We start from the raw sequence: 144,179 nt of genomic DNA on the forward strand, positions 1-144,179 counted from the left end.
AAAAAAGCGTATGGAGGGCAGTGGCTGACTGTTGATTAATCTCAGAATCTGTGTCAGGGGGCACATTAAGGAACCGCTCTCTGCTCTTCCCCCCCACACTCATTTTTCATTTCTGAAAAGAAAAATGATCATTCGGGGAAATAGAAAAAGTTTATTTTTCCTCAGTTTTATTTGTCTAAAAATATGAAGGGCAGGAAACAGGGCTGCAGCCCGGTAGTCAGAGGCTATCTGCGGCATGTCTCTGTTTCCAGGCAGCAGGTCGTGCCATTGATTACGTCTTTGATAGCAGGCAGTAGCGTTCATTATTATTTTGATGCCATTGATTACGTCTTTGATAGCAGGCAGTAGCGTTCATTATTATTTTGATGCCATTGATTACGTCTTTGATAGCAGGCAGTAGCGTTCATTATTATTTTGATGCCATTGATTACGTCTTTGATAGCAGGCAGTAGCGTTCATTATTATTTTGATGCCATTGATTACGTCTTTGATAGCAGGCAGTAGCGTTCATTATTATTTTGATGCCATTGATTACGTCTTTGATAGCAGGCAGTAGCGTTCATTATTATTTTGATGCCATTGATTACGTCTTTGATAGCAGGCAGTAGCGTTCATTATTATTTTGATGCCATTGATTACGTCTTGATAGCAGGCAGTAGCGTTCATTATTATTTTGATGCCATTGATTACGTCTTTGATAGCAGGCAGTAGCGTTCATTATTATTTTGATGCCATTGATTACGTCTTTGATAGCAGGCAGTAGCGTTCATTATTATTTTGATGCCATTGATTACGTCTTTGATAGCAGGCAGTAGCGTTCATTATTATTTTGATGCCATTGATTACGTCTTTGATAGCAGGCAGTAGCGTTCATTATTATTTTGATGCCATTGATTACGTCTTTGATAGCAGGCAGTAGCGTTCATTATTATTTTGATGCCATTGATTACGTCTTTGATAGCAGGCAGTGACGTTCATTATTATTTTGATGCCATTGATTACGTCTTTGATAGCAGGCAGTAGCGTTCATTATTATTTTGATGCAATTGATTACGTCTTTGATAGCAGGCAGTAGCGTTCATTATTATTTTGATGCCATTGATTACGTCTTTGATAGCAGGCAGTAGCGTTCATTATTATTTTGATGCCATGAGATGGTTTTAAAGGACACTATTTGTGACCGTCCTTGCAAGACAGTGGGAACTGAACTTACATCCGGGAGGTTACTGGTTCAAATCCAAAACAGGGCTCTGCCATTTTACCACCACAAGCATACTTTAACTTAAACTCCATATGTAAACAAATAAATGAAGATGCTGAAATATTGATAAACAATAAAGAAATTAACCGTAAACCACACTGTTGGCTGCTGAGTGTGTCAGCGTAAGAAAGAGCATTTAATGCACTTCTGAGAGCTCATCTTTCTCTTCGTGAATGAAGTGATTTCTCCCGGCTCTTCAGAAAAACAGATCCCCCACCCCCCACCCCCGGCGATGTGCAGAAATTAGAACCTCGTGAAACTATCACATTAATGAAACGATCGTAATTTTAATAGTGAACTTTCGCATTTTCTCATCCTGGCTCTCAGTAAACACATTCATCTTCATTTTTTTTTTGCTTTTTGATTTTGAGTGAGCTGGAACAAAATCAATCTCTCAAACCGTTTCCAATATATTAAAGAGCTGGAAGGAGAATAAAAAGGCAATATAGATTTTTTCAATGTTCATTTTGTCATCTCGCCAACTGCACACTTCATGGGAATTCAATTATTTTTCTCTTAGTGAAGAGAATGATAATTATGATTTCATTGAAGCAAACGGTCATGCAACGGAATGTCAAGGACCCATATCAGTAGATATTGTACCCTTACATTCACTAATCTCATCATGCAGGGTGGAATTATCACGATTCATACTTTTGTCTGGAGCTGACCAACCTGAGATGGAGATGACTGTTATTACTGTGTGTGTTGTTCATGTGTGTGTATATGTATGTGTGTCTGTGTGTGTGTGTGTGTGTGTGTGTGTGTGTATGTATGTGTGTCTGTGTGTGTGTGTGCGTGTGTGTGTGCGTGCATGCATGTGTGAGTGCGTGCGTGCGTGCGTGCATGTGTGTGTGCGTGCGTGTGTGCGTGTGTGCATACATGTGTATGTGCGTGCGTGCGTGTGTGAACGTGCTTAGAGCTGCGACTCATGGGTAAAAATGAACCAGACAGCGCAGTTGTGATCAGGGTTTAAATTAAACAGCTGGCTGACTCTTTGACCGCTGAAAGACTGAAGGAGGCGTGGCCCCGAAACCTACAGGAAGCAGTGTCTCCTTTCAGGAAGCAGTCTCTGACATAAGTTCTGGTGGGGATAGTATTGGCCTGTTTCCACGGAGATGAACCCTCATTAGGCTCATCAGTCAAACTGATAGACCGATGGTCTTTCAGAAGCAGACGAGCCATTATGGATACTGCAGGGAAACAGCAGCCGTCAATCAAATCCTCTAGTGCACCATCTGCACATGCATGGATAGGTGTTTTTTTTTTACCACACAAGTGACTCTTGTCTTTACCCATGTTTGCTCGTCTATACATACAGGTAGATATAGGTAGCCAGTTGACCCCGGAGGTAATGCTATGGCAATGTAAATAAGAAAGTGGGCAAGAAATTGAAATAGATTTGCAGAAACCAACAGGGAAATATTCGGTTGTACAAATGCTTAAACATGCAAAATGCGAGCCCCACAAGCTACCCTATTTTAATAAATAATGTGGACGGATATAATGATCACCATCCAGAAAATATACAAACGCATTCATCGCCCTGATGGGCGCCGTCACTGCTGTTTTTCCCTGCTGCTGCGACCAATTTAAAGCAATGCCTCGCGAAGACACGGGCTTCACTCCTGCTAATAAATGCTAGCTGAGGTGTGATAAAGCGAGCTTCCCTTTTCCTCGAATGCATCTGATTAAGCTAATTGAAAAGAAAAGCAAATAATAGCCCCTTGGCCCTTTGTTGTCACAGTTTTAATTAGAGGACAGAATGACAGCACATTGTCTCCGTGGCCTAGGAGCAGGAAGGCAAGGAGCTCTAATGAGGTGCCATTCATCGGTTGTCACTTCTACTCTGCGTGTGTGTGTGCGTGTGTGTGCATGTGTGTGTGTGAGTGTGAGAGAGTGTGTCTGTGTGTGTGTGTGTGTGTGTGTGTGTGTGTGCATGCATGAGCACGTATGTGTGCGTGTGTGTTTTTCTCATTTGGGTGGGTCCAGTGGCCCATAATGTACAGTGACTGATGCCATGAATGCATGCTATTTTAGGACAATTAAAAATACACACTAAATCACAAACCCTCGTATGTATTAAACCCTCATGTCTTAATTATTTAAATGAACACATTCTCCTTAAGATTTACAATATAATTGGTGTTGATCATGTTGTTGCAATTACTGCCTTTCATTTCGTTATTTATTAAGGATTTATTTATGGTGCAATTATGTATTATGTGTTATCTTAAATCTGTTCATCATGTGACATTTGGCAAATTCAGTTTTACTGGATTATTGGTACACAGTTCATTTGCATTCCAATAATCAGTTCCCACACGGCCAAGATAACTACTAATTACAGTGATTCAAAAAATTCACATAATTGCAAACATTTTCAAGTGTATCCCTTTGAAGAGTAGGTTTTTTTTGTGGAATTTTTTTATTTTTATTTTTTTAATTTGAAGTCAGTGTCCTAGAACTCCATAGCTTTCGCTTACCGGTAGCGACTATCGCATCAGCATAAGAATATTCAGTCAAGAACATTCTAATCACATCTTTGTGATTGTACACCTTTAAAGGGTTTATGAACAACTATTTTCACAAATATTGCAGTCCTCAGCTGTTGTCTGCTTGGCCTGTTGGTTTGCTCAAGGTGCCATTGTCTAGCAGTGATAGTATTACATTACATTACTGGCATTTAGCATTAGCTCTTATCCACAGCGACTTCGACAACATTTTTACGTAGCATACATAACATAGATTTATACAGCCTCATATATACTGAAGCATTGCAGGTTAAGTGCCTTGCTCATTGCTACAATGGCAGTCAAACCTGCAACCTTTAGGTTACAAGGCCAGTTTCTTACCCATTATGCTACACTGCCGCAACTGCCAATTGTAGTATTGTAATTCTCATCTCACTCCCACTACATCATTGCTTCAACATCTCTGTTGTCCTGTTTTATTAGCATTGTTTGTATTCACGCAGCATTGATCTTTATGGGAGCGCTGGGAACGTGTGACTGATCATGCAGGGGACGTCCCAAGTGGCTCATCTCCCACGCATCCTGACCTCCTTTAAATAAAATAAACAGCCGCCGACAGTCCCACGGGGCCGATGGAGCCATCACCTTCCTAATGACGGCAGCCACGCCCGCCATCCCCTGATGATGATGCCATTGGCTCGTCAGAGCGTCCCATCTGTCGGATTCATCCTGATTAGCAGCTGTGTGCAAACAAGCAACCGTGTTGATTGAGATTGGGGGGGGGGGAGGAAGGGGCCAGATTCACAAAACCACCCTGCGATGGAAAAAAAAGAGAAATTGCAACACAAATTTAGAAACATTTGCTTTTCCTTCCTATTTTTTATTTTGTTTTTGTACCTTTAAAACTTTTCATCCCGTTCCAAGCGAAGCCGGCAGTGATGTGCACTTTCTCTTCATTCCCGCGGCTGTCATTCCCCTTCAGCGAATTTGGCAGCTTCGCTGTTGCATATCTGAGAGTAGGTGGTGTTCCACTTTAATACCTGTGATATTTTTCTCACAGGTTTTCCGCTAAAAAGAACAGGGACCCAATCCCACGGCGGTCTGTGGCAGCCGAGAGAGAGAGAGAGAGAGAGAGAGAGAGAGAGAGAGAGAGAGAGAGAGAGAGAGAGAGAGAGAGAGAGACAGAGAGAGAGAGAGAGAGAGAGAGAGAGAGAGAGAGAGGAGGCTCGGAGTCTGGCCTTTTAGTCGCTTTTTTAGGTTAATTACTGAGAAATTGGTTTAAGAACCACTTGCTTGTGCACTTTGCAGAGCCTTGGCAGCACCCTGGAGGACACGTTGCTGTCCGTGGTCCTGGAAACACCCCTGTCGGCCGGGTGACGGGGGCTGGCGGGGAGGAAGTGGCAGGCTGGTTGGTTAGTATGCATTACCGTACAGCTGTGAAGCTCCAGGGTGGAGATATTCATACAGGAGCAAGCTGTGTGGCGCGCCTCTCACCACGCCGACTCATCGCTTGAAGCACCTCGCTGCAGGAGGGTGCACCCCCCCTCACCCCCCTCCCCCCTTTCTCCTGCTGATCAAGGTGTCTCCCAACACTGCTGCCCAAAGTAACAAAAGCAGTCCCGACAAAATTCATTCACAAATTGGCCCCTGCGGCACAAGCTAATCTTTGTTTTTATGTGCCCCCCGCCTTCCCCCTCCCCTTCTGTTGTAGCCTCAATGCTTGCAAAGCTGTGTACATGGACCACCTGCCGAGACCTGGGCAAACCAACCCCCCGCCTCCCTCCCTCCCTTCATTCTCATGCTCTGTGCTTCCCCTCATCTGACTGTGAGGAATGGATCTTATTTCTCTTTCTTTATCCATCTACAGCTCCGTATCCATCTCTTCAAATTAAATCCAGTTTCTACTTAATATGATTTACAACCATCAAAATATTTATGTTTGTTTTCGAAAAAAAAATTTCCTCAAAGCATTTGCATATAGTGCATGAAAAATGATAACTGCAGATATAATTGAAACCAATGGCCATAAACGCAAGTGCAGTTAACTCATGATTAATTTCATTTCTCTAGTTTGTCAGTGACTGGCTGACACTGTGGCATGGTCACACTGCAGCAAGTGTGTGAATCAATAACAGAAAATGTGCCCTTCTTCTACTTCATGGAGGGAGGATACGTAGGTCCAAATGAGCAGGTGCTAAAAACATTCCCACAGTATTGTTGGCTGGTCAGGTGTAATTACAGCTTCTAAATTTAGTATAACAGGTTTCATGAACAAAACGTTCCCTCCAAAAAAATAATAATTTTAAACAAAAATCTCAAAAGGTTATTTATGATTCAATAGAATTCAACAGAATTTTTTTTTATGTTTTTTTTTTTTTTTTACCAGGAGCAAACTGCACACAGGCCTTTGCTTTTTGTCTGTGTCGTTTTCTGCTGAGTCACTGAAATGAGTCAGCCCTGGAAGACACCAATATTTGAATGTCTCAGTGTGCAATCGGGCTACTGGGAATGCGATATATAAACGTCTCGAGGCAGGATCAATCTTCACTTGGCTTCGGTTTAATCTCTTACTCCCACAGATGACTAGAGGCCAGAGCGATATCAGACAGTCTATTTGCCACAAGATCTCTTTTATTACAGCAATTTCTTTATTTTATTTTCCAAAAATAATCTAGGAAACACGTATCGTTGCATTCATTATCCCTGACTGAGCTAACCCAGTCCCGCCTACCGAGTTCATAAAATCTGAGATATAGCCAAAGAACATGAGCCATAATTCACAAGCAAGTGTTTATAAAGGAGGACACCTTCAGCATAAGCTCCATTCTTTACTTAGCTCTAGTACATGTATAGTCATACGGTAATCTGTGGAAGAACGTAGGCACAAATGTTTGCGACACATTATCATGCTACTAAGTATCTACAGTATGTACATATATGTATACTGTAAGTACCTTGGGTACCATGGCAACAATAGGAAAACATGTTGGTTTAGGGATGAGCCCCATGGTAAATACCCAATTACAGTAAAGTGTCGTTTAACTCCACATAGCACGTACTGAATTATCCGCGCATGTGGATTCATGGAATCTGACGAGAACATTATCCCCGGAAAATGCCAGAAGAGATGTTGTTTTGAGACGCTCAGATGCCACAGCCCCTGAACCCAGGCATTGCCCTAGGATATGTGGAGGAAGCCATGAAGGGCTGTGCCATCTGTGCAGCCAGTGTGGAGCATGGCTGGGTCAGGATGTCAGATTCCAATGTGGAAGAAGATCGCAGAACATAAAGTGCACTCCCTGACTGCGGTGTCATGTGTGACATCACAATCAGAGGCTCATGGCCCAATAGACAAGCAGCCCTAAATCAGCAGACTGCAAACTTTAAAGCTCAGCTGTGACTGAGCAGTTTAATTCGAGAACGGACCATCAAGAGCTCAGCAGAGCAGGGTACCACAGTCGGGTTAGCAGTATGCAAACCGCTCATTATACCTGCCAATGTTTGTTTGTGAGGGTGCAAAGAGTACTCATAATGGACCGCCGAGCTCTGGAGAAATGTGATATGCTCAGGTGAATCGACCTTCTCCGTGTTCTCAGCAGCTGGACGAGTGCCCGTGTGAAACACGTCTATAGAAGCTTACAGGCCTGGGCACTCGGTTCCAACAGTTCTGCAGCGTCCTGGGGGACACGTCACTGTCCATGGTCCTGAAAACACCCCGTCGGCCACATTACAGTGGCTGACATTTTTCTCACAGGTTTTCCGTTAAAAAGAACAGGAACCCAATCCCACAGCAGTCTGTGGCAGCCAAGGTGAGAGAGAGAGAGAGAGAGATAGAGGAGGCTCAGAGTCTGGTCTTATAGTCAGGACCACGGACACATTGCTGTCCGTGGTCCTGAAAACACCCCTGTTGGCCGCACGACGGGGGCTGGCGGGGAGGAAGTGGCAGGCTGGTTGGTTAGTATGCATTACCGTACAGCTGTGAAGCTCCAGGGTGGAGATATTCATAAAGGAGCAAGATGTGTGGCGCGCCTCTCATCATGTTGGCCTTTTTCGGGCTGGAGTGATGTCTGACACAGCATTTTCCACCTCCCTCCACCTCAACAGGCCCTGAGTTGATTCACCTCATTGTGGAAGAATGATGCTGCATCTCTCTGGCAGAACTCCAGGCTGGTAGATACTATGCCATGGCAGATACATGCTCTACCGGCAGCACATGCTAGCCCAGTGCCCTATTAAGTCATTTCAATTTGGTGTTTCCACTTTTTTGGCCACTTCCTGTATATGCCCACTCCACCAGTAAGGTGCCCGTACAAAAGAAAATGTACATGCAACATGTTTTTTATGCCAATGTAAAATGTTCATATTCTTCTAATCGAATGTGTGGCAGGCTCATTTATAGTGTCATCCTCTTTCTAGCACATGATAATGGAGTGGTGTGCTGCCTGTGAATTTGATCTGATTAGCACTGTGCTTGCATTTTCGCTGTGATGAAACACCTTCCTGTAAATGCACACCGGAAAGGGGAAGTAAAACATACTGAAAAAGAGACAGCCATACACCCATACCTTCCCATGAGGTATTTTTTTATTTGCAAGACATTTTAATTAAATATACAAGCTACTGCATGTTCCTTTATCGCTCAAGTTTAATGAATGATAATACGGTAAAAGACATGGTGTTTTTTTGTTTTTTTTTTACTGTGGTATTTGTAAAACGACATTATATTGCTATTGCCCAATGAACTTGAGAAGGCATGTATGTGGCATCAACAGAAATAACAAACACAACACACTGAAATTAATCCTTTGAATATGTATTTTTTAAAGGTCAGTGGTCAAGAACTCCATTAATTTGCGTTACAAGCAGTAATTATTACATCTGTATTAGAATATTCAGTTAAGCACATTCTAATCACATATTTGTGATCTTACACCTTAAGTGGTTAAGAATTGCATAGTATGAACAGTATCAGTAAAATGTTATGGACATCTTTGTGCAGGTTCTATGGTGTTGTACCCATGTTATGAATCTGGCTTTGCCTGTTTCCAGATATGACTGCCTCCCTACCTTACCTTTCTATTTTTTATCCTGCTCTACAGGGATGGCTACAGTTGCAAAACCCAAAGAACACATCTATCATGGCTGAAAATAGGCCATCCTCTTTCATTAATGGTGCTGTTTCCAGCACCGGATGAATCACACCAAATTGAGTAAAGGAGCCAATGTAAAATAAATAAAACTGCTGTAAGCCTTGAGTTGCAACATTTTCTCTTTTTTCCACAAACGTAAACAATTTGGTGCATGTACAGTATATACGCATGCGCCCGTGTGTGTGTTTGTGTGTGTGTGCGTGAATGCATGTGTGTGTGTGTGTGTGTGTGTGTGTGTGTATGATGGAGGGTGTGTGGCATGTAGGGAGGACAGAGAGCTGTCCAAAAGCTCTGCCTTCAGACAGTAAGACTGCCAGCTGGCACTACGAGAGACCCACACTTCTTTCGCAAATGAGCAGCTCTCTTTCACTCTCTCTCTCTCTTTCTCTCATTTTCTCATTCTCCCTCTCCTACAAAAACAATCAAATTGATGAACTATGGGTGAATGAGGGCAATTAAAGGTTCCACTGTTATTAATATGGTCAGGAAGACGACAATATCTACAGCAAGCTTGTGCTCCTACCCGTACCTCGTTTTCCAGAATCCAGTACTGAAAATGTGGCTGACCTGATGTACTGCTACTACTACTACTATAATGCCATTAAATTGAATTATCACATGTAACAACTAAAATTAAAATTCAGTTTTTATATATAATAAATTCTTACATGCAAGAATTCCAATTATTAAATTTAATTTATAATATCAGAAGTGATTGGAATAAACTTATAACAGCTATTGATACATTACTCTGTGCTCCAACTTGCATCATAAAGAGTTTTCATTGATGAGCATCAGTCCAAAATCAGTTTGTGTGCATAGCAAACCTCTAGTCAACTGGTGGGCACGTGCTAGCTGTTCCACAAATTGTTTGTGCAAATCATCACACCAAAAGTGACAAATTGAAACAGTTTTATTGCTGTCTATGGAACAGTGACCAAACACAATGGATATTTGATAAGCCATCTCATGCCCTCTTTTTTTCTGATGTGCATTTCCATAATGAATTTTGTGGAAATACTCAGAGAGAAATCTGTCAACAGATTAATTGATGTATGGCATAATTAAAAAAAGAATGAACTCTCAACTAGAGTGTAACTGATTAATGATTTAATTAAATGAAATGTAATGGACTAATTTCAACTTTTTTTTTTTCTTTAAATACGCTCTGTTGAGAATGTAGTGCTATCCCTATGCTCATCTGAACATGTCAGCTAGGGATTAAAATTAGCCATATTTCAGTTCCAATAATAACAAATGTAAAAAATGATGTGATGTATTTTTTCAATTCATTAATTCATTTTAATTTAGATGGTGTTTCAATCTGCAGGGGGAAATATTATGCTAATTTGATTTAAAAATTAACATTCTGTGACTGTAAGTGCAATGGGATATTATTGCTCATATTCTCAACACAGACACTGAACAAATAAACGGTGTTATTATTATTATTATTATTATTATTATTATTATTATTATTATTAATAATAAAAGAAAGGATTATTAATAAGATTTTTAGATTTATTAGTTCACAATGAATACAGTTCTGCATCTAAAAATACATTTTGAAACAGGCAGGTGGACTCCTGAAAATCATTACTAAGTGTAACACAATATTATATTTAATAACGCTCTTTACTGACATTCTTGTATTTCAGGCTGAATTCACAGACCACAATAATTTGTAGCAGACACACATCTTTTCCAGTCCTGTGAAAATTCATTCTGAATTTCAAATTAAATTGAAGCTGAAGCATTCAAATTAATGTGTGAATCTTGCACTGCCCGTTATGTTTAAGGTCATTAAACAGGTAAACGTTATCTTGGCACATTCATTCCATTTGCCAATTTTCAGCATCGTGTGCTGTTTATATTCCACGCGCAAAAAAAAAGTATCATAACAAATGCAGCAATATCAATAGGCGCTTCCCTACAGATGTGCACTGTTCACTTAACATAATTTCGCACATGGCATTTGAACCACACATTTAATTAAGAGCATGGATCACTAAGTAATTCCAGCGCAAATAAGTGTATGAAAACTTCACCTACAACACATGATCGACACAGATCTAATTATCTGTCAATTCAAAGGGTTCCTCTTCGTGTTTGATTGGTATTCCTGGCCGGTGCTGTGAGGTGAGTGGTTCTCCCTCGCAGCGAATGGTAGATTCCAATGAGCCTCGCGCCACAACAGTGGATTGAATGTCGCCCCCCATTCAGACTCCTCGTCTGCCCGTGTTTAATCAAACGAAGACGTTGACAAAACAAATGTATCTTTGCACATTTCGATCTGTGTTTGCTTAAAAGAAACTCACTTAAAGGGACGGTGTTATCGCTTTGTTTATAATTTAATTCAATACAATATTTGTTTAGTCACTCATTCCCTTTTCCGCTCTCCCCTCTCCTTTTTTTGCCAAAGGCATTAGCTTATACAAAGTGAAGGAACTGTTCGCACCGGTGGGGAAACCAGAAAACGAAAGAACTCGGCATCAGATACCGTGTGACCAGGAGAGAAAAACTTTCCTCTTGGGGGAAAAAGAATGTGGTAAAGAAATAGAAAAAAAGGAACGTTTCTTCTAAAACAGGTAAGGAAACGAGCATATTCCTGTGTATCTGTCATACACGACGCAAGAACTCCTACACTTCTATCGCTGCATGTAAGCGTAGCATCGCGTATTTAGTGATATCTCTGTACCAGTAAGCCTCGGTGTGATTTGCATCAACATTACGGGTTCTGTGTGTCAACGGCGACGGCTGTTAAAAGACGTAAAATCGATGCCGTGACCATTACTGTCAGTTCTTTGGCTCTGGACTTGTAAGAGATTTCCCTAAGAGTGGCTAGACATCGCATGCTCTGAAAACACGCGGTCTTCGTCACATAACGTATTCGTGCAACTGTCAACATTTCTTAATTTCTTTGAAGGGTTGGAGCCGCTGGGCTACTTGGGACATGGGAGTACATGTTAGAGTGCGTCTAGTTTAATAAGCCGTCGTTCAACGTGACTGCGTCGCTGCCCGTCTGGCATACCTGCCCGAAATACCAGCACACAAGCGTTTTTAACGGGAAAACGCAGCGCAACGTCTCATCTTGTGTCCTTGATGGGAACGCTATCTGCCCGCTGTAATCTCACATGTTCTAGTATTCATGGGGTTTTAAATGCAGCGCGGTACGCAGTACCAGATCCCTCGTGAAGTGTCACGTAGGCTACACAAAGTTTTAGTTAATTCTCTTGAGATATGATTTATTAGGTCAATTGGAGTAACACAGTACGTGAGGATATTCCATTAAGTATGTTGTTGTTGTTACCGTGTGATTGTTGCTAAATTGAGTCTTTTTTTAGGTACAGCAAAATCCTGAATAAATCGGCATTTAAACGCCCTGGACATCCGCTGCAGCTGTTGCATAAATGTGCAGCTCAATCTCTGCGTCGCAGCGGTGCGCTGACCCGCGTGATCCACAGCGTCCGCGAGCTCTAAGAGATTTCAAATGCGCATTCCCGTCATTCTTCACAGAATGCGCTGCGCGCGGTTGCCTTCCTGAAATCGTATCATAGCCCCGAGCCCGAGGTCATTTTGGCTGCGCTCCCTGCCTGCTTGTATCTGTTCCATCTTAAGACCTGCATCATTAAATGCTTAGCAAAAGAAACGCACAGCCCTGTGTTTGAAAGGATGACTTGTCAGCTGTTTTCTTGTTTGCAGGGCACAGTAAACAGTGCAGTCCTCGTAAACAAAAAATGTGTGTGTGTGTGTGTGTGTGTGTGTGTGTGTGCGTGTGCGTGTGCGTGTGTGTGTATTTTCAGAGCTACAGGCTACATGGCAGAGGACTCGTTTTCTCTCGAGTGGTCACTGAGGATACAGGCCGAGTGAGGGAGAGAATGAGTGAGTGTTGGTGACTGTACTGCGTGTTCTGTCAGCGGGCTGGGGGCGCTTTGTGACAGTCACTGAAAGTCTTCAACATTTGTACTCGGGTCGGTCCGTCCCTTAGTGTCTGTGAGAGGCCGCTTATTACGGCTGACTGGCAGAAGCCGTTTCTTACCGGCCTTCGGTGGTCATGTGACATCAGCCCTTACTCAGAGATCCTGGAGAGAAATACTGTAGTGGAAGGATGAGGTACTTCGTTTTGATCCGCATGTCCGTCCTCTCTGTGCACTCCTTCATTTCCTACCGTCTCTCGAATTAAAGTTTGTTGGCATCGGCTCACAATACGCTACTGTCAAATCAGGATAAAAATGCAAAATGAATGACGAATGGTCATAATAATGGGAGAGATGGTGCCAAGTCACGCCGGGAAAGGCCTACAGGCATACAGCTGGCTGACAGGTTTGCAGTCTCTCTCCCAGAAAGACAAGCATTTGTGAGTCTCAGTAGTCTTATTTTTCTCCACTAAATAGGGAGCGTATATAATATAGACTATGAAATCATGTAACATATCAGCTTGTGTTTTTCTTGTCTTTCGGTTCATAGATTTTTAAAAATGTATCTTTTATTTCATTACTTTGTTACGTTATTAACCGATGCTTTTATCCAGAGTGATTTAGCCATTTTCACATTCAGATTGAATACCCCGCTCAAGGGTACAACTGCAGGGTCCTTCTGGTGAGCTGAAACTGTGACCTTTCCGGTTATGAGCCCAGTTCCCTAACCACTGTATCACACCACAGTTTTTTGTATTGTTTTTGTTTGTTTTAGATGTCAGATGTCTGTTTCTCACATACACCAGCTCAAGAACAGAGTCAATAAGAACAGCCCCTGTCGCTTAACCCTGATTTTGCCTGGTAGCGCATGCCAGGTGGGGGGGGGGGGAGGGTGCTAACGGAGGGCACGCTTACTTTTGCCCCTTGCCCAGCGGGTGATGGGTTGGCAGCCAGTGGGCTTCTGGATTCAGTTACTCTGGATCTCCGTCTGGGTGACCTGGCTCAGGTTGGCATGGAGAAGCCGGTCTGTGTGGCACATGTAGGTGTGTGTGTGTGTGTGCGTGGGGGGGTTTGAGGTGTAATATCTTCCCAAAAAGAAGGGGGTGGGGGGGGGGGTAGAGGTTTTTTAAAAACCATATTACTGTTTCCGACCAAAAACAAGCTAAAGAGGAAGACCAGTTTGACAAGCATACAAACTCTGAGCTTCTTGGGTAAACAAACCCCACCCTAGTTTGTGATGGAGCCTTAACTGCGCAAATCAGAAGCTTCATTACTGGGGGGTGCTGTGGGTGAGTAGGGCCCATGTGAGCAGCCATGGAGAGGCCCCCTAAGAACCCAAATATGGACACTAACTGAGGCCTAATTCATTTTAAAAAACACAGTTTAATGAATGTTGCCTAGTAACATTGTGTATCGTTTACCTTAACAAAAAAAAACGGTATGCATTCTTAAATCAGAGTTGCGTTGCATCTTCAAAATGAGCTCGCTTTTCTTTTGCGTTGTTCTAAGCACGACGTTCTGTTTCCTCATGTCTCACACCCATATGTGGAGATCCTCGGGTGAAGATCCTTTCCGTCAAATTCTGCACCTGCGATTGTTCCTACGGATTTTTAAAAAATCCCAATACATAAAGATTCGCATTTGCATTATCCTAGAAACACCAGCAGAGTATGCTGATAAGACGTGGTGTGTGCAGTCAGGACTACGGTTGCGTTAAAATACATTTCAATGCTATGGGAAAGTTAAAAAAAAAAACTGACATTTTCAATGAAAGTTTCGCGTCTGAGATATCTGTCCGCGATCCCTGAACTGGAAGATTATAAGGTGGCACGTAGAGTGCAGTCAAGTGTCTCTTTCAGCCAACGCAGACAGTAGAGTGCTCCGGGCGGGACGGGTGTTTAGTGAGACGCGAGAAGGTTGCATCAGTGGTCTCATTAGTGCTTCAGCGTTTGGTTCTGTAATGAGAAAACAGTAGTAATGAATGAGGATAGAAGCGCTTCAGTATCGATCAGTTGGCACTTTTTCCGATAGCAGACCAGGCCTCCGCACAAGGCTTATTTTTTTAGCTGGCAGGTAACTAGGCTTTAGACAAGATTGCGCTGATATTCAGAGAAAGATCATCATGAATTTTGTACTGTCTTTATATTTCCTTTTTTTTATTTTTTAAATTCTGTGAACTCCTCCCCAATACACTTGTAAGACCATTCTGTTGCTACAGTATCCCCTGTGAGTTTTGGAGAGACAAGTACGGGCATGCCCCACAGCAGGGGTGTCCGTCTCCGGTCCTGGACGGCCACAGCGTCTGCTGGTTTTTTTTGGTGGGTTCCCCAAAGGCCTTAACTGGCTGCTGATTTGAAAGGAAGCCACAAATACCAATACCTGCAGACACGGTGGCCCGCCAGGACTGGCGTCGGGCTCCCCTGCTCCACAGCGTGTTGATGGAAACCACCGCCTCTTTCATTCTGCAGTCCACCAGCTGAGCTGAACGAGCAGGCTTTGTGCTGGAGGACAGCGCTTCCTGTACGGCTGGTGCAGACACGCTGCCGGCCACAGCTGGCCCTCGCAAGGTCATGACGAGTTTTTAATCTCTGAGGCACGTTGTTGTATCGGGGAAAAGAGTCTGGATGGCCCAGCTACCAGCACCTGTAACATTGCGTCAGAATATGAATTCTGAGTGCATTTCCTTTGATAGTTTACAGTCAGATTTCAGCGTAGCGACAGTAAGGACAGGCGTGTGTAGCATCCACAGATGCGCTGGCCCCGTTTATTCTACGGTGGGTCCCGGTAGGACGGCGGAGGGCCACGGCCACGTTGGCGGGAGTGCCTGTTTAATGCATCGGCCGCCTACTCGTCCTGCTCCTCTTTACCGCGAGGCACGTCCGCTCTGGATATTTACGCCTGCCGCGGAAGGGCAAAGCCATCAATCTGCATCAATCTCCATTAGAGTCAAATTAACCCGCGTTCCTTCAGCAAACGCGCTTTCAGCCGCCTTCCGCACGCCGCTGCTCCCGCGACAACGGGGCGCCTGTTCGTCCTGATTGGGCTGGCGGTGTCATGTGATTTGAGGGTGAGGTCGACCTATGGGGGGGGGGATTGTGGGCGTGAACCCAGCGGCTGCAGGTTTGCTCCCAGGAGGGGCCCCTGCTATAGCGTGTCACAGTGATGACAGTGAAGCTGCGGTGGTTGTCGCGTGAAGGCGGGCTCGTATGAAAACTGAGTGGTGCTCAGTGGAATGTGACTGTTTGTTGTTGTTTCAGTATCACCACTTTTTTTTTAAAGCCCATAACAGCTTCAAAATTCACAGCTGAGATGTTAACGGTAGTAATCTATGAACAAAATGTGAAACTCTCTTAGGCGTATGTTAACTACAGAATGTATTTTCTGCATAAATGGAAATCCCTATAGGGGGAGAAAGCATTGGAAATCTGCCGAGGGACCCCATTGCAACTCTGTCCTAGGTTTTTCGGACTACGAACTGTAACCCTCGATTGTATTCTTGAGCACGGTAGCCAACAGAAACTGCTTCAGTAAACCTCCGGCTAAATGAATGGACAACATGCCAAAAACATTTTTGTTGAATAAGTAAAAAGCCCTGGATAAGCCATATGACGAATAGGAATGGGGTTGGAACTGAAGGACAGCAGTGCCTCTAACGTTACAGGTTTTCTCCCTTGTAAATATTCTGTGCTGGGGGTTTTGGGCTGACAGCCCTTGAAAGGTTGATGGGTTGGTGAAGGGGAAATGGCAAGGTGTCAGGGGTGGGGACCCTCTCCCCCAACCTGCCCTCACCCACACCTGCCACCCCTCCACCCCCCCCCCACCCCGCCAACCCCTCCCCCCACCAGGGTTGTGACGGGGAGGTTGGCGTGGAACGGCCCGAAGACACGTGTGTGATGGATGACCAGTTGATGCGTTGGAGTGGAGAGGGTGAGAGAGGGGGATCAGGTTGGGGGGGGGGGTAGTGTTGGGGGAGGAGGCAGGGAGGGAAGGGTGTGGGGGGGGGGGGGTGTTTGTGGCGATTCCTCCCTCGGCCCGACAGATGCAAGCCGGGAGTCTCGGGCCTCAGCAGATTAGGGGATTATGGGATATGTGGTGGGGCCGGAGCAATAGCCTTAATGCACCAGGGCGACGCGCCAGTCACCTGACGCTTACCTCGGCTCTGCCGCTGACCCCGCCTGTCGCACGAGAGCGTCCGTTTGTGCAGGGGATTCTGTGCGCTCAACGCCCCGCACTCTGTCCCTCATACACCAGCAGATTAAGACCTTTAATGGTCGTCTGCCCGTTACCGCTTCCCGCACGAATGTTGGTTTTTATGTGCACGCCAGTGCTTAGCTCTTGGATCTTGATGTACGGTCCATTAATGTTGAGCTAATTCCATGTCAACGAATGAAGCCATGACAGTTTGTTGCTGTGCACCCTGCTCCATATATAGAAAATTGTTTAGATGTTCACATCTTTATTCAGCGCTCTCTACAGGCTGCATTTAAATTGCTGTTTCATACGAGTGTATGGACGCGTGTCTCTTGAGTTCGATGAGCCCAAGGTTTGGATCCCCCCGGTTTTAGTCTGCACACAGATTGACAGTGTTTGAATCTCATCTATCTTTAGAACCCTTTAAGGGTGGGCCTTGGGTTCAGAGTCCATTAAGGCATACCAACTCTCCGAAAACTCTTTGGACTCGAGTTTGTTCAACGTCATAACATGGATGTTTACCCAGCATGCTTTTCTTGAGTGTCCTGGCAAAGTGGCACGGTTTATTTTGTGATGCCATCTCATGTGGCTGTTGTCCTTTGCACAATTAAGAGTTGATCGATTTTCTCTCTTTTCCTCTGTCTGTCTGTCTAGTCTGTCTGTCTGTCTCTCCTGCTTTCTCACTGTCTGCCTGTCTCTCTCTCCCCCCTTCTCTCTATCCCCCCTCCCCCCTCCCTCTCTCTCCCCCCTCTCTCCTGTGTGTCCTTGTGTCGCGTCCCTTTGAAGGCCCCTCTCTCTCTCTCTCTCTCTCTCTCTCTCTCTCTGTTATTGCGGAGCTGCAGGGATCACACTTCTCCTGGCATTACGCCGGTGCTTTGTTTTACCCGCTGTGCTGGAGAGCGGACGGGAGCGGAGGAGATGTATTTAATAAATCAGCGCTGACGGACGGCTGGCGGGGCCTTTTTACCGCTCGGCCGGTTCATTAAACATTTAACGTCAGGGTTCCTTTTTTCCACGTCCCCCACCCAAACTCTTTGAAATCGCACCAATTTCCGCATTCATTCCAGGGAAGCTTCTCTTTTCACGGTTAATAAATGCCTCGACGCGCTATGGTGTGTATTAACTTCTTTCACTCTGGTCAAAGCAGACTGCTGCTCAAATAGTGTCCCAGGAGGCCTGCTTTTTTTCTTAAAGGGTGCAATGAAATAAACTCAATTTGAGTTTTACCGACTCAATTCATTTTCAGATTCCGAGTTTAGCGTGCAGATTGGCTGTAAAAACTCTCCACAGCGCAGTGCTTCTGTTTACGCTAACCACTCAGCGAGGTTTTTTTTCAGTAGCGATCCGGCAAGCGCATTCTGACATTTGTAGCTCTAAGTATAGAAATAGATTGGCTTGCATTCGGTCGGCGATTGCCCTTAGCTTTAAGTGCAAAGGCCAGTTTTTTTCTTCATGACTACAGTTTAGCAAGTTCAGTGGAAGAAGTTCAAGCTTTTTTTTTTTCATGTAAAAGCATCACTTGCAATTATGTCCATTCATTAATTCATCCACCCATTACCTACCCTGCTTATTTCTGGTTGGGGTCGTGAGGGCTGCAGCCTATCCCAGCATGCATTGGGCGAGAGGCAGGAATGAACCTTGTACAGGATGGAAATCCATTGCAGGGCATGCATGGCATTCACTCACACACTCCAACTGGCCTTAACCTGCATAGTCTATGGACTGTGGGAGGAAACCGGGGTTCCTGGAGGAAAAACCCACGCAAGAACATGCAGGCTCCACACAGAAGGGTCCTGGCCAGGATTTCGGGGGGGGGGGGGGTTTCTTGCTGCTTGCTGTTAGATGACAGTACTATCCACTGCATGCCCCCCCCCCACTTCCCGTCCTGTAATTATGAGTGAGTGAGTCAAGCCTGAGCAGACGGAGGAGCGCGGTTGGTACAGTACAGTACGGAACATTCCGGAACACTCAGCTGATAGGCAGAGGCGAGGGAGTGTGAGGAAGGTGGGTGGTGTGGGCCGGTTTGTTGCGGCGGCAGAGCAGCCCGCGCAGCCTGGCGGCGAGCGTCGCGGCCGTGCCGCCCGTCTCCGTCGGAAACGGACCCCGAGCAGCCGGGGGGATGGGGGGGGGGTCCGCCGCTGGGTCCCCAGGAAATCAGTTCAGAGAAGCTAAAAATGTCAGCGGCCCGTTTGTGCTTGTGATGTAGGGACGCGTGCCGCCCGTGTTCGTCCCCTCGCCCCGACGGCGGGTTTGATCTGCGCGGGGGCTTGTTTGGAATCGATGCCAGCAGACAAGCATGGCGGTAATAATGACGGAGTATATTTACAAAGGGCTTTCCCATTATGTTCAAAGCGCTTTCCATATAAAAGAACGTAAAGTCATAATACAGCAGCATAGAAAAAGACGATGTACATGACATAACATAATAAACATAAATGTAATAAAGACGAGAAGAGGCCATTTCAGCCCAACATTCAGCCTATTTTCCAGAGTAAACTGTAGCAAGGAAATACAAAAATATTTGAAATTGGGGAAAAGGCAGTTAAAACAAACTAAAAGTAATTTAGCTTGTTTAAAAGTGAGGTATTGCGGTAGAAATACACAACCTATACAGGTGTCGACATAAAATGAAGACAAACAGTTCAAAAGGATGGTGCTTTAAAGGTGCTTTAAAACCTTTTTTTTTGTGTAGCAAAGGATGAGTGTAGGATCTGTGTCTGACGATGATGACAGGTCATGTCTCTGGTGGAGAGACCAAAAGGAGCAGAAAAGGTTTCAGCTTGTTGCAGAGAGGAAGCTGCCATCGCCCCATCCTTTGCACACCCACGCCCCAAACAGGTGAGCGCTTTCATAGAAAGCGAGCCGCTTGTCGCCTCCAAAGAAAGGTCGGAGAAACATGCTGGTGTTTTCTGAAGATAGTTATTCTTTTTTTTCCCCAGTCTCAACAGCGCTGGATTTCCTCCTTTAGCGGTAGAGAGGTCTTTGATATGAGACGAATCCAGCTGAAGTAGCCTGTTGTCGCCCGGGCTGTTTCTTCTCCTTGCGTTCCTCCGCAGGAAACTGGCCTTCGTTTGGTTTCCCTTTCCGAGTGGGCTCAGAGGAAGTGTGGGTGAACGGGGCCGTGTGGCGGTGTTGGCGGCAGGCCCAGCCCTGCTAGCGGCGAAGGCTGGCTAACGGTGCGGTCGTTCTGCGGTTGCTTTTTGGGGGAAGGCGACAGAACCGGGTTTCGGCTCTTGGGAGCCCTGCGTTGTGTGGAGCTGGTCTCTGCCTCTCTTGGGTCTAGAGTTGCCCACTGGTCCACAGCCATGCAGTATGCACCCTACCTGCCCCCCCCCCCCAACCTCCCATCAAAAATACACCGCCTCCCCACATCAAATATCTGACTTCCAATAAAAGGTACATGTTGGCTTTTTAGAGTGGTTGTTCACTCAAGATGTTTCCCACCAAGAAATAGCATGTGTATAATTTTTTAAAACAATTTTTATAATTTTTATAATTTTTGAAACAAGGTACTGCACCAGACATTTACAGTGAGATTGTTCAATGTGTTGATGGATGAGGGTAGCGGATGGTTAAAAAAGGGTTGCAAAAAAAAAAGGAGAGCTAAGATGGAAGGGGTGGAGGTGGGGGATGAATGACAAAGGATGCGGGTACAATTAGATTAGGAAAATAGCGAGCATTGTTAGGCTGAATTGCCTGTTCTCATTTGTGTTGTGTTATGTTATGTTATGTTATGTTATGTTATGTTATGTTATGTTATGTTATGTTATGTTATGTTATGTTATGTTATGTTATGTTATGTTATGTTATGTTATGTTATGTTATGTTATGTTATGAGATTCCAGCAACTGACATGAGGAGTAATGTGGGATTCTTATAGCTGTTCGAAAACAAGCCTGTGCCCACACCCCTGTGTACGCCCACAGTGTGTGTAAACCAGCCTGTGCCCACACCCCTGTGTATGCCCACAGTGTGTGTGAACGAGCCTGTGTACGCCCACAGTGTGTGTAAATGAGCCTGTGCACACACCCCTGTGTACGCCCACAGTGTGTGTAAACCAGCCTGTGCACACACCCCTGTGTACGCCCACAGTGTGTGTAAACGAGCCTGTGCACACACCCCTGTGTACGCCCACAGTGTGTGTGAACCAGCCTGTGCACACACCCCTGTGTACGCCCACAGTGTGTGTAAAGCCTGAGCCCGTGTGTAAGCTCACACACCCTGTGTACGCCCACAGTGTGTGTAAACCAGCCTGTGCACACACCCCTGTGTACGCCCACAGTGTGTGTAAAATCCTGTCACTGTGCACACACCCCTGTGTACGCCCACAGTGTGCGTAAAATCCTGTCACTGTGCATCTCTGCACTGACTGCTAATGTCTGCAGCTTACACCCCACCGCCCCCTCCCCCACAATCGCCTAATCCACCTTAATCGTTTCAGATAAATTAAGAATGATTCAACCTTTTAAGAGAGTATTTTAGTCTTTAGCATTTTAATATTGTTTTTTTTTCTTCTTTCTTCTTTTCTGTTTTTTTCTTGCTTAATTGCAGCAGCAAAAAAAAAAAAAAAAAAAGAAGCAATTCTGAAGTTGTTTAAATTAGTGGAAGCGTGACTGTGGGGGTGCGGAGTCAGTAATTACGCTCGGTCATGCTGAGCGTCTCCGGAGCCTGAAGGCCCCGCGCAGTCTAATCAAGCCCGCCCACAGAGGGGGGTGTGGAGCGGGGTGGGGGGGGGCTCGTCCGGGGTAGCCTGCTCCTGCCCTCCTCCTTCAGCGCGGCAGGGCTCACACTGTGCTGTGTTCATTACCGAGTCAGCAGCAGGACAGGAGGCCGGAGGAGTCATTGCGCTCACATTAACCGCAGAGTTACAGTGTCGATATCCGCCACGCGCGCGGTGTTTGCCCTCTGCGCAGGACGCGCACGGGTTTTTATTCGATTTTATTTTTCGTCTGTTGAACAGGCGCAGGGATCCTTTTTAATGTTCAGACTTCCATAACCGCACATCGTAACGCTGCTCATTCAGAGAGATGCGTCCGGCATCTTTTTTAAAAAATCTTTTTACTGAACGACCGCAATCGCGCTGAATTACTCCCGCCGTTGCGTACAGCCCGCCCGTCAGCGCTCGCGTCAGTCGCCCCAGGTGTGGCGGCGGGGGGCGTAGCGCTGGCCTTCTCGCGTCCTGCCGGTTCGGCGAGCTACGGAACGGCTCCTCGCAAGGCTGTGACTGCTCCCCTGTGACTGAATCACGGGCTCGCCGGTCACTGATCGTTGCGGCACACGGATCGTCGCTGATCTTTATTGTGCTCTGATTTGGCTGAAGTGGGCACCATGGGCAGGGTTGGCCAATGGTTTTACAGTGAGTGCAAATGTTCCCTGATTTCTGCACCGATGCGGTGTGCTGAAACAGCGTGGCAGCGTCCGCACCGCGCTGCATGGGCGGATGGAATCCTGCCCGTCTCGCTGTCGCACTGACAAACAAATCTATCAGGAAATTAGAGGAATTTGAAAGGTATGGGAATAATCTGTTATCTAATAGAACATTTAATCACATAAAACTCCCCTATCTCACTACCAGAAATGAAACAGATTAAATATCATTGCAGATTAAGCCTCTGGGATTTTATTTGCCTCTTTAATGAGAGTATTCTTTCGTGCTATACAGATGTCATTTTTATTGGTTGAAAAAAAGATGCATAACTCTTAAGAAAAGGTTCTGCAACAAAAAGCAGTTGTGCTCTGTGCCATAAGAACAACTCTGTACCCCCCCCACCCCAAAAATACCATGTGGAGGCAATGTGTATGTTCCTGAAAATCTGAATGAACGCCTTTGCAAAATGTACTGCCTGGTGAGAAACCAAAAGAAGATCTATTTGGGGACAAACAGGAGAGTGCAAACTTTGTACTGCAGAGTTAGTGCTTTAGCGTTGTCTCATGGCAGCGCCACTGTTAATCTGTCACATCAAAAACATGCGCCTGCTAGAAAGGAATGACAAGCCCGACAAGCGTGGAACTGCAGGTAGCAGCACGACACAGCGCAGCTCAACACGCCCACCAGAGTCCCTGCAAACTTCAATAAAACACTTCACGCTCCAAACATGAAACGGGGCGAGAAACGAGGCGGCAGCTAACGTCGCTGACTAGCTAAGTGAAACCGTTGCCACTGATGTCCTGAAAATGTGTATGTATTGCTATGGAACGCACACCAATGGGCTTACAGTGCCATTTTATTCAAAAATAAAAATTCACTTTTAACTTTATGCAGTTATCTTTGGAATGTTGTAACGGATGTAGCCATTATACTGTAGCATAAATAGTGCACTACGCTGTTAAATTAAACGAAGTTCTGTTGGATCTGCATGTGGACCACTGCCTGAACCAAATATCCCTAAAATAGAATCATATTTATCTTGTTTAACCATATTTGTATTTAACTGGGAATATCACATGAACTCAATTCTCTTTTTAAGATTTGCTTGGTATGCTGCTGTGTGTCCTTACAGCTAGACTTGTGGTGTGATGGATCAGTAGCCATTATGTATTGGACAATGAGTTCCCTCTTTTTCTTATTTTGCCTCTGTGTCTGCGTGCAGAGTTCAGACCCACAGAAATCTTACTCAGACAGCTGGCCTGGACGCTCGGATCGATCGCCTCCAACGGTCTGTTATTCCAGCTCTCGCCAGGACAGGAAGCTACTACTAATCCCGCCGTTTCTCTCTTTCGTCCCCACGCAAGCGCTCCCCCTCTCCTTTTTCATTCACTCTCTCCGTCAGGCGCTCGGGGAGGGGGTTTTTTACCGTTGGTGTTTTCGTCTACGCTGGAGAAGAGTGAACATTAAAACACACGTACACGTGTGCGCACGCTCACACAAAGGTGTTGCGTGCACCCTGGGCGAAGAACGCGTGCCGTTTTAATCATCTTCTGTGCCGTAAAAACAATTTCTTACGAATGAGAACTTCATCATACATGTACATTAAATTCATTTCAGTGCTGAGCTCTCTGTCACATAAGTCACATTCCTCACTGAACATACCAGTAGATACATTTGTGCGGATGTTGAGAAAGCAATGACAAATCTAGAAAGGCACATTTTTAAGATGCTAATTATAACATGTTATTACTAATACACGATTAGTAAAGCTTGTGTTCATTCCATTGTACAGTAATGTCTTAATTAACACATCTTTATAAATAATGAGCGCTTTTGATAGGATTTTGTTCGAAGTTGACCTTGAGTCTCACAAGTAAGAACAACAAAAAAATTGGCATATCGTTACATCTTGAATCCACCATAGCTTTTCCCTGTTATGATTTACAGAGATGTCAACCATTGTTAATGATGGTGTGATACAAGCTTCGGGGCTGTTTTATAAATACATACTTCATCAATTACGTACTTAGTGTGAAGTATGGCGAAGCAATATCTATACTTAAACACGTCTCCACAGGGACACCTTATGGCTTGCGCGCTTTAAATGAAAATAAAGATGGACTCACGTTGTGAAATTGATTAAAGCTAATGATACTTGTGTACATTGCTGGAAACTTGCGGGAAATCAAGGGAGAACGGCAGTCGATTCACGTTCCAATTAACCGATACGCACTGTTTTATGTTAGCAATTACGCGCCGCGCGCACACCGCGGACCTTCCAGACGATGACCTTGCGCAGTGGGTGGAGGTCACAGCCGGGCTTCTGTTCTTACCGGTTACAGGTGTTTCAGGCGTAGGTGATGCTTAACATGCTCGAGAAAGGACAGAAAGGCTATATTTTTCAGTGTGATGAAGAGGTTTGGGAAGTGTTGTGAAAATAAATATTTGATTTTTTAAAATTCTTTTTTAATGAAGAACGAAGCACCTCAGTTAATGCACGAAACTACCTGTAGAGCCACCACTGTCAATTCAATATACTGAATATATTCCCTCTTTTCTTGTTCCTTTGCTAACAGTGATAGGGAAGTGCAGTGAAGTTGTATGTAACTGGTTGGATGAAAATCTAGCAGAATTAGAAATAATTATCTGTACTGATACACCCTCCTCACCTGGGGCCTGTATCACAAAACAGATATTACGGAGTTAGGTGGCTAACATGCATTGAGTAAAACCCGGACTGGCTCTTTTTACTTCAGTCCATGTTCCAGATTTGGGAGGGTTCCGGGTTTTACTCGGCGCCGATTAGCAGCTAATTTGGTAATCCTGCTTCGTGACACAGACCCCTGCTGTGCTACTGTCTGCGAGGTCCTCCCTGCTCACCGTTCAGAGACTTCTCAAGTACAGGGTGCTAACCGCATGTGACGCCGTGCTCTAAATGCATTACTTCATTGATGACTTTAGTTTGTCTTTGATCAAGCAGAGCTGACCGCGTCCCATCCCTCCTGCTGATGCCACTGGAGGCTAATTCTTGTCTTATATCTATGATGAAGTCTTTCTGTGCTTTTGCTGACTGTTTTATGTGATTCACTGTGATGTCTTCTTTGTTAAGAGCTGTGTGTCAATTAACGTCCGATGGGTTTACTGGGGCTGACCCAAATCTGCTGTGTGAAGATGTGCTCTGTTGCATTAACCTGTGCTCTGTTGAGTCCTGTGGTGTTAAACTGTGCTCTGCTGTGTTCAGCTGTGTCCTGTGTTCTTAAACTGTGCTCGTTGTGTTAATCTGTGCTTTGATGTGTTAAGCTGCACTCTGTTAAGCTGTGTTTTGTAGTGTTAAGATGTGCTCGGTTGAGTTGAGTTATGCTCTACTGTGCCGTATGATGCTAAGCTTTCTCTGTTGTGTTAAGCTGTGCTCTGTGATGTTCAGCTGTGCTAAACTGTGTCTTGTGGTGTTAAGCTGTGCTCTACTGTGTCTTGTGGTGTTAAGCTGTGCTATGTGGTGTTCAGCTATGCTCTGCAGTGTTAAGATGTGCTCTGCTGTGTCCTGTGGTGTTAAGCTGTGCTCTGTGGTGTTACGCTGTGCTCTGCTGTGCCCAGCTGCTCTGGAGAACAAGCTGTGCTCACCACAGGGCAGTTCCCCAGCACAGCTTCCAGGTTCACAGTCCGCAGGAAGGAGATTACACGTGTTTTTCCTGTTGTTTGTTTCCGTTTAAACGTGTGCTTTCCCCCCCCCCTTTATTAGTGCGGATCATCAGCCTGCTCGGGCGCAGTCTCATTGTTTTCGGAAACACGCTCAGAATTAATGAGTCTGCCACTGCACCAGCGCGGAGGCACGCGGGCCGCTGCTTCTGAGCAGCGCACACTGCGCGAATCAGAGAGGAGGCGTCCCGCGTGCTAGAGGAGCGCTGCGTCTTACTGCTCTCTGTTCTTCAGAGGGCCTCTACTCTACCATTGGCTTCAGAGAGTGTGAGTGTGAGTGTGCTTTTGTGTCTGTCTGCGTGTGTGTGTGCGCGTGTGTGTGAGAGAGAGTGTGTGCATGTGTGTGTGTGTGAGAGAGTGTGTGAGAGTGTGTGCGTGTGCTTTTGTGTGTACGTGTGTGTGTGTGTGTGTGTGTGAGAGAGAGAGAGTGTGCGTGTGTGTGTGTGTGTATGTGTGCATGCACAGGTGTCTATGTGCTTTTGCACTTTTGTGTCTCTTAAATGGTTTGCTTTTGTATGGGTGTGTGTGCGTGTGCGTGTGTCTTTGTTTGCTTTCTCACATTTGTGTGTCTCTTAAGTAGTTTGCTTGTGTTTGTGTGTGTGTGTGTGTTTTGCACATTTGGCAGTGTTTGCTTGGCTGCTTCGTGTGCTTGCTGTTGCTTATGGCAGACATAGAGATTCACAATGAAAATACATTGCAACAAATCGATATGATTTTTCATATGGGTGAAATTTCTCACAAAGAATATATCACCGCATGCAAAAAGTTCTGATGGAGGACCCTGATAGCTGTGATCTACCCCACTGAATATGACACAAAAAAAAATCAATGGTACCACGAACCTCAGAAACCTCTTTGTAAACGCTGCAGAGATCAATACCCGGTTTCAAAAGCGCCTCTTATACATTAGCTAGGCATGGAAATTTTGGTCATGTGCTAGGGAGAGTGTGTACACTCTCAGAAGAAAGTGTTTCAAAAGGGTCCTCTGTGTCTCCATAGAGGAACCCCTATCTAGTTCAAGGGTTCTTTGTCCGGCAAAATGGTTCAATCAGGGAGCTTTAGCGCTTTTCATACCTACCGTAGAGGGTTCCATAAAAAGCTAAAAACGATTCCCTTGTGGAGAAAAGACAAGCCAACAAACCCTTTTTTTCGTAGAGTGTGTGTGTGTGTGTGTATATGTATGCATGTGTGTGTGTGTGTGTGTATGTGCAGTGCACCTCAATGGCCTCTTTTTTCTACTCTCTTCCCACCCCCACCCCAACTACTGAAGCCACCTAATATACATATTACACACACCTCTGCCCCCCCCCCCCCACCCTGCCAGCCTGCCCACTGCTCTGCCAGGTTTGGCCTTGGCGACTGTGCCCCTCGCCCTTTCCGTTGGGCACAGTTGGGCTATGAGGGTCTCCAGCTGCCATTCTCAGATACGTACGGCAAGGTGGTGTTTGTTGCGGTTCGCCGCTGCGTGAAAGTTTGGGCGTGTTCCGCGCCGTTTGTTCCAGGACATCGGGTTAAGCTGTGAACGGTAGTAATGGGCTCGCCCTGTTAGCGTCAGGAGCCATTAGAACCTGACTTAAGAGGCACAGCAGTCGGCGAAGGCCCGCCTCGGTCTCCACGGGGAGGCTCGTGGCTCTTTCAGATACTTCCTGAACCGGAGCCAGTTGCCCTTGTTGTTGCTACAATCTGTTCTGACAGACTCGCGCTCTTAACACAAACCAGCTGGCCATCACAGCGATTTGGAGATTTTTGCAGAGTGAATTGTGGGAGTTGACGTTTTAAAGAGATGAGACATGCTTGCCGTCTAACTGAGAGAGGAGGGTGGAAGGGGCGTCTAACTCACAGTGGAGGGTGGGAGGGGCGTCTAACTCACAGTGGAGGGTGGGAGGGGCATCTAACTCACAGAGGAGGGTGGGAGGGGCATCTAACTCACAGAGGAGTGTGGGAGGGGCGTCTAACTCACAGTGGAGGGTGGGAGGGGCGTCTAACTCACAGAGGAGGGTGGGAGGGCGTCTAACTCAGAGAGGAGGGTGGGAGGGGCATCTAACTCAGAGAGGGGGGTGGGAGGGGCATCTAACTCAGAGAGGAGTGTGGAGGGGCATCTAACTCACAGAGGAGGGTGGGAGGGGCGTCTAACTCACAGTGGAGGGTGGGAGGGCGTCCAACTCACGAGGAGGGTGGGAGGGGCATCTAACTCACAGTGGAGGGTGGAGGGGCATCTAACTCACAGAGGAGTGTGGGAGGGCGTCTAACTCAGAGAGGAGTGTGGGAGGGGCATCTAACTCACAGTGGAGGGTGGGAGGGGCATCTAACTCACAGAGGAGTGTGGGAGGGGCATCTAACTCACAGAGGAGGGTGGGAGGGGCATCTAACTCACAGAGGAGGGTGGGAGGGGCGTCTAACTCACAGTGGAGGGTGGGAGGGGCGTCTAACTCACAGAGGAGGGTGGGAGTGGCCTGTCGGCTGGCGAAGTGGACGTTTAATTCCTGATGATCAGGGAATGCGCTGAATGTGTGCGATACAAAGCGGCCCGGTTAAAACGGCGGGTCGACATTTAACCGCGGAATTCAGAGCGCTCATTTATTTCCTCGCGCGCGGCTCAGAGCTCCTTGTAAGCGCATTCTTCAGGATGCGGACATCGATTTCCAGCGTATCGATCAGGCGGAGCAAACGGGGTGGTCGTCGTGTTGCATCGCCGCTAATCTGCGCGCGGAGTTAATGCCCGTCAGTCAAGCAGCTGAAATATGGATGAGTTATGCCCAGAGTGGCCAGGAGTGCTGGAGAAACAGGGATTGTTTTTTTAAATAAAATAAAAAACTAATTCTGTCTGAACTGTCCGTTTTCACAAGGCTAGGACAAAGGTGCATTTGTCCAAAGATTAGCTTTGGACACCATTAACGACCTGACGGAATAGGCCTGAATAGCCGGGCTGTTCTCTGTTTTGCATTTTTATTTTTTCTCCTCCACTGCAAATCCTGTAAATGGTACAGATCTTATTATATCCAATATGGGACATTGCTTTATTTCATGACATATCTTCGTTTTTGCGAGGCGGTTTAGTTTAAGCATAACTCTTTTGTTTAAAAAATATGCGGTGTCTGTTGAAGTGAATTATTTGCTCTTTTTCATCATCTTTTCATGCTGTGGGTTATAATTTGCATTCCATCTGTAATTTGCTCTGTGAAGTGCTCTGCGATGATTGCTTTACTAAGAACACTTTATTAAGTAAAATCTAATTGATTGGCTGACAGGGGCTGGCCATATTGTTCAAGAGAAGAGCTGGTTGTGCTGCATTAATGTTTCTGTAATACTCTTTCTCTTTCAGATGTCCCCGGTCTGATACTCATCTTGCAGTGCATTAACTGCATGTAAATGTGTGTGAGTGTGTGTGTGTGTGTGTGTGCAAGCGGGTGTATGTGTTTGTGTGATTGTATGCTTCTGCATGTGTGTTTGTGTGTGTGTGTGTATATGTGTGTTGGATTTTGTGTGTGTGTGTGTGTGTGATTATGTGCGTGCGTGTGAGTGTGTGTGTGTGTGTGTGTGTTCGCGTGCGTGTGTGATAGGGTGTGGAGGGTTCAGCCAAAGTAGCAAATGCAATAATCAGGCTTTACTACCCGTAGAACATAACGGGAATGACTGCGGGATTAAAACACCGCAACCTTTGGCTTTTAAATCCCATATTACATCCACATAATCTGCCGCATTGGGCTGCAGTTATTCATTTTTCTGCCAGGAAGTGCAATTTCTGCTTGTTGGGTTTTTCCGAGAGGGTGCGGGCCCACCGCTGTGCCCTCGCGGCTGGCGCTCGCGTTCCATTTCCCGCCGCGTTTGTTTACGGGCGTGCTCCGGGAAGCGGCCCCCGCCCTCGTCATGTATGACACGGTTATTAATATGTACATCAGCGTTACTCACAGAGCAGATAATGAGAAAAAGGGACAATTTGATGGCTCTTTTTCAGCCCATTGGATTCGGTGGGTCTTAGTTGCGGGATTAGATGAGGTGGGTAATGGGAGTAGATGGGACGTGCTCATTCTTATCGCACGCGGGGGTATTGCTTCTTAAACGGTCTTCCTCTCCTCCTCATTTCTCTCTCTCTGCGGGGTAATGGACCTCCGCGGGGCGTGCGTGAGCGCGGCCCCCTTCCGGGGGAGGGCCTGGCGCACGCTCGCCCGGGCCGGCCCGCTACGCAGCTCTCCGCGTTTCGGATGGGACGGGGACGGGCGGGCGGGGGGAGTCCCGTAACGGGGCCGGGCCTTCGTCTGACACCCGTCCCAAATGCAAGCAGCCTTCTGCCCTCCTAACCCGGAACGTTCCTTACTCTGCTTCAACAGCTGGGGAAAGGTTTAGCCAAGAACAGCGGAACAATGAGAAATAAGCCAATTAGAGCACCGTGACACCTCGTCCATATGCTTTGGGATGCTTTTGGGGGGGGGGGGGGGTGGTCACAGTGGGGGGGATTACTGGGACTGACTACCCTGGGCCCCAAGGCAGGGGGTGGGGAGGGGTTCCAGAGGCCTGGACTTTGGTGTACAATTTTAAGGGAGCCCAGAGAGACTGCATTTGTAAATTTTTTTGTGCTACACCCCTGTTGGGATGTATTTATTTATTTTGTCTCTTTGCTCGAGTTCTTCACAGGGGGACCTTAAAGAACTGAAAAGGCTGTGTGAAGCATTTTGAAGTGAATTGTATGTAAGGTTTTGCGTTCGATGTGAGCATGATGGACTGATGATGAACATGATGGTAAACTGTATTTACGGATGGATGTGTGCATAGTAAAGTAAATCTGCAAGCTAAGGCAAGGTTATCCAGGTAGCGAATCAAAAATGGACACATGCCGATGTACCAACGGTGAAGGCTTCTGGTTCCATGGTTTGGGGTTCATTTTCATGGTATAAAATGCATGGTATGATTCTGGTGCACCCAAACCCTAAAAGGCCTGGACATTCTGTATTGCCACTTAATAGAACTGAATTATCGTCTTCACCCGATGTTCAGTATTTTCTGCACTGTGGTGTGTTCAGGATGACTGTCCCCATTCGTGGGGCACAAGTACAGTATGTCAGCCTGTGGTTTGATAGCATCATGTCCATATCTCGAGGCCTTCTCAGAGACCAGGTCTGAACCCAATCCCGCATTTATGAGATATTTCAGAACGACCTCCTGGGATGGATCTTGACACTTCCATCAACCGAGAGGGAAATAGATTTTCTTTCCTGCAGAGGAGCGGTGTTGCGTTCCTGCTATAGAATTTCAGGTGCCTGATGACTCTGTGGCTTATGTAGGCCGTGCCGGGTGGATGCGATGACCCGGGCTCCACGTTAAATGATTTTTTCACATCGATGTCCCCACTTTGCGTTTGATGTCCCCACTTTGCATTCGGCGTGTGTAAGTAAACGTGTGCGCGATAAAGCCTCGTTACGAGTCCCCGGGAGGCGGGCGGGGGAGGGGCCCGCTGGACGCGCGGCGCGCTACATCATTCGGCGAGGGTTTGAAGGGCGCGGGGCGCGGGCGGGCCAACGAGAGACCGGAGAACCTCTGCGCCGGAGAGAGAGCCCGCGGACGGACAGACGGACGGACGGACGCAGAGGAGCGCGGGTGAGCAGGACGGCCTCGCCGGCGCGGGTCCGGCGGCGTGGCGTTGGGTAATTCATCATTCATCATAGCTGTCTCTGCCTGCCTCTTTCCCCTCATACTTGTGTTTTCCCAAAGGGCGAGAGATCCAATTACCGGGCAGGCAGATTTGATATCGCCGGTGTTTTCGGTGAGGTAACGCTCTCTCAGGTTCCACGCTGACGGGTCCCATTACACCCTGTGCATGCTGGGAAGGCTGATAAAAATGCTGATTGGGGATGGGTTCAAATGCTATTCCCTGATTACTCCTCAAATGAAGTCCTCTATATGAGCTCTCCTCCTCTGTATATAAATCAGAAATATAAGGTATATAATGCGAGAGGTGTCAAGTTGAGCTTCTTTTTACACATACACCATCCTCGGTGCTTACTGAACCGAATGCCTACACACATTGTCACTGATTTCCAAGCACGCAGGCTTTTTGATCACTCTAGATTAAAACAGACGACCAGGAAATGACTGTGGTGCTACTGTACAACCTACATTACCGAACAGGACCTTTTGAAACCCGACTTAAATAATTTGCAGAGGAAGCATCTTTATTTTGTCAGCAAGGCTATGCGTCTTCCTGTCTTCATTACGCTGGTAGGCAGAAAGGCTAAAAGTCACATCTGTGATTAGTTTTTTTTTTTCCCCCTCTCCAGTTGAATCCACAATTAAGCCTCGTTTCTCTCTCTCCCTCGTTTCCGTGGTAATGTTCGCGTGTTTGCGGCCCGGGCGAGCTCGGCGGTGCGGCGGCCGTCGCGTGCCGCGCTTCGAGCCGGAACGAAGCGCGGTGCGCCTCTGTTAATCTTCCCCGGAACGAAGCGCGCGAGTTGCCCCCGTTAATCTTCCCCTTTCTCTCAGCCCATCGCCCTCGCCCTCGCCCTCGCCCGTACCCGATTAACTAATGACGAGGAGGGTCGGCCCGACGGCGAGATCTCGTGAGACGCGCTTAATGAGCGCGGGCCGAAAGCGGAGGTGCCAATCAACCCCGCCGAACCGCCGCGCTCTCGCCGCCCGATGCTCACCGGGATCGATAAGCCGATGAATAAAACAGAGCTCCTCGCGCTTCTCCAATGCGAAGGAGGGAGCTGCTCTCAAAGGGTGAGCTCTTTTGTCCGGTGTTAAAGGGAGACGCGCTAAGCGCTAACGCGTTCTTATACGCTTTCGCCGCGCGTGATTAGCTATTCCACACAGAGCTGCCCCCCCCCCCCCCTCCACTCCCTCCCTCCCTCCCCCTCGTCTCGTTTATTTTCTGCTTTTTGAAATGAGCGTAAACAGAAATCACTTCCCCTGAAGTGTGAAGGACAATCAAAACAGCGGAGAGAGACGGTGCGCCGAACAAGATGCTAAATAATAAGAGCGAGCGCGGTGCGCGGCGGCGGCGGCGGCGCTGGCGCTCCTGACCTGACAGATGGCGGTTAAACGCGCGCAAAGGTAAAAACAACAAATGTACAAATGGAGCTGGAAACGGAGGGACGAGAAAACAGACGGGCAGACGAAGCACGCGGCGGCGAAATTCAACGGGCCAGGCCCTTTTCAGGGCCTAACGAACGCCCGGGGCCCCGAGTCACCTAAGCTACATTTGTCATGAGGACAGTTTGCTGTCGAGTTCGTTTTTTGTGACGGCTGAGCTGCGTTAGTGAAGAAAAGTGTTTGCGCTTATTCGCAAAGACAAACGTTGATTGAATTTGAATGTTAATTGATGCCTGTCTCCAAGGCTGAGATGGTGTTTGATGACCACTGTGTAAGAAGAAACCACTGAACAGATAACCGCGATAACTCCGTTATAAACGGGGGATTGCAAAAAATATCCCTGCCATTATAATTTTCAATTTTTTTTTACTTCAGAGCATGAAATCATAATAATTTTTTAAAAACTCATAATTAATATTTCTGATGAACTGTTCCACAGTGCCAAAACAAAAATTATGTATACATAATAATAAATAATACATTTTGAGGCCATTTACTCTTGCAAATGCATTTTAGTTCAAGTACAAAAATGATTGTCTGATTGCCGCTATTAGTTGAATAGCCTCTGTCTGCGTGCAATTATAGTTGCATAATTACCACATGATTTCAGAAAAATAAGGAAAATGTCTGTTTGGTCATGAATTTCAAACAAATATTTAATCATGGAGGCCAAAGAGATTCAAAAGCAACTCAAGGATGGTGGTACGGGCACGGGTCAGGAGAAGGTTATAAAGAGTGTTTATAAGTGTTTATAATGAGTCTGGTCTGGTCACTCAGACACTCCCTATGTCATCCAGGCAGTTCCTCAAAAGGTGGTCAAGGATAATTGAAATTTTTATCTACTGAAATTTTGTTTTAGCCAGGGTAGTCAAATTTCAATTGACATCTCTTTTGCAAGTAGGCCCTGGTGCCTACATGTCTTTGGACTAGTAAGGGCGGCTACTGTGAGGGCGAATTTGAAAAGTGCTAGAGTTCAGTAGCTCAGGGATGAATAAGATCTAGCGGTCTGTGGGGAAAACAGAGTTTGGGACGTACAGTTCTGGTCAGCACACTTGTATGCCATTCATTTCTCTGCATGCGTAACGTAGTTGACGTCCTGAAGTTGAAAGTAAAAGTTCTACCGTTGCCATTCTCAAAAGGCCACCATTCACCATTTGCCACCGTACCTAAAAACAAATCGTTCTTTGGCACTGGCTGAGGAGAGCACGTTCGTCAGAATTTATCATTTCAATCAGTTTAAGTTGCAGGAGGGAAAACTGTGAGTCTCCCAAGACTGGGTGACAGACGGCTGTTCTCCACACTTTGTTCCAGGAAAGAGGAAACGACAGCTGAAGTCATTTGTCGGTTGCAACCTCATTTTTTAAATTTATTAAATTTTTTTTTTTTTTTTTTTTTTTTTGGAAACAGCTGCTCTGTTTTTCTGGTCTGTATGTGGGACCGAGAGCTTGGCAGCGGGTTAGGGCTGGAAACGTGACCGGTTGGGATGGGAGCAGCTGGGAGAGGCTCCTGTGTAGTAAACGTGGAGGAATGGCTTCTGGGTTCTGGAGATGAACGTGGATCGCACACACAGTGCGCTGAGCTGCCCCGGTCCAGCAATAACAGCTGAGTCAAGGAAACGCAGTATTCTGAGAGAAAAATGTTTAAAAAAAACGTCTTTCCCAAATGAATGCGGCTCTGTATTACTAAAACGTCATATTTCGCCTTACAGATGGCTCGTTTGCTTTGGTTGAATCCACTGACACAAAAGACAAACAGGCAGGTCCTGACATGTCCTGCATCCAATATTGCCGTTTCCCCCCCCCCCCACCGTGGAGGTGTGACCGGGCTCGGTCACGTTTGGCGATTACTCCTGAACGGGCCTCCGATCCGGTCTGCTTGCGCCTTCCTGCCACAGCGGTCCGTCGCAGGCGAAGCTGTTCTCAGCGCGCGGTTCGTGGTCATGAGTCAAGCTGATCGCCGTGGGCGACAGGGACAGAAGCTGCGAGAGGCCTAATGGCTTCTCACTTATTACTGAGAGAGCCACATCAATACCAATTAGCAGGTGTGCTTCGCCGGGGAGTTCGCCATTTCCTTTTTTTTCCCTGCGAGTCCTCTTTGTTTTAATTCAAGCGCATTGTGTTCCTCAGCACGAGGCCCGCATAACAGGCTAAAGTGAAGACAACGCCTCTCTGTTCTCGTAACACAACTGTGTTAAACAGAAATATATATATATATATATATATTGTGTGCGGATTTTATGAACTGATAGGTCTAAAATGAGTTTTCTCAGTTCATAGCACGTTTTCCTTCTGAAAATAGTTTTTTTTCCCCTCTTATCACAGTAAGGTATTTTGGCTCATTTCAGTCCCCTGAGAACCATTTTATGGGTTATGTTATGCTGTTATTCTGGTAGAACAAGACTGACCCAAACCCCGTGAGGTGCAAACAATGCATGTTCTATATGGATAAAAAAATAGATAAGTGAACAGAAGATGTGAGAAAAATCGGAGAAAATAGAGAGAAAGGATGGAGATCATGCTGTTAAGAAACGTATGGCCACCAGACTGCCTGAGATAAGAGCCACTGATCCAAAAAACAAACAAAGAAAAACTCTGCAGAAATAATGCAGGATAATAATATTGCAGGATTGCCTGCTCAGTTCCTACCTGTAACATATTTCCCATTTTGTTGGTGTGGAAAAAAATGGAAAATGTGTATTTTTAAGGGGTTCCAGCAGGCAAATTTAAGATGCTTCTGTCAGTGTGTTGTCATAGTTACTCAGTGGTAAGGACACTTTGTTATAAATGGATGAGTTGCAGAGGGTACCTTAACTGGTTGTCATAGGGATGACAAATGTATCATAATGTAGCTCTGATTCTCTTCACTGTTTAAGTTGCCGTATATGTGACACCTAACAATGTTCTTCTTCATCGGGGAAAAAAAAGAGAAAAGAAAGAGAAAAGGAAGGGAAGGGGAGAGAAAGCCTGGTCTTTAATTGAGCCGGGGACTGTGGGTATGGAGACGGCACTCCTTAAAGCAGGTATTTTTATGCCTCTGTCACCTTCCATTTTCGTGAAGCGTAATAAGCCCACTTATGCCCTCACCCGTCCATCCACCCACCCTGCCGTAACGCCCCGGCTGCATGACGCTCTCCCGCACTCTTTTCTTCCTCTCCTTTTGTCTTTTCTCCCTCTGTCATGCACACCTCCTTTTTTTTCTTCTTTTTTTTTTGCTTTTTTCTTTTCTTTCTTTCTATACTCTGTACCTCCCCCCATCTCTCTTTCTCTTTGACCGTTCTTCCCTGTCTTTCACCGCAATTGGTGATGACGGGGATCTGGGATCACATTTTTATGTGCTTTTTTATGCTTGCATGAGGAGAGTGATAACTACATTCTGCATACATTTTGTGTGTGTTTTTGGGGTTTTTATGCTGGTTTGTTCAACAGACAATGTGTGATATGTGAATGGATGTTTTTCTCAGGTCTGAATTTGCCCATAAAGTCATTTTTTAAAAACTCAAACTGTCCCCTTCTGGCTAAAACACAGAACCAAACGTGGCTCCTTGCCGGAAGTCAGTCTGGACACTGGTCATGGGGAACAAACAATCCTGTCTGGTCAATAGCTGGGAAAAAATGGGAGAAAATTCCCTGACATTCCGAAAGCTAACGGAAATCAAAAGGGGGAAAGAGGATAGGGGGTAACATTGTGTATTCCCGGGGTATTTTACGCTCACGCTATCTGGCTCGTTTGCTTTTCCTGTCCTCAGAGGAGTAATGAGGCGTTGGGAGCGGCTCTATCGAGAGGGTAAGGTTTGTGGCACGTGGGGAAAGTAGTTCCGTCTGTATCGCGGCTGCTGGGATTGGCCTATTCTCCACCAGCGGCGTCGCTCGCCGTCCGGCGGCTGCTGGTGGTATGTGACATTGAGCGATGACGTGCGTCCATCTTGTGAGAGAAACTGGATCAACACTCGATTCCGCCAATTCCCCCACCCCCCCCCCCCTCCCACCCCCACCCTGCCGGGTAACACCACCTCCACCATAACTGCAGTGTGGTGCTTGGCCCTAATAATTGTGTCACTTTACAACAGTCGCTTTTCGATTGTTCTTGTTTATATATCTAGAGGCAGTGGACCCTATTTCGGTTTTAATGATTTGGGGCATTGGGGGTATGATTCTGCTTGAATTCTGGATTTACTGGACTTGTATTTTTTTGTTTGGTTAATTTGTTATGACCAAAATCAGCTCTCCAAACTGTGTTTGAGGAAAGAAGTAACCTGTTAATTTATTCATGAATTAAATGAATACTCATTGAATCCAGGCAGCGAAGCACACAGTCATGTGCCACACCGCTACATTACATTACAGGCATTTAGCAGACGCTCTTATTCAGAGCGACTTACACAACATTTTCACATGGCATTTACATTGCATCCGTTTATACAGCTGGATATATACTGAAGCAATGGAGGTTAAGTGCCTTGCTCAAGGGTACAACGGCAGTGCCCTAACCGGGAATCGAGCCTACAACCTTTGGGTTATAAGCCCGGTTCCTTGCACATTATGCTGCACACCGCTGGCACTTTACAAAGCCACGTTTCCACGTGTCCCAAAGCCACAGCCACTGCAAACAGCTGTGAAAGGGTCAGGACTGAAGAGTTCATAATGAATTACAGCGTCTGGCCTTTTAAGAGGGACCAAGCCTGATTGCCCATAAAACCTCTGTTCTCTGTCAGAATGCTGCCCACCATTTTATTCCTCTCCTCTCTCCACTCTATCGCTTTACTCTTTCTATCTCTCTGGTTTTATGTGAGATTTCTGACTGCATTGTTTTATTCACCCCTTTATTCTCCTCTGTCCACTCTGTTGCTTTTTTCTCTTCCTGTCTGCCTCGCTCTTGTCATCCACCCCGATCTTAGAATGAGAAAAAGGGGAGCGCTGACGTCAGAGAGCCGATTTTCTTCTCGCATTTTCAGTGCTTCGGCGCACTTCTGCTAAGACGTCGCTTAATTAGCAGAGCGCTTCAGCACGTGCTAAATCGTCCGACACAAAGCCGATGTTTTGCAAGTGTTGCGTTCTGTTGAGTAGACCCAACAGAAGTAAGGAGGTTCTGAGGCACACCTGCGGTGGCTTGTGCGTGTGTCAGTGTGTGTGTGTGTTCATGTGTGTTCTATTGTTCTGTGTGTGTGTGTGTGTGTTCATGTGTGTTCTATTGCTGTGTGTGTGTGTGTGTGTGTTCATGTGTGTTCTATTGTTCTGTATGTGTGTGTGTGAGGGAGAGACAGAGAGGGTGAGTGTGTGTGTGTGAAAGAGAGAGAGAGAGAGAGTGTGTGTGTGTGTGTGTGAGAGAGAGAGAGACAGAGAGGGTGAGTGTGTGTGTGTGAGAGAGAGAGAGAGAGAGAGCGAGAGAGTGTGTGTGCAAATAGCAGGACTGTGTGTGGGCTAAGGAATATGATATACAGTAGTGTTTCTCCCGGTCGTTGGAAGGGAAGGGCAGTTAACTATCAGAGCTCATCTGAGCTGGCTGATAACTCTGGAAAAATCCACAAATAGAAGGACTGAGCTGCTTGACAGCTACTGTACACAGAGCATGCGTTATGTCAGTCTGTCACACAGTGAGAGCACAAATGCCTCTGATCCTGGGAGTAGAGCAGCCCCCCCCCTTTAAAAAAAAAAAAAAAAAAGATATATATGCAGTGTCAGGAGGAGAGAACTGACTGCTGACTCATCCTCATTAAAAACATTTCTGTGAGTTTGTGAAGGTTTGTACACATCGCTGAGGAGAAATAGCCTGTCAGATGGCTGTCCTGTTGCTTGCTTGTAATCTGTGTTTTTTTTTTCCCCAGCATAGATGCAAGCATCCTGTTGCACACACGCGTGAGCGCACGCACACGCACACACACAGCACACGCGCGCGCATGCACACACGTGCATACACACACATGTGCACACACACGCGCACTGGAATACAATAACACAAAATCCTGGAAGACACACAGAAACGTGCCGATCCTTAGAAAACTCTGCTTTTGATTACTCTTGTATATCTCATTCAGATGCTCACAGGCATATTTTTCTCCTGGAATTATTTTTAGAACATAAAAATGTATGAAGTGAGCTTGGTGCAGTATTAATCTGTAATCTTATGAAACCCCAGAGTATTTGCTCTTATTGAAAATGATTTTTTTTTGGCGGTGGATGGATTTAAGTAAGTCGTGTGGAAGCCAGGTTGGCTTTAACACGGTTTTTATTTTTAATTCTACTAAGAGTAGTGTGGAAGGTTAGGTTGGTAACAGAATACAATGTGCTGCTCGCAGAGTCCAATTGAGATTAATAATGTAGCCTAATAACGCATAGGCAGTGCAGTGTAATGGCTCTGTAAGTGGGCTTTTAACCTACAGGTTGCAGGTTCGATTCCCAGCTAGGGCACTGCCGTTCCCTTGAGCAAGGCACTTAACCTAAATTGCTTCAGTAAGCATCCAGCTGTATAAATGGATGCTCTGTATGTTAGAATAAAAGCTGTGTAAGTTGCTTGGGTTGAGAGTCTCTGCTAAGTGGCTGAAAGTATTGTGATGTTTGTCTTTGTTAAACGGCATCCAATGTGCAGCTGGTTCACAGAGTAATTCCACATCTAATACATAACCACACATTTAAGAATGAATCATGTTTTTATTTTGTTTTTTGGTTTTTTTTGGGGAGGGGAGGGGGTGGGGGGTGGAGTGTTTTGGGAGGGGGAACTGGGTGTTGAGTCAGGAGAGGAGGTGGTGTTTAGTTCAGCAGTCTCTGGGGGGGCCTGGTTTCTGGAAATAGCTGAGTAACAGAAACGGGCCCCCTCCTCGCTTGCCCACACAAATCAATGGAGCATGGATCGCCCATCTCCTCCAAGACCCTCATCTGCAGCTTGCAAAAAGGAATAGTTAGAACCTTTCTGTTTAAAATTTTACCACTTTACCTCCAGAGGGCCTTTTGCAAAAAAAAATAAATAAATAAATGAAATAAAAATAATAAATAAAAATGAAAAATGTATTAAAGGGAAGAAAGCAAGCGGCTGCGCGGGTTAGCCTCCTCCCGGGTGTTTCCGGTGTGGAGAGGCGGTACTCTTTTCATTTGCATGACAGAGGCGAGCGTTAATTATTCAGCGTTTCCCTGTTTGATCAATACCACCGTGCAGCGTACCTGGGACTGGGGTGGAGCGCAGGTCTGCAGCCTCCCCTCCATTATTCATATGAGACAGAGAGTGGGAGAGGAAGGGAGAGGGAAAGAGAGAGAGAGAGAGCAAGGGAGAGAGAGTGAGAGAGAGACTGATTGATTGATTGATTGATTGATTAGTACACTTTGGCAATGTGTATCTCAAAATATGTCATGCCAGTATAGCATTTTGAATTTGAAAAACTTTAATTTGAGAGACAGACAGACAGAAAGAGAGAGAGAGAAAGAGAGAGAGAGAATTGATCAACTCTGTTAATTGCTTCCCAAATTGTAATCAACCTTGCGGTGTTCTGGTCCTGATCGGGTGATCACCTCCTACATGCCACTCTCCAGGAAAAGCTGCTGCTGTTGCCGTGGTGTTTTGAGAAGTATTCCCAATTACTGGAGCAGCAGTACGGCAGGATGGTTGGCTTGCAGCTCCAAAGTTGTCGGTTAGATTCCCAGGTGGGGAACTTCTGTTTTACCCTTCGGTTCGGTACCCTACGGCAAGGTATTTAGCTTGAATTGCTTCAGTAAATATGCAATTGTATGAATGCATGTAAAAATGATTCTGGCAAATGCTTAAAATGTAAATGTCAGTTTTATATATGAGTACAACAAACTAGCTGAGCAATAATGAGTCAGGAGATTGATTTCAGGAGCTGGATGGATTTTTTTTCCTTGATGTATTTATGATTTGTTTGTTGATTGATGTATGATGCTATATTTTCTAAGCTGTAGCAAAAATTCCATTATAAAATTGAAAGTTAAAGAAGGTTTCTATTCTATGTTAACTGAATGCAAAATATTTGGTAACTTAAGCCCCATTTTCCAAATTGTCCTCTATCCTGCTTAGCAGAAAATGTGGTGCTTTTATGCCTCTGTTCAGGTCGATGGTCATTGGACCCCTGCTCCACCCTGTGAGCCAATCAGGTACAGCCATGAATCATTTTGGTCACATGGAAGTTCTTATTGTGCTGGGTGACAGTAAAGTATGATGGTTAAGGACCTTTTTGTTACTAGGCCCACAGCCGTGGAGTATGGTGGCTACAGGGAAATTCTTATTGCGTTGGGTGGCGGCTCATTATGCTAGCTAACGACACTGGCAGGAGGTTTGAATCTCAGGAGGGGCACTGCCATTGTACCCTTGAGCACAATACCTACCCGGTTCAGCTAGATAAGTGCATAAAGTTTTTTTTTTAGAAGTTGTGAACTGTGCAGGTCCCTCTGGATTTCGGATTTGTTTTTTCAAGCAAACAGATAAATAATGTAAGGTTTTGGCCACACTGTGCCACCTCCTCACCTTATCCTGCTGTTTGTAAGTCAGACAGCCCAAGAGGTGCCCACGCTCTGCTCGGTCCAGATCCTTACCTTATCCTACTTCCTCTCTTTATGCTGCATGTTTCCGTGTTGGTCAGAAGTGAATTTCTGCTTGATGTAGTGTGCCTTAGTGCCCGTGCTGTCCCACGATGCCTGGGGAGGGTGAGGACCATAGATAAAAACTCTTAAAATGAGGCCAGGTATGCAGGGGGGATGCCGTTTTACATTTTACATCTAATGAGAGCTGCTCAAAGAATGCTCTCCCGGTGGAAGACTTCCCACTGCCACGCAGTAATATAGGACAGTGTGTGACTTTCTCTCCGCAGCGGTGGATTGGCTGGGCCGCGCGCGAGCGTAGGTGCCGTATATACCATCTGTTTCCCCTGGCGTGTTGTAAATGCGCGCCTCTTATTCATGAACGATGCGTATCATCAGTTCAATGCCACTTTATGTGCGATCTCATCTTCTTATTTTTTTCTTCTTCTTTTTTTTTGATCTGCTGAATAAACAAGCCTTAGAGAAGTGCAGCAGAGTGATATCGGGCACAGAGCTCAAGGGAATTAGAACATGGATGGAACATTGAGCTCTTTGAATTGCTCGCCTTCGTTCGTGCAGACGATAAGAGCATGACTCAGGCATATATGATGCGAACAGCGCAACGAAGGATGCTGATTGGTCCGTTTGTCTACTCCCACCATGATGATATTGCCTGTTGCATAGATATTTTTAATTTATTTATTTAAATAAACATTTATCAAAAACGGTGCGGTCGAAGTGAAAACCAAGCTGATAATGATGTCAGGATGGGAGACGGTAATACTTTGGCCCCTTCTGCTCTATTGGAAAACTCCTCAGGAGGCGACTGATCAAGTTATCTCGAGAGACAAAGGGTTCGGTCAGGAAATTCATTTTATATACAAGAAAACATACACGCATCCAACGGAAGGTGATTGATTGTGGGAGATGCGGAATAAATGATAGACCTGCTCACTACTGCAGTTTCCACTGTTGGAACACTCCGGAACAATTTGATCTGATCTGATCTGATCTTCATAGAGTCAATGAATGGTGGAAACAGCAGCGCATAAATGATTTAATACTCAGTTATTGGCTAGGTAATCATTTAATGCTGAAATTTACTGCAGTTTACAGGAAAACTCATTATTCAGATTGACAGGACCGGAGAAGCTTTTGAGAAATGAAACCAAGTTTGCTCACAGTTGCTTACTAAAATTATACACACCTAAACAAAACAAATATGGGCCCAGAGTATATTTTCTCTAATATGCATTGGCCTAGGTGAAATCAACATTACTCCTACACTTGACTCACAATTATATGCAGGTTCTTATTCCACAAACAAAACTTTTTTTCTGCAATCGCCAAAATTAACTCGCTGAAACTTTTATATTAGCGAAGGAGGAAAAAAGAATTTCCTCTTGAATGTATTTGTAAGTCAAAGTTAAAGATAAATGTTGATTTGAATAAAGGCATTCATTTCTTTTTCTTTTTTTTCGTTCTGAAAGCCATGGGTTCTGGAGGCCTAGTTAAGGGGATAGTGTAGTTCAGGGTATAGAGCTAACCTGCATGGATCCAGAGTAAATTGCGTTCGGAACGGGTGTGGAACCCGAGGAGGATGTGAGCAGGATGTGAGGAAGGAGGCCCAAAGATGGAAGTTTGAGGAGAGGAGAGGAGAGAAGAGAGGAGGGGAGAAGATGAGAGGAGAGCAGAGGGAAGAAGAGGGGAGAGGAGAGGAGAGGGGAGCAGAGGGGAGGAGAGGAGAGAAGAGCGGAGAGAAGAAGAGAGGAGAGGAGAGAAGAGAGGAGGGGAGGAGAGGAGAGGAGAGCAGAGGGGAGAAGAGGGGAGAGGAGAGGATGGGAGAGGGGAGGCGAGCAGAGGAGAGGAGAGAAGAGGGGAGAGAAGAAGAGAGGAGAGGAGAGGAGAGGCTGCATGTAGGCGCCTGTGATGTGCACGCTCCTCAGCAGAGGGCGTGACGCCTTTTCACAGCGTTATGTTCCTGCTGACACTGAGCTGCCATGCAGGAACAGTGCATTTCGGGCAAAATGTGACACCCTGTCAGCGAAGATTCCCAGGGTCCTCGCTGGAAACAACGTTCCTCTTTCATCTAAATCACTAAAAAAAAATATATATATATATAAATAAATAAATAAATCCCCCGCACTTTCTTTTGTCATTACCCCAGGGGGAGGAATGTGTCAGGAGTAAAATGCTGAATTAAGCTTTAGTTAACAAGTAGGACTACAACGACCAGAAGGCAGCGTTCCCGTGATCCAGGCCGCCTCTGTGTGATAAACTGGGGAGAGCTGTAATTGATGCAGGTGAGGAGATGGGATTTTTCGGGGATGACATATGAAGATCCAGCCATTAGGCATGCCCATATTTGGCACCGGCGCTCCAGATGTAATGAAGGAAGCTGTCAGGATGGAAGCATGAGGGAGAGCTGTTGAGTTCAGAACCCCATGAAATATTAAGGCTAAGCATATGGCTGTGAATGTGAGCGGCGGTTTTATATACTCGCCCACTATAGCTGCAGCTCTGCATTCTGAACCTTATGAGATCCAGTTCAGGATGGAAAGCGTTACGTTTTAAAGGGATGTTTTTCCTAATCATGACTTACTGAATGAAACAATAAAATTTTCCCAGAATGCAAAAAAAAAGAAAAAGAAAAAGATTGTAGTGGTGTTATAAAATTCTGGCCATTCAGTATTCACATTGAAATCGGCTTTCAGTCAGTGCAAGGACATCCTCTTTCACCATAATTTCTGTGCATGATTGATTCATTTATCAGCACTGGCTTTCTTAGTGAGACGGTGGAAGGTTTTTTTTATGAGATTGAACTCGGCGTATTATTGTATTTTTGTACAATGTACGCAATAACGTTTGCATAACTTCCTGCACGATCTCTTTGATTTTCTTTATTTATTATTTCTCTTTTATCGTCTTTCTCATCTTAGCCTCAGGTTAAGAGCAGAGAAACGTGATCTCCCCCATCAGGCCATGGTGCTGCCGCGTCGGACGCCAGCCTGTGGCTCGGCCGAATGGCCTCTCTTGTCATCATACGAGGAATCAGACGGTCAAGGCAGCGTGCCTCTCTCTCTATGGCCTCGTCCTTCGTATATTATGCAATGTGAAGTGAGTCAGTCAGCCAATAGCGCACCTCAGCTTGAGTCACCTGACTGTACGTGCAAAGAAAAGAAAGAAAAAAAAACCCTTCCAAACATTTTCAAGGACAAAAATCGAGGACAAACATTTAAAAAATCCAGGCGATTGTTTCCTTATGTGTAACGCTGTCGGATGGAGCAAAGGAATTCTTTACGTTCGAGGCTTTGTCTGTTTGTTTTATGGCCAGTCGCGTGCTAGCGTTTTCCGTTCGTTTCATTGGGTGAGATGCAGACCCAGGTTCAGAGGGGCTCAGGCCAGCGCGGGCTGCGTAGCGTCGGCTGAGAGGGCGCGATGCAGCGGAGATTATTGCTCTTCGGGTGGGCCTCCTTTGCTCCAGCGCGCACAGAAACACACGTTTTTATTGTTTTCCGGCTTGTTACCGCTGGATACGGTTTTCTCGAGCGCGCGTTTTCTCCTGTTTTTGGGCGGCGGACCGCGCGGGTGCGCTGCGTTCTCCTCGGGTCCTCCGGTCACCGCCCGAATTTATGAATCCAATCCCAGCGTGTGGCGTGCCCCATTTATTTCCCTGCCAACTCGGGCCCGCTGTAATTTCAACCCCCCGTCGAGCTTGGGCCAGGGGTGCTTTGGATGAACAAATAAATGAATAATAAATAAATGCCTTTATGGCATGTTCACAGTATTATGGGCAAATTCGTATCTTCTTTCATTTTATGCGCTTCCAGAAAAGGATTTTTGATCATTCCCGTGGAGCTCTAAGTGCGTGTTGTCATAGGAAAGAAAAAAAAACCCTTCTCGCCACACATGAAGAAGGTCTGTTACAGAGAGCTGAAGGGTGGGGAAGCGAACACAGAGATGCAGAAACGTGCTTTTCCTGCTTACCTGTGGGAAAGAGCATTGTGGGAAAGCAGGTCGGGGGGGGGGGGGGGGGGATTGGGGAAAGACAGGGAAAGAATGACGGCGATGCTCTTTCGTGCGTGGAGTGTAACCTGCTGGGTCGCTGTCAGATATGCGCGGAGCCCAGGCCTACGCGACGCGGAAGCTTCTGGAAGATGAGTAATTGCTCAGCGTTTCCGCCCTTCTGAGTCGGGCCCGATTTGTTTCTGCTCTTGAGCCGGCCGCGCGGGACGCAGCGGCTTCTCCTCCGGAATTTCATGGTTCGCGGGAGTACCGCTATTTGTTACACGGGTGATGCTTTTGGAAAACAAAAATATGTTTGGGGTATGGGGGGGGGGGGGGGGTGAACACTGACTGCATGCGTTTTGTAGGTTTGTGCATACGTCTGTTAAGCCATTTATTCTCACTTTTTATCTGCTTCTTTGACTTCTGATCTCTGAGGGGGGAGGGGCGGCTGGGTTGTTTGTTCGCCTGTTTCACGATCACCGAACGCCGAATAAGGAGATTCGATTTTGTGTCATTCCCCCTGGATTCATAAGTCACCATTTTTTCTTTATTTCCACAAACACAGCAGTGCTCATCAGCTTTCCAAACGAATGCGCGAGGTCAGGTTTCACACAGATGAACACTTACGCATTCATTTGAATTACCCAGGCGTCGGCTACCAATTAAATCCAAGCATCGGTGTGGTTGGAGGTTAGCTCAAGATGGTATTAAAGCCTCTGATCCGAATCAAGGAGTGAGTTAAACTGCCTGGAGCTGCATTCCTTGAAAAAGAAAAAAGAAAAAATATGCAGCTGCACAAATTGACAAATATAGATAATAACGGGATCCGTATATAAACATCCTGCAGATAATTCTGCTCGTTCTGCCTGCTGCTGCACAACACACCTGTTGTTCCATGGTAACGGATACTACAGGAAGGAGGTATAAATGTCAGAAGATAATGGAGGTGTGAGAGCTTAGCTTCCGCCTCGGACCAGGAGCTGAGAGTGTGTCGGCGTTCGGCGCTGATCAGCTTTGCCCGGGACGCTGAAGCTTTTATCTGTGCCGCGAGTTTACGGGAGAGAGGTAAATCTGACAATCTAATTACTCCCCAGTCTGCTACGGCGCTGCGGAGAGCTCAGAAATGCAAGGGGACTTAATTACTCCCCCACCTCAGAAACACACACACTGCTCCTCTCCTCTTTAGGCTCTTCCCCGGGTTAAGAGGGGGCTCTTTTGAAATGGGGGTGGGCTCTGAGCATGTGGAGGTTGGGGTGGAGGTGGGGGTGTGTGTGTGGGGGGGGGGGGAGCATTTGGTCCTTGTTGCAATCTTTGTTATGTAACATAATTTTCTCGGTCTCAACAAAACATTGACGATAAACCAAAAAATATTCGAGTAATCTCACCGCAACCCACATTTTCCAGCATGTGTGCAAATCTTTTAATCTACTTATTAATATTAATTTTGGAACAATTGAAAGAGTTTATTGATTTCTTGTCATATTTTCTCTCTCTCTCTGTCTTTCTTTCTCTCGCTCTCTTTCTCTCTCTCTCTGACTTGATGAAAACTGGGTCAGTCTGATGGCCAGCTGCAGAATTCCTCCTCCATGTTTCTCCCAAACACAATGATGGTGTCATTATCTTTGCTCAGATGCAGGATGAGAGGCAACTCTCCTCCACTTCTGGGCACTCAAGAGTTTCCTGCAGCCCGTCGCTAATGCAGTGCTCCCACTTCTTCTGATATGCGTGAGGGCGGGGGCAGGGTCGGGCTGGGGGTCGGGGGGTGAGGGGGGTGAGGGCGGTGGGGTGGGGGCTGGAGGATGAACGTTGGCGGGTTTCGGCGGAAACGGATCCGAGAGGGAATAGGATGTGATGTCGGGGGCGGATCCGGGTCGGGGAGAAACGCGGTGACGGAGCGGATGGGTAATGTGGGAGGATGCGGGCGAGGGATCCGACCAGAAACGGACCGGAATGCCACGGCGTTCCGAGCGAATCAGAGGCAGAGGGGAGGGGAGTGGGTGGGGGGGTGCTGATGGAATGGGCCTGAGAGTGAACGGGACGTGACCGCGGTGCAGGTGCAGATGCGGACCGCGCGTTTGAGGGGTGGGAAAAAAAGATGAAAGAGGCGTGCGGCGTGGTGGCTGAGTGGACCCCGAATTGAATGTGATGTGGAGGGCTAATCGATAGATATGAAAATGGAAATGGAATGGCTTTTTTTTGGGGGGGGGGTGGGACAACTTGCAGGAGGAGATTCTGACTTTGAAATGTTGCATGATGGTGGATGTTTCCTTGCATTAGATACTTCCTTACTCCGCAACTGTCAGTTCTCATAAAAATATAAAAAAATATAATAATTAACATGTGACAATTTCTTGAAACTGTAATTCCACAAGAGAGGGGTGTCAATTTGCCGGTGATTTCACTCGTGTGTGTTAGTATCTGTGAAGTGTAATGGAATTGGTTTTAGCCTCAGAGTAATTAAAACTCAAGGGTTTTGTCACCGAAATGGATTTTTTTTGCTGGGAAAATACTTAAGTGGAGATGATGGGAAATCATGACATTTACATTTTTTGAAGCCAGTTTTAAAAAGCCTAGATTTAAACCTGACAAATTACCAAGATTGGTGGTTTTTAAACTTTTTCTGATTTCTGCGGTTTAACTGAAGATGTGATCATTGCACCTTGGCCCATATTCTCAGGGACAGTTATTAAGGGACTGATGAAATGATTGAGTGGCTCATCCTGTGGAGGTGCTGGGCTATTGCATAGATTCCCCCCCTGGTGTGAGGCCAGTCTATACAATAGCACATCATGACTGTGCTGCTTGAATGTGTTTGAAAGATTTTATTGCGCAATCTCTTGTCAAATTTCCAAGATGTCCATACCAGTAATAATTACGGTTGCTGGGCTGCTATAAAAAAATAATAATAATAGCAACACATGTTATGTAAGTGCCAGAAGTGACATCAGCAAGGATATGAACAATAGCAGGTTTTATCTTGTGTCTGCATGTGATTGGTTCAGCAGGAGGGGTGTATATTATCCCATATCTGGCTTTGTCTGTACATGGCTAATCATGGTTTATTCCCATGTTGAGTCATGACTACGTCCAATGCACTACTTAAAGACGACAGGTACTCCACTTGCGTTGGATTTCCGTCTAGAACACCTTAAGAACTCTACATGTGCTGAATGGGTCACTCTGTTCTCTGACTGTGATTTATTGTTGGGTTTTCATTCAATAATGCAAGCCAGTGTTGGGCTGATCTCAGTCTTCGGGCACAATGTGAGCAGACACAAAAATTAACAAAATATTTAGTGTGAGAATGCTGAGAGATTTTAGGCTGACACTTATTTAAATATGTTCCTGTGGGTAAAAAGGCACTGGTGTGAACAGAGGCTGGGCTGCAGTGTTGACTCAGCCTTAGAGAGATGGGCGGAGGCACATTATCTCTTTGTCCCGGTGATATATAGGCAGTGCGAGGGCCACACCCTGTTTTTCTCTCAGGGTATTAAAAACCAATCTGGAGGGATATAAGGGAAAATAATTGTGTCGGGCGATTTATTTATTTCTCGGAAACTGCTTACGGGGTGACCCCTGCTGTCAGGCTGATCCAGAGAGCCGGCTGATGCGCTGGGGGAAGGCGTTTCAGAGGCCGCGGCGCGCTTTAATCCGCCGCCGCGCGTGGTTCTTTACGAGCGCGCACGGAACGGGCGGGCCGCGGGACCGGGAGGAGGAGGAGGAGGAGCGAGGACGATCTTCCTCCTGACTGCGGCGAGGGCTTCCTGCTGGCTCAAACAGCCTGGAACGCTTTCAGCACCACGGACAGCGGCCAGGGACTCAACTTGCAGGCACGTGTGTCTCTATTCAGCCCCAGCTGCTGTCCATTGTGCTGAAAGTGAATGTTTACAAAAGCGCACGCTCTGAAGAGGCCTTGAAGATCAAAGCCTCGGTGTGGATCGCCCTCCACGCACGCGACTCTCTGTGACGCCCGTGTTCCCCCGTCGACCCCAACAGTGCCCCCCCCCCCCCAGGTGCCGCTGCGGTTTGAGGCTGCGATGAAACCCTTCCGACAGGCATGGCCACGAAAAGCATTCTGGGAACTCCCGCGGCAAAGCCGGCCCCCGGATTCGGCTCTGCATTATCGCCTCTCTTGGCGTGTGGAGACGGGATAAAAACTGGATTTTTTTTATATCAGCGTTGCTGTCCATCCGTCAGTCTAATGTCTAGTGAAGCCTGTGTTGTGGAAGTGGCAGCCATGGGGTAGTGGCAGGATGAGGAATTTTGATCATGACAAAAAGCCGGTAGGAATCTCGGGTGTGGAAGCACTTTTGTACAGTTTAGTTTTCAGCACAGCACCTAAAATATTTGCTTCAGGAACTGTCCAGCTACATTTATAGACAGTAACACAGACGTGAAGGTGGAATTGTGCTTAGTCAATAAGAGTTGCCGCAGGTGTGTTTAGCCAGAACCGATAATGAGAAAAAGAAAAAGGTGCCTAGTGCACTCTGAATATACATTCGGATACTGCTGTCTAGCAGAAATATATGTATTATAAATACAAAATCGCATAGTGCAAAAAGAAAACATTGCATGTGAAAAGTGTCTGCCATGCACTTCATACCTGTATTTTTTTTTTTTCCAACAGTGATTTTGTATTTACACTGCCAAAAAAGCCTGTCCCTAGTGCTTTAGTCAATGAGATCAATGAGTCAATTTAGTTAATGAGATCTTTTTTTCTCTCCCTCAAGTGGAAAATGTTAGCTTAAATGTTAAGCTACTTTTTCTTGAAATGTGAAATTGTCTGACCCCAAATCTTTAAATGAGTAAAATCACCTTTGTCGTGTTTAGCAAGAAAGTAATTGAAATATGATTTTAAGTCTAAGACTAAAATACTTAAGATTGACTTTTTTTTTTTTTTTTTTTGCAGTGTGTAATAAATACTGGTCTGATCGTATATGCATAGTGTGCTTGCCACCTTTCTTGGGCAAAACATGGTACATCCCAAGCCAGCATGCACAGTCAAACTCGGGTAACTGTGTGTGCTTGGGACTCTTGCGAAATTAAGCACCTAATCGAGGTATCTGTAAAACGAGAGGCGGTACTGTCAATAGGATTGTGAAATGGGTCTTGCTGCCTGTCCGCAGTGTTGCAGTGAAATGGCCTGTTCGGTTGTCTGATATGTGATTGCGGGGAAATGAACGCTATGTAGCGCAGTACTGTTCCACTGTCCACAAGGCTTTTCAGGCCTCAGGCTCTTAGCCAGGGCTAATGCTACTGAACAGAGAGCAGACCGTGAGCCCATTTGGCTCTAATTTAAAAACAATAATCATTAAAAAAAAAAGGTTTTTGCAGTGGATGTTTGTGAGTCTCTGTGGACTCCCACAATCCTCTGCTTCTGCTTTTTAGCTCTTGTGCTGTACACGGCGGGCTCTGCGCGGTACGCGATGCTTAAATTCAGTTTGTTTTCAGTTTGTAACGGAGCTCTGGGCGGCGCAGAAAGCCGCAAGGCGCCCTGACAGCAGCCGTTGTGACTGAATAAAAAACCGATAGACCACAGAGTTTACCTCCACAGCTCTTCGCCCGCTCTCTCCCCAATGGGCAGGAGGCCAGAAAAAGAGAAATACAGGTCCATGAGTGCAAATGGGTATCCTGAATTGGAACTAATTGCAAAAAAAAAGAGGGGGGGTGGAGATAAAACTTCAACAGAGAAGAACAGATGGAAGTGCAGTGCGGTTTTTTGTTTGTAATTGTGCATCCGGTGGTGTGGAGTTAACGCGTATTAATTAGAGGCATTATTCAGGCCCGGCTTCCGCCTGGGCTGTCTGCAGAGCTCCGTGTGCCGCGAACGCGCTCGCGCCCCGCCGCAGGTGCGGGGCGGGGGGGACCGTTTATTTCACGGTCCGATGGCGCTGGATTTTACGGTGAGTACGAGCACCTGTCACAGCCAGCAAGGGCACTCGCTTAAAAACGCCGCAGAAAAAGCACTCTGTCCTGTCACTGCGCCTCTGAGCACCTGCTGAGTGAGAGAGGACTCCCTTCTGTGCCCGGAGGAGCTTCAGGAGATAATTAGGACGGAGCCAAAATGGAGGGTCATTTCTGGCCGCATTGGTCTGTCAGCATTGTCTTCTGAGGAAACCGGACTAGCCTGCACTACAGCATGTACTGAAGTACAGATTTTGGCACAAAATTGTAGGAAGATCAGGAGAGATTGTTTTGTTTTGTTTTTCAGTCCTTATTCATTTGAGGGGTGGGGTTGTTTCCATTTCAGTAATTATTCTGCTTGGAAAGGATTGTTTCCAATTCTGTCATTATTCTGATTTCAAGGGACTGCATCTACTTTAGTCTTGTATTGAGTCCAGGAGGAATTGTCTCTATTTCAACCATTATTTAGTCTTGGATGAATGAATTGTTTTTCTTTTCAGTAATTATTTCTTAGTAATAATACATTTACTTTTACAAAAAAATATTTGTGTACTTATGCAGTATTTTCCCAGAAGGCAGGGTCCTGGTACAAGGTAATTTAACAAGAATTGAAAATGAACAGAATTGAAAATTCATACAATTGAAGGTAATTGATTCTCTCAAACTACACAAAAAGCAATTCTGTGAATAAGTAGGCCATAAAAGTGCAGGAAATGATTTGATCAAGTCACAAGTTAAAATGTGAATTTATTGAATTTGTAGGATTCAATTATTGTCGTGGACTCCCCGCTGCTAACAGTGGTTATATCAGATCCATTAGCCGTGTATCATATTGACAAATTCTTGTTAGCGCATGTATAATTTTTACTTTCATAATAATAATAGTAATAAGAGGAAGAAGAAGAGTAATTCAGTTAGTCATTCTGCAGAGGAACGACAGGACGCTGTCTGTTCTCACCACGGAAACCCAGCGGCCCGGAGTCTGGGTTTGTTTTCTCCAGGCCCATCACCAGCACGTTCTCCAGGTCCGCCAAGGCCCTGGTGAACTTATGGCGGGAGCCCAGCACGCTCTGACCCACTGCACTGTGCAGATGGCTCTGAGGACGGGTACCTAACCCTGTCCTCTCCTACGGCTCGTGCTCTCCTTTCCGGACGTCGCCATAGCGATGGTGTCCAGTCTTACCCGAAAAAGGGTTTGTGTGGGTGCAGGCTCTTGCGCTAGGACAGCTGACTCAACTAATTAACTACTCGTTGCTTTCAATCAAGACGCTGAGTGGAATCAGGCATCTTCCCAGCTAACGCAGAATGTCTTCACGGTGTTGCTGGAACGTTCTGTCAATGTTATATAACATTACCACCACGTGGCAGCAACGTTGTGGGAATCTATCGAGGTTACGGTAGCTGGGTTAGCGCCGGGCTAAAACGAAAACCTGCACCCACGCCAGCCCTTTTTGGATAATATTAGACACCCCTTGCTTTGGGGGGGGACTGGGTTTTTTTATCTGAAAGCGAGGAGATTCGCGTTCTTCTCTCAATCCTCAGACTGCCTCAGAGGGTGATCTGTGATGTGGACGAAAGACTTTAAAAAACAAACCGTGCGAGTGTCCCTGCGTGAGGGCGTCTGCTCAGCAAACGAACACTGACTGCAGAGGGGGCGTGATTACATTTTATTTGGCACCTAAGGCTGGAGAGAGCCCCGGTGTTCTCCCCTGGATCATTAAGGGCGGCTAACAGCGCCGTACACGTGTTCTGCTCGCGTGTGATTTTTCTTTGGGCCGATTTCACCACGGTAGGGTTTTTAGTTCCGGCTGTTAACTGCTGTGTGTACTGCACTTTACCTCCGCAGCCATCAGAGTCCTGCAGTCTTTCGGCATTCAGCCGTAAACCTGAATGAACAATGGCGAGCGGCCATTTCGTTGTTCGCAAACACAGTTTTATGACATTAGGCGATCACCAGAATTAACTAGCCGTGCTTGTGAATGACAGAAAGTCTTAATGTAAGGACAAATGTGTTGAATCCAAGCCAGTGTAATTCTAAGGAACCTTTAGAGCATGGATACTCAGTTCTGGACCTGGAGTCCAAAATTTGAGGTCCGGATAATGCCTCTCTTTACCCCCAATACTTTTCTTTCTCCCCAGATAATACTGATTGGCCAGACTGTCTTCACACCTGACTCCCAGGTAAAGGGAGGCTGGAAAACCAGCAGGCTGTGATTTCAGTAACAAGTCTCCAGAGTTTTGACCCTTCACACTGGTAAAACGTGTGCACTGTGGCTGACATCCACACTGTGGTCAAATCCCCGCTGTTTGCAGGCGGTGCACAGGACTGGTGATGGCATCATCTGTGCTCTTTTATCAAAGAGATCCTTCTGCTTAACTGTGTCTGGTGACTCTGTTCCCCCCGAGAGAACAGTTTCCCCAAGTTCCCCCGAGGACCTCCTGGCGTCGACGTAGGTTCCGGAGAGACGCCCGGATCCCCAATACACTTTTCCTTTCTTCCTCAGCTGTGATGTCTCCTGACATTACATTACTGCCATTTAGCCGGTGTTCTTATCCAGAGAAACTTATTCCACTTTTTGTATGTGTCCTTTTATACACTGGGTATACAATGGGGACCGAAAATCTACCATGCTCTGGTTGTTTTCAGTATTTATAAAACAATAATGGGATTACGATACTCCAATTACACTTCTCATTCAAGAATACATGAATGAGAACTATGCGAGCTTGTGCGAGTTTGGCCTAAATGATTAGGCCAGCCAGCCTTGTGACCGACTGGTTGTGTCTTTGAGTCCTTCACAAGTGTCACACTGCTAGCTCCAGCTTGGATCGAAGCCCGAATTGCTGCAGTAACCGTCCAGTTTACACAGTGGATAAATGCGGAAGCAGGCCAGGATTAGTGGCAGTATTATGATATTTGACTGGATTTGGGTGTACCTTGCACATTCCGCTGAGAGATACAGATGGACCAGCTGTGATGAATGCTAGCAGGAAGGACAGAAACATGACTATGAATAATTCTGGACCCTTATGTACAGACGCGCTGTACTGTACACATATCATCCTGCTGCTCTCCTGCTTTGTGCAGCTGTTGTCCTTAGCTGGGGTGGTGTGCATAAATTTGCTGAATATATATTTACTCTTACTGGTACTGCTGTGTTTTTTGCTGAAATGGTTCAGGCTAAGTAGCTTGCCCATGGGTACCATAGCTGTTCTCAGAAGCCCACCTGGGATTTCAACCTTCAGTTTGGTAACTGTTTTTATACACTGCTGTCCAGTCGGTAAGGGAAGCTCATAAACACATGCTGGCCTATGCACAGACAGACTCAAGCACACACACGCACATGAGCACACACACACACCCACACACACGCACGCATGCACACACACAAACACTCGCACGCACGCACGCCAGCACACACACACGCTCGCACGCAAGTACATGAGCACACACACGCACGCATGCATGCACACACCCACACACACGCACGCATGCACACACATACACATACACACACACACATACGCACACGCATGCACACACACACATACACACACACGCATACGCACACACACACACTCGCACGCACGCCAGCACACACACACACGCTCGCATGCACGTACATGAGCACACACACACACCCACACACACGCACACATGCACACACATACACACACACACTCGCACACACGCACGCACGCATGCACGCACCCACACGCACGCACGCATGCACGCACCCACACACACGCACGCATGCACACACATACACACACACAATCATACGCACACACACACACCCACACACTCACACGCATGCCAACTACCTGATCAATGCAACTGCTCAACATCCAATCCCAGAGGTTTCTTACTGGTTTATTATTAAATGTATCACATGAAGCAAACTCGAGATTAAAGAGCCATTATTAATGTTCGAATGGAAAGTAAAATAGGACAAAGCAATATGTTTCCTCTTTATTATTTTATTTTTCAGCTTTTTTTTAGCTTCATATTTCTGCTGCTGATTTTAAATTCCCATTGCACAAGTTTGCAGTCACAGTAAGCCATCATTCACTTGCAGTGTGTGTTATTGTTTACATATAAGTGCTGTTATATGGATGTAACAGCAGAAGTCAGTTTGTATAAAGTTGTAATTATTGGGTACTTATGTGGAGTGTTTAAAATAATTTATCAAGAATAATTTATTCTTAATGATTAATTACAATAAGAGACCGTAAATATTTGTCAGCATTTAGCCTGCGTGTGAGAGTTCCCTGTTGCATTTTGGCAAATGAAGTTGCATAACAGCGAAGTGTAAGGTAGCTAGCGAGCAGCGCTGTGAAGCTTTTAGCAGTTCTACTGCTGACTGTCGAGTTAACTGTCGCTGGATGATTACAGGGTTGACAAGAAATCATTATAAAATGGGGACTGTCCTAATTTAGGTGCTTTTCTCCCATGTCCAGACCAGTGAATGATCAGGATGCTGTTCAGTTTACAGCACAGTGCTCGTCTGTGAGATTACCATTTTAGGTCAGCCTGTCTTGTTTCTGGTAGAACATAGAGAAAGGAGCATTTATTTACTGACCTTAGAGTTTCATTACGTAGTGTTTTGCATCTAAACCACCCTGGGGCAAATTGAATTCTCGCCTGCAGACTTTACAGAAAGCTTTTGTGTTGTAGTAGTACAGTACAGGTCCGGGGGGAGTGTTTTTCCAAACTCGGATTGCATCTTTGCAGAGAAACTTCCGTTCTTTGTGGAAGTTGTCCCTAAAAGGTGCGGATTCAGTGATCAGCACTGACGGGAAACCTGATCTGGGCTCAACACTTTGAGGCAACATCTCACTTTTTTTTTCCTTGCAAACTAAGCGTGGTGTTTACCCATCGCAAAGCAACGCAGGTTTTTTTTAAAATATGAACTCAAAATTCCGCGGCCCATCCCCGTGCGTAGCGCTGATGAAAGCTAACGTTCTGCGCAGCAGACCGCAGTGAGAGGTGCCGCAGTGCGGAGGGTGGTGTGCAGATTCTGCGTCATACAGAGTTCGTTTTCTTCTCATATGTTTTGGACAATATAAAAAATAAAAAACTGAACTTTTTTTACGCGATACCTCGATCTCTCCACCGTGGTGCTATTCACATAGGAGGTGATGAAAGATCAAGAGTGACGAACAGACTGGCAGTGAAACGAAACACCACAGTCGTACAAACAAAACGGTTATTTTTAAGGAACTAGACAAAAATGATTTGAAGCCACAGTGTACAATGTACTTTTTTAGAAAAAAAGGCCTGTCCTTTACCAGATTAGTGAGTCTCATGTTGTGTTGTGTATGCTGCATGCATTTTTTATTACATTAAACATTTTTATTACATACGTTCTTATCGCCAGTTTCACGTTGAGTCACCACACCCTGAAAATACTGCCCCCTTTGCCTCTGAAATCCAAAATCCTAATATGTCAACCAATAACACTAATCAGAATGTAATTACATTGACCGTGGGATTCTCTATAGAATAAGTCATGCTCCATTGTCATTCAGTTGCAAGACTTTATTGATTCTGGGCTGTTTGTGGGGTGTCACTGGGATGGAATAGACAACCTGTCAGCTTGTGGACAAACCATAAAATAAGCGATGGAGGAATAGTGCTGTCAATAGATGAAAATGAATGTAAAAATAGAAGAAGGAGAAGAAGAGCGCTGAATGAAAAATGAAGGTAGTCATTTTTCTTACGCCTCCCACTCCTTTTCCTATATTGACTGTCGTTTTTGCTTTTAAAAATCTTTTTTTTTCTTCTCCTGCATTTTGACATTTCCTTTCCTCTTTTTCCACACTCGCTTGTGATATTTCCTCATCTGACATTTCTTTTAGACTTGGGCATAAATTACCCTCCGTAGACCAGCTGTTAAAAGAGAACAGTATAATTAATTACACCAGCAAGGGACTGGCCTGTTCTCAAACCTCCTTTCCCGTAGCTTTTTTCCTTGTTCTCTTTTCTCTCCTCTGGCCCCTGAGCAGACAGGAAGAAGCAGAGTTTTGTAATTAGACTGTATCCCACTTTCTCTGAACCCTCTGATAATTCTCTGAACAGCCAAACCTGGCCCCTTTGTGTCTGTGTGACAGAGTTCAACGTGTTCTTGCTAATCAGTGGTGCGTTTTTTTTTTTTTTTTTAAGCGCCTAGTGAATCTCAGCACAGTTTTGCTGAAAGGTGATGTTTCTGTGCTCCAGGGCGACAGTCCTGACAAATACCACGGCACATGCCAGGAAAATGCCGAGAGAGGTGAAAAGGTCAGAGGTCAGGAAAAGAGGTCAAAGGTCAGATATCATAGGAGAGAACTCAAGGTTGAACAATGTTAAGATTCTATAGAACGAGGGTAACCAACCCTTTTCCTGGAGATCTACCCTTCCTGTAGGTTTTCACTCCAACCCTAACATAGCGCACCTCATTCAACAGCTAGAGATTGTTGAGCTGCTAATATTGCAGTCAGGTGTGCCAAATTAGGGTTGAAATGAAAACCTACAGAAGAGTAGATCTCCAGAAACAGGGTTGATTACCACTGCTATTGAAGGACTCAGTGGTAATTTTGCTAGGGTTATTCGATGGGCTAACCACGTTTTTTTTCCAATAAGTAGTCAATTTGGGCCAATTTAGGTAAACAAGGTTTGGCAACTGTTTAATGGATCGCTTAAGTGTTGACGCAACAAAAACCAGCAGACAACGCGGCCCACTCGGCCTCACGTTTCAGATCCCTGTCCTGGAGGAACAGGGAGTTTGGAAGGGGTCCAGGAGCTGACCATCTGGCCACTGCAGAGAACATGTGGGCTTTGGGAGAAAGGTCAGAGTTCAGGGGAGAAGAGGACTGAGGGCAGCACACAGAGGGTTGGGCGGGGTAAAAACAGAAGAGCTGAGATCAGGAGTTCAGGAGGAAGGAGATGAGGTCAAAGGTCACGGAAGAAAAGTAAGAGGTCAGAAGTTAGGGAAAGAGAGAGAAGAGGAGATGGGTGGAGGAGAATTGGTGAGTGGGAACATTGCACGTAAGGAAAAGAAGAGAATGGAATGTAGGTAACCAGCTCAGAAAGTGGCCGTGGGCATCTTGCAGACTGACTGCCACAGAAGACATGGGGCGACATAGCTCGGGAGGTAAGAGCGGTTGTTAGGCAGTCGGAGGGTTGCCGGTTCAATCCCCCGCCCTGGGCGTGTGTGGTCGTCCCTCAGCAAGACACCTAACCCCCAATTGCTCCCAACGAGCTGATTGGTACCTTGCATGGCAGCCTTTCACCGTTGGCGTGTGTGTGTGAATGGGTGAATGAGAGGCATCAATTGTAAAGCGCTTTGGATGAAAGCGCTATATAAATGCAGTCCATTTACCGAAAGAAACATTATTCTTTCATTTTTTTGTATATATATATATTTTTTTGGTGTCAAGTTGGGTTCCGTTTACATGCACTTATCATGCGCGCACATGCAGTGCTAGCAAGCCAACAGAGCCAAGGACACAGGAGAGCAGACCAATAAGAGACCAGGGAGATGACGGATTTTTTTTTCCATCGCACTGCTTTAGAAGTGAACCGCTACCTTTGCATTTCCGTGAATTTTAGCGGCAGCGTTTGAGGCTGGAGACATGTTCGGCATCAATCTGGATTTTTTTCCTCTTTCTCTTTCCTCTCTACCATTCTTTTCAGACAGACCATTCTGTCCCTCTGGGTTCAAGTTCATTCTTCCTCCGTGCTTTTCACCCACTCTTTCATCCAGCAATGAAAGATTTCCTACATTAGTACAAGTGTGCATTTGCAAATACGGTACATAAGGTACTTGAGATACAAAAAGAAAAAATTGGGGCTGTGGTGGTTACTCTACTCATGAAATTCATACTATTAGATTTCCTTGTTTAGCAATCTGAATAGGACTGTGTACTTTATATTCATGAGAAATTTAAGAAATGATACATGGTCTAACATTGGATTTGGTACAGCTAACAGAAACAAGGTCAGAAATGTTTGAGTCCCTTTCCCATTTACTCAAGTGCTCAGTTGAAGGAAATGACCTCAAAACAGTCGGACAGATTACAGCAACCACGAACCTCTCCTATTTAACATAAATTGCACCTTTGGTAACACGTAAAAGTATCCTCTTCCTAAAGACTGGACTGACATGTTGTTTTGACCCAGAGCATCGTAGGATGAACTCGTGGTAGAAAACCTTGGCCTTGGAGTGGAAGAGATGGCTCTGGGTTTTGTTCTTTTCAGGCTTGATGTTTATTGGTTGGGAAGATGCAAAACTCCTTTTTCACTGCCCCGGCAGAGTAGCTTACCCCAGGGGTAGACCACACTATGTAAGGGCACTTGTGTATTTGAAACAAGGACTAAGAAGTGACATCATAATGACTGCATTGTCCTTTCTCCCGGTTCATGAAATTCGATTGGCCAATCAAAGGCAGCGAAGGGCCATTTTACAGGTGCCAGATAAAGCAGGCTTTTCAAAGGAAATGCCAGCACTTTGCATTTCAGTAACGCCTCGAGAGGTGTTTGTGCAATCAGCTTTGTGGCCGTTTCCGCATTTGTTTTTATTTAACGCTGTGGCATATCTCAATCTGAGAGCGACCGTGGTGACGTTGCTATAACCTTTCATTTGAGCTTTTTTCCTCCGCAATTCAAAGCAGGTCATAAAAGGGAAAAACTCAAAGGAACAATGAGGCCCACCGTTCAGTACATCTGAAGAAGAAATGAAAATTTTGAGGGTCATCCTGGGATTGGGGCATATCAAGATAAGCTTAGAGGTTCAATGTCCCTCAAGCAGTATATCTAAACCTGTTATTGGGAAGGAAAAAATGAATGTTGAAATGTGTTTGTGGAAATTAAAAAAAATTCCATCTGTCTGTGCACACACAAATTTAATTCAGCTCTTCGCCCGTGTATTCCGGTTCAAATAAATATAGTTGGTCAAAGTAAAGAGACTTGACATCATCCTCGTAATAGTCTGATGAATAATTAGTTTGTGCAACATGTCCAGGATTTGTATTTTCAACATTATCCTACAAAAGTGAGGCATGTTAAAAGTAAAATACGTTGACTTTGCTTGCCCCTTTTGAGGAGCTGACTTGTGAAATCGACTCTTCCACAGCAACAGCGGCAGATGTCATTCCGTCCGTCACTGCACTGAAATGTCTCCTAAGAAAAGCGCTGGTGCAGATCCCGATGTGAAGCCGCCAGAACGCACTCTTCGGGACGCAGTTCAGAAAGGATTCAGCCACATTGAATTAATAATGCTGTTATTATGAATAATAATATTAATAATAATAATAATAATAATAATAATAATAATAATAAACGTATCTGAATGTATTGGCGACATATAGAGCAAATAAGCAATCCTATTTTTGTTACCTGTTGCTATATAAACATATTAACGTAATTTTAAAATCAGCTATCGGAATTAGAATCGGCTGTTTTGGCTTCAAAAAATCGGCCATAAAACCGATAAGCCATAAAAATTCATGATCGGTGTACTGCTGATACTGCTTCATATGTATATATATATATATATATATAGAATCCAGTTTTCATAAAAAAAGGTGTCGGAAAAAACAAAGCTCTTGTTTTACACGTGCAATCAGAAAGCATATCAACATGTTAATGCATGCATGTGCGTGTGTGTGTGTGTCGGGGGGGGCGGGGTTTGGGGGACGGGGGGGGGGGTTGGGGGATGGGGGGCCACTGACAGATGTAAGCGGAATCTGGATGAAATGAAGTGCGAAGAGGAACAGCTGGTGGTGGGGTGGGGAGCAGAGATGAGAAGAGAGGGAGAGCAGGAGGGAGGGAGCGGAGGAGAGAAGTTCCAGCTGCGGCTCTTTAGCATCGCTATCAGAGTCTGCGCCATGGGATCGTCTCTAAAGTGGGGGGGTGGGGTGGGGTGGGGGGGGGAGGGTGACAGAACGCTCATGTGGGAGTCACGGTGTCGTAATTGTTGCGATACCCCCAGTGCGATCTCCTCGTTCCCACAGACTCATGACAGGCGTCTAATTTCCCTCTGTGTCTGGACGCAATTGAAAGCCCAGTGCTCCTCTTGAAGGAGGGCCGAGACTTGGACCCTGAACCCTGGACCCCTTTTAACCCTTTGAAGAGTAGCTGTTTTGGAATTTATTTTTTATTTTTCAAAATTTAGCGTTCTAGAACTCGGCTTTATATTCCTTTCAGTTGCCACTAGCGATTGTGACATCAGCATTAGAATGCTCAGTTGAGAACATTCCAATCACATAGCTGTGATCTTACACCTTAAAGGGTAAGTTGTGTAATGTAATCTAGTAAATAAACCCAACATCCTGATGTGATTTTTGTCAGAATGCAGTTCCGTTCAGTTCAGTCTAATTCAATAATATTCGGTTTCAGATCGATTCATTTCCGTTCACTTTGACCTAATTGAACTCAACTGGTTTTTTAAAAATCAAGATGCGTGTGGCCAAAGCATTCCACAAACAGTATGAAAAATATTAGAGGCAACCTGCATGATATTGAATGACACAATAAACAATGAATAACACAATAATCGTTAGCATACTAGCACCCCCGCCCAAAATGAAACCATCAGCCCGCATTAGTGCTGTGATCCACCTGAAGGAAGCCTCACTTTCACTCAGTAACTCAGTAGTACGGACTGCTTCCTCCAGAAGCCGTCACTGTCTTAAAGACAGAAAGTTGGGCTTGCTTAATTGGAACGGTCAACTCTGCCACTGGGCAGCATGGTGGTGCAGTGGGTAGCACTGTCACCTCACAGCAAGAAGGTTTGAATCTGCTCCAGGGCCTTTCTGTGTGGAGTCTGCATGTTCCCCCCGTGTCCGTGTATGTTTTCCTCCGGGTACTCCGGTTTCCTCCCACAGTCTAACGACATGCAGGTAGGCTATTTGGAGACTCTAAATTGCCCATAGGTATGACTGTATGAGTGTGTGATGGATTGGCAGGGTTGTCTGGGGTGTATTCCTGCCTCTTGCCCAATGCACGCTGGGATAGGCTCCAGAATGGATGGATGGAACTATGCCACTGGTGCTATGATGGAGTGGCCCAGAGACCACATAATGCAGCCAGTAAATTTCTGCACAGTATCAAAGGAAACACGGGAAAGCTTATTGCATCATTGTAAACCTTGTTTAACGTTTGACAGGCACTGGAGCAGACTGGCTTCTCTCCAGTCATTGGCTGGCTGAAATGCCAGCCGGAATCAGTCCTGGTGATTGGTTTATGCGTGACGCTGATATTCACCAGACTTCTGAGGGGGTGGGGAAAAAACTTCTTATTCTGAAGTACTATGACATTAAACATATCAGCTTCTGAAGGTGGTTCTTTTAAGAGTATTTAATTGAATACATAATAGAAGTGCTGCTGGGCTGTTCATTCTGATAAGACACAGGGTTCTGGTGTATTGATGCCACAAATAATCTGGTCTCAATTTCTCACCATGGTTCATGTTTCAAAAAGAGATATCGTTTGTGAATATATGTAAATGGATAATAACACGTGGGCTGGGCATCAATTTCAGTGAATTGGTTATTTTCTGACGGGTTAGAGGGATGCTACATTAAGGATCTGTTTAAAGAGTGAATAAGCTCATAAATAAGCTGCTGTTACGGTCTGTGGTTACGCTACTGTAAGTCTAAATGTCTGGACACGTCCAGGGGTGTAATTAAACGTGCGAACGTCACCATACAACTGCATTGATGTATAAATCGATTTGTATTGTGATGAATCCTTAATTTACACGACAGACCTTTATTAGGCAGATTGAGGCACACATCAGTTATACTGTTTTTTTATTTTAATGATCTCTTGAGTGTAAGGTGGGGTGGGGGAACGCTGTCAAATCTAATGGTCACATTCACATCGCAGCTGAGCACATCATATCATATCGTGATAAATCATTAATTGTATCATATTGTTATAAATTCAGAGAAATCGTATCACATCGTACAGTACTGTTGTTCTGAGTACCATCATATCGAATCGTGATCAAGTTGTATAATTACACCCAGTTCATTTACATTACATTATATTCATTTGGCAGATGCTTTTGTCCAAAGCGAAGTACAATAAGCACATACCGAAGGTCATTGGAACAACTACAAAACCCAGGTCCGATAAGGTACAATGCTCATCTTGTAACAGTTATTCATAGCCATGAACACATTAAGTCCAGTTTGCACCCATAGTGTAATCTTGGTGTGCTGGTGCCTTAGCATGCAACATGTGAGCCCAGCGGTGCGTTAGCATGCGCCGCGCGAGCCCAGCGGCGTGCCGGTACGTTAGCGTGCGCCGCGTGAGCCCAGCGGTGTGCAGTGCGTTAGCGTGCGCCGCGTGAGCCCAGCGGTGTGCAGTGCGTTAGCGTGCGCCGCGCGAGCCCAGCGGTGTGCAGTGCGTTAGCGTGCGCCGCGTGAGCCCAGCGGTGTGCGGTACGTTAGCGTGCGCCGCGCGAGCCCAGCGGTGTGCAGTGTGTTAGCGTGCGCCGCGCGAGCCCAGCGGTGTGCAGTGCGTTAGCGTGCGCCGCGCGAGCCCAGCGGTGTGCAGTGCGTTAGCGTGCGCCGCGCAAGCCCAACGGTGTGTTAGCGTGTGCCGCGCGAGCCCAGCGGTGTGCAGTGCGTTAGCGTGCGCCGCGTGAGCCCAGCGGTGTGCTGGTGCGTTAGCGTGCGCCGTGTGAGCCCAGCGGTGTGCTGGTGCGTTAGCGCGGCGCGCTAGCGTATCGGTGTGCTTTTCTTAGCCCGCACTTTCAGCGGGGTGTCCGTCTAATGTATTGTAATTCAGTTCTGCCGTCGAGCGCTCGTGTTATTATTTCTTTTTCTGGCTGCGACAGGCATTTGGAAGCGTGCACAGATGGATTGTGTAGGTGGCGCCTGTTCAATGAGCCGAAAAAATGCATTGTATAGGTTTGGCTATTCAGAGGAATTGAACAGGTGAACCATACAGGCTGTTCATGCAGAGTTGTCCATAGTGATGAACTGTGTGGAATAGATTGTGTGTATAAGCTATTTACTTTATACAAATAAATATTATTTGTATATATACAGTTAAATGCAAAAATATTAACACAATTTTTGTTGTTTTGGCTCTGTACGCAAGCAAATTGGACTTGAAATAAAACAATAATTTGAGGTTGAAGTGCAGACTGTCAGCTTTAACTTCTATTAACATATTTACATATTTACATCCATATCGAGTGATCTGTGTCAGAATTACAACCAATTTTATGCATAGTAGGACCATTTAGTATGGATGGACAGTATGTTACAGCTGTTTACCAACTGTAATATACTTTTAGCAAGGCTCAAACAAGCAGTTGACATTTTGTTTATCTATTTGTTCGTGCGTTTAATTGGCTTCTTCGTTCGTTTAATTAGTTTTATGACTTTTGTGTGCATTTCTAATTGCACAAATGAACTAATAAAGTAATCGTGGCTGTGGGAAGAAGCTTGCAGGCAGACGAAGGGTTAAAGGAGCTTTGCAGCGGTGGAGTGGTTCTGGGATATTCAGAGTACTGGCTCTCCAGGACCCAATGAGGCTGTTTTTATACCGGGTATAATGTGTTTGGAGAGTTTATTCATCATTCGCGTGGTTTGGAGAGGGTGGGGGCACAAAGGGGCAGCATGGGGGGGCTGGGGAGGGGGGGGGGGGGGCTGAAGAGTCTTCTGAAGCGCTCCTCTGGCACAGCTCTGGGGGGGGCATCCCGCCAAACCTCCCTCTTCCCCAAACTTCCCCGCTCTTCATTAGAGTCGCTCCGAACTGAAGCCTCTCAGCCCACCGCCGTGCGCCAGGCACACCCGCCAACATCCGTAAATTAGCACGCGTGGGGGGGGTGAGGGGGGGTGTGGGTGGAGCCTGATCCAACGCCGCCACGGCGCTGCCGCCGTTTGCCAACAAAGCTGTCCTCTCCAGAGGACGGCGAGAAGCAGCGCACCGTTTTCAGCAAAAATGAAGAAAAGAAAGAAGTGCCGCGCTAGGCGCTCTCGCCTACAGAAGAGTAATCTTGGTGCAGTTCTGAGCGTGTGTGGGCTTGTGCGGGCACTTGGATTTGTGTCGTGCAGCAGGCGGATGAGTGTGTTTCTGTCCTTTCAGAGGCCGCGCCAAACCAAGGGTGGCCTTAGATGTGCTACGATACGACGTGACGCTCCGCGATGTGCATCCTCTGTGATACCTTCGCCGGAGGCTACGCGGAACAGAGGTGTCGCCGTGTGATCCGCGTTTGACCGAGCCCACAGTATCTCCAACATCCCTGCTACAGGGCGGCGGTTTCCCCGGCAATTAGGGCCTGTTTATGGAAGGGAGGAATGCGTGTTATTGTAGCGCCTGACCTCAAAATAACAACCTGCTTTGGGAAGACTGATTATGCAGCTCCTGCGGTCCATCCAATTAAATGGGTTTGTGCTGCGGATAGTGCTGTATCTCGCTCACTGAGTAACAGGTTCGGGGTCTTCCCTGCAAAGGTGCAAATTCTTTAAGATAACAGGCAGAGCACATAAATCCAAGGAAGTTATACTTATCATATACAATACATTTGTTAGACCACACTTGGAGTATTGTGTGCAGTTCTGGGGACCGTACGTACGTAAGAAAGATATTGAGGCTCTGGAAAAGGTTCAAAGAAGAGCAACTAAATTGATTCCTGGTATGAAAGATAAAAGCTATGGAAAGACTTAAGATGCTTAATCTCTTCAAGCTTAGTAAAAAGGAGACTCGGGTGATTTGACTGAGGCCTTTAAATTCATAAAGGGGATCGACAAAATGAACTACAAGAGATTCTTCAGGTGGAGTTCTGTTAGTAGAACGAGGGGACATAAATAGAAATTAGCAAAAGGTAAATTCAGTACAGACATTAGGAAGCATTTTTTCAAGCAAAGAATTGTCAATGTGCAGAGGCAGAAACTCATTTTTCAAGACTAAGCTTGAAAGGCTTGATCTAGTCTGTGGGTAATCAGAGCACTAATTTAGTCAGGAAAACGGAGATCATTGTTGGGCTGAATGGCCTGTTCCCGTCATTATGTTATGTTGTGTTATTTTATGTTGAGACCACAGAACTGACGATGACAGTGCGAGCATTTAGAATTATACTGAGCATTTAGAATTATCCACACTTTCTGTGGAGATGCCAAGCTTACAAGAATTTCTTGTATTACACCATTGTTTGCATTGCATCCATGCATGTTTTCCTTTGTTTAATGAAGAATCTTTACTAGAGTGAATGTTCTTTGTTGAAAGAATCTGCTGATGTTTAACCTCCTGTACACCATTGAAATTTTATAAAAAGAAACACTCTTATGGTTTAAAAAAACTTATTTTTATTGACTCAATAAATGACAGGTAGAATCTCTTGGATGCTAGAAAAAACAGATTTGAGGAAGATCTCTGCAATGTGGAAGCTAATTATGTTTTTCATGGCCTCTGGCTATGATTTCACTACTTTTGTTTTTGCTAATTAAGGTTTTCACAGGTTCTCAGAGTAACACATGCAAAAGCTTTTGTTCTCCAAGTAAAAAAAATAAATAAATATTTACACTTCCAGAGCATTGAAATATCACTCACTAAAATGCTAAAAATATAACTTGAACTTGGAATATTGCTTTAAATGCTTAAAGAAAAAAAAGTATATATATATATTTATATATATATATGTGTGTGTGTGTGTGTGTGTGTGGGCATGTGCGTGTGTGTGTGGTGTGTGTGTGTGTGTGTGTGTGTGTGTGTGTGAATTGAGAACTTTAGGAAGAGCGTTCCTGACGCAGAACCTCGATGGGACGTGCCGGTCGCTCAGCCCTGCATTTTGGCGCAGGAATTCTGCGCGTTCTCTGGCTTCTGCCAGGCGCCGTTGACCCTCCGGGGTGCCGGCCTCCTGTCATTACTCGCCAAATCGTCTGAACGACGGACAGGAGCGCGGCTCTGCCCAAGCGTCCGTTCCGCACCGCTCCGGTCGCCGCGCGCCAGGATTCCGCCAACAGCCCGAAGAAAGGAACTGCGGCGCGCCACGCCGCGCCACGGTATCTCCCCACCTCGCCGCTTCCCTGAAAGGTGGCATTTGGGCGGAATGAATAGTTCTTCGCAGATGGTGAGAAATCAGGGCTGCGGCGAGTTTATAACCCACCTCCCCTTTTCCTGAAAGGGGACCCGGCTGTGGCAGTGTGCGCTTAATCGCTGTTCCTCTGTGCGGCTGTGTCCTGTTCTGAGCCTGCAAGGGCCCCCTGGATCTCCGACACTCTTCCTCTTCCGCGCTCACCTGGGAGTGGGAGGGAGCCCTGTCATTCTTTCGACACAGACTGAAGACCCTCCTCTTCAGATTACACCATGGCCCCTTTAGATATCCTTTCTTTTTTCCCCTCTTCTTCCCTTCCTTGGATTTCCTTTCGGGCAATGTCATACTATCTATAGCTGTCTCAGAAAGGTAGACACCTTTGTGCCTTCTTTTGTCGCAGTAACAAATTGCTGTTTGCCAGGTGAATATTACACTTAGCGGTATATAGATGGGCCCGTGTGCCTTTGTGGTGATATGGCATTTTTGTATTCCTGAGAGTAGCGCTAATGTTCTCCGTTACGGTTTGTCGCTCGGGGTAAGAGCATGTGCTAAATCGCTGCAATATAGTGTAACGTATCTTCAACCCTCAGCTTCTCCGTAGCTCTGAAAGTCTCTCCTTACCTCCCCTCCCCTTTTCTTTACTATCCACCAGTCCCCTCTTTTATCCCTTAAACCCTTCAAGGTGCGAGATGACAAATTTGCAATTACAATGTTCTTAACCGAACATTCTCTTGCTGATGTAACAATCAGTTCTGGTAATTGAAAGCAATGGAGTTCTAGAACCCTGACTTAGAATTTTTAAATGCCACTCCAAAAGACCTGGCTTCAAAGGGTTAACCCTCCCTTTTCTCTTATAAACAATGCTGTACATTGTTGTACAGATTCACTTTTCAATAGTTAGTAGTTAATGGCTACATTGGTTAATGGTAATTGATGTGACCTTATTGTGAAAAGTAACCCAAATTTTTCATGCCTCTGAATAATATGTGTTTTTTCTCAGTGATTGAAGGGCAGGAGTGTGTGTACTGTGGGTCCTGAGCCGCTGGGTGAGTAGCCCTGATTTGGTTAAATCAGCCTCTTGCGGTTTTCTCTTTGGCATCGCACACGTCCCTCACAGTGCCCGCTCCGGTTCTCACGCCCATCCCTCCGTTTTTCCCAGGGTGCATCGCTCTCTGATTCCTCTCATGACCTCGTCGTCTCCAGCCGCACCGAGGCTAGCCTTGGCGTCACCCCGGGTATCACACCCCACCCCCCCAACCCCACGCCGCCGACCGCCACCCCCCCGCCCCCACGCCCCCGACCGCCACGGTCTCCGCGTCGCGTCTCCGGCGCGTCAGATCCCTCTGCGCGGCGGCGGATTAAGGGGCTCAGAGGGCCGCGGCGTGTGAGGATTTTGGGATTAGTTTAATAAACAGCGGAGGCGTGTCGCCGCCAGCCGCGTGCTCGTCCGCGCGCGGGATCCTGTCTGCGCCCCCACCCCACCCCGCGCTCATTTGCATCCGGAGACTCTCGTGAGGATGGCGAGATGCTTTCATGTGGCGCCTTTTGAGAATCTCAAAGAGCTTTGCGATCGTAGAGGGCTCAGGGTCGGGGTCGAGCAGTCATCCGGATGCTCGTTTGGAGTGCGCAGGCACAGGATTTGTTGAGGGTAAGCAGAGTGAGCAGAACTCACCCTTATGCATTTGCCATGGGAGCTTACTTTGTTACCTGCTACCCGCATAAATTCAAGTTAGCGATCATAGATGGGAACCGAACCTACAACCCTCTGGGCCATCTTATTCTGTAGTCCAGCTTGTGAATCCCTCTTACTCAGCCAGACCCCTGTCACATGTCAGAGCAAAAGGCTGTCCTGGAACCTAGAACCACTGCTGCAGACAGCACCACGTTCTCAGTGCTCTGAATAACCGAGTGCAGACCAAGACTACACACTGCAGTACACCGCTTTAAGTGTGCAAAGCACTTTGGATATGAGAAAAGTAACCTATAAATCAACAGCATTAGCAACAAAAACAATAATAATATTAATAATAGTAATTATAACAGTAATAATAATAGGAATAACAAGACAAAGAACAATAAAACTACAATTAAATTATTATTATTATTATTATTATTGTTGTTGTTGTTTGTAAGTATTATTTATTGTCAGTTTTGTCAATGTTGTTGTTTGTTGTAGTGTTGTTGTTGTTGTTGTCAGTGTTGTTGTTGTTTTTGTTGTTGTTTTTTGTTAGTATTATTGTTGTTTTTGTTAGTAGTATTATTGTTGTTTTTGTTAGTAGTATTATTGTTGTTTTTGTTAGTAGTATTAGTGTTGTTTTTGTTAGTAGTGTTATTGTTGTTTTTGTTAGTAGTATTATTGTTGTTTTTGTTAGTAGTATTATTGTTGTTTTTGTTAGTAGTATTAGTGTTCGGTCCACGCGACTCTGTCGGTGCCGTAGTCCCGGTTCGGCCGGCCGCGCCTCTCCGTGACGACGGCGGATCCCCATGCCAGCCCCCGGGTTGCGCCCCCGCCGCCCGCGATGATTAATTACCCTCGGCGGGAAGCGCGTCCGTTCGTTACGCTTTCAATCCGGTGTGTCACACACACCCGCCGCCGCCTGTTTGTCTCCTCTCCCGCGTGGCGTCCTTTCCCCCTTTCACAGAGACAGATTAGACGGGACGTTCACAGTCCATCGCATTGTTGGAGGATTTGTACAATCGATCAAAATGAAATTAATTTTACACATAAACCGCCACCCCTTGCTACCGCCAGCGCTGCTGCTGCCGTTGCCAATCTGACTGCGGAACAATGGGGTCACTATAGCGACGACAACCTGTTCCACTCCTCCTACTGAGCTGCACTCTCACGCTAATGTGCCGTGTGATATATAATTTTATGTTTCAATACGGCGTTTTCTGGACTGTGTTCGGATTATGCACGTGTTCGGTTGTAGTGTTTTTCAGCTTTTTTTCGGGAGGTCATTTCCTGGCTAATTGTTACACGGGGGATACAATTAAGGGCTCATTTCAGTGGCGTGTTTATTGTGAACGGTGGACACCTGGTGGTGGCAATTTATGCAAATATTTATGTGCCCCTAAACTGGACGGGTCTACCCGCAGACAGTGTGTGACTATGGGTAAATTACAGCCTCCGGAGCCTTCCGTGGGAAGAAGTATGAGCTTTTCCAGGTGAGTGATTGGATATTAAGGGGAGTGGGTGGGGGTGTGGGGGGACGTAGACGTACAATTGTTTTCCCTTCCCCCCCCCCCCTTCTTTTTAAACGCTTTGTGTTTTCATCCTGAAGCGAGGCTCAATTAAAAGGTGCATGTTTTTGTAAAGGAGAGGTCTTGTGGGGTCTTCGTCTTTCTTCATTGTTCTAAGGAGCTCACCTCACAGCTGTCCTGTAATTTATCTCCATAGCGCACTATTTCGCGGGAGATAATTCGGTACATGAGGAGACAGTAATGGTCTGTGAATAAGCCGTGTTAATGATTCAGCCTCTCTCCCTCCAGAGCCAGAGGCATGATGGGAAATCTGCTGTTCTGTAGTGTAATTTCTGCTCATATATATATCTATATATATATATATATTATCTATGTATCAATGGTGTCAGCATATCTGTCTGTTTGAGATCTGGGTGTCTCTTAATCTCAATCAGAAGGTTTCAGCATAAAAAGACATAAAAAGAAGTAGATGAATTAAAAATGGCTCGCTACTCACATAGAGTACACAGCTAATCATATTCCTTACATCTGTAAATTCACTTTCTAAAATTGAGTACGCCTACCAGATTATGTGTATTAGAGTAACGCCGAGCTTCAGCGAGCGCTTCGAAACGCACGCCTCAGACACACGCCGTTCCCAGAGCGACGCCGAGCCGTTTCTCGGCCGACTCGCGCGTCGCGTTTCTTCATCTTCATCTTCATCGCCTGTCTCGGCGAGCGTGGCGATCAGCATGCGAAACCGCCGCTGCTGTCAGCGAGCGCGCGCGATGGCGTAGTCCGCCGGACTTCTGGCGGCAATGCGCGGGACCTTTCGGATAAATCTTTTTAGCGTTTCCGCCCTCTTGGAGACACTGAATGCCATACATAACTTAAGGACAGGTGATAAGCCGTGTACAGAGCGGACAGAATTGAGGATTAATGTGTCCGTGGACGGGGATTAAAGAAAGGAGAGAGAGAGAGAGCGCGCGTGTGCTGGAGGGGTGCGGTACCTGCCTGCTTATTTTCACCTCCAGGTGGTTTCATATTTTGACTGCCAGTGTGTCACTCTGGGCTCCAAACAGAATATGTCCTGTGGGACCACTCTCACCCTTGCGTTACATTATATTTAGCAGACGCTCTTACCACACAACTTCTTCATAACATTTACATTGCGTCCATTTATACGGCTGGATGAATACTGATGCAATGCAGGTTAAGTTCCTTGCTCAAGGGTACAACGGCGGGTACAACTTTCGGTTACAAGACCAGTTCCTTACCCACTATACTACACTGCCACCCATACTACCTTGCCTGGTAGTTGAAGCTTGACACGTCAGACCAGATTATTCCTCATGTTTTTTTAATCAGGGGGACCATGCCTGGTGTATGACCCAGTACATCGGGGTACGCTCCCTCAAGTGCTTTGATGTCATCACCGTATAAATGAGCCGCACGCTGCGTTTGAAAGGATCTCTAACCCCGGCTCTCCCGCCAAAATTGATGTGGACCCTGTGCATTCCCAGAAAGGCTTGGACCGAAATGCATGCATATCAGGACGTGCAGTTATTGGTCCAAAGCAGATGCATTGTTGTGGCGTTTTTAGACCGCATCACCCATTCCTCGATGGTCTCTCGGTCACGTGCGCACTGAAATGCTGAGTTATACATATGCAGGGAGATTTCAGAATGAAGTGTTTTGCAGGGCATGTGCAGATTTGCTGCAAGTCGTGATGGCCGTCTTCTCTAAAGCCTGCTGTTGTGATTGTGAGAGCTGCCTTTTGGAGAAATAATATTTATGCTTGATGTACAGAGAGGGCAGAGGGGGTGAGGGGGGTAGAGATATAGCCTCCTTCTTGCTGCTTGATGTGCAGAGAGAGAGATAGATAGGGGGAAAGGGTGAGAGAGAAAGGAAGGAGAGGAGGAGATATAGCCTCCCTCTTGCTGCTTGATGTGCAGAGAGAGAAAGGGGGAGAGGGAAAGGAAGGAGAGAAGGAGATATGGTCTCTCTCTATGACAGTAGGGATACAGTGTAATCCTGATGAAGGCAGTGATGTTGTTCATACTGACTGAGTGGAGTCTTCCGGGTGGATTTTTGGGGGTTTACCGCTGGATCCTATGGTCCACATTTTCGGGGGTTCTGCTCCATGTCTTACAGCTGGGGAGGTGGCAGGGTAATCCAAGAGATCTTTCCGGAGTGGCAATCTTCATATCCACTCAAGATTTTCTGGGGGGAAAAAACTGCTGTGGAAGAGCACAAGAGAACATGGATTTAGGAAAAGCTTAAAGTTCTACAAGGCCATGCAAAAGCCGCGGAGTTGTTTTTTTAAAATTCAGTTTCCTGGATTGGATTTATTTTAAGGGGTACAGGCTTTTTTAAATTCCATTAATTTAGCAATAAACCTGTTGTGTCTCCTTAGAACCTGGGTAACACAGTTTTTTCTTATTTTTTCTTATTGTTTTGGCCCATAGGAATTTTCCATTGTTATTTTCTCTAATTTTGTGGTCAGCTCAGCCCTAATTCTCACCCTTGTTGCTTTATGTACCAAATTTAATTATTAAATTAAACGAGGTGTGAAGCCAACTAAAGACAATAACTAACTAATTTTATTCATTACAGTTTTTTTTTCTTTCCATTTTTCGAATTCCAGAGCGTTTCCATAGCCTTTGTGGCAACGTCCTCAGTCAAGTCTGGGTAACGTGAACAAGCACACACTCTTGGCCAAAGGCGCACGCTGCCGGGCACCTCTGCTCTCCGCTCCACGGTCCGCTGGTGGAGCTACCCCGCTGTCGCGCTGGCACAGTGAGGTTCGCGCACGGTTGGCACAGGTCAGTTGCCTTGGCGACCGGTCGTCCACAGCGCCGTTGTGCGCGCGGCGTAGCGAGGACGACCCTGTCGGCCGCCGCCCTCCCGCAGCTGCCCGACGCGCGCCGCGCAGCCCCGCCCACTGAAACCGCCGCTTTAGCGCGACGCGCCACGTCGGCCGGCCCGCGCGAGCCATCGCCATAGAAACGGTTTACGGCACGATTCTCCGTCCGATTTCGCCCGGGCCTTCTCTCTTTGCTGAACGGCTCCGGAGCAGGGAACACCTTAACCTTGAGGCGCGTGCCTGCACGGACGAGCAAGGATTGATCTCCTGTCCGACTCCTCCTCCTCCTGCTCCCTCTCCCTCCCCCCCTCCCTCCCCTGCCCCCACGCCCCCCCCCCCCCCCCCCCGCTCCGCTGGCCCACGGCTGGCTGCTGGATCAATTTCGCCGCGCCCGGTATAATGGCTTTTCTCGCCGTGTCTCGTCCGGGGTGACTCGCAGCGGTGAGAGTAAAATAAGTCCCAAAATAAAGGCAGTGCGCTTTGCTTAAGGGTGCGGCGGCTGCTCCGTGGCCCCCCAGGCCCCCGCGGCCCCCGCCGCCTCTCCAGCGGGCCCCCGCACTCGGGCCCCGGGGACCTCACTTCGCAGTGATGTATGAGATTGCTGGCAGAATGGCCTGGTTCCTATCGACCCACTTCTCCCCCGCCCCTCACCACACACACACAACCGGCCTGTTTCTCCACACACACGCCTGCAAGCGCACAGACATTACACAGCCCCTTTCACTCTCTCACCCGCACTGACATGCACACGCACGCACACGCTCAGGTACAGACACACACACACACACACACACACACACAACCGGCCTGTTTCTCCACACACACGCCTGCAAGCGCACAGACATTACACAGCCCCTTTCACTCTCTCACCCGCACTGACAGCACACCACACACAACGCTCAGGTACACACACACACACACACACACACACACACACACACACACAACCGGCCTGTTTCTCCACACACACGCCTGCAAGCGCACAGACATTACACAGCCCCTTTCACTCTCTCACCCGCACTGACATGCACACGCACGCACACGCTCAGGTACACACACACACACACACACACACACACACACACACAACCGGCCTGTTTCTCCACACACACGCCTGCAAGCGCACAGACATTACACAGCCCCTTTCACTCTCTCACCCGCACTGACATGCACACGCACGCACACGCTCAGGTACACACACACACACACACACACACACACAACCGGCCTGCTTCTCCACACACACGCCTGCAAGCGCACAGACATTACACAGCCCCTTTCACTCTCTCACCCGCACTGACATGCACACACACGCACACGCTCAGGTACACACACACACACACACACACACACAACCGGCCTGTTTCTCCACACACACGCCTGCAAGCGCACAGACATTACACAGCCCCTTTCACTCTCTCACCCGCACTGACATGCACACGCACGCACACGCTCAGGTACACACACACACACACACACACACACACACACAATGGTCCTTAATAACACTTACACACACACTCAAACACAGGCACATATTTTCACACATTCAAACACACGATCACAGACATACATATACACACACTCTCACGCTTGTCCACACACACACACTCAAACGCTGACACACGCATACACATGCTCACTCGAACAGTCACGCAAGCGCGCACCCTCTCACACACACAGGCATACACTTGCACACGCGCGTGTGCACACACACGCACACACAGACGCATGCAGACATGCGTACATGCACATATCCTCACACGTACCCACGTGTAAAAAAACACCAATATCATTTGGTCTCTCAAACACACACACTCAGCTTTTCTTTTTTTCTTTTTATTTTTGGCACAGTCCAGCTTCTGCCCGTTTCAAGCAACGCAATCCAATTTGAATATCCCGTTTCAGCCTCTCCAGTGTACACAACGCCCGTTAGCATGAGCCAGGCTGTGAACTGCCTAGGCGAACACTGCACCGTAACAAGGCCTTTATGTCCTTTAATGCTAACTGTTAATCAGGTGCAGACCTGAGGCCCTTTTTGAACGTGACCCCGTGACATTTGGAATGAATCCTTATTAAAGGCTGGCTCCCGTTCGCCCGCCGTCGCGACTCGTCTTTCAGCGTAATTAGAAGGGCAGCCCGCGGGGCGTCGCCCATTATGGCTTAATGATTTTACTCGGGCTCCTGTAAACACGCGCTTCTGAGAGACCTGGAGTGACTGTCTGCAGCCAGGGGACAGGGGACAGGTACAGCTGGGGTCTGCATGGAGGGGACAGGGGACAGGTACAGCAGCCAGGGGACAGGTACAGCAGCCAGGGGACAGGTACAGCAGCCAGGGGACAGGTACAGCTGGGGTCTGCATGGAGGGGACAGGGGACAGGTACAGGTACAGCTGGGGTCTGCATGGAGGGGACAGGGGACAGGTACAGCTGGGGTCTGCATGGAGGGGACAGGGGACAGGTACAGGTACAGCTGGGGTCTGCATGGAGGGGACAGGGGACAGGTACAGGTACAGCTGGGGTCTGCATGGAGGGGACAGGTACAGCAGCCAGGGGACAGGTACAGCAGCCAGGGGACAGGTACAGCTGGGGTCTGTGTGGAGGGGACAAGTACAGGTTCAGCTGGGGTCTGTGTGGAGGGGACAGGGGACAGGTACAGCTGGGGTCTGTGTGGAGTTCCAGAGGACAGGTACAGCTGGGGTCTGTGTGGAGGGGACAGGGGACAGGTACAGCTGGGGTCTGTGTGGAGGGGACAGGGGACAGGTACAGCTGGGGTCTGCATGGAGGGGACAGGGGACAGGTACAGCTGGGGTCTGTGTGGAGGGGACAGGGGACAGGTACAGCTGAGGTCTGTGTGGAGTTCCAGGGATAGGTACAGGTTCAGATGGGGTCTGTGTGGAGTTCCAGGGGACAGGTACAGCTGGGGTCTGTGTGGAGGGGACAGGGGACAGGTACAGCTGGGGTCTGTGTGGAGTTCCAGAGGACAGGTACAGCTGGGGTCTGTGTGGAGGGGACAGGGGACAGGTACAGCTGGGGTCTGCATGGAGGGGACAGGGGACAGGTACAGCTGGGGTCTGTGTGGAGGGGACAGGGGACAGGTACAGCTGAGGTCTGTGTGGAGTTCCAGGGGATAGGTACAGGTTCAGATGGGGTCTGTGTGGAGTTCCAGGGGACAGGTACAGCTGGGGTCTGTGTGGAGGGGACAGGGGACAGGTACAGCTGGGGTCTGTGTGGAGTTCCAGAGGACAGGTACAGCTGGGGTCTGTGTGGAGGGGACAGGGGACAGGTACAGCTGTGGTCTGCGTGGAGTTCCAGAGGACAGGTACAGCTGGGGTCTGTGTGGAGGGGACAGGGGACAGGTACAGCTGAGGTCTGTGTGGAGTTCCAGGGGATAGGTACAGGTTCAGATGGGGTCAGCGCAGAGTTTCGTGGTTTGCCTCAGGGCGGATACGGTTTGTATGATCTGAGGCTCTGGCAACTCCACTGCCCCGCGCCGAAGCGCTGGAGGGGTTTCACCTCCCAGCGATCGCCTATTTACTGAACAGAGCAGACGCGGCTTCTCGTGAAAGCTTCATGAAGCCGTGTTGTGCAGGTAGCATATCGCGTTTTGCTCTCTGTGTCGTGACGTGCTCCTCAAGCTGAATCAAATCCGGGCCTTTCCCGGGCAGGCTGTGGGGTTAGAGCTCTGAGGGGGGAAGCCTAATTGGCTGTGGCATCCCCAGAACCGGCTCTAGGATTTTTGGTGGCCCTAGACAAGAGGGAACTGGGGGGAACCAATTGCTGACCGGAGGGAGGGATGTTACAGGAGGCGGAAACAATTGTGAACCAAGGGTGGGTTGTTGGGGATTGCGGGGAACCGGCGCAGCACTGAAAAAGCTATTTGCTCCCTGTGAATGCTGCACAATTAAAATGTCTTTCTCAAAATAAAAAATTGCAAAACCATTTAAAGCCTGAATTGTGCGGCCCGTGGGTGGTTGTGACCCTGCACAGAGCGTTTATGCCAGTAGCCAGAGAGTTGCTTATCCAGAGAAGGGGCATTTGCACGTTAGCGTCTGCCGTGGTCCGTGTGCAGCTACTAGGCTCCCGCTGTACAGCTCAGCTGGCAGATCTGGCACTGCTGCAGACACGCATTTCGGAGTACACGTTATAACATGCTTTCTCTCGAACTTGGGAGGATGCAACACAAGGGCAGTCCCAAAAGGACTGTGGTCGAGGAGGGAGCATTACCAGCAGAGACAGCACAAACCGTTTGTTACAAACGCAGTCCGAGATTCGCTCGACATTTTCTCTTACCTTTGACTTAAGTCTGATGCTTCAGAAACACAGTTGGAAAGGTTCATTTTGGTGAGTGGCGAACAGGATAAAGTGAATCGTTCGTTCGCACTTAGTGAGGTAGGAAATTGAGGGAATCTATATACAGGAAGTAAAGTAGAACTTGGTTTTACTGTATAGTTAATCGTCTGATTAATACCTAGCGAAGGACAGTGTCAAACAGACGTCTGTGGGTGTGGAGTGGGGGCCTGCTGGGTGCGCAGGGGCGGAGTGGGCGGGTGGGTGTGAATGAGAGCGAGAGTCCAGCTGAGCCTGGGAATGATCCTCCCGTCGCCTCCGTGGGAACCGTCGCTCACTCCCCGGAGACGGCAGCCAGACAGAGACGCTCGGTTCGCCCGCTCGTTTCCTGTGGCCCCCGCGGGGGTCGTCTCTCCACGTCGCAGGGGGAGGTGTTGCTATACGCATTTTTGAATACAGCAGCAGCGCGCTCGCTAAACTGCTGCCAACCGTTCGCCTGAACCGCTGCTCAACTGGCCGCTGCTCACACGTTCTCCGAGGAACCAGCTGCTCAAACGTTCCTCCGAACCGTCCTTGCCTCGCACTTCTCCGAACGCTGCTTCAACACGCTTCTCGCTCTCAAACGTTCCTAACCGCTGCTCAACACGTTCTCCTGAAACCGCTGCTCAACACGTTCTCTAAACCGCTGCTCAACACGTTCTCCTAAACCGCTGCTCAACACGTTCTCCTAAACCGCTGCTCAACACGTTCTCCTAAACCGCTGCTCAACACGTTCTCCTAAACCGCTGCTCAACACGTTCTCCTAAACCGCTGCTCAACACGTTCTCCTGAACCGCTGCTCAACACGTTCTCCTAAACCGCTGCTCAACACGTTCTCCTAAACCGCTGCTCAACACGTTCTCCTGAACCGCTGCTCAACACGTTCTCCTGAACCGCTGCTCAACACGTTCTCCTGAACCGCTGCTCAACACGTTCTCCTGAACCGCTGCTCAACACGTTCTCCTGAACCGCTGCTCAACACGTTCTCCTAACGCTGCTAACACGTCTCTGACCGCTGCTCAACACGTTCTCCTGAACCACTGCTCAACACGTTCTCCTAAACCGCTGCTCAACACGTTCTCCTGAACCGCTGCTCAACACGTTCTCCTGAACCGCTGCTCAACACGTTCTCCTAAACCGCTGCTCAACACCTTCTCCTAAACCGCTGCTCAACACGTTCTACTAAACCGCTGCTCAACACGTTCTCCTAAAACACTGCTCAACACGTTCTCCTGAACCGCTGCACAAGACGAGTGAAAGCAGGAGTTTTCACAGTCCTCTCGTGAGATCGGCAGCGCATGAAGCCCATCATGAAAATAAAAAATAGAATTTCCCCCTGGAGCGAGGGTCTGCAACATGAATTTCTGCCAGCTGATTCCCACAAAACTTGATTACACCATTTTTGTTTCATGCTCACACACTTTCACACTTTCTCTCTCTTTCTCTATCTCTCTCCACAGCATTGGGAAGATATTTTGCAACCATTGCTGATTTGTGTATTCATTTTATTGTTTCATTTTTTTGCCAGGGAGTGATAACATTAAATTACTACACAAAGTACAAATACAATCATATTTAATGCATGGTGAAGTGAATTTTCTTGGTAACTTCATTTCAGGTTCCCTAGCCACCTGTTCCATTCATTTTCCTTGTTACAAATGTTCTTGTTTTCATTTTACAGGTAGCTAAGAGACCAGGAACGTACAGTATAAAGATAAGGGCTATTTTTAAGACATTTTCTCCCTTGCTTCTAAATGTTCTTAAAAATAGTTTTCCTTCAGGAGATACACTGCAGATACTGTGCCACCACTTTATTTTCCAGAATAAGCTTTTTTTTAAAAAAAGAAATGCATTCTGTTCCAAAGTAATTTTCAAAATGGCCTCTCTGGCTCCCCCTACAGGTGGGGAATGCCCTTGCACAGGGACCCTGAGGTTTGGTGATTGTGACTCCTCCACTCACTCTTCTTCTGTGGTTCCCGCTCCAGGTGTGTACACTTCGGCAGAGACTCTCAGCTTTGGCGTTTCCTGATTGGCCGGGCTCCGCAGCGCCGCCGCGATGGACGTGAAGGACCGGCGCCACCGCTCGCTAAACAGGGGCGGCTGCGGGAAGGAGACGCACTACGCCTCCTCCTCCCTGGATGGCGAGGACTGCCGCGTGCCCACCCAGAAATCCTACAGCTCCAGCGAGACGCTCAAGGCCTACGACCGGCACGACGCGCGCCTGCACTACACCGGCTGCATGACCGAGCTCGTCCACCGGGAGGTCAGCGAGTACTCCCGCCAAGGTGAGGCTCCGCCCTCCTCCGCCTTCCCGCCGTCCGGCTTCCTCCTCACCTGCTGCCCTTCCCTGTCACCTGTTTCAGGCTTTCTGTTCCTTACCTGCTGACACCCATCCCACCTGTGCCAGGCTTCTCCAATTTCTGAGCTACATTTAGCATGTTTAATGTGTTCCTGTGTGTGCATGAGTATTAAGATGTGACGCTCTCTCTCAGAAAACCTACCGGTGTGAGATGATACTGTTGCCACTACATCCTCCACCTAAGACCCTGAAACATATTAGCTGTCGAAAGTTCAGTATGATAAAATGCACCTAATCTTGCTTAAATTAAAACAAACATCTCTTACCTGTGACGCCCAGTCCTTGTTGCTCTTTCCTGTGTCAGGTGTTACATACTTAGCGCACGTTAGAAGCACATGCGTACAGGTTGTACCCTTGAGCAAGGTACTTAACCTGCATTGCTTCAGTATATATCCAGCTGTATAAATGCATGCAATGGAAATGCTATGTGATAGTTGTGTGAGTCGCTCTGGATAAGAGAGTCTGCTAAATGCCTGTAATGTAAATGTAACGTCTGTACATGGCCTTCAGGGCTTTCTGTTACCACACCTGCCCAGGTACTGTATTTGCAGTAAACCCAGGCAGTAACTTAACTGAGACCGGTTGTTGCGACGTGCGATCTGAGCTGCGTGAGACAGCGGCGTCCGCCTGTCTGTGGTGACTGACACAAGCCGCCGCGCTGCGTGAGCGCTGTTTGCCCACAGGGCGCCCGGGCGAGCCTGCCGTACAGACGTCCACCGGGCCCCATATCCTCCGCTCAGTCCCCCTCTCCTCTGCTCACTCCCCCTCTCTTCCACTCAGTCCCCCTCTCCTCTGCTCAGTCCCCCTCTCCTCTGCTCAGTCCCCCTCTCCTCTGCTCACTCCCCCTCTCTTCCACTCAGTCCCCCTCTCCTCTGCTCACTCCCCCTCTCCTCCACTCACTCCCCTCTCCTCCACTCAGTCCCCCTCTCCTCCACTCACTCCCCCTCTCCTCCACTCAGCCCCCCTCTCCTCCACTCAGTCCCCCTCTCCTCCGCTCAGTCCCCTCTCCTCCACTCACTCCCCCTCTCCTCCACTCAGTCCCCTCTCCTCCCCTCAGTCCCCCTCTCCTCCACTCAGTCCCCCACTCCTCTGCTCACTCCCCCTCTCCTCTGCTCACTCCCCCTCTCCTCCACTCAGTCCCCCTCTCCTCCACTCACTCCCCCTCTCCTCTGCTCAGTCCCCCTCTCCTCCGCTCATTCCCCCTCTCCTCCGCTCAGTCCCCTCTCCTCCACTCACTCCCCCTCTCCTCCACTCAGTCCCCCTCTCCTCCGCTCAGTCCCCCTCTCCTCCACTCAGTCCCCCTCTCCTCCGCTCAGTCCCCCTCTCCTCCACTCAGTCCCCCTCTCCTCCACTCAGTCCCCCTCTCCTCCACTCAGTCCCCCTCTCCTCCGCTCACTCCCCCTCTCCTCCGCTCAGTCCCCCTCTCCTCCGCTCACTCCCCCTCTCCTCCGCTCAGCCCCCTCTCCTCCCTCAGTCCCCCTCTCCTCCACTCAGTCCCCCTCTCCTCCGCTTATTCCCCCTCTCCTCCGCTCAGCCCCCCTCTCCTCCGCTCAGTCCCCCTCTCCTCTCGCCTCAGTCCCCCTCTCCTCGCTCAGCCCCCTCTCCTCCGCTCACTCCCCCTCTCCTCCGCTCAGTCCCCCTCTCCTCTGCTCAGTCCCCCTCTCCTCCACTCAGTCCCCCTCTCCTCCGCTCAGTCCCCCTCTCCTCGCTCATCCCCCTCTCCTCACTCAGTCCCCCTCTCCTCCCTCAGTCCCCCTCTCTCTGCTCAGTCCCCCTCTCCTCGCTCACTCCCCTCTCCTCCTCAGTCCCCCTCTCTCCTCAGTCCCCTTCCTTGCTCACCCCTCTCCTCCACTCAGTCCCCTCTCCTCTGCTCAGTCCCCCTCTCCTCCCTCAGCCCCTGTCCTCCTCAGTCCCCCTCTCCTCTGCTCAGTCCCCCTCTCCTCCACTCAGCCCCCCTCTCCTCCGCTCAGTCCCCTCTCCTCCCCTCAGTCCCCCTCTCCTCCGCTCAGTCCCCCTCTCCTCTGCTCACTCCCTATCCTCCGCTCAGTCCCCCTCTCCTCCACTCAGTCCCCTCTCCTCCGCTCAGTCCCCCTCTCCTCTGCTCAGTCCCCCTCTCCTCCGCTCAGTCCCCCTGTCAACGTGCCGGTCGGTCTCCTGCGGGGCGGAGCTCCTGCAGGTGGGGATCCTGCAGGGCTTTCTCTGTGATAACTCTCCCGCTGTGCCTCTCTGCTGTCACACTCCTTTCATTTCTGCATCCGTTTGACCCAACACCCGTCCTCACCAGTGTCCGGCAGGGAAGCAGAGAGAGGCCTACTGGCTTTTAAAGGGTAAGGGCGTTGTAGTCAAATCTATGCGTGTGATTAGTATGAAAGTGGCACCAGAGTTACAATTATGGGTGTCCTGGAGAAATTTGTGGGTGGACTGGGATGGGAGATTGCAGTCATGGACCTAGTGGGGAGGGGGGGGGGGGGGGGCTGATGGTGTGGGGGCAAGGAAAGCTTGCAATCACACACCTGGGTGGAACCTCCATTTGACACCCAGGACACAATGTGTCACCCCCCCAGTGCTGTACAATTTAACTGACTGTTTGAATCTGTGATTATTATTATTATTATTATTATTATTATTATTATTATTATTATTATTAAACTGACAGAACAATGGAGAGCAGGAGGAGCATTTTTCAAGCCCAGATGAACTATGTGGATCCTGGGTTTACACCCTGGAAAAGCCCACGTACGCTTACGTCAGGCTAACATCATACCGTGCATCCTTGCTGAAATCATATGCACATTAGAGTGTGTTAAGCGAGAGCCTGCTCAGTGCGTTTTCCAGTTATAATTGGGTCTGAACCTCTGCGAGTCTGGGCTTGCGCCGCGGTCCGCGGGGTGGCCCGTTGTTAAACCGCGTGCGAGCCTACCCCGTGCAGAGCGGGATTGAGTCCCAGCAGTGATGCCGTCTCAGCTGTGGTCCCTCCCCTGCCTGTTGCCCTCTCTGCTTTCTAAGCATGTTTCTGTTTGGATGAAGAAACAAAAACACAAAAGGTGCGTGGACTGTCCTGCTCTCTGACAAACAAAACAGAGTTTCAATCAAATGTGAACTTTTGAAAGTCATATCCCTCATATTTACCTATCTCTATCCATCCTTCTGGTCGTGGTCACGGGGGGGGCTTGAGCCTATCCCAGCATGCATTGGGCATGAGGCAGGAATATACCACGGAAAGGTCAGCAGTTCATCGCAGGGCACACCTTTTTAATGAAGTAGGTGATGCGCTTACAAGCCAAAGACTACACTAATTAGGGGAAACATCCAACTGAAATCCTAAACGCAGAATATACTTAAACATACTGCAAATACAGATGAATACCCATAATGCTGTGTACAGGGATTCATTATCCGTGTATCTAATTTGCATCGAAAGCCCTGCATATTTGTGGAACATATAAATATAAGTCGAACAGGCTTTTTACAGCATAAGACTCTGCAGACCCAAGGGCTTGCCCCTGATTGGTGCCCTTTCAGTGACACGTGCACACACCAGCCTCCCGATCCACACTGCCACAAACAAAACTTCTGTCGGGAACACCGAAATAAAGACGGCAAACCCCGCTAAGACCTAAGTTGTTATCAGGGTGTAAACAGAGAGAACGCGGCGCTGGCAGAGTATCTCCTCACTGTCAGAGATATAAACAGAGGGTGTGTGGACCCTGACCAAACACAGGCTCCACGATCACACTTCTGCCCGTGGAAAACGGCCAACCGCAAAGGTCACGGGTGCTAAAAGAGTATGTGCCTGTCCGCCTGGTTACCGGGAGACAGGCGAGGGGGAGACATCGAGGCACTTCCTCCTGCACTGTGATAAGCATTCAGAGGAATGGCAAACGTGCGTCGGTACGGCCTCCCATTCTAAAATATGACTTTATTGTCAGGAAAATAACGGTAAGGAAAATAATAAAATATCGGTCCTGTTAGTGGAGGGGCAAGCAGTCCCACCAGACCCCATCAATGCCTGAGAACGCTGAGGTACACCCAGAATTGGCTTATGAATAAGTTATCGGATTGGTGAGAATAGTAGCCAATAATAAAATTTGCTTTACTGTGTTTGTGTTTTCTTTACTGTATATTGCTTAACTGTTACAATAGTCATTAATGCAATGAATGTTCGACATGTATACATTCCATCATCTTAAATGTACTGTGCGTTTGGTATTCAGATGGTTTTTTTTGTACTTTAAAGAGGTGTACAGAATGGCTGTGTTAACAAAGCACAGAATTGAACTGAGTGAAAGAGGATTGAGTCAAGGGAGAAAGGGAAGGTGAATAAGAGTGTAAGTGAGATGGAGTGAGTGTAAGAGCGAGTGAGCGAGTGAGTGAGTTAGTGAGTGAGTGAGGGTGTGAGTGAGTGATTCAGTGAGTGGGTAGGTGGGTGAGCGAGTGAGCGAGTGAGTGATTCAGTGAGTGGGTAGGTGGGTGAGCGAGTGAGTTAGTGAGTGATTCAGTGAGTGGGTAGGTGGGTGAGCGAGTGAGCGAGTGAGTGATTCAGTGAGTGGGTAGGTGGGTGAGCGAGTGAGCGAGTGAGTGAGTCAGTGAGTGGGTAGGTGGGTGAGTGAGCGAGCGAGTGAGCGAGCGAGTGAGTGAGTGAGTGAGTGAGTGAGTGAGTGAGTGAGTGAGTGATTGAGTGAGTGAGTGAGTGAGTGAGCGAGTGAGTGAGTGAGTGAGGGCCTACACAGTGGATTTGTGTAAGAGCAGAGGCAGTTGTTGAGGGTATCTCAGGAGACGGGTCATTGGCTCCTGACTAGATGATTGGATTAGACCCTAAACCCCTTGTAATTAATGTGTGTTGGATCCTGACATCCCAGTGATTAAGAGTTAAGTCTCTAATGAAGACTTTGGGGCAGAAGTCTTCTGTGAGGTGTATGAGAATTACAGAGCTTGTGTCAGCACCATAAGATCTGGTGCTATATTTGCTAAACATTTTTTCTAAAGCATGCAAAACTGTATTTTAAGCATATATGTCCAATCATATGCATCATACAAATCACAGCATAAACATTGCTCAAAATATAGTAATGAAATTTGTTGAGAGCAGCAAAGAGTTACTGCCATTTCAGATTTGGAGTTCAAAAGTTGGATGTAATTACATCATAACAATTAAGTGGATTTATCCAACACAGATAGCTGACTTCATCAGTCGAGAAAGAATGAAGATGTTATTGAAATAGAAATAAATAGGAAAAGCATTTATGTGTTTGTGTGGGTGTGTGTGTGTGTGTGTGGGTATGTGTGTGTGTGTGTGTGGGTGTTTTATCACTGCTAAGGGTAGATAAGTATGCCTGCTGCCTGCTGCAGTGAAAGAATTTGACTGTAAATAAATGAACAAAATTTTAAATTTTAATGTTGTTTTTCCTTTTTAGAAGATAATGAAAAACATTTCCTTTCCCATCTTAGAACTCAAACTAATTGGAAATGTTGTTTTGTTTGTTCTTTTAAAACCTAATTCTTTCATTGTTATCCACATAATCCTACAATTATGGATGTGTAGTAGTTGGTAGCTAATTGAGCCTTACAAATTTTCCTAAACATTTCAAGTTCTCGCTCACAATTAATTTTAGACATAATTCAAAATTAAATTCATATCCCTGTGAATGTGATAGCACGGCATTCTCATTCTTCATTTCTGTCTACTTTAAATGGATTATAATCTATGACTAAACTGCATACATACAGTGCCATAAAAAAGAATTTCCCCCCTTCCTGATTTCCTCTATTACTGTATATTATTATTATTATTTAATTTAATAAAAAAGTTATCAACAACATGTCAAATGTTTTTCCATATATTATGCAAAAGTGCGATGTAGCACTTGTTTCTCTGTTCTGAGCCTTCCATCTAATTAGCCACTGGATCATGTTGAACAGTGATTTTAACTGAATCATTGCGCTCCGTTTGATTTAGTTTCTTTTTTTAATGATCATTTTGGTCATGAACCACTGGTTTTCAACCCTCGTCACGTGACAATGCAGTGGGATGCATATGACTTCATCGTAGCTGAGCGCAGTATCGCAGTTGGCTGTTGACGTACCGTGTATCCCTTGAGAACACTGGGGCCAATTACAGCATGCGATTGCGTTGCCCCATGGGAGTGTACCAGGACAGAGTCAGCACTTGCACGGCTCAGATGCATTTTCAGAAGGTGAGGTACATCACCGTACTGAGAGTATGACTGCTGTTCATTATTATTTTTTAAAACTCTCTTAAATCACTTAAATGCGCGAATACAGAAACGGAACAGTCGGTGCGTTGTATCTTAACGCATGGAACTGCATCCATGTTTGTTAAAGCGCATTGTATCCTTTTTATACAGTCTATGGTTGCATCCTTGAAAGACAGCTGTAGTCTCCGGAGGCACGACTGGAAATTCAAACGATAAACAGCGGAAAACAATGTTCTGAAAAATAAATAAATGAAACGGGAAAGGACGTGTACGTATTGCAAGGCTGGCGTCTACATACGTATTGAACGCTCGCATGAGAACGGAAGCAAAGGCCGACTATTTCAGAATGAAGTGGCCATTCATTGCTCAGGCGCAAAGAGGGTACGGCTTCAGCCACTGACGTCAGAGCTCGAGAGCGCTGCGAAGCGGTGATTTCCCTGGTGATTTCCCTGTTCCGTTGAATACGCATCCACTGCCATCCCGCGCGCGCACATATCAAACTGCAAGCGGCAACCCATTCATTTGCTCTGAGATTTATTGTGTGATAAAAGGGCAAAGACAAGACCGAGCGCGTGAGCGATGGCCGAGTTTGCTGTTTTTAAGAAGTAAGACTTGCGCGCGCAGGACGCCATGCGAGCAGATGGTCTTTAAGAGAGCGCATTGAGGAAGAACTCTTCCATCCGGGTGATATACGCTATCCACTCTGCCGTCTGAAATGGAGGCCGGGTTCCATGATAATGACCCGCGAGTCCTGAGCTCAGGAAGAGGGGGAGGCTATCGGCATTCACATACTCTCTTATGTTATCGATGGCCTTCCTCTGCATCTGAGCTCAGGAAGAGGGGGAGGCTATCGGCATTCACATACTCTTTTATGTTATCGATGGCCTTCCTCTGCATCTGAGCTCAGGAAGAGGGGGAGGCTATAGGCATTCACATACTCTCTTCTGTTATCGATGGCCTTCCTCTGCATCTGAGCTAAGGAAGAGGGGGAGGCTATAGGCATTCACATACTCTCTTATGCTATCGATGGCCTTCCTCTGCATCTGAGCTCAGGAAGAGGGGGAGGCTATAGGCATTCACATACTCTCTTATGTTATCGATGGCCTTCCTCTGCATCTGAGCTAAGGAAGAGGGGGAGGCTATAGGCATTCACATACTCTCTTCTGTTATCGATGGCCTTCCTCTGCATCTGAGCTCAGGAAGAGGGGGAGGCTATAGGCATTCACATACTCTCTTATGTTATCGATGGCCTTCCTCTGCATCTGAGCTCAGGAAGAGGGGGAGGCTATAGGCATTCACATACTCTCATGTTATCGATGGCCTTCCTCTGCATCTGAGCTAAGGAAGAGGGGGAGGCTATAGGCATTCACATACTCTCTTATGCTATCGATGGCCTTCCTCTGCATCTGAGCTCAGGAAGAGGGGGAGGCTATAGGCATTCACATACTCTCTTATGTTATCGATGGCCTTCCTCTGCATCTGAGCTCAGGAAGAGGGGGAGGCTATAGGCATTCACATACTCTCTTCTGTTATCGATGGCCTTCCTCTGCATCTGAGCTAAGGAAGAGGGGGAGGCTATAGGCATTCACATACTCTCTTATGTTATCGATGGCCTTCCTCTGCATCTGTTCAACACACACCTCCTCTTTGGGCCTGCTCTCTCCTCCACGCACCTCCTCTACAGCTGTGCTCCTGTTAAAATGATACTGTTTTCCTAAGGGAACCCACCAGGTTTTCATGGCACTTAAACCAAAGAAATCCCATAGCAGAGAGCGGTTTTATTCCTCCTTAAATGAAATGTCCACACAGAGGTGGTGTGCTTTCACATACTCCCTGAAACGAGCTTGCTGGCTCGGCATACCTCCATTTTCTTTTTTTTCTATTTATTATGTGTGTGCGTATGTGTGTGTGTGTGTGTGTGTGCGCGAGCGAGCGTACGTGTGTGTGCTTTTTTCTGCATTCAAAGCCGCGTAAGCAAAGATCAAAAGAAGTACAAAGACCCTTCTGGGCATTAAAAATAAATGAGGTTCAGATTAAATGTGGATTCTGGTGAACCGAAGCGCCAGTCTTGGGCCTGCCGAGTTGCTGAGTTATCGCAGAGTTTGTCGAGCGTCGGCGTTCCTACACGCCTCCACCGATTGGCCAATCAGGAGCCTCATGTCAGCGCGACCCATTGCAGGGGGGCAGGTAGAGAGCACACCCCCCACCCCCCATTTTACCTGTATCTACAATTCCTACTTTCAGCATTAATAAACACAACTGGGGGAGAGAGACGGTGAGAGACAGGAAATGAAGAAGAGGGGAGGAACATACGCTGAGAGAGGATGAGCTAACCAAGGCAGGCTAGCCCGGAATGAGTGGCAAGCAGGGTTATTAGAGACCGCGTTCAATCAAAACCACAATTTATTCATAGTTAAAAATAAAGAGCCAAATTAAACGTGCTATGATATTAAGCCCATTTAATTCAGTTGAGATTTTAAATTAGTTTTTTTATCCTCATGCAACAATACACAGCTACTGTTCAGTCTCGGAGGATTTGGTATTGGTCATTTAGAGACCATGTTTTTTTTGTTGTTTTTTGTTTTTTTTAAAACATTATTAAATGTCATTTACATTTTAACCATCACTTACTGAGCTGCCAATCAGGAGCAAATTGTGTCAGACCTCCAGCACTCATGTTTAAAAGGAGTTATATCAAAAGGAAATTTAATTATTTTCCCCATTTATAAATTGAAAAATCAAGTGTACGTCTTTATTGTGTGGCTTAATGAGCACTTCAGCAGTAAAAAAAAAAGCGATTTTACGGGGTCTAATTAAATGCTAATGCGAGATGACATGTAAAGTAATCATTGGTTGCCAGTTTTACTTCCTATTTTTAAACACACATATTATAATTATTCTTATTTTACCTAATCTTGTTCATATGGTAGATACAAAAGGGAGAGCGAGCGAGAGGAGAGGGCTGTGTGGTTTGTAGTGGTCTCTCGGCCTTATCATAATGGGACAGAGTGAGGGAAGATGGAGGAGAGACAAAGAGGTGGAGGAGGGTGAGGAAGACAGAGAGGAGGGGAGAGGGTGAGGGAAACAGAAGGAGGGGAGAGGGTGGAGGGAGAGAACAGAGGGGGGAGGAAGGGGGGAGAGGGTGGAGGGAGAGACCAGAGAGGAGGGGGAGAGAGGGTGGAGGGAGAGACCAGAGAGGAGGGGGAGAGGGTAAGACGAGAGGTGGAGGGAAGAACAGAGAGGAGGGGGAGAGGGTGGAGGGAGAGACCAGGAGGAGGGAGGGGAGGAGAGCAGGGTGGGGGAGGGAGAGACCAGAGAGGAGAGGAGGGGGAGGAGGGTGGAGGGAGAGGAGACCAGAGAGGAGAGGAGGGAGAGGGTGGAGGGAGAGAACAGAGAGAGGAGGGGAGAGAGAGGTGGAGGGAGAGACCAGAGAGGAGGTGAGGGAGAGGTGTGAGGGAAAGAACAGAGAGGAGGGGGAGAGGGTGGAGGGAAAGAACAGAGAGGAGGAGGGAGAGGGTGGAGGGAAAGAACAGAGAGGAAGGGGAGAGGGAAAGAACAGAGAGGAGGGGGGAGAGGGTGGAGGGAAAGAACAGAGAGGAGGGGGAGAGACGGTGGAGGAGAGAAAAGAGAGGAGGGGAGGGAGAGAACAGGCTGGCTCACCAGGGCCAGCAGCAGATAGGATTGTTAATTAAGAGCTAAAAGCCGCTGGTGCCCTGGCAGGACTGGAGAGAGCCGCTGGTGTCTGAACAGAGGAGCACTCTGTGATGGACCGCGGGTAGGACAGGTAGGGAGGGAGGAGGACAGCCAGCCTGCTGGTAGGCCAGATCCATGCCAGCGCGTCCTGGAGCCTGACTGTCTGACTGCGGTGCAGCGGTCTGACTGTGGGCTCACAGACATTACGTTTATTTGACCAACACTTTTACCCAAAGCGACGCGCAATAAATGCATACCAAAGGTCACTGGTACAACTACAAAACACAGGTCCGACAAGGTACAGTACTCATTTTGTAGCAGTTATTCATAGCCATGAACACATTAAGTAAGTCTAGTTCACACAGTAAACATTACTCTCTGACCTTGCCTATGCTAAGTCAAACTAGGAGGCAAGACAAGCTACAACATCAAGATAATGATACGAAGTAAAATATAAGTGCTGGGTGGAAGTAGAGATAGGCCTGCTGCTCATATCAAAGGAAAGTCCAAAATGGATTCCCCTAACTTACACCCTCATGCTCACATCCCACCTCGGCCCTTCTCCAGACCCCGAAACTACTGCTGAAGGAACTGATTCATAAATTTGTCATCTCTGTTGTGTAGGACCCCCCCAACCCCAAACCCCAAACCCCCACTCACTCGGTGGTGTTCCCCTCCTTTTAATTTCAGAACTTATTTGCACCTCTGTCATCACCACAAAAAAAATATAATCTTTTTTTTTTTTTTTATTTTTATAAGCGAGCAGTATTAAAAATAATACTGGCATATTATGGCTGTCTTGGCCGTGCGATATTTTGGACGTGTATAGTTTTTTTTTTTTTTGCTTCTTTTTTGGAGAGTAGAGGGCTTTCTTGAAAGCTTTGTAAGCAATATGTGCGCGCATATGGAAAGCAAAGCCAGGTTAAGAGCCTGGGCGGGCTCCTGTGGCGGCGCAGAGAGGCCTGGTCGGGGCTCAGGATTGTGTGCGCCGCGTACGGGGCCCATATGGTGGCTGGGAACGACGGAATCCCAGGGATCTGGTAATAACCGTCTCGGGGCCCCCCGAACAGCACCGCCATTCCACTTAAGAGCAGTTCATCTCCCCGCAACATCTGCTGCTATGTGCTGTGGCCCCTAACTCACACATTCCCAAGCACGGGAGAGAGAGAGGACTCTTCTGAGTGGAGGAAGGGAACATTGCTCCCCGCTTCTGATTGGTGATTTGTTTCCTCGCTGTCCCAACAGTAAGATGTCAGATTGGAACTGGGGCTTTAATCTGGGACCTCATTTGACACCGGAGTTGCGTGTGTGTGTGTGTGTGTGTGTGTGTGTGTGTGTGTGTGTCATTTCCTTGCAGCAGTGTCTGAACGCATGACTGCATGCGCGTGTCTGTTTGGCAGTAGATGTACACTTCCCCGAGTGAAAATAGCCCTGGGGTTCAATTATTGATAAAGAGGAGATATTTAACAGTTTAAAGTCATTTGCATTCTTTCTCAACAGCAGGTTATTACTGCAGACAGCTGGGAGACTGTGAAAAGCGTTTCCGTGGCGATGTGCAGGGATGTCAGTGCCCCCGTGCTCGATGCTCTGACTGAACAAATCAGCCTTTAATGTTTCTCTGTGTGCATATTACGCTGATTTTACACTGATGACAGATTCGCATTGTCTGTGGAACTGTTTACCCTTTGCTGTAATCAAATGTGTTGTGTGAATTTTGTCTGTGTGTACATGTGTTTCTGTGTGTGTGTTTGTCTGCCCATGCTTGTGTGCGTGTGTGTGTGTGCGCATGTGTGTGTATGTGCATGTATGTGCATACATGTGTGTGTGTGTGTGTGTGTGCGCGTGTGTGTTTGTGTGCATGCGTGCGGGTGTGTGCATGTGTGTGTGCGTACATGTTTCTCAGCGTGTGTGTGTGCCTGCATGTGTGTGTGTGTGCCTGCGTGTGTGTGTGTGTGTGTGCATTCATGCGTGCACGTGTGAGTGTTTGATTTAATATTAATGGGGTGTTCCTGCGGTTTGTGTACACTAGCCACGGATGGATTATGAAAGAGCCTGGATTTTTAATGAGGGATTGGATCATGCTCATAACTGTGCAGCAGAGAGGAGAACTTGGGTCAAGGTAATGGGGGATTCCACATATACTGTATGGTTAACAGGCTCTCTAGAAAGTCAGGCTGTTGACCTGCTCCTGCGATCATTTTGAGGAGGGCAAGAATTTATTTATCTGCCAAGCACGCTTGAGAAGCATACAAGGCTTGAAGGTCGACTGACAAGTAAAAGTGTGATTCGTCCCCTCAGGATTGTATGGGTTTCTATGGATTCTGTGTGTGTGTGTGTGTGTGCATGCATTTGTATATGTGCGAATGTAAGTATGTGTATATTTGCTTTCTGTGTGCATGCATGTGTGCTTGCTTAACATACATGTTTGAATGTGCACATGTCTTTGTGCATCTGCATTTGCATCTGCACCTTGTTGTGTGAATGTTTTATCTTGGTGTGTGTGTCTGTGTGCATCTCTGGGTATGGATATGTGTGTGGGCATGTTTACTGTGTGTGTGCATGCATTTCTAATGTCCAAAGCCAACAGCCTAATTTACATTAATTATATGGCAATCCCACAAATCGGGAAAACTGGCCTTTAATATGTTTTCGCATCTCCACCCTTCCCACCCATCGCCCTCAGCTGGACCTCTAACCCTGCTTCCCCCCCCCCCCCCCCCACACATGCACACGGACATATACACTCCATGAACATGCACTCCGGATTTCAAATGCACATTATATGCTAATGTTGAAATAATGCTAATTTGCTTAGCCCACACAAGCCCACACGCCGTCATCAGAACATACAGAAGCCAACCTTAAACATCGGATACGAGCATCTTTCCATCACATTGCCACGCAGTACAATATAGTTGTCCAAATGAAAACAAAGTCTGGACGCTATGACTATGCAGTGAAAGTAAGTCACTGCTAAACATGATCTAGTGGCTATATCGGTTTTTCGCATTCATTACATTACATTTATTTGGCAGACGCTTTTATCCCAGGCAACGTATAATAAGTGCATACCGAAGGTCACTGGAACAACTACAAACACAGGTCTGATAGGGTACAGTGCTCATTAAGCACCATTTATTCATAGCCGTGAACACGTTAAGTCCAGTTCACACAGTCAGCATAGGCTAGGCCAGAGAGTTACGGTAAGTCAAACTAGGCGACATGACGACGAGCTACGGCGTCAAGATAAGGAACGTTCACCCAGCAGTAAAAGTTGTGCTGGACATTAAGTAAAGGGAGCAGGCTCTGCGTTATGTAAACCAAACGGAAATAAACGACAGGACCCAGCGTCGGAGGGCGGGCGGGCGGGGAAACGGCGTTTAAAAACCGGTGGCGTGATTAAAATGCACGCGTCCAAATCAATTTTTGGAAATGTCAAGACATTTGGGGGGGAGACGCCGAAAGTTTACTCAGTCCTAAGTGGTGAAAGAGTAAATCGTTCATCCCCCTGACGCGTGCGTTTTGTCTCTCTCATTGATTGCGTTCTCCCCGCGTTGTTTTCCTTCAGGTTTAGGGCGCTTTGGGGCTCATTTGCACTCGGTGCAGTCTCTGTCCCTCGAGTCCTCCCCACTCCTGCTGCTGTGTGTGTGGCCCTGCGTGTGTTTCCTGTGGGGCGCTAACGTAGCGTAGATGTGGGTCCGGTCCAGTGGGGACCATATGTACTGTTCTCTGTAAGAGCTGATTTAACACTGAATGTACCTGAACACTGAATTGTACCGTGTATCACCCCCCCCCACCCCCTTTAACTGAGTCTATTCCTCATCCAAAAAAAAAGAAAAGAAAAACGGTTAGCTCAGATGCTGGCAGGGGCGGCAGTATAGGATAATGGAACTGCAGATTCAGTTCCCTGCTAGAACACTGTCATTGCACCCATGAACCTGAATTGTTCCAGTAAAGCATAATTGTAAATGTACCGCAATTACGATGGCTGTGCTTAAAACAGCCCTGGACTCGTTGGCCTTAATTACCGATCGGATCTGGTGCCATTCACGTCTCATGAAACAAAGACAACCTGGCGCGTGGTCTGGCACTATGTGAGCGTTTGCGAGTCCTCCCAGTCGTGGCATCTTTCAGAACAGGGCTGCTCAACTCCAGGCCCTGTGGCCGCAGTTTCTGCAGGCGTCTGGCCCAGCCATGATTTCGGGAAGTAAAGCTCATTAGTGAAATCGGGTGGTCGTGGGGCATGGTTGGATCAAACACCTGCAGGCACTGCGGCTCACAGGACCCGGCGTCGAGTAGCCCCTGCTTTTAAACCTTGTGAAACGCATGTAGCGGTTTCGGTTGCTGTTCGCAGGCTCTCGGCTGTGTTTGACAGATCGCTTATTATGCAAGCACGAGCTTTTCCTACCCTGTCCTTTAGAGACACTGCGAAGGCGTGGAACAAAACAAACTGATTAATAAACTTAATTATCGGCAAAGGACGAGAATGAAAATTCCACTTGTAGGGTACTTTTTATTCATTAAAGAGAAACATCCCCCTGCGCCCCAGCAGAAACATGAAAATATTGCCCATGAAAATGTTTTTCTAAAACATTTATTTTATCTTTATTTAGTGTCCCTTAGTGACCAGTGACTGATGTTCCCTATAGGGGACAAAATTGAACTTCTGGGTCTGAGGAGGACATGCAATGAGAAAGGCCAGAGTCTAAATGTGTTATGACTGTTTTTTTTAATACCATGCATATGATAGCTAGTCCAAAATTCTGCTTAGTATGCAGTGTGCTGTTCGTATTTACTGAGCTACAAAAGTGTGTGTGTTACATTGAACATGCATCATAATGAGAGTTAGGAGTTAGCAAAGGCATGTTTAGTGTGTGTGTGTATAGCCAAGTGTGTATTTTACCCTAACAGAGCATGTTTAGTGTGTGTGTGTGTGTGTGTGTATAGCCAAGTGTGTATTTTACCCTAACAGAGCATGTTTAGTGTGTGTGTGTGTGTGTGTAGCCAAGTGTGTATTTTACCCTAACAGAGCATGTTTAGTGTGTGTGTGTGTGTGTGTGTGTGTGTGTAGCCATGTGTGTATTTTACCCTAACAGAGCATGTTTAGTGTGTGTGTGTGTGTGTGTGTGTATAGCCATGTGTGTATTTTACCCTAACAGAGCATGTTTAGTGTGTGTGTGTGTGTGTGTGTATAGCCAAGTGTGTTTTTACCCTAACAGAGCATGTTTAGTGTGTGTGTGTGTGTGTATAGCCAAGTGTGTATTTTACCCTAACAGAGCATGTTTAGTGTGTGTGTGTGTGTGTGTGTGTGTATAGCCAAGTGTGTATTTTACCCTAACAGAGCATGTTTAGTGTGTGTGTGTGTGTGTGTGTGTGTGTGTGTGTTTTTACCCTAACAGGCCAGAGATGTTGATGTCTGTGGGAGCGCACTGAAGTGTTTCTAGCTCAGCGTCTGGCTAAGCGAGGGCGGACCGGCGTATTCACAACAGGTTGTTTCACAGGCCAGCGAGCGCATCATACGAACTCTGGCCACTCTCCGGCTCCTGGCCCTCTGGGCTCTCAGCAGCTGCACAGGTGGGGTACCTGCAGACCACAGTAAAGCGGGGGATTTGGGTTAGGGTTGCCAGATTTAGAATTTGTGAAAATTAGACGGCGTGCATGTGCGCACGTAGGACAGCTTAAAGTTTGATCGCGGAGGGGGAGTCAGAACTGGAGGATTGTAGCAGAATATGTGTAGCAGTGGAGAGGGAAGATTAAATGAATTGCAAACTAGCGGTCAGATTTCAATAGGTTGTTCTGACCAGACGTTTATCTTGTTCGGTCGGGACCACAAACTGGATCTGACCTGTTTTTGACCTGGTTTGGTCCAAAAACTGCACATCTGGCACCCCTAGTTTGGACCCCTTTCACGCGGAGGCGAAGCTGACAGTAAGCCAGACTGCGTTTCAGTGCGGCTGCACCTCAGCTGATGTAGCCAATTGCTGAGTACAGAGCGAGTCGGGAATGGATAGTGATGTCACTGTTGGAGGGGGGTGGGAGGTGGGGCTGGGGGGGGGGGGGAGTAATTAGCAGGTGCGTCTCACAGAGGAGAGGAGGTGTTTTCCATTTTATTGTGTGCCATGAACGACGACAAATTAATTAGTGCTTTAAAAATGAAATTATCACAATTATTACTTACGCATTTGTTTAACCTGTATTTTACCAGGTAAGGGACTGCATAAGACTTTCAGTTTCGCCACAGCAATCTGGCGCTTGTGAAATAAGAAGATACTGAATGTAGATGTGGCTCCGCCAGCGCAGAGGCGATGGTACCTCACGTCGTTTTTTATTGTTTTTGTGTTGTAAATAATTTTATGTTTTCAGTAATTTCATATCTTTGCACTGGAAGACTAAGACCTTGAGTCACAGAGTCAACAAGCTTTCGTTTTTATGTACACACCGTTCGTTTTCATGCTCAGCATACCCAATTTCAGACACCGCATCCTTAAGCTGCCAAACATAAAAAGGAAAGCAAACAAGAAAATTTAATTTTGAAAAAGGCACAGGAGTTATTAGATATTGAAATGCTGCGGTCTTTCTCTCGGCCTGGCCGAGCCACACTTTTGGGGGCGACCGAGCGAACGGGAGCAGACTGCCCGTGCTGGCCCGTGGGAGTTCTGCAATAATAAAGGTGTTGGGAGCTGTGCTTGCAGAGCCAGGCTGGGACGTGTGATGTACGATCATCAGAGCCACACCTCGTAATGAAGTGGCTGATGGACCCCTGGCCGTGAACACTAATGACCGTGCAGGACCTCCCGGTCCTTTCTTCCCACACGGGGGACAGGCCCATCATTTCCGCGTCATTTTTATGGATTTATTCTTCAATTGGGTGGGCGGGGGGGTGGGGGTGGGGGGGTGGGGTCACTGCATGGGCGTGTGGGGGGAAGGGGGGGGGGGGGAGGCAGGGACATATACATACCAGTTAATCTCTGTGTCGTATAGTCACTGTAGACATTATTTTATGACCCTTTTCAGATGACTGATGGGTAAAATGCCCCGTGCTCAGTGGAGAAGAACAGCCCGGTATGAAGGGGGGAATATGCATAGTGGACTGTGAGCGCAATGTCAAAACACCGGCAAAATTTCAATTGCACAGTGCGTTCAGTGAGCCAATGTGCCGTGCTTCACGCTCTGGTGCCGCCATAGCAACGGCCAATCTGGAGCGTGCCCAGCCACATGTGAGCCACTGCACACCATATTTATGTAAGTATGTTTTTCACGTGTGGCAAAATGATCTTTTAATGTTTCACAAGTGATATTAATAAAGTATGTACCAGATTTTTTTTTTTTAAGTTTCACACCTTTTTTCAACCAGGTGTTAAATTCTAATAATGAGTAGCTGGGTTCATTTCGACGCCATTTTACTGACACGCTGTTCTTAAGCAGGGTTAGTGCTTTAGCCCTGGGAGGGAACCCACCTGGCACATAATAGGCATGCATCACCGAAGAGCTACAGCCTGTTTGCATTTCCTTCAGGTGCACACGCTTGTGTGTATGTAGATGCTGCAGGGTCTTTGAGGACAAAAGACGTGGCGTTTAGATTGAATCCGCAGCCCTGGGGCTTGGCCTAGTCTGAGTCATCCCTTTGGGGTCAGGCTGTCTGCGGTTTTCAGGGATGAGAGCGCGGCGAAGAGGCTGCTTTCTGTCCTCGGCGGCGAGCCTGTGTTGATTATTTATTGCGGCTTTAGCAAGTGAGGAGGCGAGCTTCAGCGGGTCATTTAAGACCGACGCAACGCAGTTTAAGATGGCCGAGACCCCCCCAGCCCCCCCAGTATGAACCAGACATCTAAAATCCGCCACCCCCCCTTTCAGTGCTTTCTGCATTACCCCCCATCCCAACCGCCTCTTCAGGCTGGCTTCAGCGGGTCGTTTACGAGCGGCACAACGCAACAATTTAAGACCCCAGCCCTCCCCGCAATGAACCGCACGTCTAAAATCCCCCCCCCCCCCCACTCTCTGCTCTTTCACGATTACCCCGATGCCACCCGCCTCTCACAAGAGGAGAGCCTGGGGCGTCCGTAACCCCCTCCCGAACAGCACTTGTGGTGCTCCTGAAACAAGGGCCCGTCATCAGCGCCCCCCCGATCCAGGTGGCCGTGGGGAGCGGCGGAGCCGAGCTGATTTCCCCGCCGGAAATAGCACCGAGGGTCTATCGCGCCAGCCAGCGGGGGGACACTCAGCAGGGCAATTTGCGCCGCTTTTCTTATAAATGGGTTCTTTAATCCCAGGCTCCCCTCTCCATCCCACCCCCCGCCCCGGCCCCCCCCGGCCCAGCTTCTGGAAAGTTCCACCTCGATGTTCCGGAGTTATTTTTCGCGAGTCGGAGGCTCGCCGAGCCCTCGTTCCCCGGCACTCAGAGTCCTTTAAGTGCCTCTGTTCTTGTAACAAATGAGATTAGCAGCCATGCCGCGAATGGCGGAGGAGCTCCTGCTGTTTCCTCCATTCTCTGAGCCCTAATTGACTTCAAATCGGGCTCCTCGGGAGTGGGGGGGTTGTGGGGGTGGTGGTGGGGGGGGGACCCGTCAACTCTCCGCAAATAGTCTCCCCGCTTGACACTCGCGCCGCGACGCACCGCGCGTCGCACTGTGCTCCGCCTGTTTGATGGAACGTTCCATTATTCTGTCGTCCCGGGGAACTGTTGGTTACACAAAATGAGCCAGCGCTGTCTTATTAAAGAGGGGGGTTTTCAAACTTTTCTCATCCAGGAACCCCCGACTCAGGCTCAAAGGCATCCATAGGACCCCCAGCGTAAGCTAAAACTGGGTTATATTTTTAAAAAATAAAAAACGGTTTCATATTTTTGAGAGAATTTTTTGCAAATCTGTATATAATCATTGAATACCAAGTCTGGCCAGGGATCTCCTACAGCGCCTTCAAGGACCGCCCCAGGAGCATGTAGACCCCCTGTAAAGAAAGGAGGAAAGAATTGAGAAGAAGAGGAAGACAATAAGAGTGAGTGGTGAACAGCAGAAGACGCAGGATGCCCACAGTGTGTCTGTACCTTCTCTCACATCTACGTATCTGTGCTGTTTTCATCCTTTCCCTGCGGAAAATTTCAGCTAAGACCAGCTGGGATTCTGAGCAAGTTTATGCTAGTTGTGTTTTCATCTCTTGTAGCTGGTCATAACCGGTCTGTGGCTGGTCAAAGCTGGTCTGTAGCTGGACAAAGCTAATCAAAGCTGGTTAAGGTGGCAGTAACTATGGCTAGTAACTATGGGCTGGTCAGCTGGTGAACTGCTGGTTGACCAGCCAAAAGGGTCGATAGGACTGCTTAAACCAGCTTTACCAGTTTAGGCTGGTTTAAACTGGCTGTGTTTCTGACACTTCTGGCTGGTCAAAGCTGATCTGTTAGCTGGACAAAGCTAGTCAAAGCTGGTTATGCTGGCAGAGTAAGCTGGTGGCCTAACTGATGGACTAGCTGACCACAGGCTAGTGACAGGCTGGTCATCTGGTTGAACAGCTGGTTGACCAGCTAATAGTGTAGATAGCACAGCTTAAGCCATCTTGACCAGCTTAGGCTGGTTTAAACTGGAATTTTCGACAGGGTTTTACTCCCGGCGATCTGACAAATGGCGCTGAGGTGTTGTTCTTTACTCTGTGGAGATCAGTGACACTCACAGGGACCAGGAGGTGGGAACGCGGGGGGCCGCTCTGTTTCTGCCAGCGTCAGCGGGAAAGAGACTCCGAGAGCTTCACCCCGGCGCCACAGCGAGGAGCGGAGGACGCTGCAGCTACCAGGCTGCTCTTGCGGTGGGAATTGTGGGTAACTCCTGCCATAGCTCATTGCGGCGAATATGATGAAGACGCAGGAGAGCGGGGGGGGGGGGGACTCGCACTTTCAGCGAGACTAAGTGCGCCACGGAGGGCTGAATGGGTCTCCACAGGCCCGGAAGATAAACTGGCCGAACGTACCTCCAGGAGACTGTTTTTCATGAATAAGTGAGCGGGCGGACGGGGGGCAGCTGCTACGCAATCAGCTGAAACGACAGACGAGACACTCCGGGATGATCCTAATGGGCCGACGGCCCGGCCGCGGGATCGGGGATCGGCTCCGGAGGCGTATTACATGTTAACAACTCCGCTCTGTGACAGTGTCACTGCCGCTAAAGTAAATCAAATTTAGCTCTCTTTTTTTTGCGCTTGATTCTATAACGTGGCCGTCCAAGGACAGCGCGTTCGACGCCGCTGGGCTGGAGCGTGGGTTTTGTGGGCCCTGGGCTTATTGGACGCATGTCGAACATTGGCGGCGGTGTAACGTGTCACAGCGAGTAAAAGGATCCCATTGGCCGCTGTGTGGGTTTGAACACATGGTCAACCTCTCGGTCAACTCTACCCGCCATGTTCTGCTAGCGGCTCTGCAGTACACACACACACACACATACACACACACGCACACACACACACACACACACAGCACCGCACGCACGCACGCACGCACGCACGCACGCACGCACGCACCACACACACACACACACACACACACACACACACACACACACACACACACCCATTTCTGTTTTTAAATGGTCACGTGATGTTTCGGTGCCTTTAAATACATCCCCCGGTCCCCTCCCCCCCACTGTGTGGCTGCACAACAGCAGGAATCTTGCACTCATTGGTTAATTTAATGATCATGTGATAATTTATGATGCAAAGTGGTAAGTGCTGGCCAATTAAGCTTGCTTTGCCAGCAGGAGAGTGAGAGGCAGTGCCAGGTCTGGGCCAGGGTCAAGGAAAGAAAAGCCAATATTAAAAGCAGCTGAAGCCCAGGAGCGCATTGAACAAACACACTTATGTGCTATTTAAGAGCAATTATGTATGACTGAGCAATTGATTATTCTGCCCAAAAAAAATAAATAAATAAGTAAATAAAAATTCTTATAATTGACAGTGAACGTTTTCAGTTGCAAAAACAATTATGAAAATTCTAATAAGAGTGGCTTTCTGGTACATTCTATGTGTGTACAGTATCTGGCTGCTGTGTGCTTATATTATGATTGCGATTTAATATTACTGTCTCGTGCACTAATATTATAACATACATGTGCTGATATAGCATCAAGCCTGTATCTGTTCAAAGGAAAATAGTGATCCATTTGTATTATAAATATAATCCAATATGTAATTCAGTAGCCTTAGGGCAGTGATAACTAACCCTGTTCCTGAAGATCTGCCATCCTGTGGGTTTTCATTTCAACCCTAATTTGGCACACCTGACTCTACTAATTATCAGCTCAACAAAATCTCTAGCTTTGAATGAGGTGTGCTTGTTAGGGGTTGGGTGAAAACCTACAGGATGGTAGATCTCCAGGAACAGGGTTGGATACCTCTGCTTTTAGGGAAAAGCTCAATTCAATGCATGCATTACTAAATTCACATTATTACCTGTGGGTTTTATTCATCTGTAACTGACATTTAAAATTGTGGGAATTAAAAATGAAAGAAACGGTAAAGGAAGGATACTCACTGTCAACACAGGGCATGGTAACTGGTTGTGCACTCCAATTCATTAAATATTAAATTAGTTTATTCATAATTTCCAGGTGGCTCCTGCTAAAATACAGTTTTTTATTGTAATGTTATGTGCTCTGGTCTGCTATGTCCATGGTTTGCAGCCCCCTGGGCAGTATGCAAACAATCAGTGTCACTCATGCAGTGGGTTTGTTCCCACCGTATCACGTAAGAGCACCCCCTCTGGTCAGTTGGAAGCCTGCAGTCTGCAGCGACTGCATGGGATGTGCACTTCTCGGAAACTCTGACTGCACAGCTGAGCAGGATGGCTAGGGAGTAGAGGAGTGGCAGGTGGTGGAAAAAAATTATATTTATATATATATATATATATATATATTGTATAGAGGGTATGCATTGACGTCACTTTCCCACCAGAACACACCCCCTCAGTCAGGACTGAGTGGCAAAACATGCTGCGAAATGGCTGTCTTTAGTATAGGAAACAGCAAAACCGGGAGTAAAACAAACGATCATCTGCTTAAATTAAAGGCAGTTGGACTCAACAGTGATCCTTACAACTTACCAAAGAACCAGTGGTCCATGGACATTCAACAAGAAATCAGAGCTATCTTTTTACAGACTGCCAAAAGCTAAAGAAAAGAGAAGCAAATGCATCGCTGCTATTCGCAGAAACAACTCGAATCCAGGCGCTGAAACGTGGATTTGCGGTTGTTATTTTGTGTCAGGTATGTTGGATTTTTGGGTAAAATCATACCATAATAATTTATGTGCTTGGCTAGCTAATACGATCTAACCATCCCCCCTTTGTTTGTAGAACACAAGGCTCATCATCATGGATGTATTTTAATAAATGCTGACAAAAACTTTACAGTTACACAGAATATAAATGAAAGATGCTAAATATTCAATTGATGAGTAGTCAATACAGTGCATAACTTAAGGTTTTTTTACCCAAAAATCCAGTATAGCCTACCTGACACAAAATGACAACCGCAAATCCACGTTTTGGTGCCTGAATTCCAGTTGTTTCCGCGAATTGCAGCGATCCATCTGCTTCTCTGCTCTTTAGCTTTCGGCAGTCTGTAAAAAGACAGCTCCGATTTCTTACTGAATCTATTTGTACAGTCAATCGCACAACAGCTCTTTCCCATTTTAGATGTTTTTTGTGTCTTCGTGGCATTCAAGCTGAATGCTAACGCTGTCACTCATAGTCTTTCTGCCACTCAGTGGGTGTAACCACAGCACTTTCGCCTGCGGTGACGTCATGTGCATACCCTCTATATATACACGCAGCGGCCACTTTATTAGGTACACCTGTTCAACTGATCGTTGACGCAAATATCTAATCAGCCAATCATGTGGCAGCAACTCAATGCATTTAGGCATGTAGACATGGTCAAGACGATCTGGTGAAGTTCAAACCAAGCATCAGAATGGGGAAGAAAAGTAATTTAAGTGACTTTGAACGTGGCATAGTTGTTGGTGCCAGACGGGCTGGTTTGAGTATTTCAGAAACTGCTGATCTACTGTAATTTTCACATACAACCAGCTCTAGGGTTTACAGAGAATGGTCCGAAAAACTGAAAATATCCAGTGAGCGGCAGTTCTGTGGGCGAAAATGCCTTGTTGATGGCAGAGGTCAGAGGAGAATGGCCAGAATGGTTTGAGCTGATAGAAAGGCAACAGTAACTCAAATAACCACTTGTTACAACCGAGGTATGCAGAAGAGCATCTCTGAACGCACAACACGTCGAACCTTAAAGCAGTTCTGAAGGCAAAAGGGGGTCCAACCCGGTACTAGCAAGGTGTACCTAATAAAGTGACCAGTGAGTATATATATATATATACATCCGTCTTTTAAAATCTGTTAACGAGATGAGATAATCAAGTTTGAGTTTAGCCTGCAGCTCGTTCCAGGACCATGGGCCTTGATAGGACAAGCTCATCTTGCCCGCCTCAGTTCGGAAAGCAGGTACCATACAGTGCAGCCACTTTTGAGATCTTAGGTTGTGACTACCTTGCAGGAAAAAAAATTTTATGTACCTGGGCAGTTTACGAAAGATAGCTTTATAGATAAAAATATACCAGTGCTGCATCCTACGCATTGCAAGGGGTGGCCAGTCGACTAGATTGTACAAGACACAGTGTTTGGCCTATAATTATAATTTGTAATGTATCTCAAGAATGATACAAGGGGTCAAAGCAGAGGGACAGGCAAATCTATAAACAGGCAAATCTATAAACAGTATCACCATAGTCAAGCTGTGGCAGGAAAAGCCCGGCAACTAAAGTTTTCCTTGAAGACATCGAGAAACAAGACTTCAACCTGTACAAGAAGCTGAGTGTGAATTTCAGCTTCTTAGATAGACATTCAATGTGATGATTAAAATGTAGTTTTTTGTCCATCCAGATTCCTAAATATTTATAGCTGTCGACAAATATATATATACACTATTATATATATATATGTATATATATCATACTTAAATAAAGTCCTATATTAGAAGTGGTGGTTACTAGCATTACCTTCCAAGACAATATGTAATTCCTACTTTGATACTGATAAACATTTTCATGAACCGTTCATTATAAAATAATTACTTTATAATTATCAACCTTCTATAATTATAATTGTGGGATGATTACAAATTCATTCATTCATTCATTCATCAAAAGGTGGATTGAATGCTGTGTTTTGTGCATATAAATAAGCGCAGCAATTTTTTTTTTGTTTGTTTTGTTTTGTTTGAATGGACAAACTGTACATTTTCAGTGACTTTATATTGCAGCGCAAAAGAGAGAATACTGAATCAACTGGTTAAAATAAGGTCTGTTGCCTATTCTATTCTTTAAATGTTTCTGGCAAAGTAGTAAATTATTGTATTCTGAAATCGTAGTGTTGTTTTTTCTGGTGGTGGTTGTTGAATATGCAGAAGAGTGTTTAGTTTTTTATTGTGGCAAGATGAGGTAAAGTTGCACATACTTTGCTGTGAATGTTATTTCAGTACCTGCCAGAGTCTCTAAGATCAGGTGCGATATTTATTGCTTTTTCGGTTCTGTCATGTTGCTTCTACTCTACACCACTGGCTGGAATTCCAGCACCGCTGGTGGCCTAAATGCAAAACACATTCTCCTGGTGTTCATAAACAATATCATAAAGGATAACCTCCCACATACCGTTGGCAAAATGCTTATTATTTCAGTGTGCTTATTCTTCGGCCAAATACTTTTTTTAAAGCAAATAACAAGAAAACAATAGCACACATCTTATATGATGTAGTATACATGGGCACCTGAGAGAGTAAGTTCAGAAATAGCAATGCAGTGGGTGGGAGCCGGTAAATGTTTAGTGATATGCTACTACATTGATTCACAAATAATGGAAAAGTCATAGCTGTTAGGAACTTAGGAACAGCAAAAAGGTCCTGGGTTTGAATCCTTTCTGTGTGGAGTCATGTATGTAGGCTAATCGAAGACTCTAAATTGCGCATAGGTATGAGTGTGTGAGTGAATGGTGTGTGTACCCTGCGATAGATTGGCGGCCTGTCCAGGTTGTATTCCTGCTTCTCCCTCCCAATGCATGCTGGGATAGGTTCCAGCATCCCCCGTGACCCTGACCAGGATAAGGCATAGATAATGGATGGATGGATGCATGGTAGTGGTATCTTAGTAACATTAGCAACATTATCTATATATACTGTCCAGCAGAGAGTGTTTAGCAAAGACTAATATTGTATAGTATCACAGCAGGTGCATCTTCTCCTGGCCCCTTCGTCCACCATCTTGTCATCACCTTCAATGCAATTATAAGAGCATGCCCACTTAGCCCCACCCCCTCATAATACCAAGAGCGGGAAAATGACATCAGCGCTCCGTATTCAGACTGTTGATGATTGCTCATTTGCAGGATTTCTCTCTCAGCCCCCTCTCCATCGCCCTTCGCCCGCCTCCTGCGTGGAGAACGGACGGAGGCCTTCAGCTCGCGCGACGTCCCTCCCTCCTCTCACCTTCACGCTTAATTGTGGAAATTTTCCAGTTGGGGGGGCGGGGAGGAGGAAGGGCAGAATTAATACTTCTCATTAGTGCTTCTCCCCCTTACCTGTGAGGCCAGGGGGGCGGGGGAGGGGGTGGTACTTGTGAAAATGAAAGGATCCTCTCCTTTGCTCAGTCGGGATATATCCCTGGAATGAATTCTCCTGTATTATAATTGCATTTTTAACAGCAGGAACTACATTTGAGGCTCTGAAGAATTCATTAATTCTCTCCAAGGCATTTTTTGTTCTTTTTTGTTTTAATTTTTCCTTAAAAAAAGGGGGGGGAATTTTGTCGCTGAAAATGGCAGGCTTAATTCAATCGGGTGCCTGAGAGCTGTCACGTTAAGGCAAGGCCTCACAGCTGTGTGTTTTTTCCCTCTCTTTTTCAGCTTTGACGTCTCTTTTTCAGCTAACATTTGCGGTTGTTTCAAGAGTGGCTCTGCGTGCACGCTCGTGTGTGTGTGGAGGCAGACGTGCGTGCGTTGGTGCATGCGTGAGTGTGTGTGCAAGCAAGCTTGTGTGTGTCTGTGTGTGAGAGAGAGAGAGAGCGAGAGAGAGGAAAAGAGAAAGAACAACACCACGTATCTCAGCCTACTACAACCTGAAATTACTCCAGAATTTTCTTGATAAATGTTCACGGTCAAATATTATGTTATAATACTTCTTTTTTAGTTCATGATTGCTGTCTATTGTTTTTATTGTTGTCATTTCATTTTCATGATGACAGTAATAATGCTGTCATTAATACTCTTTGCCAGATAAAATGAATTCCATTGAACTGAGCAATAAAGAAAAACGTTTGAGGTCCCTTTTATAGAAATGAGACTAAACAAAACAAGCTATATGCAACGCATCATGATTCCTGTATTATTTAAACGAAAATACCAGGAAATTTAAGCTCATGATACAAAAAAATAAATAAAAATCACCCAACCTCCAGGCAGGTGTGTAACAGCCCCTCTGCTTTGTATGAGTGCAAATGTCTCTCCCTGAACACAGACTGTTGGAAACCCACTGATGCCCATGGGCCAGCCTGCCAGAACAAACCCCCTGAGAACCCACAGAGGGGATCAGTAGTCCCTCTGTCCTGAGTCTGGTTTCGCCATGTCACCCACACTGCCAGCTTAGGACTGGCTAAGCAAAACCTGTGCATGCTAATATGTGTCTGCCCAAAACCGACCCCCCTGGCCTGTACACAAAATACGGAAAGACTGAAGTCCACCCCTAGCCTCCCCTACAAGTCACTCTGTAACAAGTCGCTCAGAACAGGTTGCCTGATTGGTGACGCATCACTGCAAGGTGAGCAAAGCAGAAGAGGCTCTCTGTGCTTTTCCCCAGGTAAAGATAGACCAGGTGTGCAGTAGAGGCAAAGGCCGAAACTTCATTTGACCGACCTCGCCTGTAGATCCCCACACTTCTGTAATTCGTTCTGTTTGTTATCATAAAAAGGCCTTCCCTCCACCTGCTGACGATCATGAAGAAGAGGACGGGAGCCTCCCATTATCGCTGCTGCTTCTCCTCCGGTAGCAGCGGATGAACCACGGGCACTAAGAACTCTTTGCCAACTTCTTCCCAAATTGCCTCGGTTTGGAGAGGCACGAGAGAGGAGCTTCCCCGCCGCTTTCAGCCTCTTGTGCGATAGCAGGCGCTCGTAATCCCATGAAGCGCGGGCGTCCTTTACCCTGATTCTGGAGCACCGAACAATCTCCGCTGGCTTTCGTTTCACGCGGAAATTAACAGCCGATTCAGACCGGAGAAGCCGGCCGAGGTGAGGCAGTTGTGTTACTCGGCCGACTTTTAACTGGTACATTCAAAGCTCGATGACAACAAAAACCAGAATACCCCATGGCCCTCCGGGGTCAATGTTGAGAAGCCCCTGCTGTGGTGACTAAATCTCGATTGTCGGACATTTAACAGGCTGTCCAATTCCCCCTGAACTGAACTTGGCAAGGTACCCGCGAGAGAGAAAAAGTCGCTTACTTTTGTTCTGCTGGAGAGAAGGGTTCCCTACTGTATGCGTAGGAGTAACCGGCTAGCGCCGGATGGCTTGCTCGGGGTTAAGGTGCTCCTTTAGGTAAATATAGTAAAAAGTATTTATTCAGGCATCTGAGAAGTAGCAATGTTGCCATAGTAACGGCACCTGCAATCAACAGCGGGAGTCTTCTTTCTTCGTCCTGTTTCTCCTTGCGCTTTCCCGCACGTTCCCGCCCCCCAGGGGCCTTCGGGTTTGACGCACGTAAAGTGTAGGCCCGCATCGGCGCGTGGGCGTCGTGCCCGCCCGTAACCAGCGGCGACCGTGAATAGGCATCCTATGGGCAGGATGTATGCAGATACACGTTAATGTCAGGAGAGCCAATGGATCTCTGACACCGGTGCCATGCTCCGGACTTGCGCCGTGAAAAAAAGAAAGAGCCAGGCATCACAGCCAAGCGTGACGTAGACCCATTTCAGTTCGCCAGAGAAGTGTGTCTGTTCCATAATGCACTTGGGTTTTTCTTTTTGGGAAGTGTACACACTTTCTAGTACATGGTACACACTGCACTGAAATGCCTATATATATATATATATATATATATATATATATATATATACATATAAATGTATTTAAAAATAATTTTTAAGACAAAGCTGTAGGGATTTTGGACAGCCCTCAATCCACTCAGCTCGCAGGTTAGCGCCTGTGTATGTTCTGGGTGGAAGTTCCTTTGGTTTTTTTTTTTAACCTTTATCAGAAAGCACCACACTAGAGTAAAAAGGTTGTGATTGATGGATTCCTGACATAACTGTCAAAACTCAAGGCCGTTCCACAGCCAAAGAAAAACATGTCAGTTGCTGGAATATATCAGAAAAAATTAAGTATCTTTTTGCTCCCGATGTCACCTCTTGCACACTCTATACTGCTCCTGTACCCCGAATACCCCCTCTGTGCACCCAGTGCTGCCTCTCCTCTCCCATTACTGTCTCTATGCTAACAGTACCACCTCTGTGCCCCCAATACTACTTTAGTATTACTGTAATGGCCTATGTGCTGCTTCTATAATCCCAGCATAGACACTCACACTGTCTTTATAATTCCAGAACTGCCCCTGCAGTCCCAGTGTGTGCATATGTGAACACACACACACACACAGTTAGACACATGCACACACATGCATAAACACACATACACTTGTATGCACACACACACAAATATACAGGTGCACATGTACACAAACACACACGCATGCACGCACACACATACATGCACACTAGCACACATGCAAGCAAACACACATACGCTGACACACATGTGCGCACGCATATGCATAAACACGTACACGCACGCACACATGCTAACACACATAAGCCCACACACACACACACACACACACACACACACACTGCTGTGCAGAATGTTCAGATTGATGCCGTGTTCTTGCCCACTCAGCCTACGTGGGGGTGGCCCCCGTTGGGATCAGGTACTTCCTGTCAGGCTTGCATTGCACAGGTAGGTGTACAGAGCAGCCCTGCACATGTGACAGGATATACTGCCTGTATATCGCCGTAGATACACCCTCATCCATGGTATCTACTGGTATGTCAATGGCGGCGTGCACGATACAGGAAGTGTACTCTAGTTAGATAGAATATCACGTCCCCCTATGTTTGCATATGCGCGTGTGTGTGTGTGTGCGTGTGCGTGTGAGTGTGTCTGTGTGTGCTTGTGTGCACATGTGGTCTAATCTAAAAAGGTATGGTTTCACTGCTTTACAGTAATTGTACATCTCTAGCTACATAACTAGTGTTTAGCGTTAGATAAGGTTTCCTTGTTGCATTGTTTTTGCTGTATTGAAGCCAGTGAACACTTGTAATGTTTCTCAGCTTCTGAAACACGCCGAGTTAATCCGGTAACTGCTGATAATGCATATTAATTTACTCTACAGCATCTGATTATGACGCTTCGTGTTAATGTTACGTTTAAAGAAAAGTTCTCACAATGAAATCTGTAATCCAGTGAAATTTGCTATTAAAATTCAGTTCCGTCTCATTTTTATCTCTCAACAGGCTCGAGTCACATTTTGAATATGGAAGGCTGATAGCCAATAGTATCGCGTTGTGTTGAAGAAGATCCAGAATGTTCTCAGATTTCTGGAGGGTCACGCTGATATTAAAGTCTGCACTGTTATGTGTGCCTGTTGATGTGTTTGGCTCATTCTGGAACATTCTGGTAACTTATCCAACACTTTTCAGCATGGAACAATGGTAACCGATAATGCTGTGTTGCACTGTGGAAGTTCTAGAATGTTCTGTAGGGCAACAGACACACCCACACACACATGAAAGGTTGCGCTGTTTTGTATGACTTTTTTGATGCGATTGGCTCCTTGTAGTTCCCGGCGGGGGTGCATACAGGCCCCCTGAGTGCGGAGATGGAGGGCTCCCTGTCGGCACTTTCACGCCGTATCCACTTTGCTCCGCAGGACCACTCTTAGCGGGTTTTAGGGTGTTTTTTCGGACAGAGTGCACGAATGTTTCTGCGAAGGTGCAATGCACCAATAAAAAAGGCCATAAAAAAGCAACATAAAAGCACTACACGGATGTGGCAAGGGGGCAGAGGCAGTTTTTCATCTATTAGGCCTGTAAGTACTATGGAAAATGGTCCCATCAGGCATTGCACATTGGTGAAAGACTTGGTTACTAGGATACCCTTCGGCGCCGTGCGCATTTGTAAATAATCAGAAATGGCTGGCAACTCGATGTGCACTTTGGAGGATTCTGTATTATGTCTCCGTTATCAAGATGAATTCGACGCCATTGATGGAGGTGCAGGAGAGCGGGGGCCTGGCAGTGGGCCGGCGGTTATTAGCGTGTCTCTGAAGTCACCTTTACCTGTGGTTACCCAGAAAAGATTTATGGAAGGCGCCCAAATCCTGCCTGCTTGTAATTGGTCATGACTCTTGGTTTTAGTAAGACTGGCTTTTTGCAGACTAAAGCAATTGGATAGAATACATTATATTTTGACCAAGCACACCATTATTATTATTATTATTATTATTATTATTATTATTATTATTATTATTATTATTATTTATATTATTATTATTATTATTATTATTATTAATTATTATATAAGTAGGTATGTCAGCTGAGACCAGTTCTTTCTTTACAATGCTTTCTCTTGTGTTCGAAGCACAAGGCAATGTGCACGGAAACAAAAACAAACAAAATATTAATAATGCCATAATTAAACAATTGACAGTGATGTAGCGCTTAACCTTCAGATAGAGCTGTTGAAGCCCTGTGTCCTTTAGCATTGATTCAACAGTTGGTCAATGCCTTTGGACTTGTCTAATTGGGAGAAATGGCTACAGACAGCTTTGCTGGTCATTGCTTAAGCACCTTAATCATATTAATTGAAATCGGTTTTCTCGTGCTCTTATTAAATATAACAGTACACAATTCCTTCCCTCGAGAGCTGTGTCAGACAGAGACGCCACGCTGCAGATTATTCTAACATGCAGTTTTGCCTGTTTTGATTATGTTTGTACACAGATGAACCAATAATTCCCCCCAAGGTCACATCATCTGGATTTTTAACACATGAAGTCATCGTACTGTAATGAAATAAGATTTTTTTTTCTGTCCAGAACTGTTAATTAATTTGATCCCTTCTTTTCTCCACTGATTGTACCCACAATGCTGTTTTAATTAGTGCAAAGAAATAAATTAGTGCATTTTCCCTTAATTGCTTCTCCCTCCGTTTAAATTTAATTGGGCTTCTCTTGTTTTATTGATTCGCATTGATGGATTCTAACACAAATGATTTCACATATTTGTTTTTTTTCAGTTGGCTAGAATACTTTTTTTTGTTGTTTTTTTACTTCAAAGTTTGCAGCATTAGAGTAATAACTTTGAAAAGGGCAGGGCTGTGTTCAATCCCAGAATCCTCTTTGTCTTATTTTCAGCACTCCGCTCCCCTTTTCTTTCCAGTGCTACTCATTCATGTGTCAAACCCCCTGGCCCCGTGTGAGGTGGTCCGCCCTGTGGTCACCCACTGCGTGTGTGGTGGCAGTGTTCTATGTTATCGAACCTGTGTTTTGTAGTTGTTCCGATGACCTTGATGTGCACTTTTGTACGTCGCTTTGGGTGAAAACGTCTGCTAAATAAATGTAATGTAAAATGTTATTTCCTGTAAGCTTTTGCAAACTGTGGAGGCTGGTTATGATAGGTTCTCTGGAGTGACACATCGTTCGTTAAGGGAGACACGCTTCAGGCTCTAGAATCATTGGCCGTAGGGTTGGCCAGTGAGGCGAGATTTCGCTCGCCATGGTAACCCTCTCATCACGTGGGGAGCGACTCCGGGCCAGTCCTCCTGCACGGGCTTAGTAAGCAGCTGCGTCCTCGGAGCGCAATACTCGCGCTGCCCAGCAGGGACGCTGCAGAGTGCGTGCTAGTCTGCATTCTCATGTAAGGAAAGAGGATGTGACTGCAGTGAGCTTATGCATCTGAAGAAAAAAACAAAAAACAAAAAAAACAAGCGCGACCGCACACGCGCATGCATCCATGTGTGCATGCATCCACGCACACACCCTCACACAAACACGTGACCTCTTCATGACCAACCTTTCCGCAAAACCTTGTGCAAATCTGTGAATCCATTCGGGAGTTATGCACCTTTTTGTTATAGGCCACGCCCATCTCCGCGCCCCCTCTTGGTTAATCGGCCTTGAAAGTTACTCAGCTCTACCTTCAGTCATGACCAACGTCCATGCCAAATTTCAGGCTCCTGGGGCGAAAACTATGGCCGCTATGGGGTGGGACACTTTTTGTGGACCGACCGACCGACAGACAGACAGACAGAGCTATAGAACTGCAGTCGCAGCTAAAAAAAAACTTAAAGTTTAAAATATATATGATAGGCGCTCTGTAATGCTTATGACAAAGTTACGCTGTATATTGATATGTATTCTAGGCACGCTCTTCAAATAAATGTGAGTGAGTATACGACAAACAGCTGCAGTAATATGGGCATAGGTACAACACAGTGATAAAACTGTATATCAGTGGTCGGGCATAAGCATACTGTACAATCCACACCATTTAGTCACAGCAGTAATAAAGGCAGTTTTTATGGCTCATTTGTCATTGAATTTTCATTGGCCAGGCTGACTATATGCTTTCCTAGTTTAAAATTACATGACATGGTCAATAAGGAGATTAGTAGCAGTAGTTGTAGTAGTTGTAGTTGAAGTAGTAGTAGTCGTAGTCGCAGAAATAGTAGTAGAAGTCGTAGTCGTAGTCGCTGAAATAGTAGTAGTAGTAGTAGTAGTAGTAGTAGTAGTCGTAGTCGCAGAAATAGTAGTAGTAGCAGTAGAAGTAGTAGTAGTAGTCGCAGAAACAGTAGTAGTAGTCGTAGTCGTAGTCGCAGAAGTAGTAGTAGTAGTAGTATTTTGCTGTTGTAATTATGATCATTGTCGTTGTGTGAATCTCATCATCAGTGTTCTCTCCATCATCAGTGTTTCAGCGTCACTCAGCTCGCTGGCAGGAGCAGAGCTGTAGTGCTTTGTGTAGTGGATGCACTTTCTCTCATGAAGGGGGATGTGAAGAGGTACAGATTGGGGGGGTCGGCGGGGGGGTTGAGCGGCTGGCTCTGTCAGACACTCTGAGAGGACACTCCCCAGCTCCCCCCCGCTCGCCCGGAGCAAAGTGATTTGTTTTCTAGGCCTCGTCTCCCAGGTTACCCCCCTGTCTGCTTAATTAATTGGGTTTGACTGAGCCGCCGAATGGCCTATGCTTGAAATGTCTTGAGAGTTAACACCACAAGTAGCTGTCAAGGCGCGTACGTGTGTGTGCGCGCGTGTGTCTGCGTGTGTGTGTGTGCGTGTGTCTGTGTGTGAGCGTGTGTGTGTGTGCATGTGTGTGTGTGTGTGTGTATGTGCGTGTGCATGTGTGTTTGTTTGTCTGTGTGTGCGTGTGTGTGTCTGTATGTGTGTGTGTGTGCATGTGCGTGTGTGTGTGTATGTGTGTGCGCGCACCCAAAGATGTAAAGGTGCTTCAGAAACATGTTTCTTTAATTAGTTTTTGTCATTACATTTTTTTCCTATAAATGTTTAATAAATATGCCTAATCATGACTTCATTATCTGGGACATAAAAACAAATTAAATTTTACATTCAATAAAACACATACAAGAAAATAGCTTAATTTAAATAACTTTATTTTTCACTCAGGGTACTTCTTGTGTGGCAGATGGTATCTCATTTACAAACACAATTAATGCAGTGTGAAAATAGATATATACCTATGGCATAAACACTAGCATACAGAACACAGAATTAAAAATGTACACATGCACAGAGCATACAGAATGAAACAGGGAAATGGTAAAATTAAAGCGTTAAATAGCCAATGGATAAATAAAATGAAATAAAATAGCAATGTTGATTGAATAAAATGGCATAAAATGTTATAATCCCTAGTACTCCTTACCCCAATGCCCTACATATCGCCTTGCATAATGACCTTGCACCCATGCATCCATGCCACTGTACTCTCCCATCCATACCAGACGGTAATTGAGAATTTTATTTCTGAAAATCAATATAGATGTTGTCATTTAAACTATCAGGTTAACCCTAAATAAACATCTCAGGGATGAAATAACTACTTTAGTGGGATATATTGTGGAGTAAAAGTATTTTTGTGACCTTAAAGCCAACATTTTCTCCAATATCCCATCAATGGCAGAAGAAGGACCCAGACAGCACAGAAAGCAAAATCCTACAGCCCCGTAAAAAAAAAATGCTATGTAAAAAAAAGGTTTGTAAGTCACTCTGGATAAGAGCGTCTGCTAAATGCCTGTAATGTAATGTAATGTGTTCTATTATGTAGAATTCTCTGTGTTCTGGAACATCTGTCCATGTGCAGTCTACAGCCTTTCCTCCTGTATGGATCTACCTGCAGCTGGTTCAAATTTAAACTCTGAGAGGCAGATAGAATGACTGATAGCCAAGTTGATATTTTTGCTGGGCACCTGATACGGTGTCTTAACCGCCAAAAAACATTACCCTCACACACCAATGTCCCAAAATCCCTACAACCGAATACCCCTCTTGGCCACGCAACCCAGTACCCCAAAGCCTCATTAACCCCATATCCCCAAATCCCATACCTCCTCAGCCTCATCAACCATGTATCCCAGAATGCATGGGCTCCCTGACTCCCCTCCCTCTGCTGGCCGCGCGACGCGGGCGGTGCAGGTTCCGTAACCGTGGCGTTGCCGTCCGCAGGGAACTTCACTCTGGCGGAGCTGGGCATCTGCGACCCGCCCTCGCACCAGAGCGCGTACTGCCCCGACCTGGGCCTGCTGCAGCGCAGCTGCTCCCTGAGCGCGGGCTCCGACGGCGACTCGGACCCCCCCGACGGCGGCATGTCCCCCGAGCGCGCCGTCCAGCTGTGGAGCGGGTGCGGCTCCAAATCCCGCCGCAGCTCCGGTCTGTCCAGCCGCGAGAACTCCGCCCTCACGCTCACCGACTCCGACAACGACAACAAGTCTGACGACGAGTCAGGTAGGGGAGAGAGAGAGAGACAGAGACAGAGAGAGAGAGCGAGAGAGAAAGAGAGTGAGAGAGAGAGACAGACAGAGAGCGAGAGAAATGGAAGAGAGAGAGAGCGAGAGAGATGGGAGAGAGAGAGCGAGAGAGATGGAAGAGAGAGAGAGCGAGAGAGAGGGGAGAGAGAGAGCTGTGTGATCTGGAGTGATATCTTGCTGCTCATCATATGAAGCGTGAGAAGAGGGATATTTACCGGGAAAAATGCGCAAAAAATACACATACACACATCGATTCACAAACACACACAGGTGCACATGTACACACACACACACACAGACACACACACAAACACTCCCACAAATGTCATGTCAGAAAGGCATCCACAGAAATGCATCCCTCTTCCCACTGCAATTGTCATCCTTTACAATTGTTGTTGTGTGGGTGGATATCGCTCTCGTTCTCGTTCTGTCTTTGACTGCACTGGTGAAATACCCTTTATTGAAGAAATAAAAAAAATTCTCAGCTTAGCCTAAGGTTGGCCAACATTGTTTTAAAAGTGTTGTGTGGTGATGCACGATTTTCAGCAAAACAAATGAAAACTCACGCACGCACACACAAAAAAACAAAAAGATCTGCGCTAGAAAACAGAAGCGTGTTGAAATTTAACCAATCCAGTGTGAGAGCCTGCGAGATGAAAGGTAAGTATTCAACACAGGCCCCATCACAAACGCACAGGCCACGAGCGGCACGGATGAAAACGTGCTGTGCTCTCCGAACGGCGTAGCAGGCCTGGTCTGCTCGTCAGGCCGGCTCTTTGTATTCCCAGTACCGCGTTGTGTGTGGGTTTCCACACAGCAGGTACACCAATCCTATATCCTTTTCCGTTTCATTTCATTTCAAGCAGCTAAACGAATGGGAGAGACCCGCTGGTCTGAACACTTAATTGGAGCTGTTACAGTAGCGATGCTGCTGTGGGCCAGCAGGGGGCGCTCTTCCCTCCGGGCCAAAAAGTAAATTTCCAAGCGTCCCAGAGACGCTTCAAGGACAGAGGTCCACTATGGGAGAAGACTGCTGCAAGACTGGAAGTAGCTTCTGCTGTTCACTGTTGGTGAATTTACAGTTTGGGACTTTTGCTTTTGCTAGAACAGTGGTAACCAGCCCTGTTCCTGGAGATCTACCATCCTGCAAGTTTTAATTTCAACACTAATTTGGCACTCTTGACTGCTGATTAGTGTTGAATGTCTAGCTGTTGAATGAGGTGTGCTTTGTTAGGGTTGGAATGAAAGCCTGCAGGATGGTAGATCTCCTGGAACAGGGTTGGTTACCACTGCTAAAACCAGATGTTAAGGGAAAAAACAGGACCTTCATTAAAAATGTGTATGTCCTCCATTGACCTGGAAGAAAAAAAATAAGTATTTAATTTTTGTTGACATAATACGTGTGTCTTGGATGACAAAATATGTTGCTGTGTCGATATTTTCAAAAAATATAATTCATTTCATTTTTACTGAATGTTCCCTGTAGTGTAGGTTCAGCATTGAAGAATATATGGTTCCTGGTTAAGACCAGAGACTCATGTCCCCTACAGGGGACAGAAATGAACTGCTGGGTTTTCAGAGGTTATACTGTAAGCCACTTTGCTCACCACAGGTTTAGCCACCGAGCTGTTAATGCTAGGTATTCTTGCATTACTTTAAGCAGTGGAAGTGCAGCTTGATCAATGTAGTAAATAGTAGTAGCAGCCATTTTAAGAATGAGCCTAAAATGAATAAAGTTTGTTGAATTGGCATACAGAAAATTCAACAAACATAATGCCAGCCAAAGTAACTTCCAAAAATTATGCAGCAGTGCAAATGTTCATGGGAGTCTGTCAACAAAATCTGATAAGGGATCCATGACATTTAAAAGCTGTGGGCCTGAAGACCTTCAGCACATGCAAAACCATTTAGCGCTTGCAAAACTAATAACACAACCAATGATTAGTGCAAAGCAAATGCCATGACCAATCATTGGTCGTGTTATTGGTTTTGCATGTGCTAAAAGTTAAAAGGAGTAAATTGACAAAACTCCTGAATTAGAGTCGTAACGGGTGACTGTGTCTTCAACAGTAAACAAAATCAATTTGGTCTCACCATTGATTCTTGCAAGGTGTTGTTGTGTAACCTGTAATATTGGGCAGTCACTTGCTTCAGCCAGTGGGTTTGTGAAAAGACCAGACTCAAAATGTTCAGAAGGTGGACGACTAGTGATTTGTGATTTCAGCAAACACTAATTTTCTAGTCGATATAGCCAAATTTCCTGATAATTTCTGCCCCGTCCCCCATCCAGAACTCTGGTAACATCAATAATATGTATGTTATCAATTATATCATTTATATATGGAACTATTTTTAGTTTACATAAAGTGCTGTACTTTTACTGAATTAAGAGACACTGCTCTGCTCTGTTTACAGACATACACAATTTATTTATTATAGTAAATGCAGTGCTTGAAAAGATTCTAATTTACTACGCATTGCAGTCAACTGTGTCAACATGTGCTCCTCTGGTATTTTTATTTGACATTACCTTATTAAACATGAAGTACCAATTTTGCAATTTTGTTATTTACCTGTTTTCAGATTTACGCGATGCACGTTTTAGGGGCCAGGCCACATGAACAAAATGACAGAGCATTAAGTTACTTCAAAAGCTTTTTTCATCACAAGTGCCATTACCGAAAGAGGAATCCTTCAGTTATCATTACCAAAGCACTGCCGTGGTTCTGTTTGAAACGGGTTTGGCAAATCAGTGAAAATGAAGCAGAGTACTTTGTGGTTATGGAGTGCACAACGACACACTCCTGTCATTCATCCCTGGCCTGGATAATAGTTATTTTTTTCTATACTGGAAACTATTCGAAATTCTCTGATATTTCATGTGTGTAATATGTATGAAAGCTTTTGCTGACATACCCAGGTAGTATGTGCATATTTTGAATGTATTATTATTATTATAGTAGTAGTAGTAGTAGTAGTAGCAGCAGCAGCAATAGCAGTAGTAATAGTAACAGTAGTAGTAGTAAAAGTAGCAGTAGGAGTAGTAATAGTAACAGTAGCAGCAGTAGTAGTAGCAGTAGCTGTACTAATAGTAGCAGTAGCAGTAGTAGTGGTAGCAGTAGCAACATTAATAGTATCAGCAGCAGTAGTAGTAGCAGCAGTAATAGCTGTAGTAATAATAACAGTAGCAATTGTAGTAGCAATAGTAGAAATATGATATCTATTGTAAGTATTACTTATTGTTTTCTCTGCCCAGTGTGTATTCATTGGCCCGCCTCGTCACTGCTACTTCCTCCATAAATTCAGGAAACCACACAGAGTGGCAGCCTGCGGCCTTTTGGCTTGCCACCAAGCCCCTGGGGCCTGTCCGTCCTCCGCGGTGTCTTAGCGGCAATGCCATCATTCTTAATTCTAGGCTAAATTAAACATTCCCATAATTAAAACATTGAAACTTTTCAGACTGATTGCAGTGTATTGTTATTACAAAGCGTCTTCTCAAAGGCTAATCTTTATTGTAATCGACTTCGTTAATTTTGCATGGGCTTTTTTTATTACTGCTGTATCTGAGTATCCTTATCGTAACAGAAAAATACCATTTAGGAGTTAATAATTTAGCATTGAGCGTAAGGATGAACTAAAACAGTATCACTAAAAAAAAATCTATATAAAACTTGAAACCTCTTACATTTTGTTTACAATAAAAAAAAATGCAAAACTTTTTTTCACAGATGCAGAATACTAAAACCAATCTGGCATAATTAACTTTACATTTCTGTTATTAAATAAGGATTAATATAAATAAGCATGAATATAGTTATACAGTACTGGCATTTAGTGGGTGCTCTTATCCTGTGCAACAAGACAATTTCTGCATATTATCTGTTTATACAGCTGGATATTTACTGAAGCAATTTGGGTTAAGTATCTGATCTCCTTTAGTGCCCCCCAGCAGAGACGCCTTTGGGGGTTGAACCTGCAACCTTGTGGTCACACGCTCCGCTCCCAAATTGTTGTACAGTAGCTCGCTGCCACCTTATATGGAACTGTATGGCAATACACTCTGCTGATAGTAGCTTTTTAGCAGGCCATATGCTCTAAAGAATAGACTTTAGACCAGTGGTAACCAACCCTGTTTCCTGGAGATCTACCCTTCCTGTGGGTTTACGCTTTAACCCTAATTTGGCACGCCTGATTCTACTAATTAGCCACTCAATACGATCTCTAGCTGTTGAATGAGGTGCGTTTTGTTAAGGTTGGAGTGAAAAATACAGGGCAGGGGGACTAGCTGATTTCGAACCATCTGTCAGAGGTGTGTCGTTTTACGGAGTAGGAGCAGAGGACAGGGTCCAGAGAACTGAAAAAGGAAAACAAAAAAACTCAGCGACTCAGAACTTTAACAATGCCCCAGCAGCCGCTGCTGTGTAACTGTGGACCGAGGAACCTTAACCTTCTCATTTTTACAGGATGATTGTTTTTGTTGGGCGGGGGGGACATGGACCTTAATTGTCCTCCTTAACTGGCTCCAGGGCTCACTTGCAATCTCAGTGTGACTTCACCCGGTTAAATAAAGGTAAAAAAAAAACAATTAGTTGACCATCTGGCATCATTCACCCTGCATATGTAAGCAATGTCATTTTCGTACCGTCCTAAACTTATCTGTTTCTTTTTCGTTTGGTTGCATCTTTAAAACCTCTGAGTCCTTTTCCTGCCCCTTCTCTCTACACCCCCCCCCCGCCCCACCACCACCACCACCACCACCATACGTCCCCCCCCACCCATTTTCCTTCCTATTCTGTTCTTCCCACAATAGAAAACAACAAGTGCTTTTATATGTCGGTTTTTGGGAAGCTGTGTAGGTCACTGCAAAGATGGGTTTATAAAGGTTACTGTGCTGACTGACCAATGTTACAGAGGAGAAGGGGGGGGGCAGGTGTAGGGCTTGAAAGGGTGGGGGGTGGGGGGGGTGACAAGAGAACAGACACTGTTCAAAGACCATTCTCTCCTCTTCACGGGGGCTACTATTGCTTTATGAAAGAAGATGGCTGCTTGTATTTCTTTTCAAGCCCCTGACACGGAGAGCCAAAGGCGTTCGGTACAGCAGAACAGGAATAAAGCTTTCCTGGTGTCCGTCCTTTCAGACGGCGCTTCCCTGTTCCTTCCGGAATAAAGCATGAATAGAATCCACTGTTGTGAGAGGAAAGGTCAGGCTTGTTGGATTGGATGAAGGGGCGGCTCAACTACGGTGGCTGTCTGCAGGCTTCCTGACCAGCAGAGGGAGCTGTGATGATCATAGGGCTCCAGATTTACCCTTTCCTGTTAGTCTCATTCTCACAAGGCAAGACCTCTTCCTTAGGATACCATAAAATCATTCCAGAAACATAGGATTACTGCATTTGTAATCTGAAGCCGCTTCATTGGCATGCATTTTGAGCACTCCATAAACTATGCCTTCAACTTCCTGAAAGTTCATACGTGCTTCCTTTAAATGTAGCTTTTCCTCACTAAAGAAATAAAATGTAACTATTGTCAACTAACTTTGATTTCCAATCATGTCCTATGGTTTGCTGTTTTCTAGCCAAAATGTGGCAAAGCAATTGGCCGGAAGACTCATTAGTTTTGGAGATCTGTCAGGTAAGATAAAATGAAGTATTTCAATGCTGAAGGACTTGGCCTACCTGTTGCATATCCTTGTCAACTTGAAGATACTGAAGAGAGAAAATTGCAGACTTTTGTGGCCAATAAGCAGTAGAGCTGAGAATTTCAGGGGTTTTTTTCCCGGCTTTCCTCAGGAATAAGTCGTTAAGGCCAAGTCTGTCTACATAGCGTAATTGTTAAAATTTCACTTTTGGTTTTCTGTAACCTCTTGTTTTTGGGTTAAAAGTTGAAGCTCTCTAACTGAAACATTTTTGTTAATATAATACATGTTAAACTAACTTCCCAGCTTTTTTCTTGCGTAAAATATTTTATACAAGAAATCATAAAATGGTATTGAGGGGTCTTTCAACTGTGATGTGCATTTCAACTTAGCAAAATAATGTTTACATATGGCTACTGGCATACTGGTTCTGAATTCATCGCTCCTGCCTGTGATTTGTCAATTAAATGATTAATGATTTAATTTATTGGGTGGGGGGGGGGCACAGGGGATCCACTGTGCTCCTCTCTGCTATTTGAGTGGATTCATCCTCAAATACTGTGCTTTTCTGGCCAGGAACTTTATCTGTAAGGATATAGAAAACCCTGGCAAGCAAGGCTACTGTTCCCATTTTTCTGCTTCCAATGTCTAAATGCTGTGCTTTGTGAAGTTTTGATAATCTAAGACCAGTCATTAATTATCCTCCTGTCATCCAGGAAGCCAGCCACCAAGCTGACCCACTCTCCCAGCCAGGCAGAGTTATCGCTTTGACACACCCACAAGAATAATAAGAAGTAACTCGCAGAGGTGTTGACAGCGCTTCAGACAGTTATACGTGAACTTCCAGTTCGAGAGAAAAAAGAAAAAGAAAAAAAGTGCTCTCCACTTTCCAAAATGCTGCAGCTTTTGAGTTCTCAGTGGGGAAGGAAGTACAGTTGCACCGATGGTCAAGCAGCATATAATCACCTATTGTTCTGCTGCTCCTTGTTAACCCACAGACATGGATATTGTTTTTGTTTTTTTTGTTTTCTTTTGGTATGGCGGGTTTCAGCCCGAAGGTGTACGCGGTCAGACTTCATCCGATTTCAGCGCATCTAAAAGAGTTTTAAAAACGAAAATTCGTTAAAAAAACATTTACCAAATGTTCTCCCGCACATTTACGCATCCCTCCTGGTTTCCCCGCGTGTTTGTCACTGTCTGCTTCTGCGTTTTCGAGCGGGCCTGGCACGCGCGCTCTGCTCCTCCGACGACGGCATCAGGAGCCATCGGGGCATAATGAATCTAAATGAGCGCAGTCTCAGTTGAAGCTAATTTGCTAATTAAGGTTTTCTTGGATGGCTGTGACGCTTCGGAGCCAGAAGCGCTGGAAGTTGTTTAGACTGTGATTCATTAGAGCCCGATGAGTCAGCCAAGGCCAGGCTGCGTGGGGCTCACCTGGCTGTCCCTCTGAGGTCACCCCCACAAAGCCCGCCCACTTCCTCTGAAACCGCTGTCTTCTATGACAGCTGTGACACATCTACTCTCACACGCACACAGACACACCTATACACATTCACATCTACTCTCACACACACACAGACACACCTATACACATTCACATCTACTCTCACACACACACAGACACACCTATACACATTCACATCTACTCTCTCACACACACAGACACACCTATACACATTCACATCTACTCTCACACACACACAGACACACCTATACACATTCACATCTACTCTCACACACACACAGACACACCTATACACATTCACATCTACTCTCACACACACACAGACACACCTATACACATTCACATCTACTCTCACAGACACACCTATACACATTCACATCTACTCTCACACACACACAGACACACTTATACACATTCACATCTACTCTCTCACACACACAGACACACCTATACACACACACACACACACACACAGACACACACACACGCAGGGACACACCTACACACACATGCACACACACACAGACACACCTATACACATTCACATTTTCACACACACATGCACACAATCATACACACACACGCACACACACACATGCAGGGACACCTATACACATTCACATTTTCTCACACACACATGCACAGACACACCTACACACACACACACACACACACACACACTCTTTCACACATGCACACACACACACACTTTCACACGCGTGCACACACACACATGCAGACACACAAACTCAAACTCACGAACACACACAATCTGTATTGTATGTTTCCTTTTTGGCCTGTGCTTAGTGAAGCAATCATCCCATTAGTTCAATTAATTGGCTGATGAGACCAGCGGATGATTGGATAATTGGATGTGTTTTTAAGTCTGGCGTGTTTCGGGCGATGAGGACATCCGGATGCACATGACTCAGAATGAGCTGTGCGCAGCTAAAAATCTCAGAGCAGCCACAAGCACAAGCACACTGCACGGTGACTGCAAAGTATTTGCTTTTGCATGTTTTTCTCCCACAATACGAAACATTCAGATGAATTCAGATGCTTCCTTTTCCCTTGGCCTTGCGCACCTACCGTCTACTTATTGCGTTCGGTCTTTTGTGTGATGTTTCTGAGAGCCGTAGGTCTGCGCTTTTGTGCTTTGTCTGGAAGTGGTAATCTATAGCACTGCACCACTTGTGATGCACGTATATTCAGGAGGCGGTGATGTTTCCATACGCCCTTTCATCTGGGTGCTGACGTTCCCGCTCTTCTGCTCGTCCCCCTTTAACCCCCTTACTGTGCTCAACAGGCCTCGGTAACCCAACCTGTTTACTAATGGTGGATTGGAAATGTAGTTCCCTGGATGAAATATATTACATTCATTTAGAAGATGCACTCATAACACAGCAAATAGCAAGAAAAAAAATAATTTAAAGAAAACATGAATAAGAGCAAAGATAAAACACACGCCGGGATAAATTCTGTGACAAAATTAATGTTAATATACAGTCAGGTCCATAAATATTTGGACATTGACATAGTTATTATTATTTTAGCTGTCTACCACAGCATATTGGAGATGAAATAGTGAATATGAGCTCCAAGTGCAGACCTTCAGCTTTAATTTGAAGGTATTTACATCCAAATCGGATGAACGGTGTAGGAATTACAGCACTTTTTATATATGGTCCCCCCCCTTTTAAGGAACCAAAGGTAATTGGATAATTGGCTGCTCAGCTGTTCCATGGCCAGGTATGTGTTATTCCCTCATTATTTCATTTACAGGTAAGCAGATAAAAGGTCTAGAATTGATTTCAAGTGTGGCATTTGCATTTGGAATCTGTTGCTGTTAACTCTCAATATGAAGTCCAAAGAGCTGTCACTGTCGGTGAAGCAAGCCATCATTAGGCTGAAAAAAAAACAAAATAAACCATCAGAGAGATAGCAAAAACATTATGTGTGGCCAAATCAACTATTTGCTACATTTTTAAAAAGAAAGAACGCACTGGTGAGTTCAGGAACACCAAAAGGCCCAGAAGACCACGGAAAATGGTGGTGGTGGATGACAGAATGATACTTTCCCCGGTGAAGAAAAACCCCTTCACAACAGTTGGCCGGATCAAGAACACCCTCCAGGAGGTAGGCGTATCTGTGTCAAAGTCAACAATCAAGAGAAGACTTCACCAGAGTAAATACAGAGGTTATTTACCACAAGATGTAAACCATTGGTAAGCCTGAAAAACAGGAAAAACATCTAAAAAAAGCCTGTACAGTTCTGAAACAACATCCTATGGACAGATGAGACAAAGGCCAACTTGTACCAGAATGATGGGAAGAGAAGAGTATGGAGAAGGGAAGGAACTGCTCATTATCCAAAGCATACCAGCCCATCTGTGAAGCATGGTGGAGGTAGTGTTATGGCGTGGGCATGTATGGCTGCCACTGGAACTGGTTCCCTTGTATTTATTGATGATGTGACTGCTGACAAAAGCAGCTAGATGAATTCTGAAGTGTATAGGGCTACATTATCTGCTCAGATTCATCCAAATGCTTCAAAACTCATTGGACGGCGCTTCACAGTGCAGATGGACAATGACCCAAAGCATACTGCGAAAGCAACCCAAGACTTTTTAAGGCAAAGAAGTGGAGTGTTCTGCAATGGCCAAGTCAATCACCTGATTTGAATCCAATTGCAGCATGTCATTGCTAAGGCAACGAGGCAAATGCCCAGAGAGGAATTAAGACAGCTGCAGTGAGGCTTGCAGAGCTCACCAGTAAAACCCAGCGCTAGTGATGTTATGGGTTCAAGACTTCTACAGTCAATGACTGCAAAGGTTTGCAACAGCTAATAAATGCACCATTTACATTTAGATCATTTCACTTGCTGAAGATACTGAAGGCAATGCCCCAAGAAAGGCAGGAATTAAGACAGCTGCAGTAGATCCTGCAGACATCACTTTGAAAAACCAGTTAGATTGTAAGTGGTTCAAGATCAGCAGTCTTGACTGCAATTTGCAACCAAATATTAAAATGACAATTTAATTATGATTATAGTTGTCCAATTTGAGCCCTATGGGGGGGTATGTTAAAAGGTTGTTCTTTGTATACAATATTTGACAACATAATAAGCTGAAGTCTGCATTAAATACATCTTATTGTTCATTCAAACTTGGGCTACAGACCCAAAGAAAATGTGTCACTATCAATACATAGGACTACGTATTGTCAAAGATGCCAAAGACATGAAGTTACACAGCCCAAAATAAAAGTCCATGCCCTTGACAGCATTTGTGTTTGAAAAAGCCAAAAAAAAAAAAAAATCTAAATAAATAAATAAAAAACGAACTGCCGACTTCCTTCTAACAACAAATTAGACACTAAGGAAAACACAAGTGTGGGTGGTTCTCCTCTGAGACTAGTCCATCTTGCTATCTGAACTTGAGTGTCTCATTTGCTCTGAACCACTGTTAGGAAGTCCCAATAGGAGCTTAATTTGCCAGTTGGCTTTTCAGTTCCTCATACATCAGTGAAATATGTGAAGTTTCAATTGGCCAAAACAGCTAAAGCTGGCAGCACCACCAAGGATAGAGTAGTCGGGTCAGGTGCTAGCTACAGTAGCATCATGCTGCTGAGTGTATCAGGAATAATTAGCATTGTTTCCGCACCAATCTGTGACTGGATTTTTTATCTATTTTTATTTTATTTTATTTTTTTATTTTTTTTGAAGATGCTAAATAATATATATATATATATATATATATATATATATATATATATATATATATATATATATATATATATACATATATTTTTTTTTTTCATGTAATGTTTGTTTAAAATCACCAAGACAAAAATATGCCCACCCAATCTGTCTTCTTGATAGCAAAGATTAAAAAATTCTAATCAGCACTTAACCAAACTGAGCGTTCTGAAATGGGATTTTAATTCCTACTACCATGGATTTGTTCATAAATTGTTACTATTAATCAAACTGAATGTACATGGCAGATTATTTCAGTATGAACTCTTTTTAAATATAAATAAAATTCTGTTCATCGCTAACAATATTATATTATTGTACAAACAGTTGTTTTTTTCTTAAATATAATGAAGGGTTCAGACTGCGTCTTGCCATAATGGAATGCAGTGAATCTAAAAAAGGTTGCCACGGCTACTGTTTAGCCCAGCTATTAAACAAGAATACATTGGTGCTCAGCGGTCAGGGCCATTTTGTATACAAAATGTATTCTTACTCATGTAACCTCAGTAAAAGTGTAAACTGAAGAACGAGGACAACAGGAGAACTCAGCCGAGCTTCGGCTATTCACACATTTAATGAACGGGTCAGCTGCAGACTGACATTTCGTCATCAAAAGCCTCCCAGCCTCCGAGACCTTCAAAGTAACGATAAGTGGTTTCGACTTAGAGAAGAAGAGAAAAAAAACGAAAATACTGGATTTATAATGCTTAGGAATTATTTCAGATCATCATTTGCAGATAAACATGTTAAATAGATAGATGTGTCAATTGCGAGCGGTAGGGCCAGTCTTATTCAGACACTATTTACCGTTTCCACTCAGTTCTCACATTCACACGAGCCAACACCTTTTCTCACCTGTCTTACTGTATAGCCCCTTGTTCTCTAGTGTCAGCGTCAACCGTGAAGCCGCTAACATCATTGTGTAATCAGGCTAGCCTTGGACAGGAAAGCTTGAGGATGTCATCGTTGTAACAGGCAAAAGAATTGCGGCTTCTTTGGTTTTTGATAGCTTTTGCTAGCTGCTGAAACTTGCCTTTGGCTTGCTTTGAAATGCTAGCACAATCTGGTCGCTGCAAACTCTGACTCATTTATAAATGGGCTCCCGATGCTGTTATGTCACCGAAACACGAAGCGTTTCAGGATGGGAACGGCCACACTGCTACACACTGCTACACACTGCTACACACCGCTACACACTGCTACCTGCTGTAGAATTTCCCTCGCACAAACTGCGTTTTCTTTCAAGGGTGTAACGCTCTAGAACTGGAGCTCTACCTGACAACAAATTCCCCACCTCACCAGTTTCTGCTCTGTGGCTGAAGTTTGGCCTAAACAGAGCCAAAGCTGTAATCAGTTTGATTCAATTCAATTCAATAAACTTTATTTATACCCGAGGGGCAATTCATTCCTGGGCATGTCATCAATCAACATCAAAAACAGACCGGACACAATACACACAGCAAGCTGACGTCACATACAACAAAAATTCAAGTAAACAAACAGAAGAAAGCTCTTGACCTGCACTGATGGTGGAGTGTAATTGCTAATATGTTCTAACTGTGTGTTTTCCTTCTGTGTACTGATTTTTAATGAAAGATTTAGTCACATTTTTTTTTGTTCTTCTCAAATGATCAATCAATGACCATTAAGGGGGTGGTGTTTAAAATTAACTTTGGCCATATCCACATGCACTGAGCATCAAATGCTCTCACGACATTGGTGTCAGTGTCCTCTGTGGTTATCCCATAAACGCTTGTGTTCAGTTTGGGTCAAATTGACCCATTTTAATCAAAGAGGAATGACACTTCTGAGACTCAATTCATAACCATAGACTAAACCAGTGTGAATTTGGTTCTTGTTTCGTGTTTCTATTTGTTATTCATCGGCTGTATTTGCTTCTTGTCTTCTCCTGGTATTGTTTATTTGAATATAATAAGATAAAGATGAAAACTAATTGAGAATGTCAGTTCTGAAAAATTAATATCAATAATCTACTGCATGAAAACCTTGTTTCATTTTAATTTTTCACAGATAAACATGATCTATGCCCCGATGCCTTCATTATAGTGGATTTGTATAAATCACATCTTTATTGCAAAAAACTGACTTGCACTTTTATTTTTAAATGTGATCTAGCAGAGGTTCTTGGCAAGTATTAACCATATATGGTTTATATTGCTGTATATCTATGCATTGAATTGAGATAAAAGTAATATATTGAGTATTTTTGCATACATTCTAAGTCTTCATTGCTTTAAATTCCCAAATAATGTCCTGGGTATATTTGACCCAGGCTAACAGTTTCACATTTGAAAATAAGTAAACAGAACCAAAGGGCTAATATACAGCAATAATTAAGTATATGAATAAACAACAGCTGTTTTTCATGGTTAGAGTTTGGCCCCTTAGTTCCAGTGAAGGCAGATCTTCATGCAGTAACATTCTAGATCATTCTGTGCTTCCAGCTTTGTGGCAATAGATTGGAGAAGGCCCTTTCTTGTTTCAGCATGACAGTGGCCCCGGGCACACTGTGAGGTCCATATAGAAATGGTTTTTATCGAGAACGGTGTGGAAGAACTTGACTGGAACCAGCCAGCACCTTTGGGATCAGTTGGAAAGCCAAGTGCGAGCCAAGCCTAATCGCCCAATCGGTGCTCCACCACATTGTGATGCTCTTCTGGCTGAATAGAATCAAATCCCTGTAGAAATTCTCCAACGTCTAGTATGAAGCCCTCCCAGAAGAGTGGAGGTTGTTATAGCAGCAAAGAGTGGGCTAACTCCATATTAATGCCCATGATTTTGGAGGAGATGTTGGGTGCCAGGTGTCCACATACTTTTGGCCATGTAGCGTAGCACACCAGGACAATGAAGAGTTACTCGGATGAAAGATTTTGGTTGTGCGGTTTCACAAGCATTCTCCAAATGTAGACACCAGGTCCCCAGCATTCTTAAGAGAGACACTAACTGAAACGCTGGGGGAAAATGACAACGGTTCACCATGGAAACAGTCCTCCGTCTCATCTGAATAGCGGAAATATCTGCCTGCTACTCCATTAAACCACACGTTCATTATGTTAAAATGCTTTGTAGCAAATGTCAGACTGAAAAGTTTTTTTTTTTTTAATTTTTAAACTACAAACTCTGTGATCCCGAAAGGACCGATGAGAGATGTACAAACTGAAAAAAAGAGATGAATTCTTCCATCCTTTGGAAGCTCAGAAGAAGCGTAGAATAGGAATGAAAAGAATTAGACGAGCAACAGGAGCAAGTCAAAGTGAGGGACGCAAGGGCCCTGTTCTCGTGTGAATACTGCACCATCTTTTCAGGAGAGAACGAAGGGACTCCCAGAGGGCCCCCCACTCCCACCCCCCCCCCCCCAATCTGTCCGTCTCAATCCCAGCGCCGCTGACAAACCTGACTGACGGCTTGCCAACCAGCCCGTCTCCCGGGAACACGCTAAAGATTCGGCTGGGGGAATCCGTCCGTCAGTCTGTCCACTTGAGCGCATCCTGTCCCCCCCCCCCCCCCCCCCCTGCCTGCAGGCCAGTTTTCTCGCTGCCTTACAACACACGACTTCAGCTCTCACTGGGTAGTGCAACACCTGAACAGCTCATTTAGGTGAATAACTCACAGAGGTGACTCACTCAGGTATACATGAGCAACTCATAGAGGTATACATGAGCAACTCATACAGGTACACATGAGCAAATCACACAGGTACACATGAGCAACTCACACAGGTGCACATGAGCAACTAATAGAGGTACACATGAGCAACTCACACAGGTACACATGAGCAACTCATACAGGTACACATGAGCAACTCGTACAGGTGCACACAAGTAAATCGTACAGGTACACATGAACAATTAACACAGATGCCCACAAGTAAATCGTACAGGTGCACACAAGTAAATCGTACAGGTACACATGAACAATTAACACAGATGCCCACAAGTAAATCGTACAGGTACACATGAGGAACTCATACAGGTACACATGAGCAACTCATACAGGTGCACACCAGTAAATCGTACAGGTACAAATGAGCAACTCATACAAGTACACATGAAAAACTCATACAGGTACACATGAGCAACTCATACAGGTACACGTGAGCAACTCACACACGTACACATGAGCAACTTATACAGGTATACATGAGCGACTCATACAGGTACACATGAGCAACTCGTACAGGTATGCATATGCAACTCATACAGGTAAACATGAGCAACTCATATAGGAATAAATTAACAACCTGAAAATAAGCTTCTGAAGAAATCATATAGGAAAAAAATTACCCTGCATAAAATTAAAATAGCATACAAAAGCTGGACCTGAAAAACATAGACACACAAAAACAAAAACATTGTAGAAGAAGGTAGCCTGGATCCAAAAAGGTTGCACAAGGAATGACTCACCTGGGCAGTGATTCACATGAGAAACTTTTGTTTCTGAGGGGTAGGTGGGATGGGGGGGGAAGTATTTCACGAAGCAGGAGCATGAGTAAAACCCCGGAACCCTCCCAAATCTGGAACATGGACTGAGGTACAAAAGAGCTGTTCCTGAAACGGGGCTCAGTTAGGCTTGCCAGTTACACCCGAGGTTTGATGAGTCGCCTTTTGAATTTCGCTGCCTTCGGTTATTTTTGTTACAACATCCCCGCAGCCATCGCTAGGTGGTTATTATCGGCAGTCGGGGATGAATGCTTTACAGAGAACTGCCGCCCCATGCTTAAGTGAGATCTGCTGTCTTCTTTCAGGGACACGGGAAGTGCATTATAATTGGATTAGCAATAAAGTGGAGTGACTGGCAACTGGCGATGAGATGCAATCGATACCCACTTGGGGTTGCCAGATTTAAAACTTGTCAAAGCAAGGACACCTTTCCACGGGCGCGCATGTGTGCCCACACACTGTCGTAACCAATCCTGGGCCGTCAAATCCGTCAGTCGTTCAGACCGGACATTTATGTTGTCCAGTTGGGACCCCAAACCGGACCTGTACAAATAATTTGAAAAGCAATTCACTCTGGTCCAAAACTGGGAATCTGGCAACCAAAATACCAACTGACACCTCTCTTCCCTCCTGATTGGCTCCTGGTTCACAATGTCCGGCCTTTGACTGAGACCCACATGACAGGAAGTGATATAAAGAGAGGGCCGAGCAGGGAAGGAAATGGAAGGTAGCTATAACCCCCCACCATCCCTGCCACCCCTCCTCTTCTGCACACCTTAGGGGCCACACAGATTTTCAGCTTTCTTGAGTTATTCTTGATAGTTTTTAGATCATTTCTCCTGCTTGAACTTCCTCTTCCTCTACTGTCTGACAATTAGCAAATAAATTAAATCAAGTCTTTCCCTTGCGATTTCGTTTTATAGAAAGATTTAGTTTACCCAGGAGTGCAAAGCAAAAGGTTTTGTAATGTTTTTACACAGTAGGACTTAGCATCTAATTATCAAGGGAAATTGGTCAGGCTGATCTATAGCCATATAAACCAAGACTTGCAGCTGGTGCTTACTTTTGAACCACTGATGTTTTGGCAGTGGTCATTGTCTGAGCAGCAAAAAGTGAGTGCAAACAATTAGGGTGCTTTGAATCTGTGATCACAGCAGAGATTTAGCAAGTTTGTTAAATAAATGCATTAAGACCAAGCAGAGAAAACAACGGGGTAAATGTCAAGCACAGAACCGGGTACGTTGGTTGTGCCTAATTAAACAGCATAAAATAAAATAAACACGTCGGAGGCGTTTGTTGTTTTAGGGATGTTGCTGAGGTAGGCAGAAGATACTGATCTGAAAAAAAACAGTTTTTAGTATGTCCTAGGGCTTGCTATAAATCGACCCAAAGGATTTATCATCACCAGTGGAATGCCCTCAGTTTTCGAAAAGAGAAATTTGGGGAAGTGGGGGAACTGACTAACTGTCTAACTATCTGAAACTGACATCATTTCACTAATGCTGAAATGTCTTAATCACCCAGGAAGCCCTGCTCTGTGCTGAGTGTGGGTGGGATCAGGGGTGTCACATAATTCACTTCGCCCAAAGGGTACAGGGGAGGGATTCGGTTGGCAGGGATGCCAGTCGTCGTTTCTCGAAGCGATGGCTGCTGGCTGTCCGGGGGTGCCCGTGGCTTGCTCTCTGCGCTTGTGTATGACTGGGCCTCCTCCGCCCCCGCTCCGCATGTGCGTGGCTTGTGGCTGCGGCGTGAAAAGAAGCAGCTGGCTGGCGCCGCGTGTTTCGGACGAGAGCCGCGGGATGTCTTCACTTCGCTCTTCTGAGCTGGCAGCAGGAGCGTACATATGAGGGCGCTTGTACATAGTTTGTGAATTTGCCGTTTCAAATTCAGGTGGGATTGGAGATGCCAAATTTTTTTTCCGAATAGAGCTGTCGCTGCTGGCCGTTGTCATATAACTTTAAGAACTTACACAGAGCCTTCGAAGTTCCTTTCGCTGATTGATGTCTTGATCTTGGGTGCTGCATCATTGCTTTTACTGAACATAAGGTAGAAATCTTTTTGTGAGAAATACGGTCAGGCGGTCTGATGTCTGACTTAGTCATGTGTTAAAACACATTCTGTGCTGTTTGACAAATATGTCAGGATATGAGCCTTACTATGTGTCTGTGGAGCACAGGAAAGCTGTTTGGTTTTTGTGAGTAACCAAACTCAAATGAGTGTGTTGAAAGTTACTCTGGTGTACCAGCTGAAGACATTATGGGCCTCGTTAATGAAACGTGTGTACAGTCACATTTTATTGTAAACTGTGTGTAAGAACATTTCCAAGAACATTTTGGCATTCATAATTTTTTTCTTATTTGTATTTGTTCATAGCAATTTCCTTATGCATATCACATTAACAGAATTGTGCATAAAATGTACAAATAGGCAGCATACATCATCACATACACCTGGGATGTGCACAAAACCCAAGGTCTGTACGTGTCATGAATCCTATTTTGTTTTTCTGCTTTTTTTTGGGGACATTTTAAAGAACAAAAGTATTTTTTTGTGAAAGAGGCCCATTATGAGTGTATTTTAGTTGAGTATGCAACGACTGCATAATGGTGAACCTAGGTGTGTAGTCAGATGTAGACAGCTACACTTTAGCTGATATAATAATAGGGGCACTATATCTACCTTGTATATTGGCATGCTGTAAGAACATAAATTGTCAGGCATACAGGATCTGGTCACAATTTAGGGTGTGGCAACTCTGAATGGAGCCCTGTGTGCTCTTAATGATACCCTTTAACTGGTTAACTCTGAAAGAGTTAACAGTAGAAACAACAGAAGACCCATGAATGTCATACACGCATCAAAACATTACACACTTCAGACAATGAATTAGTAATAAAATCACAATCCCAATTTAAATAGCAGTATTCATTGATGCGTTATTAAACTAGTGATTTGAAGTCATTTTTAAATTTTAATCTGTTTTGAGTCTAGTTTTTACAAGCAAGATATGGCAATAATATGAGAGAGGCAGGGGTCAGTATACCAGAGCTAGAAAACTGCCCTTCCAACTTTAGTGTGACCAGAATAGATAGAAAGCAATAATTGTGCAAACATGCAACTAAAGAACTACTGCAAAATGTAACTCAAAACTCCAAATCAAAAACTTTGCCTTCAGCAAAGTTCTTTATCCTGCGTTGAAATGTTGAAAGGGGGGTAGGGTGCATTTATGGAAAGGACTGACTAATTGAAGAGCTTAAAAAACTACTATTAGTAAAAGTAACATTAGGGTGTTGAAAGCAGTGCTGGGCACCCTAATGTTATTATCAACATTTTGTTGTTTTGTCCTTTTATGGAGACATGAATCAGTTAGGAAGTAATTCAGCTTGGCTATTGAATACCTCTAACAGACATTGCAAATTCACTCCTGCTCTCAATAAGGATGATGTTTGTACATAGTAATTGTTCAATTCTCCCAGTTCTGAAAATCTCCATTTGCAGGCAAAAAATATCAAATATGTGAAATGGCCAGTCGTTCAATACAAACCTCTTCTCTCCTTTGGCTTGTGGCCTCAAAAAAAAGAAAAAAGTAAATCCCAAACTGGCGGGCCTCGACAACCATTACCTGCACTGAAATATTTGACTTTCAACCGATTTCATTCATTCAAAGCTGAATTCGAATAAAAGGCAATGATGACTCAGTGGTACTGTATGATGCAGCCATTTTGAGTTTTGTGCCTAGGTCTTTCTACAGAGAGGTGATAAAACCTTCCAGGAGAAGAGATGCCAAAACACCATATAATTTGTGTGCATAGATAAAGACCTCAGAATGCCTTTTCATTGCCTGAGGAATTCCTGTGAGTTTTTTTATTTATTTTTTTTTTGGGGGGGGAGGAGAGCGATGGAATCAGGTAGGAGAGAGAAGCAGCCTCATGACCAGCTCAACGTGTGTCAAGCCATTTTTTGTAACAATGTGACGTTTTATGGACCATTAGCAATCAACAATCAACATCATACATGTTCCTCCCTCCCGTATGCTGTAGTCTAAAAACTAGCCATCTGACAAAAATGTTTGATCGGGGTGAAAATGTTGAGATTGTGCTTTAAAGCATTTGATCTATACCGGCATATATTTTGTTGTGCTGGAAATAAAGGTTGAAACATATGTACTCCTATATCTGATCATATCTAAAAGGTGCTTGTAGAGAAATTGAGTGAGGTTCAGGTTTGAACCTTACTGTTTGTGCATTTATATAACAACCTCCATGAATAAATTTGTCTTACAGTTGGCTCTCTAAGTGATTTAGGCTGCTTTACTTCAAATTACAATTAATGTACAGCCCCAATTTGGCGAATGAGGCGTTTGGTTCCTTTAATGTTTATCAGTTCTGTTTATTTGTGCCTTTATTGTATGTATTATCTACAGAGTGGAATGATCCTTGGTGAGAGAGAGAGTGTGTTTGCGTGCGTGCGTGCGTGTGTTTGTGTGTGTGTCTGCGTGTGTGTGAGTGTGTGTGTGTCTGCGTGCGCACATGTGTGTGTGTGTGTGCGCGTGTGTGCATGTGTGTGTGTGTCTATGTGCGTGTGTGTGTGTGTGTGTGTGCGTGTGCGTGTGTGCGTGTGTGTGCATGTGCGTGTGTGTGCATGTGTGCGGCAGTGGTGCCAGCACAGAGTGTTTGTTTAACGCGTTGACTGCAGCAGGGAGGGGGTAATTGAGAATTGATTCTGCAATAATGGCTTTTCATATGTCCTCCTGCATAATGCCGATTCAGCCTGGCTAATTTGCAGGAGACGGCAGTTTTGCTGCCTAATGAAGTCTGCGTGCGTCAGCTGCACAGCGCAGAGGGAGCGAGAGCCCGCTTTGACGTTCGCGGTGCAAAAAAAAACATCAGGTCCGCCAAGCAGCGCGGACGTAGCCATCCACTGGAAAAGAATACAAATATTTTGTTTTAAAGTTGCTATTTCCCCCCACTCCTCCCTCCTCCCGTTTTCTACTCTTCATCACTTTTCCCTCTTTCCTCCTCCCTTCTTCCTGCCTTTCCTTTCCTCTTTCCTTATTTCTGCTGGCTTGTCTTGCTGGCTGCTGTTTTTTTTTTTTCTCGGCACAGTCCTGACCTTTATTGCTTGATAAGAATGGATTAATGAACGCCCTTCGCCTTGCTCTGGAGGTGGGTAATCACACGGTCGCCTTCTGCGCACAGATGGCGAGAGGGACTAAGAATTATACTTTCCTGGAAATTATTTCAATCCAGCAGCAGGAGGCATTTCAATGACTTCATCCATGATTTGGCCAATAGGAGAATGAGCTGAGGGTTGAAAATGACACAAGGTTGACATGTGACTGAAATGCTGACTTCCTACTTCCTGGTCAGTTGAGCGCACCTTGCTCCAATGTCTGCAGAACAAATATGTATTTGTTTTCGCATTGGAAGTTTCTGATCTGAGCTTTCACCAATTGACATTGAAACCTGGACCAACACAACCACAAACAGGTGATCCAGTAAAAAGTTTAAAAAAATGGTTGATTTAGGAAGACAAAATTACCCGTGGGTGTGGTGAGGGGGTTTGGTTTCATCATGGCAGATTCCCTTTCATACCAGTGTGTTAATGCCATAGTGAACTTCCAGTGAGCGATCGGTATATTTCCAAAAACTGTGCGGAGTATATAGGCCTATGTTACGCCCAGTCTGTAGTGTGGATTTACAGTAGGCACACTCAAATGTGTATAACAGAGAAGAAAAACACAGCTATTACTCAGATGCTTATAAACACTATGCAGAGAACAGCTAAATGCTTTTTTGAACATCGCAGGCAATTCCCACCTGGTTATAGCTGGCCTGATGTAGGCCTGATATACATACGCGTGGCATATCGATTTAACGGACGCGTCTTGCGCGACCCGGCTGGTGTTGAAACGGTCTCTCTCCCTGTCAGCTTCCACAAAGCGGCCGCCCGAGCCCCCCCGAGCCCCCCCCCCCGAGTGCAGCGTTTACATGTGCAAATTGGCAATGTCTCCAGTACGGCACCGGCGTATGGAGTGCCAACTTTTGAGTGAAGAGGTAGTCTGGGGTGGGTGGGTTAAACGGCGAAAGAATGATTTGACACCGAATGTGAACGGCGGCATATTAGTTTTATTGAGACCCCCCCCCCCCCAGTCCCCCCAACCCCCCAACCCCCCATTTTTGTGGCTCCCAGCTCGCATTGAGTCAGACAGACGCCTTTATGGCTGGCCTGGAATTGGGGCGAAGTGGGCGGAGGTGTAAAATATTCCATTTGCGTCGGATGGAATTAGCAGTTTCGCTTACGCCCAGGCACGTTCTGAGCTGCCGTAGTCACGAAAAAGCCGCGGGTCCAAAATGTCAATGTTTGAGCACCCTTCGGTTCCGCTGGGGTGCAAGCACCTCGGCAGAATCTGTGCTTTGTCAACGTGTCCTGTAAATAGCACCTTAAAATTTCTGAAAACGAAAGTAAATAGTCTAACTAAATCGTCTATGAAAGACGGCATCGTTTTTAGACCAGTCTTTAAATGATAAGTAGGCGCACGGCTGGCTTTGTTAATTACAGATAATTACTAAAATATCTCTGTTGGCACGGTTTATCTAAACAAGGCTTGATCCTTGTAGGTGGTGATAAAGGCATATTAGCTACTTTAATTTATGAGACAGTGCTTGCCTGGTGTTCTGTAAAGTTGCGTGTTTGTTTGCGTGTGTGTGCGTGTTTGTTTGTTTGTGTGTGTGTGTGTGTGTGTGCCTGTCTGTGAGCGTATGAGTGTGCCTGTCTGTGAGTGTATGTCTGTGTGTGTGTGCGTGTGTGTGTGCGTGTGTATGTGTGTCAGTTGCATGCGTATGCATATCTACATGTGTGCTTACATGTTAGTTGCCTAGTTGCCTTTTGTTGCACTGCATGTCTTTTTTTTATTTTTTGTTTCTTTTTCTTTCTTCCCCCCCTCACCTGAAGTGTTCCTTGATGATGATGATGATGATGATGATGATGATGACGATGATCACCCATACAGTAACCTTCGTCTCTGTAAGTACTTTGCCCCCACCCCCCACCCCTGTCCCTCCGCTGCATTCTGGAGTTTCTGTGTCCGCCCGCAGTCCCCTCTGCTGAGAATCCCTGTGTGTCCTCTGTGAGTTTCCAAAAATCCCTTTGTACAGTACACACCAGTACATCACCCACTGTGCCCGCAAAGAGGGTTCATGCATGAGCCACTGTTTTTTTCGGCAGCCTGAACACTCTCTCTCTCTCTCTCTCTCTCTCTCTCTCTCTCTCTCTCTCTCTCTCTCTCTCTCTCTCTCTCTCTCTCTCTCTCTCTCTCTCTCTCTCTCTCTCTCTCTCTCTCTCTCTTCTCTCTTCTCTCTCTGCTCTCTCTCTCTCTCTCTCTCTCTCCCCCCCTCTCTCTCTCTCTCTCTCTCTCTGCTTGCGAACTCCAGCCTCAGCCCAGGGGCCGGTATCTGTCAGAGTCGGGTTTGTGTCGCGCGCTTCAAACGGCCTTGAGTTTTATTCCACCGGTGAAGATCTCATCTCTGGGCTTCCGTTCTCTTTTTCCGCCGGTAGATGAATGAGCTTCAGCCTATTAACTGGCAGCATGAAAGACTGGGGGTTTGTGCCAGAGTTGGAGTGACTCCCTTAGCTCTGAGTTGCAACATTTTTAAACTTCTCTGGTGCGCTACTACTTTTTTTTTTGTTGCCATTTTCAGAAACATTTCCCAGTGGTTCTTTTCTTTCTCTCTTTCTTTCTTTGCCCCATAGTTATGGTGTGTCTGGGAGGCCAGGTTTGTTGGTAATGTCATTTTACAGTACTTGCTTGCATTATTAAAAGCAGATTTTTTTTTTTGCTTGATCAAGCCGTGACACAGGTGCGGTTTCACAGTGACCACCTCCGGTCAGGGGTCAGGGGTCAGGGGTCAGAGCCGGTTCTCGGGGGCTGTCAGAAGTTCGAGCGAGCTGGCGAACGGTGGCACAGGTCATTTGTGCGCATTGTGTAGCTGAACGAGAGGCAGAACTCAGGAGTCACCCAGGAGAGGAGCTCGCAGGAAGGGGTTGTGCTTCGTTAGGAAATCAGCCGAGACGCACGCCGGGTTCCGCGGACTCGCGGAGACTCCGTCAGGACGGCGAGCGCTGAGAGGATCCGGTCGATGCGCTTCCCTCGCTTCTGATTGATATATCTCTTCCCGCTCTCCACGGTGACAGCCGACGTTGCAACGGCGGAATATTGCTTACTGCATCATAAACCGCGCATTATGAACTTCATTAATCACCATACTTTTAAGCAGCTCGGAAAGCCAATTAGTCACTCTCACTTCAGAGGGGGCCAGCTTTTGTTCAGGTCATTCATCACAGGTGAAATTGCGATTGTTTGAACAGTCGCCTTCAGAACAGTCAGGATTGTTTCATTATTCTGTCTGGGACAATAAGAGACAGATTATTTCATTCTCGTTATTTATGAATAAGTCCGGGGTGACAGTCTGATTACATTATTGTATTTTTTATTACAATGAAAATCAATACTGATGTCTGGCGAGGCACGTGCTACATATTGCCTTCTACAACGGCTTCGCTCGCCTTAGAACTCTTCCGTGAGCATCGCCGGATGAGATTAAACACAGATTCCCTGAGTCCGCTAGCAAAAAATGACACCCGTCGATCCCGCACCGCACACAGTCTCTTAATGGGGAGAGCAAAGCCTGAGCTAACCAGCAGCCAGGGTGCATGGTTTGTCGTTTACCCGGCAACGACTGGCTATCTGACAGTGGATGAAAGCTCAGAAGGGTGGAACATAGGCACTATGGCCAGGACTCAAGGCATGATTATAAAAATAACAATCCCCCACTAGTGCCACTTTAAAGTGTGTATTTGGTCTGCACACTTCCAGATCTCTCTACAAGAAGGTGGACTAAACATGCTGAGCTGTGCTTAGCGAAGTATTGTGGTCGTCTGCTAAACCTGAAAAACATTCCAGGTACCTCCCAGTTCCACATATCTTCTCCTCTTTGTCTTTCAGTGGCCTTGGTTAAATAAACATTTTCCTCTTGCTCAACTCTGAATGAATGAAATTCAGGCATTAGTATTATTTCTTCAGGAACTCTTCAGCGTTCAGAGTCATCAAGAAAAATTTCCGAGGGAAATTTTGAAGGAAAAAAAAACTAACAGTGGGAGGTAACACCTCCGTGTCCCGGAGGCGAGGCGTGTGGTGCGGTGTGTAGGGCGGGCGACTCTGGAGCCTTAAATTAGTCCCTCTGTGCGGGCGGGTGCTTCGAACCCCTGCTATGATACCACCTGACCTGTGATCTCTCCTCTGTCCGCTACCGTCTCTGCTGTCTTAATGGAGCCAAGCGATTTAAAAAAATATCAAAGGAGATTTGACTGTCTGGTCTCCATTAAAAAAAAGAAAAGCAATACCTTTGCAAATGTACTCGTAAGTCAAAGAAAAAATATGGACCAATGCTGTTTGAGTTCCTGTTTGAGATTGACTTTTGATTTTGTGTCACGGGTTGACGTGTACCTGCTTTTGCAACTGCCGCTGCTAGTCTTTTCTGTTTGTTTTATGCTGTTAATTGTTTTTACCGTCGAATGTTTACCAAGGCAGAACAGATTAGCTGTGGTTCTAAGGGGTTGTGCCACCTGGGTCTTCCCTGGGAAAAAAGGAGGGATTGTGCTTTGGGGATAAAAGGGAGGTTGGGAGGAATGGAGGAACAGAGGAAGGAGGGAGACAGAGGGGGTAATGAGAGAAGAACAATAGGGGAGGTAGAAGGGGGTACAGGATTGGGAGAGAGAGAGTGAAGGACTTGAATATTGGAAGATCATCGAGATCGAGAGAAAGAAAAAGGAGAGAGTATGAGAGAAAAAAACAAACTTTTTTTGTGCTCGGGGTGGGGGTGGTATATTGATAGGAAGCATTGGGGCACGCTGTGCTCCAAATCTCATTTGCTGACAGCAATAGGGGGGCTGTGTTCAGGAGCTGTAATTTATTAGTGAAATGGCACAAGGTACAAGAGTTAATATTCAATTAAAGGGTAGAAGAGCTCCCCTGTATTTCCCCTAACCCCCCTCCCTCTCTCTCTAGTTCATTTCAAATGAGCTTTATTGGCTTGCCGTGCGTATATAAATATCGACAAAGCATGAGAAAATACAACAAGCATAGAATTAACATATAAATACAATAGGTGTGTGTGTGTGTGATGTGTTCATATATGTGTGCATCATGTAAATTAAGTGTAGCAATGGATGCAACATTGAACTATAATTAAGACTATACAAATGGAAAAAGTTAAAAAGATTGAGAAGACAACATATAGAACCTGATTGATATCTCTCTCTCACTCTCTCATTCTCACACACACACACACACACACAGTTTCTCTCCCCCCTCCCCCTCTCTCTCTCTGTCTCTCTCTCTTTCTCTTTCTCTCTCTCCCCCTCTTTCTCTTGTCACCTCTGTGCGGTGTTCTGCTCCTCTTATTCTCAGTGACATGCAGTAAAAACGGGCAATGGCAGGAATTAGCCACGGGCTGCTTGTGCTACTTGCCGTGTCATTGCAGATCACACTGTCAGGCGTGAACCAGGAAGACCTGCTGTTAATAATGCGCACAAAATGTGCACCCCCTCACCAGTCACTTCTCTATGACATTTATAATTATAGCTGCACAAGAAGTAGTACTACTAGTAGTATTTGTTGTTCTTCTTCTTCTTCTTCTTCTTCTTTCATTCTGTGTATATGAATAAAGAACCTATTAAATGTGTTTAAAAAGAAGGGAAATAAGTTTACAACAGTTTCAAGCTTGTGATCGATATGTACCTCAAAGAAAGGGGGGGAGGAGGTGGGTTATGGATTTGAAATGATAAAGATACAAGAGAAGAAGAACGAAGAGGCAAGTGCGAGACGCTAATTTAAGAACAGGGCGAACAGCAGCAGTATTTTGCGTTCGTGTTAATTTCATGCGGGTAAAACATGATTGCAGTGCTAAGGCACGGGAGCGTTCAGTCTAACCACCTAAAATTCACTTTGAGTCGTGCCTACATGTGCCGTTTCTGTTCTACTGCTGGATTTTATATCCAATCCACAAATCAAATTTGGGGATTTTGTGATGTTTAAGTAACGGCGCATTACATATCTGTGCCTTCCCCCTGTGCTGTTAGGTAGCTCATTTCACCAGGGAAGAATTAAAGAAGTGTAGGAAATAGAAATGCTCTTGTGTAGCCAGTCTGTAATGCATTGGGGGGTATTTTTCCCCATAAAACACACACTAAAAAAAGTCATCATCCAAAGGAAACGTGGTAACATATGCTCATGTATTTCACTAGTCAGTCAGGTGGCTAATTAGTGGCCTACGCCGTTTCTGTTCACTTACCTAGCGAAAATGGAGAATGGAGAATGGACGGTTAGTCAGTTTGACCAACCAGACTTGGGCATGTGGATGTAGCTAACAGTAACCAGGAGATGTTATTTGAAAGACTTACGGTGTTGTTACTTGAAGGACATTATGGTGACCTTATGGTCGTCCAATGTTTGCTGTTATGTTTTTTAATCCGTGTATACCTTTGTCTGTGTCACTTGCAATGTGCATTGAGCTGAAGGAAAATTTCCATTTTATTTTATATTTAATGGATAATAAAGTTCTCTTTAACTGTTGTGTAATTCTCTACCTCCCAGCGGACATGCTAGCCCTGTCTGCTCTACAGCACCCCCTGCTGGACGAGGCAGGCAGATCAAGCAGGGGTGACAAACATGCCCGAAACTACCGTGCCCTCACTGTACTGTGGCGCTTATAAAATCCCAGTTCGCATGTCCCAACCCATCTCCAGGCTTCTCCCTCTGCAACTTCCCCTTGATACACTGTTTTAGCCCTCACACACACACACACACACACACACATACACAAACACACACATACACACAACACACACACACACATACACAGAAACACAACACAAACAGCACACACACACACACACACACAACAACACAAACACACACAACACACACACACACACACACATACACAGACACACACGACACACACACACATACAGCAACACACACACACACACACAACACACACAAACACACATACAGCACACACACACACACACATACACACACACACACACATACACGCACACACACAACAAAACAAACAACACAACACACACATACACGCACACACACACACACACACACACAGACACACATGCACAAACACACACATACACGCAAACACACACACACATACACACACACACACACACATACACAGACACACACACACGAACATAAATACAGAGATACACAGGCACACCTTTGATTTAAAGATATTTTAAGATCACGGAGGAGAGAATGAGGCTAATGGCACTGTAATTAGATCTGATGATTAGCGTAGCTCAGATTAGATGTCGCCACGGCAGCGGTGGCCAAACTCTAGAATCCAGGTGTTCTCTCTCTCTCTCTCTCTCTGGGTTACGGACGCCATTTATAAATTCAAGAAATGAAGGTTAAATACCACAGCTTAAAAAGATACGCATGGGGCCCTATTTCAAGGACACGGAAAAGCCCCCGGTGGACGCAGGTGCCGCTTTGGAAAGAGGAAGCCGGCTCGGGGCCCGGGGCCCCTGAAAGACAGGAGCCCAGGTTGATGTCTTCATCTCTCTTTCATCGTGTCCCGCGCACCGCCCGGATGGAAAGGACCTTTGTTGGATGACATGCTACATTGCATTTTATAACCAGGCTTAACGGGGCAGAGGATTCGGCCACCAAAAAAGCCGGTGCAGTGATATTCCGGCAGTCCTTGAACGGGACGATTACGCGGGAGAAATTGAGATGTGAGAATGTGTCGTAAAGTCACCCACACATAGGTGCTGCCATTATCATACTTAAATACAGTACCTCATAGCGAAACTAATAATCATGGTGTGTTTATTCTGCGACTGATTTCCCTGCTCCGTTCGCAGAGAAAATGTGTATCTACAGAGAAACGGCGATAGACCGAAAATAGAACGCACCTGTAACGCCGAGTGCATTAAACACGTGTCATATCATCGGCGGTATAATTTCTGTCACTCACAGGTAAAAATCGCGTCAGTGCAGTTCAAGGCAGCCTACTGCGTATGCAGAACAACAGATCAACAGGTGTGTTGGATGAATAGTCAGGCCCAGTTCAAGTGAAAGTATGTATGTATTTTGGTATGGTTTCCTGCCTCTCGCCCAGTGCACGCTGGGATAGGCTCCAGCACCCCCCTGCGACCCTGCTCAGGATAAGCGGGTATAGATAATGGATGGATGGATGGATGGATGTTGGTATGGTATTGTCAAATGAGAGGAAGTAGAAGCCCCTTTGCTCTTGCATTGTGCAGAACTTGTGGAATAAAGTGTATATGTCACAGACAGCCTTCAGGTGTCAAGTTATGAATCTGTGATTTAAGCGTTGCCACCTTCCTTCCCCAATGACTGCTTTCATACTGTATTTGTTCATTACCTGTTGGTAAACAGTAGAGGTT

The 144,179-nt window shown here is 46.0% G+C and overlaps 1 protein-coding gene across 3 annotated transcripts; it reads left to right on the forward strand.

Moving 5' to 3' along the window:
• The first annotated feature begins 11,067 nt into the window (after positions 1 to 11,067).
• Positions 11,068 to 115,866, forward strand: LOC135263640 (teneurin-2). 3 transcript variants are annotated; one of them, XM_064351917.1, is made up of 4 exons: positions 11,068 to 11,158; positions 11,308 to 11,473; positions 79,971 to 80,270; positions 115,067 to 115,866. In XM_064351917.1, the coding sequence occupies exons 3-4, from the start codon at positions 80,042 to 80,044 to the stop codon at positions 115,558 to 115,560; spliced, it is 723 nt and encodes a 240-aa protein (XP_064207987.1). In that variant the 5' UTR covers positions 11,068 to 11,158; positions 11,308 to 11,473; positions 79,971 to 80,041; the 3' UTR covers positions 115,561 to 115,866. The 3 variants fall into 3 exon arrangements, with proteins under 3 accessions (XP_064207987.1, XP_064207986.1, XP_064207988.1); XM_064351916.1 differs by having other exon boundaries at positions 11,075 to 11,473; XM_064351918.1 differs by lacking the exon at positions 115,067 to 115,866 and adding an exon at positions 97,267 to 97,543 and having other exon boundaries at positions 11,075 to 11,473.
• The last annotated feature ends 28,313 nt before the right edge of the window (positions 115,867 to 144,179 follow it).

The sequence above is a fragment of the Anguilla rostrata genome, chromosome 9 (assembly GCF_018555375.3).
Source record: "Anguilla rostrata isolate EN2019 chromosome 9, ASM1855537v3, whole genome shotgun sequence".
Taxonomy (NCBI): Eukaryota; Metazoa; Chordata; class Actinopteri; order Anguilliformes; family Anguillidae; genus Anguilla; species Anguilla rostrata.

What these genes read in the sequence shown, in the direction of transcription:
- LOC135263640 (XM_064351917.1), top strand. Translation starts at nt 80,042, where the DNA reads ATGGACGTGAAGGACCGGCGCCACCGCTCGCTAAACAGGGGCGGCTGC. An exon ending in CAGCGAGTACTCCCGCCAAG is followed by an intron (nt 80,271 to 115,066) that starts GTGAGGCTCCGC and finishes TGCCGTCCGCAG; the next exon opens with GGAACTTCACTCTGGCGGAG.